The following is a 144,179-nucleotide window of genomic DNA, read 5'->3' on the forward strand; positions in this document are numbered from 1 at the left end:
TGCATTGATGCCGGCCCCACCTCTTGAACAAACAGCACAACACATGGTCCCTAGGGCCCAAAATGTTGTTCAAACAACACCCTTACCACCTCCAGTGCTAGGACTGCAACCACCACATCCGAGAATCACTTCTGTGAATCAAGTGGATTGTGAGTCATTTATTTCTTGTTTGGAAGGCTATGAGGAAGATATAGATCCTAATATCGCCTATGGGATGGATGTGCTTGAATAAAGTCCACAATACTACATGGAGGACTATTGGGGACAAGTCAAACCTGTATATCAAGTAGCTGCTCTTGCGGCAAGAGGCCAAAATATCAACTACACTGCTAAGAGACCACCTCCTCAATGCTATGAGTGTGGAGGTCCACATCGTGTATCCGAGTGTCCTATTAGGCTACAAAAGAACGCCACACTTATGCAAACCAATCAAGCGAGCACGTCTACAATGCTGATCCTCATGTGTAATCGATGTGGCATAGATCATTTGATTGCCCAATGTCCAAATAATCCAAATGCACCAAAGATCACGCCATTAAACTTGATTGAAGTTACCGATGAGCCATCACCAAGTACACCCGTGGTACCAGTAAACGTACTCACACGATCGATGCTCCAAAAACAAAATTATATTCTTGAGGAAAGAGAAGAAAAATAAAAAGAAGAAAACACGAAGAAAGAGATCGCAAAAAGCAGCGACGTTAGACCCCAGTTCAAAGACAAACATAGGGACTGGTGACGACCCCGTATATATGAACGATGCTGAAGAAGATTTTGATTCAGGTGAAACCATGGAGACCAAAACGACCACTAACATAGAAAACAACAAGGAAGATCTTCATGAGCCACAATGGCCAGGATCCAAAAAGAAGATAGGAACTTATCCAAACCCTTCAAAGGAGATCGAGCAAGTCAAGCAATGAAGGAGTTTGGTAGAAAATACCCAAAGGGATCTAGAACGAGCACCTAGGAAGATCCAGATTACAGACACCGTGTTCCTACGCAACAACAAACTCACCAAGTCCATAGACCCTTGGACATACCTAGTGTCATCCAAGAAGAAGGTGACTTAAAGTCATGGGAAAGTGGGCGTAGTCACTTCTTGATGGAAAGAATGTTTACAGAGGGACTACCTGATCCTATCGAAGAAATGGAGATCCCATCTTCCCCACGTCAAGGGACTCAAGGCCAAAAGGTGCCGTTAAACATTGCCAAACTGATGGATTTCATGTCTTCAGAAGTTAGAACCACCATTATGTCCAAACTATATAAAGACCCCGACCTAGTCTCAGCTCTTCGAGCCTTCCCCAATGGAGAACTGAAGTTTGGGCTACCACAATTTTCACAGATGGATGGAGCTGGGGAGATACCAATAGAGGAGGAACACATAGATCCACAACCCAACCTAGATGAGAACCTTGTTATAGAAATACCTGTTAAAAAGTTGGGACAATACTTTGAGGGTGATGAATTCAATGCGACTATACCAATCACTACTAAGGGATGAACTGTGAAGGGAATCCTTGATGGTGGCGCTGGGGTTAGCATTGTGACTAAAAATTGATGGGAAACTATGGGAAGACCTCACCTTGCGACCACAACCATAGTAGTGAAGATGGCCAATCGGTCTATTATTAAACCTATTGGGATGCTAGAAGATCTCAAGATCAAGGTCTTTGGACATAAAATAAGGATTACCTTTATTGTTATGGATTTCTCCAAACACACTATGGCATCGGAGATGATCTTAGGACGTCCTTTCATGAGGGAAGCAAAAATGGTGCATGACTGGTCTAAAAACCATGTCTACTTGCAGTTCCAAGATTCTGTCATTCGAGTGGTTTTTGTGACGGGCTGAGCACATCCTCTAGGAAACAGGTTTATAATTGATCATAGATCTCACACCACAGTTCACTCGGCCCCATTGTAGTATTGTTACACGTGTAAAGCGGACACTGATATTGGGGAAGATTCTCCTTATATGGATGTACTACCTGGGATGACTGAGTCGGACAATGTGGATTGGGTCCACCTAGCAGTAACCATAGACACTTGGGAAATAGGGGGACAACTTGGGTAACACTTGAGGGGGATGAAATGCCACGACTCGTACCCTTAAATATGCTAGAAGCAATGTATATAGCTTTCGACAAGACCCATCCCAATATAACAAAGAAAACATACAAGTGCGTCCCTAAAGCTTCTTTAGCGACCATGGCCAATGCTAAAAGACAGCAGTCTGGTAAGAGACATCCCATTCGCCCAAGAAATGTAAAGAAATGTTGCGTTGGATTCCTAAAAAACTATTGGAAGCCCAAGGCTACTATGAAGGAAATGATCAAATCTGGGTGCCAAAACGTAAATTGTGCTCTTACTTGTCACTAGGCCCATGTGAGCTCAATCCTGTGGCTCCAAAACAAATTGAAGATCGTGGAAAAGAGAAAATCACGAAATGCGACACACCTGCTCCAGAGCTAGTTTGGGTACCAAAGAAAGAACGATTTGTTCCACCTAGCTTAGGAACAGGGAAAGCAAATGAAGCTTCCTTCTCTTCATGTAGTTCCTATACGGAAATAGAAGCTTCGACACAACCTCCACCTACCATTGTAAATATCCATACAAGCAAGAAAGAGTTTACACCTCCCGTTGTAAGTTCACCACCTACAACGATGTTGCAAATAAAATCATGGGAGAGTACCTTACCACCCTTGCAACTAGATGAAATGCATAGAGCGATCGGAAACTATTGGTTAAAGCCTTCACCTATAACAACTTGGAACAACTGGTTTCAAAGGGTGATGACATCATTTCAAACGGTATGATCTACCCAAGGAAGGGGGGAGTGTTTGTTGACATCCATCATTCACTTGATTTCCTCTCAACCTTTCTCCCTGATCTCTTAATCTCCAATCTTAGGGAATGTATATATAAAGCCTTATACTCACAAAAACAAGATAAAAAAGTAAAAGAGCAAGAGCCATAACACAAAATCATAAAAACACATTATACACAAGAACACGACCCTTGTAATATTTGCACTCTAACCATCATCTATTTGCGTGTATAGATATGGCTAGTACGCTAGAGTCATCCACTCCTGCCTTGGGTGAGAGGTACCCTCATTACTTTTCACAAATGTTTCACATGGTCTTTCCGGTGCTTGCATGTGAATGGGATTTGGTAAGTACTCTAGCATGTGAGAGGAATTTTGAGGAGTTAGAGTGGCTGATACGTCTCTTGACCACGACTGATCCATACTTAGTAGAGAGCGTTTCTCCCATTGCACAAGCCTATCCTTTTGACCAAGATGACTATAGGCGTCTAGTGACCTTCTTAGTAAACATGGGTACCTATGATGAAGAAGAAGATTTACATGACTACACGGATGTCACATATGCTCTCATGGATGATGACTTTCTTTATCTCGACGACGAAGATAGGGGTTTAACCTTAGGGTTTCCCCCCAATATCTACAATATCCTATTTCCTTGACACTCTAGGGGGAGTGCAAATAATTAGGTTAGGATTTCTTATGTTTTTTTTGTTGTGTTCAATAAGTGTTGGTACCTTTTCTAAGTGTTGCCTCCTAGAGGTATTCTTTGTGTTTCTTAGTGTGTACAGGAACGTGTTGCTGTTGTTAGGATTTGGACCTTCATGGGATCTTTCTCTCATTCACACTTCAAATCAAGCGCGACCATCAACACAAACAGGTGTTTCTTGTCCATTAGCGTTGCCCCTTATCTTTTTGCATCCATGTTTGTTTGCTTTAATTGTGATTGGTAGCATAATATCCAGCACATTTGCTTAGTATCAAACATTTAATTCAATGTCATTTTTTGTCATAATCACTTGTCTAGGTTTAAACATTAAGCAAGTTCGACTAAGCTAGTTTGACCAAGTTAGGTGTTAGAGATCTTCTCTTAATACCATGGGGAATGCCTTCCTAATGATCAATGGCTACTTGGGTTCTTAATCCGACTTAGGCAGCATTGTGTGAAATGTACTAGGGCTTTCTAGTGGGCTTGACCCTATTGACCTTTAGCTTAAGTATTATAGAGGGAGTTTACTTGTGTGATGAGCCTGAGGAGGTGTATCGATGTTATATGACACCCCAAAGTTACAAAATTAAAATGCTGAAAATGAACAAACAAAAAATCAAAGTGCCACATTGTAAAATCTTAAGCTGGAAGAGAAATTTCAGCTTGATTGGGTACTTCACTCACATGTATCACCTATGGTACTAGAGCCCTAGAGGTTCCCAGTGTGGGCGCTTTTCCTTGAAAAGAAAAAAACCCAAGGCATACAAAATAAGCACACACATCAAAATTGAATCACTATGAAAAGACTTTGGGGGGTCAAAGAAAAAATAATCAGTCAGGCGATGATTTCATGAGAAATTCCTTTTATCGTAGCTTAACTACAAGGTCTTCTAGGTATAGCCTCTAGTCAGCCCTCGAACAATGAAATACTGTCTCGCGATTAAACAACTTAATTGACCAGAGAAAATTAAGAAGCTTACCCATGGTATTAATAACAGATCTCTAGTGTCTTTCGACCGTTAAATTAGCGACCCCAGACTTGTTTAATTTTTTACCTTTACATCTATTTATGCATTTGATTATATTGCAATTTAATGTTTATTGCTGACAAATTGTTTAAAATTATGTTACCAATCAATTTGTCTGCCTAAAATTGCATATGATTTTTAATCGCTTATGAGAATGCAATTACTGTGCCAATGTTGTTTGATTTTGCAGTGACTAAAGAAGGCTAAGGACATTCATCTCAAATTCTCTTCCACCTCGACGAACGAGCTTCAACTCAATAGCTTTCAAGGACTAAATCTACATCAGGAAGGGGGGCATGTTAACCCTCACAGCTCACAGACACCCTATCACCTAGGACGGACGTTGTACCCTACAGAGGACATTGTATTATTTATTTGGTAGAGTCAGGTATTTATTTGGTAGAGTCAGGTACCGGGCTTGTCGGTCCAATAGGAAAAGGGTAAGAGTGATCGTCGATGAGAGGCGCACTCTAACTGGAACATTCAAGGGATTAGTTGGATAAGCATGGGCACCCAAGTGTGAATGGGGCGAGCTCATATAAAAGTCAACTAAACCTAAAATTCACTCATTCTCTCATTTGTGCAATTGAAGAGTGCTCTTGCTCCATCTCCTTCTTCTTCTTCTTCATCTCTTTGTGTGTGTGTGTGTGAGAGAGAGAGAGAGAGAGAGAGAGAGAGTGAGAGAGGGAGAGAGAGGGAGTGTGTGAGCGATCGAGCATTATGAAGGCACGACGGCGACGAAGCGGCGGTTCCTTCTTCTTCGCGGCGAGGAATCCTCCACGAAGCAAGCATAGAGCGGTGAGTGACACACCATCACCTTCTTTGAGCTTACTAGTTTAGGCTTGTTGTGTGCTTGGAGCCATTTGTGGCTCGCACACGGTGTATCGGCAAGTTCCTTGCATTAACACGTGCAACATAAGCGCACAGTAAGCTCAAAGATGGCGTTGGTGTGTCACTCACCACTCTACGCTTCCTGTCGTGGAGGATTCCTCTCCATGAAGAAGAGAGAGACACCGCTATGCCACGCTCAACCGCCTCGCTGCCGTCGTGCCGCCACAATGCTCGATCGCACTCTCTCTCTCTCTCTCTCTCTCTCTCTCATCGCATACACACACACACGAGGAGATGAAGAAGAAGAAGATGGAGATGGAGCAAGAGCACTCTTCAATTGCACAAATGAGAGAATGAGTGAGTTTTAGGTTTAGTTGACTTTTATATGAGCTCGCCTCATTCGCACTTGGGCGCCCATGCTTAGCCAACTAATTCCTTGAATGTTCCAGTTAGAGTGCACCTCTCATCGAAGATCACTCTTACCCTTTTCCTATTGGACCGACAAGCCCGGTACCTGACTCTACCAGATATATAATACAATGTCCGTCATAGGTGATAGAAATGTCGGCGTGAGGGTTAACAGGACTGTGGTTCAAGACTTTATAAGAATTTGTTTATGCAAGGAGGCTTCATTCTTGAGGATTCATTCTTGAGTATCCATTCTTGAGAGGGCTAACACATGTTACATCGATTATGCACCAAGTTGGAGATGCGTTGTGGATGTGCACAATATTTCCTATTCACATTGTATAAGGTATTGGGCTCATTGGGAGTTCCAAATTATATATGCTAGCTAGAGGGCTCAAACTTAGTCCCATAGTAGAAAGGATTGTGGTGCAAGCCTTTATAAGAAATACTTTATGCAAGGAGGCTTCATTCTTGAGGATTCATTCTTGAGTATCCATTCTTGAGAGCTCTCTCTTGAGTGTTCACTTTATGGATGGCCTAGCCTTGAGCTTAATGCCCATGCTTAGAAGGCTAGTGATAATCCATTATAATTAGAGAAGAATTTTTTGAATCTAATCTCTATTTTCTTCATTAGTCTTAATTCTTCTATATTCCATTATGTCATGAAGTAGTTTCACCTTCTCATTATTCTAGATTTGAGTGTGTGTGATGACTTCTTGCTTATTGACCACTCCTATCCTTCTATGAGCACGATATTTAACATCTCTGGTTCTCAATCTTGTGATTAGTGTATATGCCGTAATGTTTTCTTGTGTGTGGATGGGTTTAATGAAACTCTAGCACCATTCACCTTGTGTGTGTAGCTTTTGATGAAGTACCTTGATTGGCATGTGGTGATTGGAGAGGCCAAAACCAATGCAATTAGTGTGTGCTTGTTAAGAGTGTGCTTTGAGATTCTAGTATATGGCAAGTCGGACTTTGGTGGGCTTAATGTGTGTAGGTGATTCTTGATTGATGATGTGATTGGAGTTAGTGATTCATGGCTAATCTCTATTGTTGCATTGGAAGAGCATTCTCTCAAATCCTTTTATTCGATACATCCAATGATGCTAGTGCTTCCATGCCCTAGCCGGGTTGCCGATCCTACGATTGATCATTTTGTTGGTCTTGGGTTCATTAGGTTATGCTATGATTTCCCCCAATACTACTTATAGTCACTCTCTCTCTCTCTCTCTCTCTCTCTCTCTCTCTCTCTCTCTGATTTCCACTCACATACTCTCTCCCTAGTTACACTCAAGTGATTAATCATACTTTAAACTATAAAATCATAATTTTCAAAATAAAATCAAGCTATGTGTAATGTATGCTTGTTTGATGCGTCTTTGGTATGTCCTACTTGCATATGGGGTGTGTAGAGTAGATAGACACTACTTGCAAGGCTTGATTCCATCTGGTGCATCCTACCCTAGAGATAGTTTAGGGGGTTGGTGTTTATACATTACTGTGGATTGATTTGATTCAAGGTAGTCTCTTACTCCCACATTATTTTAGGAAGAAATTATATGACACATCTTTTGTTTGACTCACTGAACCTAATGAGGTGCTCTTTTAGGAGACCATAGATAGCATGTAAGGTTTTTGATTCACTTACATGTTTTCTATTTCATGCAACTCTTTTTAGAGTTAGCATAGCTCCAACATACTCAGAGCTATCAAACTACACGCTTCTCTGTGTGTGTTGATCCTTGGTATAACCTTGTCTCTTACAAAAAGAGAAGCAGCGTTGCTACTTATAGTGACTTTCTTTCAATGTAATCTTTAACGATGTTCAGATCCATGATTACTCCCTTGCTTTTACAATGGGACTAAAAACCCTTGCGTTAGATCTTGGTAGTGGCTTATGTACTTACAATGAGGAGAGCTTACATGTTGTATCATTGTTTTACTATTTGTGTTTGCTTGATTTATTCTTGTAGTAGTGATTTTTTTTTTTATGAAGTCTTGCCTGACATTTGGATCCATGGTTACTCCCTTGCTATATTACAATGGGGGACAGCTAAAATTTCCTACATTTGATCTTGTAGCAACTTACATACTTACAATGGGTAATATTACATGTTGTGACATTGGTTTATTATTTGTGTTTGCTTGGTTTAGGGTTGTAGTGACTTGCTTTCAATGGAATCTTTCCTGGAATTTGGATCCATGGTTACTCCCTTGTTGTTCCAATGGGTCTAAAAACCTATGTGTTTTTTGATCTTGCTAGTGATTTAGATACTTACAATGGGTAATATTATATGCAATATCATTGTTTTATTGTTTGTGTTTAGGGTAAGTACTTGAGCATGTTGTATTTTCTTAATTGCATTTCATTTTTTTGAATCTCACTTCACATTAGCATGTAAATTGTATGTTGTCATCATTCTAATGAATTTCTTTTTTTGACATCCATTGCTCACTTTTTCCTAGATTTATGACTTTGTGAATGGTGCACATTTGATGTAGACACTCCATACATCATGGCTGGAAAAGACACAAAATTAGAGCATTGATTTATAGAGGAGTTCATATGCCATCCTGTTTCAAAGGATAATCTCCAATGCTCATTTGAATCCTTGGGATTCAAGCCCTTTCTTAATGCTTTATGCCACGATACATACAATGTTTTGGTTCAGAGAAATGGCAAAGAATGTGGTTGCATAGAGATTTTGGTAGAAGGGAAGGACGGTAGCAAAGGAGGCCATGTAGATTTTGGGACAAGTAGTAGTGATGGTTTTTTAGAATCTTGATCCAATAGTGAATACTCGACCATGCTTTATGGATTGCATATAGATAGTTGAAACTCTTTATAGTAACTGGAGCATCCATGCACTGATGAGCAGCCTCACATGTTCACAACATGTTCAATGTATGGGCCGCACCTGACACCCATGTGAGCACAAAGTTATTCTCTTGAAAGGCCAAGCCTACACCCTTGTAGTTGGAGGCATTGTCGATCACAATTGTTGTGACATTTTGGGGTCCCCTCTACGTAGGGTATGGCACGTTCACTTTTGATTTGAGTATCTCCTTCGTGGCACCCTTAACTTTATCAATATAATCTATAAGATTTTTGTTATAGTCAGGTAGAACAATCCCTTTTTTGTGATGGACATCAAAGCATCCCTCAAAAGTGGATTTCTAATGACATTTAATGAAATTTCACATGCCATGAAAGCCTTCATCCACTTTTACATGTCCTACTTTTGGAAAGTTGCTTGCATATTTTGCAGGGTGGTGGGCCTAGTCTGTGTACTTGGGCTCAGTTGTGTTGATCTTGCACCTGGGGGATTCACTCTATATAGAAAAAGGAATTTCACCTATGAATAGACACTTTGGAAGAGCTTTGGAAAACCCCCATATTTATGACTTGTATAAGGTAAATATGACTCCCCTTTTTATGCTTGTACGGTTTTCAAGTTAAAAAAATATTATGCTCGCCATGACTTAGTATATAAGATTTGGCCTCAAGTAACTTTACATAACAAGATGAATCAAAGAGAAAATCATATTGCAATAAAAGAATTTCTTACCATTCTAAATAGGAATTCCTTTTAAAGAAAAAGTTTGGACTTAATAGACTGGAGATGCTATTACCTATTCTATCTATATGCAACTATTGTCTCACAACTTGGAGGATATGAGTGTTGCTCACTTGGGTAGTCATTCATATGAGACACAATAGTTCCATTCTTTTGACCCCCCTCTCCCTTGTTTTTAAGTTTAGAGGGATAATTATTGGGGCATACCCCTAACTTATACGGTTATGTAGCCATTGAACCCCCCCCCCCCCCCCCCCCCCCCCTGTACTTACACGGTACGGTAAGTTTTTCATAGTCGATCCCCTAAGATTCTATGACACATGAACCACGCGCCTCCAAAAATTTCTCTCTTTGCCTTGGCATAGTTATGTTGTTACCTTTAGCGTCCTCACATACTTCCATCAAAGCTTAGTTAGAGGGTAGCCTACAAAGTTAACCCAAGTATTGGTAGGTGGTGCAAAGCACTAAAATACATTTTTGGTAACACCAAACAAGCGACCCCTGATGCGAGTTGCATTTAATTGAAGGCATGGCCACAAGTGTTGCATTGAGTCCAAGATACAACTTTACCACGATGAAGCCCTTGCACATATCCCTGCTCCTTTCCTCACACCATATTATTCAAGCTTTACTATTGCTTTGATCTTTGCTAAGTAACATTTAATGCACTAATAACTTGTGTGTAGCAAAAATCGATAACATAGTGAGCATTTCATTAAGAACAAGTTCCTAATGAGCATAAAGAGAGTACTTAATTGCGAAAGCAACATAACAATTTACATCTAGCTAATTTGGCATTGACAATACTTGAAAAGAGAGAGAAATAGAACATTTGACAACAGTTGAGGAACGAATTTACATGGAGCCGGTCCCCCCTCCATAAAGGCTTTGTATTATAGTTTCTCCCATCAAAGGAGACTTTTGTACAATACAATTCTTGTGTTCCTTGACAAAACTTGTTGGTGCAATGAAGATGGAAGCTTCATGCACCAAATTATGCCTGAAAATCACACCGAGTGTCCCTACCCTCAGTCCCAAGACCTCACACACCTTTAAAAATGGTGAGAGCTATAATGGAATGATGATAGATTGAGAGGAAAAAGAGGTATCTTACGAGAAAGAAGTATTCTCCTCACATAATCACTCTAATAGCATAGCTTAGCTTAGTAATTAGCATGGTAGAGGAGATGAGCATGCCATTGAATCTTGGCTCTTGGTTGGATTTGCATTCCATATCCAAGAGTAGTTGGTGTAGGCCTCTACTTCTCAATGCTTGGAGAAGGAGATGGAGTTCTTCTTGCACACATGATTTGTGTGTGTGTGTGTGTGAGTATCTGTGTGTGCGTGTGTGTAGCATTGCGTTAGTGTAAAATGCAGCCCCTTCTCTCATCTTGGTCGACCCCTCTTGCTAAATGCTCATGCTGGCCTCCCATTGGCTCCTGTAAAGCATAGTTGATAGCCTTTTGAAAAGTGTCCCCTTTTCCCCTCATTTTTTTGTGTTGTTTTTTCTTCCACCGTTTGGTCAAATAATCTATTGCTACAATAATATATTGAGAGCGTGTGTGCAATATGCAGGAGGTATTATGGGGCCTAATGCTCCACTTGAAAAAATCTCAAACTCCTATTATTGTTCGTAAGGGAATCTCATCTCTCTGCAGAGGTGCCTTAGTGTACTGGCATTCATCACACCGTTTTACATATGTCTCCGCATCTGTGAACAACATTGGCCACCATATTCATGCAAGAAGTATCAGCTTTGATTTTTTGTCAACCAAAAAATGTCCACCAAGCTGGCGTACGTTTGCTTATTCTAGGATGGATAAATGTTTTCCTTCAATAGCACACAATCTCAATTGGTTGTCTTTTCCCCTTTGGCATTCGAGATCAGCACATAGTGTGTCGCTTCCTCTTTAATAGTTTTCATCCGTTCCTTACTCAATCCCTCCAAGAATGTCTTGGTTTTCAAGTACTTGATAATTTAGGTATTCCATTTGGGTGCTCCAATTACTCTAAGAGTGTGTCATGTTCCACTGGTGGTCATCTCATACAGGCTTCACATGATTTTATGTAATCATGGATGCTTTCTCCCATGGTTAGCCAGTGGATATCAAGTCTCATCAAACTTTGGAATGTTTGCATTTTCTCATTATGCAACCTCGTGTGTTGTATATGGGCAAGTCTCAGGTATTTCTCATGCTCGTTTGGCTCTACACATAGTCTCAAGATATCGTCATTACCTTTCTTGTATAGCCATACAACTAAAGCTGGAGATTTTTGGTCGGATTAATTATCGAAGGATTGTCCTTCTACTTGTAATGATCCCATGGTGAGTAGAGGAATGAATTCTTCACTCCACCTTGGAACCCTTTCAACGTTGAACAGATAATAAATTGGAAGGTTATCATCAATACCTTTGGGTACTTCGCCATGGAGAAATCTTGAAAGATGGTCTACTCTTTGGTGCGTTGTACCTTTCTTGACAACCAAGGTGAAATCAAACTCAAGCAATATGATAAACTATTGAACAATCCTTCTCGTATTGCAAGTATTGTTTACCAAGTACAATAGTGCATGGTGGTCAATGAAGGAAACAAACTTGTTTGCGAGAAGTAATGTCTAAACTTTTTGATGGCATAGATCGTCCCTAGGCCTTCTTTTTCTGTAGTGGTATAGTTCTTCTCCGCAATGTTTAGCTGCCTACTTGTAAGGGCCTTCTCCTAGCCCTTACGCAAGGCCAACACATTTAAGCCACCAACTTAAAACATGATTTTTTAAATTAAAAAATCGAGAGAAATTCGGGCTCAATTTAAGCACCAAATTATACTCACGAGACACTTCCGGCTTATGCCATGGGAACATGAACATAACCAATGCATAGGAAATTAGCTTTTCATTTTGAGAAAAAATAGCATAAAGGATGAGATAAGATAAGAGAAAAGGAAAAAGAAAAAGATAAAGGAGAAAAGGAGAAGATAAGAATAAGGTGATTAAGTAACTTGTTGACAAAGTTTTGATAAGTAAGATAAGTTATCAAGATAAGGAAGATAAGCTATCAAGATAAATGAAAACATTCATAAAAAATGCGCATAAATAGAGGGTTTCTCTTCTCATTTTTCACTTCTCTCCTTCATTTTCTCAAGGTGCAAACTTGAGAGCAAGCTTGAGAAAGCCATAGCCAAACCTCCCATACCTCCTTTACTTTGGTTGGCCTTGGAAGTGTAGTAATCGCTTGTATTTTATCTTGATCACTGGAAATCCCATTTTGGGACTCAATGTGTCCCAAGGTTTTACCTTGTCTTACCATGAAGACACATTTCTCAGGGTTTAAGCAAATATGATAAGATATGCACTTCTCAAAGACTTTCTCCAAGTGTGTTGTGTGCTCATTTCTCAATTGACAATGCACGCACAAATCATCCATGTATATTTCCATCCAAAAAATATCTGAGATACTTCTTGAATGCATAACTCATTAGTCTCTAGAAGGTGGTAGGTGCATCACCCTATATGCAAATATGTCCCACTTTGTTGCAAAGGCCGTCTTATGGTGATCTTCTTGTTTAATGGTTAACTGGTTGTATCTTGAGAACCCGTCCAAAAAACTATAAGCTTCTTTTCCTGCAACTCTCTCAATCACATGATCTGTTATTGATAGGGAAGAGTTGTCTCTGATGGTAGCAGCATTTACTTGTTTGAGATTCACACAGACTCATAGTTTTCCATTTTTCTTGGGCACTACCACAAAAGGAGACACCCAATTGGTGTGTTCAATCTCATAGATAAATGTTAACTGAGTCAACGTCAGTTAACGGAAGCTGCTAAAGACCGAAGATGTACGGATGCACATCAAAGATCAACATGAAGAAGCAGTATAGATTGGAGTTACACATTTTTCACATTTTCCCAAAATGGTCACGTATTGTAAATTCCTGATTTATTTCAAGCCATTGTAATATTTTAATGCGTTACTGGCTCAATGCGAGTTCCAAGCTATAAAGAACAAGTCAGCAGTGTACCTAGGTTGCAGATTCAGTAAGTGGTGGGCGCTCGTACATTGCATATTTTTACCCTAGGTATATAAGGCAATGTGTAAAAGAAATTAGGGTTCTCAAGCTCATTTGTTGAGAGCACTCTTTGGTGAGAGCTCTTGAGGTGTATGGCCATGGAGTCCTTGAGCTTCTCCTTGATCATGTGACTTGGTTAACACTAATCAATGCTTAATTCTCTTTCACTATGCCTCTCTCATGCTTCTTATGATTGCCTACGATGCTTTGATTAGCTAGATCTTAGCGAATTAGTGATTAATCCCTCTCTAATCTTGTGTGACTGCCCTCTTTTGCTTGTGTGTGCATGTAGGTTTGATTGGAGTGTGGTGCTCGATAGATCTATGTGTGTGTGTGCTTATGATTAGTGTGTTGCATGATAGGATTAGTATTGTGTGCATCTTGCAATCCTTGGTGTGTGTAATTGGGTTGAGTAAAGGTGAAGAAAAGTGGATGTGGAGATTGCCCATCATTGTGGCTTAGCTCCTCCATAGGCCGAGAAGCTCACCTCGTAGAGTCAACCATTGTGTTGCCATGATTATCTCACTAATCGTGTGAGTGTTTCCATGCCCTAGCCGGGTAGCTCATCCCTCCGGATTGATGATTTTGTTGGTCATTGGAGTTATGCAATGATGGAAACCCCCAAAATTTGGCACCGTTTTTGGGGACGATGGCCTACACTAGTGTAATTGTGGCATAATCGAATGTGTTTCCTCACTAATTTCACTTGTGTATTTATGTTTTTGTGGATTTCGGATGTGTGTACATGAAGCAACGTGTGCATTTTTTTATTAATTTATCACCGTATCTTACCAAATGTGTGTTTAGAGACTCTAATTTTACACTAACCCCTTGTTAATTTGACTAATTTTGCTAATTTACAAAATAATTTGCTACCAAGGATTGGAGCTTTCAACCGTCAATCGATCTTCATTGGAAAGATAATCAAGGTGATATTTACAACCCCAACAGAATCTAAACATGTGTAGAATTGTGTAGAGACTCCACCATGATGCAATGTAATGTTGATGCTATGTTATTGCAATGCAATGTTGATGCTATGATGCTATTCGTTTTCATGTCGTCGTCATGCCGAAATTTTCCAGATTTGGTGGCGTATAAAATTGACAAGTTCAATTGTTAATTGGTGAATGTGCGTTACTAATTATGTGCATAATTGATCTAATTGCATGCTTGAATGGTCAATTGCAAGTGTGTGTGCACTAAAATCAAGTGTGTATGCATTCTAATTGAGTGTGTGTATGCCTAATTTTAAGTGTGTGTGCACTATTTTGCTTTGTGCACCTAAAAATCAATGTGTGCTTAATGATTTTTCAATTGTGATGATTGATTTGTATTGTGGTAATGCCCAACTAGAGATTTGTGAAATCACATTGCAATTTTGACAAGATTAACCCTTTTGTGTGCGCACCTAAAGATTGGTAAAAACTGTCAATTATTAGTGTGTATGTGTGTGCACGCGCCTAAAAAGTGCTTAATGTGCATGATTAATTTAATTTTTGATTGCATATTTGATGTGTATAACGGTTAATTGTTGCGTTTTTAGCTCAAAACAGGGATTTACACACTCCAATTGCGTCAAATTGACCTAATTTTGCCGATTTAATTGCCTAGTTTGGATTTTATTGATCAAAGTATTTGGCAATTGAATTGATGTGATTTTATAATTTTATTTGGTTGCACTCATCTCTATGTGTGGAGAATTTTCAGAATTTTTTTGGGTATTCTTCGGATAATTTTTGTAATCTTTTGGCAATTTTTTGTTAATTTTTGTTTAGTTCCGTAAAAAATTGATATCATGTGATCTTTATAAGTTGTTTTGTGTGCGTATTTACAGCATCATTTTGAGCGCATTTGTGTCCTCCTTGGTCGAATTTTGAGCGTTTCGCTATTTTCGGGGATTGGGTTGTTGATTTTGTCGTAAATCGTATTCTTGATAAAAACTGCTATTTTTGATGTGCTTATGCGTGTCAAAAGTGTTCGATTGTGATTGTGGATGAATTTTAAAGATTTCTAGAATTTTCCATGAATTTTTTGGTAATTTTTGAGATTTTTGGATGATTTTTTGTGTTCTTGGGTGATTTTCGGCCTAATTTTGGCACTTTTGGACGTTCAAAAATTAAAAAAAAGAGATTTTTGAGCTTCGGTGTAGATCGACAGGATTTTCCAAACCTTGGACTGCGGTCTGATATGGCGTGGATGTTCGTGACAAACTCAACGGTGATTTTTTATTTTTTGTGGGCTCGCGTTGCCGCGTCGAAAAGTGTTGACTCTCTCCCTTGCTCCCTTGTCACTTCCTCCTGCGCACCAACTACAGCACGCCACCTCTGCGGCGATAAGTATCTCTCTCTCTTTCTCTCTCTCTCTCTCTCTCTCTCTCTCTCTCTCTCTCTCTCTCTCTTACTGCACGCCAGGTCACTGTCATTCTCTCTCTAACTTTTTCTCTCTCGTCTCCCTCCTCTGTACGCGTGAACGTCGTCAACCACCGCACACACACACACACATGCATGAACACACCCCTACACACACAATTCATTAAGCTACAAGAAGGGGGGGGGGGGGGGGGACCTCGGTTTCTTTCTTTCCTCAATGGCTGCGTGCCGGAGCCTTGTCTTTTTCCTTTTTTTGTGTCATTGACTTTTTTATTCATTTCATTTTGTTTCTTTTCAATTTCATTTCATTTCATTTTCATTCTCTTTAAATTTCATTTCATTTCAATTCAATTTCATTTTCTTTTCTCTCACTTTCATTTCATTTATTTGTATATTAGTCAAAAATAAAAATACAAAAATCACAAAAAACTTTAAATATCACAAAAAATAATTAAAAAAACAAAAAAAGGTTTTTAAATTTACAAAAAATTAGAAAACTCATCAAAAATTTATTAAAAAATCAAAAACCTTACAAAAAATCAAAATCACACAGATAAATTCCTAAAAACTATAGAAAATTCATAAAAGCTCAAAAATTCATTAAAAAATAAAAAATTGATCGAAAAAATTACAATAAATCAATAAAAATTTTAAAAAACTTTAAAAATACCATAAAAATTAGAAAATTATCAAAAAAAATCTTAAAAGTCAAAACTTTCTAAATTTTTTTATAAAAGATCGTTGAAAAAGCCACAAAGAGGTACAAAAGCAAAATAGTGAAGTGGGAAGAGCCGCACATCGAGAAAACCACGCAAAAGTGGACAAGTAAAAAAAAATGAAGTCGAAAAATTACACCGCGCAAAAGCGAGCAAAAAGACCAACTCAAAGCCGTGAGCGGTAGAAAATTTTTAAAGTTGTCAAAATCAAGTGTGCAAATTGAGCTTCTAGTTGGACAGACAAGGGCACAAATCACATTGAATTGTAAGATAGGCTATTCAAGGCCCAGATTTTTATCATTTCAAAGGCCCAAATCAATTCCGAAACTTTCAAGCTAGAGTTAATCAATGCTTGTGAGTCTGAAGAGCAATCAATTGCAAAAGTGCTTCTGTTGAAGCAGTCTTATCAAAGCCGAGCAGGAGAAATTCTGCTAATCACTTCCAGGATCTATAAAGAGACAATTTTTGTAGTTTGAGCCAACATGGACTCAAATTGAGCCGAGAGTTCAAGTACAGCAGAGCAAGTTAGTAGCATTAGCAACACAGGTACAAGTGGTGCAACAGAGCAGATTTTACAGCTATATGGCTACAATGGGGATAAATCTTTGTACACAGATTCAGAAGGCCGTAGATACTTGATGAGCAATAAAAGTAGCACAGGAGCCAAGATCCTATTGATCAGAGTGAAGCCAAATTCAAAGAACTCCCAGATGTTCATAGATTTTAGTGGAGCCAAGTATTGCAAGCTCAAAGATAAAGTGCTGATAGAAGTTCAAAAAGTCAACCCAAATGGTTATCCAAAAATCTGTACAAGCTAGCAAAACATATATCCAGTGCATATGCAATTAGGGTCATTGTACATGGATTACAGTGGTCAGATATATAGTCAAGAACTAGAAATGAAAGATCCAATAGATCAACCAATAGAAGCCAGTCTAATTGGAGAACCAAGCCAAAGACGGTACAAAGGTCAAGACAGAGCACTCTACAGCTTGATGCTTAGTGTTCTATTTTTGTGCTTGCCAAGTTGTTCCCCATTGTAGCCATATAATGTTAACAACTTGCCAAGTTGTTCCCCTGGCTAGAGCTTGACATGACAGAACCAAATGAAATACCACCTGTCATAACAACTAATATCTAATTCTCCTAAATGATTTTCTCATGTTAAACTGATCATTTAATATGGGGAAGTGCCAGGGGAGAAAAAGCTAGAATATTGGTTAAGGTGGCAGACCCGCCACAATAGGGATCCAAAGGAGGGAAAAAGGGATCCAAAGGGGGGGCCATTTGCAAAAGAGCAAGGTGCAACAATGGGCTTAAAAGACCCTAAGGTTCAGCCCATTAAGACTTCCAAAATGCTAAGGTTCCAAAATTCAAAAGTTGTGTCCAAAGGTCAAAAGCCTAGGAAAATTGGATGCTTTGTGTGTGCTCAAAAAGTCTTCATGCATCCCTACATAGGAGGGGGTGATCCCTAGAAGTAGGAGATGAGAGAGAAACACACACACACACACACACACACACACACAAGCTCCTTTACACAAAGGGAAAGAGGGACACATGTCATCACCCTGGCCCAAATGCCCACAAGGTGTACTCAAATCCTATTGGATGGCCATGGAGGTGGACCAATGAGAATTAGGCTAGAGTAAATCTATTTTAATTAATTTAAAAACACTTAGTAGAAGAACCAATAAGAAAGCTCTCTAGAAGACTATTGGACAGTCTCTCGAGGGGTCCAATGAGCATTCAACATCCCAATGGCTTTCCTGATTGTTGTTGGCCACGATACAAAGGGGTCCAATGAGAGTTTAGTTGCATTGATTAATTACCTAAAGTTCTCACAAAAGGGGAAAGGGGGACACATGTCATAAGGCTATCACTTATGCTGCTTAAATTTTATTGACTCAGCCTGGCATGGGCCAATAGGGTGTGAGCATGAGCAAATAGCAAGAGGGGTCGACCAAGAGAGAGAGGGGGCTGATTTTTCAAAGGGATTATTGCATACACACTCACACTAGTCCATGTGTGGAGTAAGAAGACTCTCTCTCTCCTTCTCAAGATTTAATGGAAAGCTTATCACTTACTCCAAGCTTGTGATAAGGGAGGCCTACACCAACAACTCTTGGCTTTGTGATGAAATCCAACCAAGAGCCAAGCTTCAATGCATGCTCATATCCTCTACCATGATAATTACTAAGCTAAGCTATGCTAATGTGAGTGATTATGTGAGGAGATGTACATCTTTCTCGTAAGACTACTCCTTCTTCCTCTAAATCTACTTTCATACCCCGCTAGCTCTCACCATCTTCGAAGGTGTGTGAAGTCTTGGGTATGAGATCGTGAGGGAATTGATGTTGTGTTTAATAAGTGTTTTTCTTAGTGCTTGAAGTTTCCATCTTCATTGCACTAGCTAGTATTGAAGGAACACAAAGAATTGTATAGCAAAATGTCTCTCTTGATGGGAGAAACCATAATACAAAGCCTTTTGGAGGGGGGACCGGCTCCAAGTAAATCCGGTCCTCAACTGTTCTCAATAACTTAATTTCCCTCTCTCTTTTGAAGTATAGTTCATGCTATCTAACTAGTTGTTATACTTTTTGTTTCTCTCTCCACCCAAGCACTCTTGTTATTCTCATTAGAACTCTATTCTAATGAAATGCTCACTATGTTCATGTTATTTTCCGCTACACACAAGTTACTAGGCCATTAAATGTTACATTGGTATTAGAGAAAAAGGTTTCTCTTTTCTTGCTCAAGAAGGGAGGTCCCCAAGCTAGCTATAAATGGTTGGTACTATTAATTGCATTTGAGTAAGTAGAATAGGGATTTTTAACCTTGCAGTGCGCCTGCCTTCCTGCAAATAACGGAGCATCACCGTCAAGAGCTATGGTCTTAATAGTGGATTCCTATGGGGCTTGCCTTCTGCTTAACCACTATTGAGCTATTAGAAGCTTGACAGGAGCCGATGCTATTTTGATGTTGAACGACCCTCTCTTCTATTCCTTGCAATTACTGGTATTCGAGCCACGTGTACAGTGCTTGAGTGCTTTTTCTAAAGGGTAAAGAGGAGTAGCAACTAGGGCTTGAAGTGCCAAAGTACACCTAAAAGTTGTTAGAATGGTTGACAATAGTAAAGAGAGTGAAAAATGTTGATAACTTGGATTTTGCTAATGAGAAGGCTGTTAATAGTGCTCCGATGCTTGTTAACTATCTTGTTTCTAGGCTTCAACAAGCCATGGGCAATCCATCCCTCCAAAGTGAAGTGTAATGGCAGCTTCGTGCTCATGGGATTCTCCAAGCTTCCCACCATGACGAGAGAGCACCTAGGAAGTCTCCTTGCGAGACTTCCAAAAGAGGCCTCTCTCCAATTTGGGAAGAAGAAGAGGATCTATACGAAGTGCTCAAAAATTTGCTTCTTGATGATGCATCTCCTTCTCAAAGGAGAACTCAAGAGCCCCCATTGAAGGAATGAGAAAGAAGTGAGTCTCTTGCCACCTTGACGGAGATGGCTCCACGAAGACGGCGGACTAAACGCTCTCCATCACCTCCAAAAGGAGAAGACCATCACACTATTCTCCACACCATAATTCAAAGAGGGATGACAAAAAGCAAGAGAAGAAAAAGGCGAGAAAGAGGACACCCTCTTCTCCATCTTCTTCATCCTCTTCCTCTTATGAAAGTGATGGTGCAGACAAAGAAGATCAAGGCAAGAAAAATGCGAGAAAGAGGTCACCCTGGTCTCCATCTTCCTCAAATTATTTATCTTCTAAAGAAAGTGGTGGTGCAACTTTTGAACCATCAAAAAGAAGAGGCCATAGGAAATCCTATGCCGGGTGGAAGAGGTCATCCAAGCTCAAGAAGTTCAAAGAGGGAGGGAAGAGCATCTCTTTCCTTACCTAAAATGGCACCTTTGGTGCTACGGACAAAGTCTTGGCATTTATCCAACAATTTGATGTGGCCATTGGAGATGAGGGCTTCGCGGAGTCCTCTAAGCTATGCCATGTAGCTATGCACTTTCAAAAGTCCGCCAGGCAATGGTGGTCTAGCCTACGGGCCAACAGTGAAGCTCCATGAATCGAACATGGAAAGCTTTAAGAGTTTCCATTATGAAGCAGTTTTTGGCCACTGATGCCAAAGACAAAGTACTCGCTGAATGGCGAAGCTTGAAGCTCTCTCCCTACGAATCCATTCACAAATATGTAGATAAATTTTGGACTTACAACTCAAATCCACTGTCTTCAAAAAGTTGGATTTTGGAGAGAAAAAGCAGGAATTTTGTGCGGGCTTAACTGAAGAAATGGTGGAGTATGTCAACTCCCAAAGGCCATGCACCATATCGGCGGTTATACAGCATACAATGGTGGCTTCTCGAATCAATTTCCAAACAGGTGCTAAGAGAAATTCTAAGCCCACAAAAAACAAGGTTTCCAATGATTCTAAGGGGAAGGACAATGTCCAAAAGTCTCCTAAGGGCAATTCCAACAAAACTAAGGAGAAGGGAGATTACAAAGGCAAAAACAAACTCTCTCCTGAAGAGCTTGAGCGTTATCGCAAGGATAACCGTTGTTTCAAGTGCGCGAGCAAGGGTATGCGTACCACGCTTGTCCCCAAAAGAACACCTGTCATGAACCTCCTAGATCTACCTTGGTCAAAATCCAAGAGGAGGAAACTCACCACAAAGGATCTCGTCTATGCCATGCTTGGAGAAAGGTAAGAGAACATGATGCTTTTATTCTCTTTGACCCTGGTTCTACTCACAATTTCATATCCATAGAGTTGGCCACCAAGCTAGGCATACAAGCTTATGAGATGGGAGATGTCCTACCTGCAGATGGTGCTTTCAAGGGGCAAGGAGCTTCAGTCACTCCCTTAATCAGGATATTGAGGCTCCATGTCCAAAGCTATGTAGACAAAGAGGACTTCTTTATCTCTCCTCTCAAGCACGAGGATGTAATCGTAGGGGCACCATGGTTTGATCGCATGGCTACCGATGTTAAATTCCCTGAAAGGAGAATCTAGTTTAGGTTCAGGAAAAAAGATATGTACATAGATGCGAAGCAAATGGGTAACACCATACCCATTGTACATATGCAAGCTTTCAATAAGTCAATAAAGAGCTCTATTTCATGATTTTTGTTAAAGATTCTCAAAATGAACCTAATGTTTTAGCAAAAGAAAATATACACACTAGAGTTATCCAATTTTCTCAAGGGGTTTCAAGATGTCTTTATTGACAACATCCCTTGTGAGCTACCTCCTAAATGAGGCAATGATGACCATGCAATTGAAATTCTTCCAGGAATTTCACCGCCTAATAAACCTCCTTAGAGAGTTTCTCAAGCTCAACAAGAGGAGATTATGCGGCAAGTACATGAGTTAGTTGAGAAGGGCATGGTTAGGCCTAGCTCATCTCCATTTTGTTCTCATGTGCTATTAGTGCAAAAGAAAGACGGCACATATCGTATGTGTGTCGACTATAGAGCACTAAATAGGATCACTGTCAAGAATAGGTTTCCCATTCCACGGGTAGAAGGCCTATTTGATAAGCTACAAGGGTCCACCTACTTTAGTAGGATTGATTTAAAAAGTGGCTATCATCAAATAAGAAATGTTGATCAAGACATTGTAAAGACCGCATTTCGCACTACTTTTGGTGTTTACAAATAAATTGTCATGCCTTTTGGCTTGACCAATGCACCAACCACATTCAACCGCTTGATGGAGAAGCTATTTAGGCCTCACCAAACCTTTACTGGAGTGTTCTTTGATGATATCATCATCCACTCTAATTCATTACACGAACACAAGCAACACCTCTAGGTAATATCTCAAGTTTTAAGAGAGAATAAACTTTATGTTGATCAAAAGAAAAGTGATTTTTTCTTACAAGAGATTCAGTATTGAGATCACATTATATCTCAATATGACATCCAAATGGATCCATAAAAATTAGAGGTAATAAAAGGATGGCCTAAACCAAGGAATCTTCATGGACTAAGAAGCTTTATAGGTATGTGTGCATACTATAGACGCTTCATAGAAAAGTTCTCACAAATTGCAGGACCATTACATGACCTAACAAAGAAAAAAGTTAGGTATACATGGTCTACCAAGGACAACAATGCTTTTGAAAAACTTAAAGAAAATCTTATCTCTCAACCTATGCTTACACTACCAGATCCCTCAAAGCCATTTGAGGTCCAATGTGATGCTTGTGGTGATTGCCTTGGAGCTATTTTGATCCAAGAAGGGCACGCCATAGCCTATGAAAGTCGAAGGCTCGACCCTATTGAGCAAGCGCTAGGCATATATGAAAAGGAACTCCTCGCATTTCTACATGCCTTAGACTCATGGAAGCACTATTTATTGGGGACTCCTTTCATTCTGCGAATGGATCACCAAAGTCTTAAGTACTTCATGATGTAGACCAAGCTCTTTGACAAACAAATGAGGTGGGTAAATTTCCTTTCGCAATTTCATTTTCATATTGCTCACATTGCTGGCAAGCATAATCAAGTAGCCGATGCACTCTCAAGACGACCGAGAGTGAATGCGGTTTCCATCACAACTCACAATGATCTATCTTCTATGATAGATGAGTATGCTATTGATCCCGATTTTAGAGATGTGATTTCAGACCTTGCACTAGGGAAGAAAGAGGAACCATTTACTTTACAAGATGGTTATCTTCTCTATGGCAATATACTATGCGTTACTAACTCACTCCGTGAGAAAGTAATGTATGAATCTCATGCTCCTCCTTATGCGGGGCATAGAGGGATTCAGTCTACCCTAAAAGGGATTGAAACATATTTCTATTGGCCTACCATGATAGAAAACATACAAGAGTATGTTTCTAAATGTGTGGTATGCCAAAAGAGTATGTTTGATAGAGGGAAGCAACCTGGATTGCTTCAACCTTTGCCAATCCCTAATTCACCATGGGAGAGCATTTCCATGGATTTTATCTTTGGATTGCCTAAGTCGATCCATAAAAAAACCGGAATATGGACAAAAGTAGATAGGTTCAGTAAACAAGCTCATTCTATACCTGTCAAAAAGACTATCAAAGCCCATCAAATGGCAACCCTTTTCATTTCAGAAATCTTCCAGTACCATGGCTTGCCAATGTCCACAGTGTCGGATAGAGATCCTAGAATGACTAGTAATTCTGGAAGGGTCTCTTTGAGAATTTAGGAACAAGGCTAAACTTCTCTTCGGCCTATCACCCGCAAACGGATGGCCAAAGTGAAATAGCTAACCTAACAATTCTTGATCTACTAAAAGCCTATGTAACGGAAGTAGATCAAAGATCCCAATGGGAGAAGTACTTACCCTTAGTGGAGTATGCTTAGAACAACATTGTACATACTTCCACGGGAAAATCACCTTTCGAGGTAATTGAGGGAAGATAAAAAAGTCCCCTGCTACTTAAGGTACAGGGGAAGATCTTTGCTGCAAATGAGTATAGCCGAGACCTACAAGAATCTTTTCAAAAGATTAAGGATGCTATCTCTATCTCACAACAAAGGAAAAAGGCTACTGCTGATAAGCATAGAAGAGCCCAAGACTTTAAAGAAAATGATTGGGTCTTACTCAAATTTCCCAAGGCTCGATTAAGGCACACAACGGGCAAGAATCCTACGGGACACCAAAAGTACTATGCTAAGTTAGCAAAAATGTACTATGGTCCCTTCCAAATTTTTAGGCCAATCAATGAGATGGCCTATCAACTCAAGTTGCCCAGCCATTGGCTCATACACAATGCTTTCCGTGTGAGCCTACTAAACCTTACAAAGGAAATCCACCTCAAGAGCCAGCTATTGAAGACCCACCGGAGATCTAGGACCAAGAAGAGGTGTTGCAATCCGAGTCCATTCTCTGACATGAAGACAAGGTACTAAGAGGCAGTAAGACTATCCCACAATATCTTATTAAGTTTAAGAATTATCCTTTTGAAGATGCTAGATGTATGCAAGGCATGAAATTAAAGGATAACCTAAACCTTGTCAATAATTACAATGCTTCCCTAGAGTAAGCAAATGTACAAATGTTAAAAATGAGCAAAGTTTTTGTCTTATAAGACTCTCTTTTTCTTTATTATGCACAAAAATGAAGTAGTATGCATGCTTAGATCAAGTTTTTGGAGACGACGTCTCCCAAACACCAAGTAGAGCTTGCGGTAGCTTAGGCTCTCAAGCACCAAATGGGCTAGTCATCCATTCTGGAACGATGTCGTAGGTAACATAGGGATCATCTACCCGCTAGAAAAAGGACTAATGACTATGCTTTATTGTTGGCGGATACGCCGTGACGGACGTCAGCGCAGCGAGAACTCACCTAACAAGATTTGTCAACTAAGGACGAAGCTCGATCCGCAGGCGTGTGGAAGCAAGCATAGGGTGTCAACCTACGCTCGACCGACTATTGACTACTTCCTACAGAGGTCTCTACCCAATGTCTAAGCTACAGCCTTCAAGAGTACACAAGAGGAGATTTCCTACAACGCTTTCAAGATCCAAATACCCATCAAACATTCTCAAAACGCTACAGAACTTGAGGGAAATCCTATTAACACCAATAGGTCGCTCTCCCTAAGGTCCAAGAACCAAAAATCGAACCCTAAAGACCCGGTGCAAAATCACGTAGGATGTCTGGTCAAAATTTACAGGTCGATGTTTTTGAAAACTAAAGTGCCTAATGTGTAGCTCTACTCATTGCAAATGCGTGGATATGCTGAAATGCAAAAACAAACAACGTATGCTCACCGAATCACCAGATATAGCTCATGGGTTGATCTCGCAAAGCCGGGCCATACACCTGCAATGTAGGTGTTGGCGCGTAGCTCTCTTTGGGGGCAACACGTTGCACTTCTCCACACTCGATTCCGACCACTAGTGCGCGCGTAGCGTCAAGATAAAACTCTCACTCTCTCTCGTACACAGAGTACGCTCAACTCGCACAGACAAAAACTTATAAAAATACCAAGGGGTTTTTTGCATTAGGGTCAAAAGTGGTATAAATACCTTACAATCTCAAACCCTAATGTTCCAATTAAACCAGTTTCTCAGTCTAAATGTCAAAAAATGGGATACAATTTGGAAGCTTCTGCAAGCCCCACTATTTACAAAGGTGAAATGATGGTTTCTTCTCAATTAAGGAATAATTACAAAGGAAATTAGTATCCCACCGAGAAATCATCCTCCTTTGAGTGTGTTCAGTCCCTAACACTCCCCCCCTCCTAGATCATGTCATCCCCGACATGACAGTAGAGCCGTTTCTTCAATGGAGGCTTTCGTGCATCTTCAGAAGAGACTCATACCATGCATGTTGGGCCAGTAATGTAGGGCCGAATATTTCTATATCGATGGTGAAGAAACCGATGTGGAAGGCTTCTTCAAAGGCCTGGAGATGGTATGAGGGCAAAAACATTATTTGCTGATAGAGGGCATGTATCACCTCATGGGAAGGTTGAGCAGACAGTTCATAAGCACATCTATATGTGTCTTGGAAGAAGAATATGTTGTCTGTTGCCTGTCCAGGTTTAAAGATCTCTAAAACTGCCAAAAGGGTTTTACATATTTTCCTGAGCATAATGCAAGATAGGTCAGGCGAGCTAGTGAACAATTTAATGGCGCCCGTTAGGGTTTTCACCATGTATTGCTCACTCATTCTCTCGCCTGCCTTCAAGCCTGACAACTTTGGGTAGTTGAGCCACGTGGGGTGGCTTTTCTTTAGCAGCTCTTGTTCTTTCCAGGTTTGCATCCTTGGTAGAGGGAAAAAGCTAAGGTTGTCTCTGATTATTTTAGGCGCCTCTACCAGATGAACTAAATACTATGGGTATTTAGTTAGCCATGCCTTTCTCCATTTTTGATGAGAGTCCACAATAAGCTTAACAGCTTCTGGTTTGGAGATATCTTCTTCGTATAGTGGCACTATCAGCTCCTCTTTAATCCGCTTGTTTATTGTAGCAGCTTCATACTTGAGAAGAGGATATGGGAGAGAAGGTTGTAGCCATTCATGTTGAACGACATTTGCATCTAACTTATGAATGGTCATAGACTTCAATACCCTCTGCTCCCACTCCATTGCTTCTTTGGTGGTGTCTTTTATTGCCTCTTCTATTGCCTTTTGTAGATTTTCTTCTTCTTCTTGTGTCAGATCCCGGGGCTCTTGGGATGGTCCCACAAGGATGTCCTCTTGCATTGTTGTGTCCACTGGATCTGACACATTGTCTATGTCAATTCCTTCCATTGCTACTGGCCCTGTGCTCAAGTGTGGCTCTTCAGTCTGTTGTTGGCCTTTCAGCTCATCAATCTGCTTCTGATATGCTTTCTTTTCCTGTTCAGCTTGATCCCCCATGTTCACTAAGAGGTCGTTCAATTGAGCATTGGCTTTTTCAGCCTCTTATAGCTTCCTCTTGGTGTCTTCATTTTCTGTTTGCATCCTCTTTAGATCCTCGTCCATCTTCTTTTTCAAGGTTGCTAGCTCATCTTTCATAGCCTTGTTTTCATCCTCCAAATGGCTATGCATCACTAGGGAGCCCTCGGCCAGCATCAATCTTTGTCTCTTCTCTAGTGTCAACTCCTTTTGGAGTTCCTTCATCTGTTCTTCATATATATCCTTCTCTGAAGTAGTGCTAGTTGAGGTAGCAGCTTTGACTCTGCCCGGAGATGCCCTTAGCCTCTGGATGGTCTGATATTTCACTATCATTTGATCTTTTAGCTCTATAACTTTGTCCTGGATTGCCTCATGTTCGAGCTCAGCTTTTTCCTTAGCATTCCTCAAAGTTTCCACTTTTTTGGACTCATCAGCAAGCTAGAGTGTCAAGTTGTCCCTTTCTTTCTCCGCATCTGTCAGTGATTCGCTGATTTTCTTGTACTCCTCCGCTGCTCTTTGAAGCTTTTGGTCTGCTGCCTAACTCTGACTTTCCATCTCTTGGCATATTTTTAGTGCCGCGTCCAGATCGGCTTGCAGCTTGGCTTGCTTCTGTGTGTTCTCTTGGTCCTGCTTTTGCAGCGAGTCCACCTCGGCTTTGATTTGAACTTCATTTGCTTTGAGATTATCAATTTCAATCTTAGTGGCCATAGACCTTGCTCTGAGCCCAGTGAGTCTTTGCATCACTTCATCCCAATCATTGGCTTGTGGCTGTAAATCCCAGTGTATCTGTGACCATTTCCTTCAACTCCACCAATCAAGGGCTCATCATATATACTTTGGGCCTAGTGCTAGACAACTCAAAAGCTGCATTAGCTGCCTCTTCTCGAGAGTATCCAGCAGCTAGTAGATCAATAAATATTCTATAGTTTTTTTCTTCTGGATATGGCTTCTCATCTTTTGGTTCAATTTTTGCCTTATGCTCCTCTTCTTTGTTCTCCTCTTCCTTGGAGTCTTGTTGCCCATCAGATTTGTTCAACTCCTCAGTTTGTCGGGTTTGAGGAGGACTATGAGGAGGTGGTGATGGTGGAGGGCTGGATTCTCGGCTTGATGGTGGGGTTGGTTGCTTCTTCTTGAAGTCCTGATCAACCTTTGTTTTCCTCTCTCTTTCTTGGCCTTCCTGCTCTTCTAGCAGTTGCCGTCTGACATCATCAACTTCTTCTTCGGTAAAAGGTATGTTTGGAATATTCTCAGCTGTAGCATCTAAGATCTCGAAATTCTTGATATAATCTTCAAACCGATCCCTTTGAGTCCTTCGAGATGATCCAGACATAGCCTCAAGTGAGGGCTTCCATAATTCGCTCAGATTCCCTTTTTTACGCTCTCTCAGCTCTGAAACTTTCCATTAGTCTTTCCAGCCTTGCTGCTTTCTGTGACTTTGTTTCCTTTAATGGCACTTGTAGAGTTTCTTTCTTTCCCTTCTTGGGCTCTGGAGTCTCTTCTAGCACTATCTCTAAACGGCGCTTCAACCTTGTGGCTACCCTTGGAGCCTTAGGAGGATCTTCTTCTTTGTCTTCCTTCAGCTTGAGCCAATCATTTTGGGAGAGGTAGAGGCCAATTTCCCTTGGCATGCAATGCTCCATAGATGAATTTGGTTATCAACTCACCAGGCACAATATAAGTGAGATTTTTGGTCCCCATCTTCACAAGGTTGTCATGAATGTAAGCGACATAGTTTATCTCCCTCGGTTTGCTCTTCTGCATCGCCCAGGTGAAAGTGGTGGCAATAGCTCCAGGTGGCATCCTGTATTTCTGTGGCCGCTTGGTACACATGTGGAAGTATTGATTGTATAGTTGGCTCATGATGGCCACCTTTGGATTTGCAATATCTTCAAATGTATAGTTATTTTTCTTTTCTGAGTAGACCTTAATGTCAGCTCGCCTCTTAGTCACACTGTCTCCTTTGTTAGAGAGGTCAAGTGGTGCTACCACCACCTTCTCTGTGATGACAATCATTGTATTAGGCTTGCCTTGTAGATCTGTAACTCTGGCTATGCCGTCCTCTTTGATTGTGGTGACAAATTCCCACACTCTTCTAACATCAATCCCTATTGGCAAGGCTTCAAAGTAATTGTGTAGATCCAGTTTCTCCAAGTAGTCCCCCATCTTGCTCCTGACAAATTCATTGAGCTCTTGAGGGATCATGGGTAGCTCTACTGCATTTCCCTCCGGATCTTTAAACACTCCTTGGTAGATTCTCAGATTATTGGTTTCTAGTAGGTCATCTTGAATCCAAGTGCTTGTGGGCTTCAGGGTTCCCTCTGGGATAACAAAAGGCTCCACTTCTTCTAAGTAGTCCTTGATAGTCATCCTCTTCTTCTTTGCAGGTGACTTTGTGGCTGCCATGGATCCTGTTGCACTCAGTAGTCCAAAGTTAGCGTTTTTTTAATACAGATTAGCTGATAAACTGAGTTCTGACTACCCAAATGACTTGAAAATTGAAATAAGAACTCAAAAGGGACTAGGGAAACCATGCATGTGCCCACATTAGATTTTTGGCTGAAAAATAAGCATGTAGACATCCTACGCGTAGGATGTCTTCCTTCTCTGATTTTGATGAAACTTGATAGGCTTGTGGCCCTTGACCTGTGCAACATGGCTATGTACTTGGAATTATGTTTGGACATCAAAAAGTGCAATTTTGAGCATATTTAGGCTTTTGGCTCACAAAATGGGTAGGATGTCCTATATGGATGGGCAATTGTTATCCAATTGGATTGAAATTTGATATATAAGCTTCTTATACCATGTAAAGACTCCCATAATGTCAATTCCTGCACAGAAGGTCAATATGACCCTGGAGACATGCTACGTGTAGGATGTCTACTTTCTTAGAATGACTTGATTTTGGTTCTGTGGGTAGCCCTTAGCATGTAGAACATGGCCCTGCTCTCCTAGATTTTGATTTGGATAAGCATTGGTGTTGTTAGGAGCATGTGTAGTGTTTTTACGCTTAAAAAAGTGCATCTTTGAGGTTTTGGGGGCCAAATGTGATGGGTCTGGCTTGAAATTTGATACATGAGCTTATGAAGATGTTATAAAGATATGTGGAACTCAAAAACACCAGTTGGAGGTCAAATAGGTCATTTATACATCCTACGCGTAGGATGTCTATTTCATTAATTTTCATATATGACCCCACAGTTAGCTTGGCAATGTGCTAATGAGTATATTGTGCAAGTTTCATGTGATTTGGACTAGTTTTGGTGGGTCTATGACCCATTATTGCCTCTATGCTCTGACTTTCGGTTTTTTGATGCATATGAGGTCAACTCTTGTCCAAATGTGATGAAACTTGATGGCTAGCATGTATAAGCTATGTAGAAGTTGTGTATGAGGTGAGATATTGAGTTTGGTGCCAAACATGGCCTTGAGACATCCTACATGTAGGATGTCTCCTGATGAATTTTTTATGAGAAATGCTACTAGTATATGCCCTAAGCCCCCCTGAGTCCCCTTTAAGCCCTATTTCAATAAAAAAGTCAAAAAGATAGATAGAAACTCCCTGTTTGGCTTTTAGATAGAGCCTCTGAGTTAGTATATATATATATGTGTGTGTGTGTGTATATATATATGTGTGTGTGTGTGTGTGTGTATATATATATATATATATATATATATATATATATATATATATATATATATATATATATATATATATATATATGTATGTGTGTGTGTGTGTATACATATGTATGTTATATTAGAAAAAGGTTCTCTGGCTTTGTAATTAGGCTAGAGAGAAGTGAATATTTTAGCTTCATGGTTCCTTGGGGATCCTTGCCATATGGTTTTTGCTGGTTTTGGCTTCACCAGAGCTCCGTTTGGTGATTTGTCACTCTGGAAGCTCCCGTGGTTGCGTTTGCATGCCGTCAATGACTTGTGGTGGTCTACCACCATAGGACTTGGTTGTTGATGGTTTAGGAAAGCCGCTCGTGAAGTTTGTTGGTAAACGGACATCCGATTTGGCCGTGAGAGCCAGTTGACGCTTTGTGTGTCTGATGTTGTATCTGAAGCTTAGTCCCGCTTTGGGTCGCCTTATGGCCATGTGGGCTATATAGCCTTGTAGAGCATGTCAAGATGCTCCTACCCATGAGTTTTGGTAGCATTTAAGCGACTTTCCACCGATTTACCACTTGGTGGCCTCTTACAGGGCTCTAGAAGTTAGGGTTTTTCCCAATGGTTTTTTGCCACCTTTGTGCATTCCTATGCTAGGGTAAACCCCCTTTGAAGCCTTATTGCTATTGGGTTAGCCGTTAGGTGGCTATCTCTACCTGTAGGTCTCTACTGTCCGTTCCCTGTGTGAACCCTACACTAGTTTTCGCGACAAAACATCAAACATACGCGAAAAGCTCAAGGTGGTGAGCCTACCTCTCATATCTAGAGCTTGTTGGGTGGTCGTGCGCGTCATAGAGGCAGCTGGAAGTCCGGTTCGTTCTAGGTGGCAAGAGCTCTCTCTCAAGAAGGGAATAGTAGAAATGAGCTCTAAGTGAAGTGAAAAAATCTTATAATGGGGGTCCCCAAACCACTTTCTATGAAATTTGACATGTGCTCCCAACTTCTTGTGAGATGCGATTTAGGCTCGAAAAGTTCTTGATTTGGACTCCGTTTGCCCATTTTTCAAGAAATTTGATGTTTCGGTCAAAATCTGGCCAAAACACGCCTCCCGCTCCATTCACATGATTGCACCCCCATTGTACCATAGGTTGCCCTATAGTCACTGATTATCCCCATATTTTTTGTTTTTCATTATGACCATATTTCACCTGTTTTTTGTATTTTTGAAGTTTTTCTGCCGATAATTAGTAAAATTAAAAATAAAATAGAAAATTAAACCCAAAAAATTCCCAAAAATCATAATAACTCAAAAACATCACCGCAAAACACTATGTACACTCACATGCAATTTTTATGGCCGGATTTATCCGTTTTACCAATATTTTACCCGAAAAATGGCTATTTTTACATATATACACACACACCTATAGGGCTAATTTGGTGTTTGGCCCCATATACTTGTAGATTTGTGTTGTATAAGGGCATATGTACTTAGGTTAGTCTGGAAAATTTTGCAATCAAACGAAAACCCTTCAAAATAGTCGAAAAACATGCCCTTTTTTTGCTCCTTTCACCTTCATTGGGTCCGCATTGAGAATGCCTCCCCCCCTCCTAGTCGGAGTCCTCCTGGATGACAAGGTATCTCCTTGTGGTATGTGCAGTGCATGGGTTAAAAATTGTGCTAATGTGCGGCCTTGTAATGTGGCCCTATTTGATGCATACTCAGTCAATGCATGGAAAAACCAATGTTGTGCAAGAGGAGGGAATAATCAAGATGCTTACTGGCATTCGACATCGAGGTTTCCTGTTTGTTGTTGATTTGGTTGTCGGATTTTCTTTGCAAGTAAAAGTTGTAACTCTACAGCTCTTTGTTTGATCGTCTTTTTTGCAAAAGTTGCTTGGTTTGCCGCTACTGTCGATATGGCCGTGGTTGTCTCCGTGGAGAGAATTGTCGTGTGGCTGAATTAGCCATAGTCTTTTTCTCTTTTGCTTGCCATTTGTAGCTTTGTTTTGGAGGCTTTTGTAGGTTTATTGCCTCGCCCGTGGTCGTCATTGTTGTTCTGCTGATCGGCACCCACATAGATCGGTTTGCCGGTTTCATATGTAGTGAGTGTCTGGCTGTTTATACTGAAGGGAGTTCCTCTTGCAAGTCGCATTTAAGTGGTTACTGAGCATTCTCTTTGGGATCCATATCTTTTTTATTCTCGTGGTTGTTGGTTTAGCTGTGTTCTTTTGTTGACTTGTGCTATTGTATTCTGGTTTGTATGCCATGTCGCCTCTATCCTTCCGTACCCATACTTGTTTTTTGTGTGTTGCTAACCTTGATATATTCACTGTTGTCTGTGTTGTCTTATTTTTGTAGTGAACATGGTTGGCAGTTCCCTGGTTGTTCTCCATGGGTATCGTGTTATGCTTTATTGGCACCCATCCTTTTTGTTCTTTATCCAGTGATGGTGGTGCTATCATCTGGTTCTTCCAGGTTGTCTAAGCAAAGGCTACCACCTGTTGTTCTTGTGCATGCTGAAGTTTGACTGTATCCTAATTCCAATCTATCTGCACATTATACTCTTTCTGCCAAGGTTGTCCCAACAACATGGGGTGTAGTGTGCTTGCATCCTCAACCACATAAAACTTGTGGGGGTAAACATATTGATGTATTTGTACATGCAATATTGTCCAGCCCAATGTTCCTAGTGAATGTGATGTACTACTTTTCAGCACTTGTTCAGTAGGATGTAGTTGATCTTCGAGCTTGAGCTGTTTATATAATTTGTAAGAGATCAGATTTTCTTGAGCTCTAGAATCAGGCAATGTCGTCTATTCAACTTGATTGCTACCCACTTTGAATGCAATTATTGGTTCCACTATGTCTTCACCAAAATTCGTTAATCGAATAGCATGTATTCGCAAGGGTGATCCACTTTGTTGTTGTTGTCGTAGAAGCCTTCTTTTTGCAATGTGTTCTTTTGCTTCTGCTAGGGATTCTTCTCGTACCCTCTGTTTCTCCTTCATCCGTTGTTTTTCTTGATGGATTTGTTGAAGCATATCCTATGTTAGTGGTAAATGATACTTTTTAATCGACACCCACTAATCCAATTTGGCATTTCTTCTCCTGCCAATGTAGCAAGTTTGACAGCTCCACTTTGTGATAAGTCACTAATCACAAAGGGTCCCATCCCTCGCTTTTTAAGTTTTTTGGCATGTTGCTTTAAAGTGTAAACAAGTACATAATCACCTGTTTTGAACTCTTTCGTACGCACATGCTTGTCAAAAACCTCTTTTTGTCTTCTCTTTTTAGCATAGATCGAAGCTACAACTCTCAGTCGAAGTTCATCTAGCTTTTCAAGATCATCTATTCTTGAAGAGAGCTCATGCCCTGTCCATTCTAAGCGTTTCGCTACTCGTAGAGTCGGAACTAAAAACTCTATGGGTAATATAGCGTTTAGACCAAACACCATGTCCATGTTATACGGTGTTGTTCCGATTGATGTTTTGTAAGCTACTCTGTATGCCCATAGTGTTGAGTGTAATTGCTGATCCCAATCCGTCTTTGACTCTGAGACAATTTTAGTCAAAATAGTGCATAGTGTTTATTTGTGGCCTTAGCTTTTCCATTTGCCTGTGGATGATATGAAGCAGATTTTCTATGTATGAGCATGAATTCTTATAGCAGATATTCAACGACTTCATTAAAAAAATGTGTTCCTCGATTCATTGACAATTTCTATTGGTAATCCATATCGTACAAAGACATTCTCATACAAAAATTTTGCAGTGGTTCTTGCGTCTGCTTTTTGTGTTGCTTTGGCTTCCACCCATTTTGTGAGATATTCCGTAGCCACAATGATATATTGGGTATGAGTGCGATATGCAGGGGGTGAAATAGGCCCCACAAAATCAATTGCCCATTTTGCAAATGCCCGCGCTGCCATCATTGGCCGTAGTGGCATCTCATCTCTCTTTATCAGCAACTTAGTTGCGCTGACATGCGTCACAACGCTTTACAAACTCCTCTGCATCCATGTGAAATGTAGGCCACCATATTCCTGCGGTTAAGACAACTTTTGCCGTCTTATCGCCGAAAAAATGGCCTCCACTTATTCCTCCATGTGCATGTTGTAGAATCAGCAGGTATTCACTTTCACTTGCACAAATTCTAAGTTGATTGTCCTTTCCCCTCTTGTAGAGTTGATTTCCAATTAAATTAAAGTCTCGAGCCTCCAACTCTATAGCCCTTTTTCGCGCTTTTGTTATGTTTTCAGGAAATGTCCTTGTTGTTAAGAAATCAATGATATATTGACTCTATGCAGGTGCAATGTTTACATGAAACAATGTTGCGTGATCCACCGGTCGTTTGGCACTACATATACTACAATTGGTAACATAAGCATGTGTGTCTAGATACATAGTTGGCCAATAAACTCCTAAGTGTTTCAACCTTTGGTGTGTTTTCATTGGTGAACAATGAAATGCACAATCCTGGATGTGTGCTTCTTTAAGATAACACTCGAATTCCTCTGGATTTATATATAATCGTAGAATTTGTCCGAGCCTATATGGTACAGTCGTCCTGCAATCAACTGAAAGTTTTTTGTTTGTCGAAATGTTTGTTGTTTGGATCTCTCTTCCTTGTTATCAAATCTACCTCCAAAGGAAAGAATGCTAACAATTTCCTGAGACCATTTGGGTATCATTTCAATATTGAAAAGATAAGCATCAGGTATGTCATCGTCTGCTCCTTCAAGAGCTTCCCTGTTTTGTAGCCTTGAAAGATGATCCGCCCGTAGATGAGTTTTACCCTTTTTTACTACCACTATGAAGTCAAACTCTAGCAATATAATAAACCAGTGTACAATTCTCCCAGTATTGCATGGTTTATTTACTAGATACAAAAGAGCTTGATGATCTGTGAAGAACACAAATTTGTTTGCAAGCAAATTTCTTTACATCATAAATCATTCCTAATCCCTCTCTTTTAGTGGTGGTGTAGTTATTTTCTGCACTATTTAGTTGTCGGCTCGCATAACAAACTAGGAAATCCATTGTCCCGTCTCCAGGTTGAGCCAGAATACTCCCAATTGCATATGCAGATGCATCAATGTGAACATGGAATATCTTTTCCCAATCTGGTGGTTTAAGTACAGGCGCTAATACAAGGTTTTCCTTAAGATTTTGGAATGAAGTTTCACACTCCTCAGTCTAGTCAAAACTGGCTAATAAGCGATATAGTGGTTGTGCAATGACGGCATACATATATATGAATCTTTGATAATATCCACAGTGTCCCATGAGGATTGTACTTGTTTGGCATTAGTAGGCTTGGCAAGTCTACTATGACTCTAATTTTGTTTAGGTTAGTGGTTATGCCATTTCTTGAGACAATATGTCCTAAGATGCGGCCTTGCCTTACCATAAAAATGCACTTTTTCGGGTTGAGATAGATTCGATTTTTTCTGCACTTCTCAAATACCTTTTGTAAATGGTCAATATGTTCTTCGCGTATAAGAGAGTGGACACAGAGATCATCCATATATATTTCTAAGAATATTCTCAAGTATTCTTTGAACGCATGAGTCATTATCCTTTGGAAGGTAGCTGGGGCATTGGTTAGGCCAAAAGGCATAACTCTATACGCATATATTCCCCATTCTGTGGCAAATGCTATTTTGTGTTGATTCTCTATTGCAATTGCCGATTGGTTATACCCTGAAAACCCATCTAAAAGGGAATAAGCCCGTTTTCCAGCCACCCTCTCAAGCACATGTTCTGTGATCGGCAAGGGATAATTATCCCTTATTGTGGCTACGTTCACTTTTTTGAGGTTCACACACACACGCAGCTTTCTGGATTTCATAGATGAATTCAACATCCATCAGCTTGTCAATCTCCTCTTTGATTCGTTTAGCGAATGTGTCATTATATGTGTAAGGACACTGTTTGCTAGGTTTGGCATCTGATTTCAAAGGAATTGTATGTTGGCATATCGATGGATCAACTCCTTTGAGGTCTTTGTAGGACCATGCAAACACATCTTTATACTTCTTGAGAAGTTGTGTTAGCAGTTCTTCTTCTTCAGACTCTAAATCAGTTGCTATATAGACAGGTCGAGGCTCTTCGCCTGGCGCAGCGAGGTCTATCCGTTTTGCATTTTTTGGCCCATCGTAAGATTCCTGGTTTATTCTTTCCCTTATTTGTGGTGTCATTATGATTTTTCTGTCCTGGATGGTGAATTTTTGATAGTGGGATGGTACATTCATGTTTCCTTTTTCTGACTCCTCCTTACCGTCACTTTCTCCCTTAGTAGTCCATACCTCTCATAACGACTGTTTTAGTTCTTGGTATTTCTTTTTACGCTCCATTTTGGTCCACTCTGGATCTTTTGTCTTTTCTTGTTTTGATTGGTGAGATTTTCTTGATTTTGTTTCTGTTTTATTCTTCCGTGCTTGTTTTTATTTCCTCATGCTTCCTTTCCCTTCGAACTCTTGAGAATCTTACTGATATTTGGTCTTTTACACAATCCTCTGCCTTGACAAGCATTAGATAGTGAGTTTTATCTTTTATCCTGGGCATCAAATTCTCTCTAATTTTGTTTTCTACTCTTTTTTTTCTATAGCATTCCTGATGTCTAGGGTGTTGATTTGCAAAATCATAAAACTTGATATTCGCGATTGTCTCCCCATGCTCGCCTGAGTTGTGTGAACACTCGTTATCTGCATCGTTATTTAACTCCATATGCTCATAGGAGTCATAAAACGCTTCTTGTTCTGGTGAATCTACATCCTCATCTCCTGCTGGTATAAGGCTTACCATGCAATAGGGTAGCACATCATAGCCATCCTTATCGCAAAATTTTGTCGTTGGGCTATCTGTAATGGTACAGACATCCAATGTTGCTAGTATTTGTTCCCATTCTAGAGGTTCTAAGGCATCTTCGGGAAAAGGTTCCGGAATGTAATCCTTCTCCTCAATAGCTCTTTCTAAGATGCATTCCTCTCTTTTTAAGCTCCCACAATTTGAAGCTCCGCACATCCATAGCTCTTTTTTGTGCCCTAACCATGCTGGGAGTTCAGACCCTGCCAATGTAGTTGAATCAAACTCTTCCACTGGTGTCTAGTTCACATCCTTGTAACTATGGTCTTTTAGGTATATTTTGGTTGTAGTCTCCCCACATCTGAGGTATATGTGGTCGTAATCCCAATCCTGGACCATCTTTAATTGTCTCATTAATGGTCTTCCCAAGATGATCTCGTAATTGTTCTTTTTGTCGAAATCAACTATTGCAAATTTATGCTCATACTCGATTCCGCAAGAGGTGACAGTTACTTTTTCTAAAAGTCCTAGAGGCTTTTCCATGAACCCATCTACCAGTTGCAATTTCATTCTGGTAGATCTCAAAGCCGGTTTTCCCCATTTTTTCCAGATTTCTTTGGTGGCGATAGCGACTCCCGTTCCACTGTCAAGAATAGCTTTGGAAACTACTCCTTGGAATTCTACTGGTAGTGTGGTATTTCCATCTTCTACCAATGTTTTAGGCTGGAAACCATTAATTGTCTCATCTTTTGTATTTGGCACTATGATAGGTTCTCTCCTAGACTCAGAGGTAGTCGTGAGTCTCTTCGTGTCTACTTGTTTCTCTAGTGTTGGTTTGATAGGAGTTGGTGCTGGTACCTCGTGCCAACTTGCAGGTTTACCAAGCGGATTTTCTATCAAGGATTGGGTTGTTTCAATCATCTTTTGACACATTTCCAACCTCTATGATTTTTCTATTTCTGCATATGGATAATTCATCCATCTTTTCTCTTGGGTTTGGTTGTTTTTGAGTCCGGCTTCAAGTGCATCTAACTGCTCATTTACTTTTTCTACCAGCATTGATCCTCCTGATCCTGCACTTTTGGGTTCTACTATTTCCTTGGGCCCTATTGTTGCCGCAGTGTGTGAGCTTAAACTAGTTAGATCCTCTACCCGCTCTAATCTATCCTTTGTGTGTTTTAACTCCTCGGATAGAGCCGTTTGCATGCTCCAAGGTTCTGGTGTTGTGGTTTCTTCCGGTGGATAATAGACAGGATTTGCAGCCATTGGAATCTTCATAATATGCATGCATAGGTACCAAAGCCTTCTCTTCTGGTTAGTTTACCGTTGGTGTGTATCTTTTGCCGACTGGGCTTAATCCTGGTAGGGGTGGTTGTTGCCTCAATACTGGTTGTCGTCTTTCTACACCTACAGGTCCTGGTAGGTTGCCTGCTTGATACCTAGGCATCGATGGAAGTTGAGGAGATGCTACCTGAGCTTGGGGAGCATAAGGTCGCTCTCTCACATATCCCTTGTTATAATAACACTCCTGCGTCACATGGTTTGTCCATTTTTGTTCAATAGCACACCACTTCGGCTGTTTAGCCTAAGGCTTGGCACACATATTAAATTTTTTTAGCACTTCGTCCACAAGCTGCTCCTGGATTACAGCTACTTCTCCTTCCGGTGTTGTCTTAGCGGACTTGCTTCCACTTTGTTGTGAGGATGAATCGTCATCAAGATCCTTGAATTCACCCTCTTTGTAGACCGCACAATTGTCTACAAGGTAAAGAGCCTCCTTAGTTAACTCATTTAACGTCGTGCTCCTCTTCATATGTAAGTCCTTCTGGAGATCTCCGTTCCTTAGTCCTTGAATAAATATAAGCATAAGTCTGGACTGAGTAGGCAGTTCTTCCACAGGGCAGAACTTCACATATCTTTTTAGTCGTAGGGCTGCCTTTCGCATAGATTCCCCTTCTTTCTGTTTGAATTTATGGATTTGTGAGACTGTATTATGAGCTATCCCCCTTTGTGAGAATCCTCAATAAACTCGTCAAACACCTCCTCCATAGACTCAAAGTCTCTATGCTCCACAGAGTCAAACCAAGTAGCAGCATCCTCTTCTAAGGTAAGCCCAAACCCCGCAAATTGATTAGGGAAGTCCAAAACTTTTTCAACTCTAATTACATGCACAAAGGCTGCTACATGATCCCTAGGATCTCTGTTTCCCGTGTATTTTTTGTTTACCCATTTTTGCACCTGAGAAGGTCTAATTCTACGATGGTCTACAAATCTCATGGCATTGGTTCTCCTCGTCCTACTTGATATACCTCCTCTGGCCTTCAATAGTGGGAGGGTTTCTCTCCCAGAGGTGCCCCTAAGCCATAATTTCTGATGGTTGTTGCAAGAGGTGGTTCATCTCTTCGAACTCATTCTATGGGTTGTCTTCCGGGCTGTGCCGACTCTTGAGTTTTTGGCTTACTCTCGCCTTGATTCTGTGAATAGAGTGGTGGTTCTTGTAAATCTCTTAGCCCTCGTGCGTTTGGATAACCATCTCTATTTCAGTCTTTTTCTAATGTCGCACTTTGTTGAAGCCATGCCTGCAATGATGGTTGGGTTGCTTGCTGGTTATGGTAGTTGAACGTCTGTTGTCGGTTAGAATGTGAGGTTGCGTTGTACTCTTTTGAAAATGGATTTGTCGACTTGCTAGGGGTATAGGTGGACCTTGGTACTTCTTCGGGGGCATATGTTGATGTTTCTGAAACCGTTGCCTTTTCTACCTCCTCAGGGAGAATACGTTTGTATTCTCGCCCGTACCTATCAACAAAAATGATATCCTTCCCCATAGCAATTTCATAAGAGAATAAGTAAAGAACTTTGTCTTTGCTTAATTCATTTGGGTAGGGTTCTTTGCATCGAAAATAAGAGACTACTCCCTCGCTCTCATGCTTGTAAATTCCCACATTCTCATTATAGGTAGAGACCCTAGTTGTTTTTTTATCATACATCAAAAGAGCTCCAGGTCGATCAATTTTTGGAGGCGGCACTTAAGCCTCTAAGACCATTTTTACTTTTGCCACATTATCTCCATATCTGTTGTAATCCTCAGGGTTACTAACTATCAGATAGTGGTTCCCCTTTTCGTCTCGGAATCTATCTCCATCATCATAGACTCGAATTATCTCCAGTCTCTGAGAAGGTCTTTCTTCTATACAAATACACTTGCATCCCCGATAGTCAGAATAAACTAGGGCTCCCCTAGAGTTTGTTCCTTCTAAGAAGATTATAGTGAACTTGGCATCGTTCAAAGGGTTTTGGGAGGTACTTCCTCCTAGCATTGGTCCTTCACCGGAGAAACCTCCTGGTTGTTGACTACCCATCATGAAGGACTTATTTGATGAAGTGTCAATATCACTACCCTCCTCAATGATTGGTGTTAATGGATCTAGCCTTGCCTGAGTTACACTCTCCTCAGTGGACACTAAGCTAACTTTATCACCTGCCACTTTTTGGTCTCTAGGAATGTGTCTTCCTGATCTTAAATTCATCAAACTTAGCAATGCAATTTATCACAAATCCAACCACTCACCTCGCAAGGGTTCAGTTTCCGCACAACTTCTTGCCTTGCCGCTGAATATACCTGTACACAAGCGTTTAATTTTGGCAATCGAATCAAAGCATTTAACCGCTAGAGGTGGTCTTAGTAATGATTGGTATAACTGGAGGGTTAACCTCAACCACTACTGTACTTTATACACTTCGGATGTTCTTGATTAGGTCTGCTAATCTGGAACTGTACTTTACTCGAATGTTTGTCAGTTTAGAGGGAAAGTCTTAATTCCATCTTTGCTTCGTCAAAAGGTCAAACAAGGTCCAATTTCACTTCTGAAAGAAGTTCCGAAACTCTTAAGTCAATTGGAACATCACTCTATGTCCACAGTCAGATTTTGACTTCAATAAGCCCCTGTAGACATCCTACAGGTAGCATGTCTACCTGCTCTGTTTTGGCTGAAATTTGCACTATAGATTCCCCTTGATGTGCTGAGTCCGCAGCTGCTCTCACTTTGTGATCTGGACACCTATAAGCTGGTCAACTGATCAGAAATCTGTTCCAGCAGCGTGATGTTGGTCTGACTAGTCAAATCAACTCCAATTTGGACCAAAATTGACTAGGAGACTTGCCTCAGGCTATATAACACCCTGTTATGCCTACAGTCAGATTTTGACTTCAATATCATGCAGTAGACATCCTACGCGTAGCATGTCTAACTGCTCAAAATTTCTCCAAATACAAACCACAGACTCTTCTTAAGGTGTTGATCACTCTAGTATGCTCACAATTGGATTTGGAGTGTTAAATCACAGTGAAAACATCCTACGCGTAGCATGTCTAAGTGATATGTTTGACCCCAAACTTGAGCCACAGCTTCCCGTTGATGTCAGCAACCCAATGCTCTGCTCAGATTTTAGTTTGGATTTCAAAAGACCCCAATGTTAGCTATCCTAGCCTTTTTTCAGTCAAAAATGCTAAAGTCTTCTTAAAACCCGATTTTCTCTCCCAATTGAGATGAAACCTTTCTCATGCACTCGATAAATCATGTAGATCATGATCATGAAGCCATCCTATGGTTTTGGTCTTAAAATAATTCCTTGGCACAATTTGGGTAGGATGTCTGGCAATTTCCTTTCTTTTGGCCTTATCCTGTCAAGATATGGTCAAACTTCCACTTTCTAGGTGAAAATAGAGTAATTGCTACCTTCTAAACACATTGATCAGCTCAGATTTTAAAAATTCTCACTAGAACACCCTGTAGACATCCTACGCGTAACATGTCTACTGTCTTAAAATTTAACTTTTTTCTGACAGAAGTGCTCCCTATGCTCTGCAGCTCTCTGAGAAATACTCACATAAACTTTTGAACTTCAATTCAGATTCTAAACACTCTTTTCCATCTTTTACAGCTCGTTGATGAGCCTAACAACAAATATAACATGCATGAAGTGCTCCAGATCATAAATCATGATGTCCTACTTACCCTACTCCTACTCATCATGTGAGATGGTGATTTTGGTGTCTCGGTTGCTTCCTGGCCTCTTCGGACTCTCAAGCTTTCCTTTCACCGCCTCTACCACTCCTACTCCTACTCCTACTCTCTACACCACAACTTAACTAATACCTAAGTCTACCTAAGTTGAAGGATCTAGACTAGACACTCGCTCCCTAGACTCCTCCTAAGACCTAGAGAGTCCCCCACCCTCTGATCCTATCTAAATGTAAAACAAGACTTTGGCAAGCTAGAGAATCCCTATCCTCAAGGACTAGTTTCGGTCACCTACCTAGGGTTTTCCTCCCCGGAAGCAGCGGTGCCAATGTTGGTGGATACGCCGCGATGGATGTCAGCACAACGAGAACTCACCTAACAAGATTTGTCAGCTAAGCATAGGGTGTCAACCTACGCTCGACCAACTATTGACTACTTCCTACAGAGGTCTCTACCCAATGTCTAAGCTACAGCCTTCAAGAGTACACAAGAGGAGATTTCCTACAACGCTTTCAAGAGCCAAATACCCATCAAACGTTCTCGAAATGCTACAGATCTTGAGGGAAATCCTATTAACACCAATAGGTCACTCTCCCTAAGGTCCAAGAACCAAAACTCCAACCCTAAACACCCGGTGCAAAATCACGTAGGATGTCTGGTTGAAATTTACACGTCAACGTTTCTAAAAAGTAAAGTGCCTAATGTGTAGCTCTACTCATTGTGAATGTGTGGATATGCTGAAATGCAAAAACAGACAATGTATGCTCACCGAATCACTAGATATAGCTCATGGGTTGATCTCGCGAAGCCGGGCCATACACCTGCAATGTAGGTGTTGGCGCGTAGCTCTCTTTGGGGGCAACACGTTGCACTTCTCCACACTCGATTCCGACCACTAGTGTGCGCGTAGCGTCAAGATAAAACTCTCACTCTCTCTCGTACACAGAGTACGTTCAACTCACACAGACAAAAACTTACAAAAATGACAAGGGTTTTTTTTGCTTTAAGGTCAAAAGTGGTATAAATACTTTACAATCTCAAACCCTAATGTTCCAATTTAACCAGTTTCTCAGTCTAAATGTCAAAAATGGTATACAATTTGGAAGCTTCTGCAAGCCCCACTATTTACAAAGGTGAAACGACGGTTTCTTCTTAATTAAGGAATAATTACAAAGGAAATTAGTATCCCGCCGGGCAATCATCCTCCTTTGAGTGTGTTCAGCCCCGCTAACATTTATCTTCTCTACCCCATATTTGAGGACGACTATGATTTCAAGAGAGAGGTAATGTCATAATAACTAATATCTAATTCTCCTAAATGATTTTCTCATGTTAAACTAATCATTTAATATGGGGAAGTGCCAAGGGAGAAAAAGCTAGAATATTGGTTAAGATGGCAGACCGGCCACATTAGGGATCCAAAGGAGGGAGAATAGGGATCCAAAAGGGGGGCCATCTGTAAAAGAGCAAGGTGCAACAATGGGCTTAAGAGACCCTAAGGTTCAGCCCATTAAGACGTCCAAAATGCTAAGGTTCCAAAATTCAAAGGTTGTGTCCAAAGGTCAAAAGCCTAGGAAAATTGGATGTTTTGTGTGTGCTCAAAATGTCTTCATGCATCCCTACATAGGAGGGGGCGAGCCCTAGAAGTAGGAGATGAGAGAGAAACACACACACACTCACAAGCTCCTTTACACAAAGAGAAAGAGGGACACATGTCAGCTCCCTAGCCCAGATGCCCACAAGGTGTACTCAAATCCTATTGGATGGCCATGGAGGTGGACCAATGAGAATTAGGCTAGAGTAAATCTAATTTAATTAGTTTAGAAACACTTAATAAAAGAACCAATAAGAAGTAAGCTCTCTAGAAGACTATTGGACAGTCTCCCAAGGGGTCCAATGAGCAATCAACAGCCCAATGGCTTGCCTGAATCCTATTGTCCAGGAGACAAAGGGGTCCATTGAGAGTTTAGTTGCACTAATTAATTACCTAAAGCTCTCATAAAAGGGGAAAGGGGGACACATGTGAGAATCCTATCACTTACGCTGCTTATTCGCTAAGCCTGGCATGGGCCAATAGGGTGTGAGCATGAGCAAATAGCAAGAGGGGTTGACCAAGAGAGAGAGGGGGCTAATTTCTCAAAGGCACTATTGCATACACACTCACACTAGTCCATGTTTGGAGTAAGAAGACTCTCCCTCTTTCTCCTTCTCAAGCTTTAATGGAAAGCTTATCACCTACCCCAAGCTTGTGAGAAGGGAGGCCTACACCAACAACTCTTGGCTTTGTGATGCAATCCAACCAAGAGCCAAGCTTCAATGAATGCTCATCTCCTCTACCATGCTAATAACTAAGCTAAGCTATGCTAATATGAGTGATTATGTGAGGATATGTACATATTTCTCGTAAGACTACTCCTTCTTCCTCTCAATCTACTCTCATACCCCGCTATCTCTCACCATCTTCGAAGGTGTGTGAGGTCTTGGGTCTGAAACCATGAGGGAATTGATGTTGTGTTTAATAAGTGTTTTGCTTAGTGCTTGAAGTTTCCATCTTCATTGCACTAGCTGGTATTGAAGGAACACAAAGAATTGTATTGCAAAGTGTCTCTCTTGATGAGAGAAACCATAATACAAAGCCTTTTGGAGGGGGGACCGGCTCCAAGTAAATCCGGTCCTCAACTGTTGTCAATAGATTAATTTCTCTCTCTCTTTTGAAGTATTGTTCATGCCATCTATCTAGGTGTTATACTTTTTGTTGCTCTCTCCACCCAAGCACTCTTGTTATTCTCATTAGGAATCTATTCTAATGAAATGCTCACTATATTCATGCTATTTTCCGCTACACACAAGTTACTAGGCCATTAAATGTTACATTGGTATCACAGCACAAAGTTTCTCTTTTCTTGCTCAAGAAGGGAGGTCCTCAAGCTAGCTATAAATGGTTGGAACTATTAATTGCATTTGAGTATGTAGAATAGGGATTTTTCAACCTTGCAATGTGCTTGCCTTCGTGCAGATAACGAGGCATCACCATCAAGAGCTATGGTCTTAATAGTGGATTCCTACGGGGTTTGCCGATGGCTTAACCACTATTGAGCTATTAGAAGCTTGATAGGAGCCGGTGCTGTTTTGGTGTTGAACGACCCTCTTTTCTATTCCTTGCAATTAATGGTATTCGAGCCATGGGTACATTATCTTGAGTGCTTTTTATAAAGGGGTAAAGAGGAGTAGCAACTAGGGCTTGAAGTGCCAATATACACCTAAAAGTTTTTAGAATGGCTGACAATAGTAAAGAGAGTGAAATTATGTTGATACCTTTGATTTCGCTAATGAGCAGGCTACTAATGATGCCCCGATGCTTGTTAACTATCTTATTTCTAGGCTTCAACAAGCCATGGGCAATCCATCCCTCCAAAGTGAAGTGCAACGGTAGCTTTGTGCTCATGGGATTCTCCAAGCTCCCCACCATGACGTGAGAGCACCTAGGAAGTCTCCTTGCAAGACTTCCAAAAGAGTCCTCTCTCCGATTCGGGAAGAAGAAGAAGATCCATACGATGGGATTCTTGATGATGCATCTCCTTCTCAAAGGAGAACTCAAGAGCCCCCACTGAAGGAATGAGAAAGAAGTGAGTCTCTTGCCACCTCGGTGGAGATGGCTCCATAGGCGGCGGGCTAAATGCTCTCCATCACCTCCAAAACGGAGAAGACCATTGCACACTTCTCCACACCATAATTCAAAGAGGGATGAAAAAAAGGAAGAGAAGAAAAAGGCAAAAAAGAGGACACCCTCTTCTCCATCTTCTTTATCCTCTTCCTCTTATGAAAGTGATGCTGCATACAAAGAAGATCAAGGCAAGAAAAAGGCCAGAAAGAGGTCACCCTCTTCTCCATCTTCCTCAAATTCTTCATCTTCTGAGGAAAGTGATGGTGCAACTTTTGAACCATAAAAAAGCAGAGGGCATAGGAAATCCTATGCCACGTGAAAGAGGTTGTCCAAGCTCAAGAAGTTCAAAGAGGGAGGGAATAGCATCTCTTTTCTTAACTACAATGGCACCTTTGGTGCTACGGACAAAGTCTTGGCCTTTATCCAACAATTCAATGCGGCATTTGGAGATGAGGGCTTCACAGAGTCCTTTAAGCTACACCATGTAGCTATTCACTTTCAAAAGTCTGTCAGGCAATGGTGGTCTAGCCTACGAGACAACGGTGAAGCTCCATGAACATGGAAATCTTTAAGAGCTTCCATTATGAAGCAGTTTTTGGCCACCAATGCCAAAGACAAAGTACTCACTAAATGGTGAAGCTTGAAGATTTCTCCCTACGTCCATTCACAAATATGTAGATAAGTTTTGGGACTTACAACTCAAAGCCACTGTCTTCAAAAAGTTGGATTTTGGAGAGCAAAAGCAACAATTTTGTGCGGGCTTAACTGAAGAAATGGTGGAGTATGTCAACTCCCAAAGGCCACGCACCATATCGGCGGTTATACACCATACTATGGTGGCTTCTCGAATCAATTTCCAAACAGGGGCTAAGAGAAATTCTAAGCCCACAAAAAACAAGGGTTCCAATGATCCTAAGAAGAAGGACAATGTCCCAAAGTCTCCTAAAGGAAATTCCAACAAAGCTAAGGAGAAGGAAGTTTATAAAGGCAAAACAAACTCTCTTGAAGAGCTTGAGCGTTAGCAACCACTATTTCAAGTGCGGCGAGCAAGGGCATGCATACCGCACTTGTCCCCAAAAGAACACCCGTCATGAACCTCCTAGAGCTACCTTGGTCAGAATCCAAGAGGAGGAAACTCAGCACAAAGACCAAGGCTGGTCACCCACAGATGACAATACAAAGTCCTCAAGCACAGCTCAAATGGATACTAATATCAAGAAAAGCTTATTGAAGATGATTCATCTCCATCGAACAGAACTTAAAAAGAGCTTAAAGCAGATCAGGCATCAAGAAGTGAAGATCAAACAGAACAAAGAGCAACCACAAAAGTTAGAAGTTAAGAAGAACAAGGTTGCAAACAACCAAGCATTAGGAAGAGAATGAGGTCTAGGAGGGCCTCTTTATTTGGCAATTTAAGGAAGTCAAACCTTTAGTATTAAGAAAGTAATCAAAAGACGACTTTCAAATTCAAACATGCAAAATGGCTAGTTTATTTGAATTCAAAGTTTCCCCCCAAAATGGAATTTAAAATCTAGCGGGTAAAACCATATCATGTAGCATATCTATGAAAAGAGCTCGACGTGTAGACTGCAAATGTATGATCTTCGCTCAAATTGGAGATCATATGTGGGAGTTATGGAAGACCAAAAATCATAAAGCTTTCCACCTCCTTTTTAGAGGGAAAAGTGCATCCTTTGACCACTCTTACACATCTCTTACACACCCACCATTCTTGCACACCTGGCAAACACCTATTTGTCAAAATGTTAATCCCCTCAATAAGCTCATGCAAATTAAAGAATATGCCCTCCTACACCCATACTCTTCCTAATGAAGCAATAGGAAGTCCAAAGATTAATCAGACATTGATAGTTGAATCAATCGATGCAAGTCAGATTGGAAGATAGAGTCTCAAGTCACCCTCCATAGAGACACATTTAGATCAAGATGAGACCATGGAAAAAGGAGGATAGAAATCTTCAATAGGAACAACAATAAGAATGGTTATAGTCCTCAGTAGTGTAAATGGAGCAAGTGTCAGATGCAATGCTCTATTGAATAAAGAAGCAAAGTGCAATATGGCTGCAGACAACATCCAAAGCATTCTAGAGATTACTCAGGACAAGCCAAGTAATAGAGAAATCATGGATAAGTCTACAAGTCAAGAAGAAATGGTTGCTACCCTTAGCATCCAAAATCATGAAGAGCATGTAAAGTTTCAGGTGAAGCCTTCAAAGGGAATACTTGCATATGTCATCCTTGGACATCCGTGGTTAGACCAACAAAAGGCCTTCAAAGAAGATAATACTCTCTTCTCCAAGAGGTAGCCAGCAACATTTACATGTACCATTAATGCTAGATTCAGAGTTGCAAAAGTTAGGAGAATTGAAGAAAAATCTTGCAAAAAAAGGTAAAGTTAAAGTGGAACTTCCATCGACTGGCAAAGAATCGTATGCCTCTACATCAAAGAACCCTCATGGATTAGTTTCTTCAAGCAAGTCAAGATTTCAAAACTTCAAGTCAATTGCTGACCCAATAAAAACCTCTAAGGAGACACCTTGAAACGCAAAGATATTCTAGCCAAATTACTCAAGAAAGCAAAAAATATTCAAGCAAGGTTGTTCAAAGCAATTTAGTCAAAGTCAATGATCCGGTTTGGATTAAAGACAGGAAATCAAGACATAAAGACAAACACATGGGATGGATAACATCACAATGGAGATTAAAAGAATAGGACTACTATGGAGGTAACAGACAGATATGGGTACCAAAACCGCAGGTTATAGCATATGAAGCAACATCAAGTCTCTCCCAAGAAAGAAGGCCCACAAGGTATCAACCTCAAAAATATCCTAGGATACCTAAGCAACAAGTATATAACAAAACAACATAAAAGATGCTAAAGTGTACCACAACTCTCCAGAGGATATAGAATAGAGATGGGTCTTCCTCTTAGACAAGGATTCTATAAAGGTTATACAAAGATTTGGCTACCAATCAACCACAAGCCAAATGCAACTACACAAGAACTGCATGAAGATCTCAAGAGCTCAAAAAGACCTACAGCTCAACAAAGTCAACAATAGAGATACAAAGGTCATCAAGAGATTTGGATTCCTAGGTCTTCCAATGCTCCTAGTCAAAAGCCAAATGTCGACAGCCAGCAGAGTCTGGCAACAACATTAAAGACTCCTATCAACAGGCCCAATTAGAGAATCAAATAGTTAATGGAGTCTTCAAAGTCAAAGAAGGACAACCCAACCAACACGAATACAAGTTCAAAGATGATAAAATAGGTATGGCAAAAGAAACCTTCAAGCAAACTTGGTCCTTCACTCATCCTCTTTTTGAGGATTCAAGCTTACTTTTACCTAATGAAATGTTTGTAGTAAGCACAAGAATGTAAAAAGTCAAGTCGCCAGGGTGCAAAAAAAACTCTTTGGTATAGTCAGAGTCCAACTGCTAAGCCATAAAATGAGCAAAGCATTAGTCCCAAAGCTTTAAGTCATATTAAACTATGTGCTAAGAGTCTTAGTTATTAGGCTTACGCTCAAGCTGGAAGAGTTGAGCATATCTAAAGTCATGTCGCTCATGCTGGATGAGATTAGCATAAGAGTCGAAGTCTATTAACTTACAATTGGTGGAGTGTTGAGTCCAACACTCACGCACAATGCACAGTAAGATGAGAGCACATATACTCGTCAACAAAAACCATCATTAAAGGGGTGCCAACTTGCAAAGCCATGTCATATGCTTTTATAGCTACACGATATTTTTGAAGAACCCCTCAAAATCCTTCTTGCATAGCATATTGTTTCCCATGCATAATAGGATGTCTCATCATTGGACATATGCATTAGACACTCTTTTTTGCTTCCACCTATGCACCTTGAGTGGACTACAATAGGCAAACCAATGTTCCATCATGCTATCCTTTCATATTTGCTACCTTTTTAACTCCATATCTATCAGCAAATAATCCCTTAAGTACTTTATTAATATTTTCAATGCTACTAAGTACTCCAATAATGCGCATATCCCAAAAGGCACTTTTTTTCCACTGGGTTTTTTCCTCTGGTCATTTAGGTATTAGACCCTAATTTAGAACCTCATCATTCTACTTCCCTTGTACATACTTTTCATAAATAAACAGCAACCTCATCATTATGCTATTAGAATGGACAAATGCAACATCATCTCTCACATCAGACATATTCGGACCAATGAAGATGTTGCAAAAGATGCTATAACAAATTGAACCTCATCAACAAATTCAATGACAAATGAAGACGATCAGCCATCAACAACCAATCATAACCTTCCACAGCCTCCACAAACAATTTTCAACAGTACCTGAGGACGGGCACTAAAATTGGAAGGAGAGAATGTGAATTGAGTCAATGTTAGTTTTAACAAAAGCTGTTAAAGACTGAATACATATGGATGCACATCGAAGATCAACATGAAGAAGCAGTAAAGAGTGGAGTTGCATATTTTTCACATTTTCCCAAAATGGTCACATATTGTAAATTCCCGATTTATTCAACCCATTGTAATATTTAATGTGTTACAGGCTCAATGGGAGCTCCAAGCTATAATGAATAGGTCAGTAGTGTACCTGGGTTGCAGATTCAATAAGTGGTGGAGCCCTAAAGGCCTTGGGCACCCGCACATTGCATATTTTTACCCTAGGTATATAAGGTAGTGTGTAAAAGAAATCAGGGTTCTCAAGCTCATTTGTTGAGAGCAGGGATTCATTAATTAACGTAATCACGATTGAGTGATTACGTAAATAACTATAGTATTTACACAAAAATCACGCAATCACGTTAATTGTTAACGTGACTTTGATTTTGACCTGCAAAAAACTATAGAGCCGGTTAGCCCTCCGAGTTTTTTCATTTTCCCTGTGAGACCCACCGGGCCTTTTCATTTTTCTGGCGGGCCCGCCAGGTATATGCAGTAGCCCGGCGAGCCCGCCGGGAAAATGAAAAAGCTCGGCGGGCATAATTATATATAGTAAATAGTGTGCTAACCTCGGTCTTTTAGCTAGGCAAATCCTTGGGGAGTGTATCCGAGTGCCGGGTATTGTCATCTCCTTGTGAATTGACCTAAGGTTACAGAGTCACAGGTCCTTTTTTTGGGCCGAACGTGATTCTTAATTTGGTAACCACTTCTAAAAATTTTTAATTCATTTATCGACATAAAGGTATGAAACCAAAGCAATGGAAAACTTGGAGAATCTGCGAAGAAGCCATTGGTCCAAATGAGGGTTGTAATTGGTTTTAGAAGATGAGCACATGTAAATGACGACTCGATAGTCAAGGGTCGGATGTCCTCTACTAGTGTACCGGGCATATAAAGATCCTTGAAGTCTTGCATTTGAGTTGATTTACAATATAAGAGCTATAATCCTTGATTGGGTTAAAATAGCTTTTATATATTGAATTGGTTGCATGGGTGGGCTACAATCCTTCACTGGGTACAAGTAGTCCCCAATTGGGTGATTATATTGAAGATTTACTTGCATTAGTTCATGCATTGGTTTATACAAAGAGTGCATTATGTATTACGATAGATTATTAGTGCATGAAATGACCAATCATATATTTTATTGCTTTCGTTTGTTTTTTTGTAGCAAATGAAATTAGATGTGTCTTATTGTTTGCAAATCAAAGTGGACATATAAATAATCATTATAATAATAATTGCATAGAGAGATTCATAGCATTGTTATGGTTATTACGCCATGTATAGACTACATTGCAATGTGTATGGTTGCTCACAATATAGGTGATCGATATGTGGATTGACTATCGTGCATTGAAAATCTCATATTGTGCATCATGGTTACTTTCATATTGAATGGTTTTTCAATTATAATATATATTGAAAAAAAAATATTTTCAGAATTGAACATCTTGTTCTTTTCTCTTCAGTTTTAATTTAAAAGCAATGGAGCAAAATGTGGGCACAAGTGGTACGAAGAAGCCAAAGAATAAAAAAGCTCCTGGCAAAGAGTGGGATTATGCTCACAACATATGCGGCCGATATATAGAGTGGTAATGTAAATTTTGTCACACAACAAAATCTAGCAGTGCACCATGTATTAGGGATCATTTTCTGTGTAGCACTAAAAATAGTTGTAAAAAATATGAACATTCTGAGGCACCTGCAGTTGCAAAGCGTTTGAGAGAAGAGCTCGCCAAAACGGGTGGCAAGAGACGACAGATATATAGCTCTGTGCCTTCGAATCAAGAGTTCCCATAGCCAAATATTAACTCTGCAGATCCTGTAGTGATGCCAACTAACCTTGGAGAACAACCTGTGCAAGGAGAGGAAATTCTAGGCAGTGTTCCTTTTAAATGTTACAATGAAGGTGGACTTTGTCAAATGCGGCAAAAATCATTACATCAAAGCTTTCGAGTGCAGTCCCTAGAAGAAGCACAAACAGTACTCGCCAAAGCAATATTATTTACTGGAAGTGCTTTGGTCATGGTAGACAGCAATCATTGGAAGGCTACTTGGAAGAAAATCGGTGAGTTTGGTCCAAGATTTTCAGCTCCTACTTATCACACGAAAATGTTTTCTTGGACAAATGCTACATCGAAGTCAAAGAGCGTGTTGGCAAAATAATACTTGGGAATATTTCGCTTTCAGGATGTACGATTGTGAGTGATGGCTGGTCAAATGTTCAGAGAAGACCGCTGATCAATGTAATGCTGGTTTGTCCAAGGGGAGAAACGTTTATAAAGGCGATTGATAGTTTTGGTGCAATAAAAAGTGGCAAATACATTCCTGAGGTCTTGATTAATGTAATTAAAGAAATTCGTGTTGAATATGTCGTTCATGTTGTGATGGACAACGCAAAGAATTTTAAAAACACCAATAAATTAATAAAGAAGTACTTTCCACACACTTTTGCCAATGGTTGTAATACGCACAGCTTGAACTTGGTGTTGAAAGATTGGTACACTAAACCACATGGTTCGCCAAAATAATTGATACAACACGTCAGGTTGTGAAATTTATCTTGAAACGACAAAGAGTGCTCGATTTGTATAGGATACGCATGTCAGTGATGCTGAAACTTCCTGCTGAAACTCGGTTCTGCATACACTTTTATACCTTGGAATCACTTATCCGTAATAAATGTGCTGTGATTGACACATTCAATTGCGCGGCCTTTGATGAATGGCAGCTTGAGCAGAAAGAAACAGTCAAAGATAAAATTACATGTCTACGTGGCAATGTAAACAAGGTTGCTTGGTGGAGGAGTGTAATGGATGCATACCATGTAATGATACCCGTTATGTTCGCGATCCGCAATCTTGATCAAAGGGAGCCAAACTTGGGCAAAGTGTGGATGACATGGTGGTCAGTCCAACAGAGTCTTGAAAATCCTGAAGAGCTGAAAGAGTCTGTAGTAGAGAAGGAGTGGCGATTACCATTCTCTGGCAAACAACGGAAAGTTTTGGCTAAGTATTTTCATGCAAGGTGGAAGAGCGCTCATAGTCCACTCCATAGCGTGGCTTACATGCTCGATCCAGAGTATTGGAATTTAGATCTGATGTCCAATCAGAGGTGGTAGGCGATTTCTATCATGTGGTCAACACGTTCTATTCCAACGTTCAAGACCGAATTGATTGCATCAAAGAAATGAGTGCATTTAGATTAAAATAAGGTCCTTTGCAAATGATTTTGTACAGGTAATGGCAAAAGAGCAACCTGCATGGAAGTGGTGGATGATGAATGGTGGAGAGCATTACTCTACCTTACGTCCTCTTGCAATGAAAGTACTCACACAATGTGCAGAAAATTCAAGTTCAGAGAGAAACTGGAGTATGTACAAGTATGTTCACAACACTATTCACAACAGACTATTAGCAGAGAGAGCAGAGAAATTAGTGTATATGTATTGCAACAAAACGATACTGAATCACATCGAAAGTGCTGGCTACGAGGAGGAAATGCCAACCTGGTTGTATGATTGTCAAAACGAAGATGAAGAAGATTTCAATGTTGGTGTATCTCAATGCACTGTAGACGAAATAGAAGAGAATTTGATAATAGATATGGAGGTTGAATTACAAGGAGAACCACAACACTTAGACTTAGAACCAGATAACAACTCAACTGATTCAATATAGCTTGAGAGTAGAATGAGTAAATGTCAAAAACCATTGTAAAAGACCTTGTATTCAAATGTGTTTTGAGTAATTACAATGCTTCATATTCTCGATAGTACATAGTTTGTCGCGATATTACATAGTTTGTCGATCTCAATTGTGTTGCCCTGAAGCAGCATCTTGCTCATCAAACATATTTCTAATTGTGCTAGGGGTATTTGGGCGTGCTTGCTTGAATTTATATTCGTTTGCCATGCCAAACATAATATATATTCCTTGTGGATTATCTTGTGAACAGATTGCACATCGACTACTGTTTTGCATCAAACGAATAAGACAAACTAAATGATAATAGTGACCACATGTCAATGTATAGTAACCACTCCATCCCCATCAAAATTCTTGTAGCAAACTGGACATTGGGAAGATGAGGATGCATCTGAAGTAGACGAGGGGACCGACTCCGGATGCAAGACAAGGTGGCTGATGTGTGTCCCTTGTATACGTGTTGGATTCACTCGTTGTGTCAGGTTTTGAACGTCCTGACTTAAGCAGTGAATACTTTTCTCCATCCGGACTTGTGAGGGTTGCGGTGTCTGGGTGGCTATAGAAAGACGTGTTATTTCTGCATCTTTCTCTGCCAACTGTGTCGTGTAAATATCCTTCTCTCTCTTTAACTGTAGATCGGTGCCTTCCACTATCAATGCCAGCTCATCTCAAGTGAAAGTGACACAACTCTCCCTTAAATCATGAGTGGCAACAGTTGTCTTCTTTGACGAGAAGTCTACTGGTCGCTGTTGCACAAAGTGAACATATAACATTTTTGCAAAATATAGTGCACAATCTGCATTGTGCAGGGGATGGCCATAAACCTCTAAATAAATCCTCTCAGCATTATCTTTGATAGCATTATTGTTGCACTTCGAAACCTTCCACCTTCCTTTCTTGATCTCTGCGTCTTCACATGGCCATATTGTCTTGATCATGTCCTTTGTCACTTCTTTATTGATCTCTTTCCACTGCATATGATTTGGATTTTCCTACTTTGAGAGTCGGCGAGCAGTACACGTCGCTTGTTGTGCCAACATGCCGTGTGTCAGAGACTTCATGCACTAAAATGCATTAACAGCCGCTTGTTGTTGATCATCAGGAAATGATTGGGTGTCAATATCTTGTTCTTGATCAGCCATTTTCTCTTAGAGCTGCAGTCAACAGAGTGGAAAATATTCAATATCATTGGTAAATATATATTCTCACTCATTGGGACACTGCGCAGAATCCACTAAATCAAACCACAACAAATGCGACTAATTGAACCACAAGGCAAATTTGAAATACTGACAGTTAAATGACAAATTTGAAATGACTAAAGATAGTTGACTCAATTAGGTGAACCACTTCAAACCAGATAATACACTTCAATAAAAAAAAGAAATCACTTGACAAGACATGTATATCATAGAAATGTTTAAATCGGATAAAATGATGGTGCAAGTTCAACAAGTGGACGTTGGACAGGGTTAGGGTCTATCTTTAATGTTCTTTGAAAAATATCAATCCGTCAGAAGCATTCCTTCTTTGGTCCCACTCTTTTAACTTCATCCAACAATCTACTTTAATTCAAATAGCCCTCATAACATCTTCATCCGGGTGGTGAAAAACTTCTTCTGGAAAATAAAATTGTTTGGCTGCACTCCAAAAATATGCTAGCATGTCTAACAGGTAGCCCAATGCATAATTGTCTCTCGCTTTTGTGTATGTATCTACGCACCGTGGATCGTATAGTTTGGGAGCAATTCACGGTCGCTTAGCCATCTCGGCATTCCCTGCTCTCTGTGCATTCAAAACTACTTTCTCCGACTGTTCGCTTGGAGACAGATAATTATTTACTATGCGCTTAGCAGGTGTTCTCAGCATCATACCCCAATCAATGATACCGACGAGGGGTTTATTGGTGCGAGTAAAGTCCAACATTACGTTGAACGGGTGCAGGTCACTGTGCACTATACCGGCTGAGTGGGCAGCCGCAACGCCGTTGATTAAGGCATGAAAAATTGCTGGCATTTGCTCGACCACTGCTTTGATCCACACCGTGTCTATCTCGCTTAGAGGGTTGTTTGCTATAGGGAATGACCTCCAGCCGTGTTGTAGCATGTGCATGTGTCGTCTGAACAATCCGTGAGCGAACGGTAAGCGGCACATCATGTCGTCCATGGTACCCCCATTGTAGTATGGGAATATCGTGATCCAAGGTGCTTTTGTAGTAAACCCAATGCACCTTACAATGGAGGGGTGAAGCATTTGCATTCCTTGCTCTGTCTAAAAGCTGTCAAATTTTGCCTCACTCCCTCCCTTGTAACATTTTCCCACATATGTAATGTGGTCTGAAAAAAATGAGATGCCTTTGATAGTGTACAATGTGCACACACCAAAGGAGCCTGCTCCAATCCTCATTCCTTCTACCAAGGCTTCGTGAGGGATGCCAACAAGATGAGCGCACTTTGCATTCAAAGCAATGCGCATGATTGTGCCGGTGCCGCTGGCATCGGATCGACCTCCCAAAGCTGCTTGCACATCTTGGGCCATCTTCAATCTCTTGGGTAAGGCTACTTGGTCCTGCGCTTTCACACGCTTCATCTTTACCTTCTGTTCTTCCCACAATTTATCCCAGAGCTCTAATTTTGACATGTCGCAAGCAAGTGGGATATCTTCCTTTAAGTCTCTGCAACATACTTTCATATTGCCCAACACTATCCTGACCTTGTGGTGGGGGTCAAATTCTCGTATCCCAGCTGGACTCAACAACTCATATTGGCCTTCAATTTGCAACCTGCGCTCTGTGTTCTCCCATATAGCGCTAGTGATGTCTTTGATGTAGACATCGCTTTCACTAATCTACTGTATGCGATCAGCTACACATGATGAGATTGCCAAAATACATTCTTTACGAATGGCACGCATAATACACTTCTTTTGATCTGGCGTCATATTTAGACTTGACAATACAAAAACAACATATCAAATACAAATTCACTGTTGCAAATGACACTACCACTCTCACACTATCTCAGGTAAACTCTTAACCACCACTTAAGGACTTTAACAATGTGCAAGGAAATATTGATAAAAATTGAATATAATCTTCACTTAAAATTGCAATCTGTTACACGTGTAAAAAGAAGTTTAAACAAGTGGTTTATAAGAACTTAATTCAGATCCAACAATACATGTTAACGGTCTTTAACATTTTAGCATATATTGAATTTTTAACTAATATTTTTCTCCGTGTGCACATACTAATTCAAACAAAGCACACACCGACTTAAAATCTTCAAAAACATTTAAAACATTGGAAGTATACAAATTGGACTAGCAAATTGTGTTCACGCACTCTTTTACATAGATTTTATGTAAATGTAGCAATCAAAAAGCGATGATAATTGCTCTTTAAAAAGATATAACAGAATATTTAACATGCAAATTGTGTGCACTTAGATTTTTGCAGAGAATCTATGTAAATGAAGCATTAAATATAGCGATAATGCTTGAGAGTCCTTTAAAAATATTAAACATGCAATTTGTGTGCAAATATTTTGTACATTAATTTATATAAATGGAACATTTAAAATAGCGATGATTGATAAATAAAGTAAATGAAACATTTAAAATAGTGATGATTGATGAATAAAGTATTCTATATAAATGGAACATTTAAAATAGCGATGATTGATGAATAAAGTATTCTTTTGAATATGATTAGCTAGTATATAATTTCAAATGGACAATTAAAAAAAACAAAATCAAAAAATTCATAAATTTTGTATATGAAATACTCTCCACAGCTGCATACTGACCAAGTATTTCGTATACTTAATACTTAAAAAATTAACTGCACATGCACATACAAATTATATGACGTTCGTACATCCGGGTTAACGACCTGAACGCCACATTTATGCAAAAACATATGCTTCTAACAAACGACACTCTATTAGCCGCGTTACCGACCGAGTGCCGCCTAAATCTAAGGGAAAACAATGGCCTACATACGAACATCATATAGCCGCGTTACCGATCGATGCCCATATGTTTTTTGGGAAAGGGGAAGAGAAGTTGACTTACCATAAGGATACTAGATTCGCCGCGTTACCGACGTAATACCCAGACAGTAAGCCAATACTTACCACAAGGACACCATCTTCCCCGCGTCACCAAGGTGATGCCCCCGTGATAAGCACTTTTCTGTAGAACAGCTTACACACACACTCCCATTGTGTGGTAAGGTACCTTATTACTGTCACACACTACAACAAAAGGCCCACTACCACACAACGCACACACACAACACATACCCGGATCGTGTGGTCAGGTACTCTGCTCTGCTGCCGCGCACTGTGATGCAAAGCATGCTCCCACACGACCACCTCTCTCCTATCTCATCTTGACGTACCTGCAAAGGTGGTCTCAAGCGCTCTCTCTCTCTCTCTCTCTCTCTCTCTCTCTCTCTCTCTCTCTCTCTCTCTCTCTCTCTCTCTCTCTCTCACTCAGAAGAAGAAAGCAAGACACTAATACACCCAGCGGGCCCGATCGGGCCCGCGTATATATAATGCTAACAACTCATCGAGCCTTTCAGGATTCCGTGCAGGCCCGCAGGGAAAATAATGGACCTCGACGGGCCCATCGAGAAAACTGAAAAGCCCGACGGGAAATTTGTAGGTTTTCAAGTCACCACTAACCGGGTTCTATGTGATCATGTTTACTGTGATCATGTAAATGTGTCAATAAGACCTTGTGATCACACAAAATTTGACGTAATTACGTAAATATTAAATCCCTAGTTGAGAGCACTCTTTGGTGAGAGCTCTTGAGGTGTGTGGCTATGGAGTCCTTGAGCTTCTCCTTGATCATGTGACTTGGTTAACACTAATCAATGCTTAATTCTCTTTCACTATGCCCCTCTCATGCTTTTTATGATTGCCTATGATGCTTTGATTAGCTAGAGCTTAACTAATTAGTGGTTAATCCTTCTCTAATCTTGTGTGATTGCCCTCTTTTTCTTGTGTGTGCATGTAGTCTTGATTGGAGTGTGGTGCTCGATAGATCTATGTGCGTGTGCTTACGATTAGCGTATTTCATGATAGAATTAGTGTTGTGTGCGTCTTATAATTGTTAGTGTGTGTGATTGGCTGTTCCATTGATGCTGCTCATTTCGGAACCCATACTTGTCCTGAGTTGGTTTGTTTTTAAAGATACTTCTTTGGGATCCACCTTGTCTTTGTGAGAGTCTTCAGGCCTTGTACACTTGGCTGACAATGAGATTTAGACTTTGGGAGTTGATGCTCACTGTTTTGGAATCCAAATGGATTCCTGAACTCTTTGTGCTTGAATCAATTTCTTTGAAACTCAAATTCGAGTTGTGGAAGCTTGCAACTTTGGGATTTTCTGAGATGTTCTTGCAGGCCTCAACTATTTTTCTACTGGCATTGGATCTTGTGATTTTTCATGAGAGATCTTCGTCTTCTTGATCCATATCTGATTTTGAACAATCACGCTCTTTGGTATCCAGATTTATTAAGCTTTTTGGTTCTGACTCTTTGTTCTTTGCTTTTGGCCTTTCTTGGTTGTTACTGAAGTTTCTAGTGATTGTGATGATCTAAGTTGTTGGTAGGGGATGTCATAAGGATCATGACTATTACTGCTATCCTCCGTAAGGTTTCATTCTAGCACTTTCTCTTTGTGGATTAGCTTGTTATGGAAAGCTACTGCCTATTTGCTCTTGGATTGTTTTTTCTAGGATGACTTTGGTATCCACTTGATTAGAGCGTTGGTAGGTCATTGACATGGCTGTGTTCTTCTTGTTGGCTGAGTCTTTTCTTCATGTATGGGATCCATGTATGAGGATGCTTGTTGCAGTTGTGGTTCCACCGAGGATTTTGGAATCCACTTTTGATGCACTTTATTTTTGTAGTGGTGACATTGGTTCTTGGGTTTTTGATCTGGAAAATCATAAAACCACACATTAGTTAAACTTTTGTTCTTGTCACCTGTTGGGTCGTCCGGATTTTTGTTGTTTGCATCTTCTGAAGATCCAAGTGTTCTATAGAGTCATAGAACTCGTCTTCTTCTTTGGCTTCATTTTCCTGGATTACACTCACTGCAAAGTAAGGAACAACATCATAGACATCTTCATCGCAAACTTCTTCGTTCTTGGACTTTCTTGAATAGCGCACACATAAAGAGTAGCCAATATGTGTTTCTATTCAAGTGGCTCTAATTATTCCTCAGGAAAGGGTTCTGGGATGTAATCCGTATCATCAACTACCTTTTCTAGGATGCCTTCCTCTTGCTTTAAGCTTCCACATTGCGAAGCTCCACACATCCACAGTTATTTAGGCTTACCCAACCATGCTGGAAGTTTTGATCTTGTTATAGTAGCGGAATCAAACTCCTCCATAGGTGTTCTTGTCACATCCCTGTAACTATGGTCCTTTAGATTTATCTTTGTCGTGGTTTCCATATTTCTCAGGTAGATATGGTCATAACCCCAATCTTGGACCATTTTCAGTTGTCTCATGAATGGTCTTCCTAGAATGATATCATAGTTGTTCTTCTTGCCGAAGTCAACAATAGCAAAGGTTTGCTCATATTCAATTCCACAAGACGTAACAACTGCTTTTTCTAATAGTCCTATGGGCCTTTCCATGTGTCAGTCTGCAAGCTGCAACTTCATCCTAGTAGCTCTCACTGCTGGTTTTTCCCATGTTTTCTAGACCTCTTTTGTTGCAATGGAAACTCTGGCTCCACTGTCAAGGATTGCAATGGTTTCTACACCTTAAAATTCCACAGGAAGAGTGGTGTTCCCATTTTCTCCCTCATAGTACTCTCCTACCTTGTTTGAAGGTACTAGCCTAGTATTTAGTTGAGGCATTTCAAGCTCTTTGATCCCTTCCTCAATTTGAGTCATTGGTTTTTTAACACCAAATTTCTATAGGCATTTTCCAACAAGTGCCCAAATGTTTGGTCGTATACTGAGAAACTTGGCTAAAGTTATCGTACAGGTGACTGGGGTAGATAGAATATCTATCAACCCTTTTGAATTGATGACCTTGTTGGGAGACAGTCTCTTTGATGGGACTACAACAACCTCTGATTTGGCCTCGTAATCTCCCGTATAAGATGGTAGTGTTAAAAAAAAATGGGGTTGACTGTCCATAGACTGTACAGATCCTTTGTCTCCCCAATATGATTCCACTTCTATATTCATTTGAGATCCAATCTCAATTTCCTCTATTGGTGGAAGAGACACTCCTCTTCCATCACCCGTCTGGTTTACTCGTCTACTTAGCCATTTGCTTCATTGGCCTCTTTGACTTGTTTCCACAATTTGTCAAGACCATCTATTTCTTTACAACTATCAGGTATAGTTATGTGAAATCCCTTCGAAGAGTTATCCGTGGTATTCACCACTATCCTCGGATCTAACATTGGGTCCTTGAGCTTTTGTCTGTTCTTGTGATTGGAATTTGGCTCTTTTCATTCTTGGTTTGGTGGCATTGCTGGTGTAGGTGGGACAGGGATCACACCCTCAGTTTTTCTAGCTGGTGGTTCTAGTAAAGCTTGGGCTTTTTGAATATTTTCTTCCACATTTTACGCCTATCCTTTTCTAGTTTTGCATATGGATATGTCATCCACCTGTGTTCTTGGGTTTGGTTGTTTTTGAGCCATGTTTCATAGGATTTTAGGAGGGCGTCTAATGGCTCATTAACCTTCTCGACCAACACTGATCCTCTTGAGCTAGCACTTTTTGGCTCATTTTTTGTTGATGGTTCTGTTGGAGGTTGAGATGCCTCCACAAGAGAAGATGCAACCCTTTCCTCACGTTGTCTTATCTTCTCTTCAGCTTGGGTAAGCTTCTCAGATAGGGATTTCCATTCTCATTCCCTACGTGCTTTCATCCTAGCCTTTCTAGCTTTCCAGCTATTCCGTTTGCTCTTGGTTTTCTGACTAGGTGCGTTCGTGTTTGGCTCACCCGTCTTTAGACTCGTGTCAGTTTTCATTTTCTCTATCTCTAGATTTTCAGCTTCCTTTTGAGCTTGTACTCTTATAAGTACTCAACTGGTACAACGTTTTCATCTTTTGAGCTACTGGGTGGCTGAAAAATTCTTGAGACATTCTTTGTGATCTTTCTGACTTGGTTAGGATTTTTTGGACAGTCGAGGATCAAGTGAGTAATGCCATAGTCAAGACAATAGGCATTTACTTGTGTGATCTCCATTTGAGGACATTGTTTGACAAAGTGGTTGTCACAGCCTTTGTGACAATCTGCATCTAGTTGAGGAGCTTCTTCTTGCAATTCCTCTAGGCTATACACAAGCTTTGACCTAGATAAGCCTCTATTAGCAATGAACCACAATGTCCTTTTGTCCATCTTGTATCTTCTTTTGTTAGGTCAAAACTCAAGAGGTGGAGGTTGTACCGGCCTCACCACTCTATGTGTTTCTCTCATCTTTAGTCGCTTCGAGGGACAGTACCCACTTTGGTTGTTATAATCCATTGTAGCTGGTACTTGTGCTTGTTTGTTGGATGGTTCCATCATCTGCATATATCTCATGTCTATAGGCATTCTAGCTCTTGGTTGTAGAGGTTGTTGTCCTAAGACAATTTGTGGCCTTGCAACTCCTACTAGTCTTGGAGCATTCACCATAGTGTATCTGGGTGGAGGAGGTGCTACTGGGATAGGTTGTACATACCTCTCCTTAGCAGATTCTATGCCATAGTAACACTCTTCTCTCAGATGGTTTGTCCATTTTCTCTCAATTTTGCACCATAGAGGTTCTTGGAAGTCATATTTAACTAGAGGAGCAAGTCTCTAAGCTAATCCTTTTATAACCTTCATTTGCTCACTAGATACCTCTGACTTTATTGTGGGTTGGATTCTTGGTGAATTACTCCTTTGAGAAGATGTGTCACTCTCAGTATCATATCTTCTCAAGGTTCTGCTCTGATTTGGATAGGAGTAGTTTATAGGGGGTGCTGATGGGTGTGGCCGTAGTTCCAACTCTATACAATTCATGTTTCATGGTTGCATCTGGGTACAACCATGGTCCATAAGGAAAATTCACTTGAGGAGGCATGTCTGCCATCTCTGTGATCATTTCATCTCTCATTATCTCTTTAGAAGGGATTTTAGGTGCTCCCTTTTCGAAACTCTCATAGGAATTCTCGTGCTTGGTGGAGATATCTGTGATCCTTCATTGACCAAATGTCCACCTCTTTCTAGTGCATTGTGTGGGTTTGTGTCAAAATGTGGATAGATTGGCATTTCAACACTTCTAACTTGGCTTGCCATACCTCTGCTTGTATTTACAAAAGGGTTGGTAGATTAGCTTTTCATCTTGATGATCTTAGCTTTCTTAATGTGAGGCCCCCTCAATACTCTCAAGATAGTCCTTAACAAGTCCACCTTGGCTTAGTGCAACGTATCCCTTTTTGCCCTTGAATAAGTCTCTCAGAAGTATGGAATTTGTGACTCTTTTGGTCTCTGGAAACTAGTTATGGGTACCCTATAAGTTTGGATTTAGGAAACCTAGGAAAATTCAGCTCTAAAACCTGGGTGTCCTATTGCTCGCAAGATTTTCTCCTGGCTATACCTGATGCAATTTGGAGTTGTCTATCAAAAGTTAGAGCAGTTTTAGTGAACTGCACTTGAAACGGCACTCAAAACAGTTTTAGGATCAAGAATTTTTGCTTGTATCTTGACCAAATGTGATCCAAATTTGTTGAAACTTGGTCATTAGGCTTACTTTACAGTGCTTAACACTTCTAGAAGCTCACTGTGAGTTTTCACTGTGATTTTGACAAAATTTGGTATGTGAGCTCTCCTTGATGCCCTCCACCCACTGCAAGTTTCAGTATGTGAATTTCACTTTTATTTTGACACTTGAGACATTATACGCGTATAAAGTCTTTTGTGGCAAAATGAGGTGACTTTTGTTCCATTGATTCCTTATCACTCAAGCAACTCTCACCAAGTTTCAGAATTCAATTTGGACATTTTTTGAGGAAGTTAAGACCAATACAAGCCTGAATCTGCAGTCTTCAGTCTTTTGCTCTTTGCAAAGCCCAAATGAGCTCCAAATTCTATGAAATTTTGGCTAGGGACTTCTTTTATGCTCTAGGACACTGAGGTATACTCAAATGTCTAATTTGATCCAAATCTGGTCTGTGAGACTTTATACGCGTATAAAGTCTATTGGCTCAAAATTCACTTAGATTTCTACCCAAAGTACTCCTTGATGCATACAATAAGAATATGTGATTACAGCGTATTTTGGATGTCAAAATTGGTCAAAATCACCATTTTTTCCTCTTACCTTCTTGTATCTGCAAAAATCTCTTTAAGTGCAAAAGTATGTGTCCAAATGAGTTGAAATTTTGCAAGCAATTTTAAGACATCATTTCCCAACCCCCTATGTGGTCAAAAGTGAAATTTGACTTTTAGATTTGGCATTGAGACATCATAGCATATAAAGTCTATGTGCTCGAATTGGCCCAAATTTAGTTAGTAATCATGTCTTGTGGTGCTTAACACCCTGGAAAGCTCAGATTTCAATTTTGGTCTCTAAAAGTGCCCTTTAGACATCATACGCGCATGATGTCTAATTGGTCAGAATGAAGTGAGTTTTTCTCCAGAGGTTCCTCACTACACTGGCAACTCACAGTAAGTTTCAGATTTGAATTTTGACACTTTGTGAGCAAGTTATGGCCAATACAATCATTCACTTGCTAGATGCATCTTATGGTCTTTACAAGCCCAAATGTGATCCAAATTTGATGAAATTTGTCCTATATGTTCCCTAAATGCTGTAGATCACAAGGATACAATAAGATGTAACTTCTTACCTCAGATCTGGCCTTGAGACATTATATGCATTTAAAGTCTTTTGACTCAGATTTTAGATCTATTTCTACCAGAGGTAACTCTTCGTGTGTAGAACAATAATATGTGCTCACAGCAAATTTGGGATGTCAAAATTGCTCAAAATTACCTCTTTTCACAAGGAAATCCCCTGAAAGAGTAAAATCCCCCCAGTTTTCAATCTATAAGCCCTAATGATATGAAATTTGGTGTATGTGCCCAACACAACATGCAAAAGATGGATATAATCAAAAGTTCAAAATTGGTTTCAGAATCACCCTTGAGACACCATACACGTATGATGTTTGCTAATGAATTTTTGGACAAAATTCATTTACAAGCATCCACAAGACTCTAGCACTAGCTTTCAAGCACTTCTACTAATTTTCATGCAAAAATGTGCTCACAGGTTTATTCTATTTTCCGTTTCAAACACTCTGTCTTTTGTCTTTTGGGTGTCAAGAGTTGGTCAAAACTCTAGTTTCAATGCATACTTAGGGTACAACCCCCTTCTGAATACACTGGTGCAGTCACATTTTCAGAATTTTGTCTCAGGATGGTGCTGTAGACATCATACGCGTATGATTTCTATTGTCTTAGATTTCAGATATGTTTCTATCCTAAGTTCCCCTTATCATCAGCAACATGTATATGTGTTTACATCAAAATTTAAAGCTCAAAAGTGCTCACAAGAACAAGTTTTTTCTTTTTCAATTTAGATACCAGTTTAACATGAGAAAATCATTTAGGAGAATTAGATATTAGTTATTATGACTTTACCTCTCTCTTGAAATCATAGTTGTCCTCGACTACGACATCATTCCCGAATATCTAATTGGTGAAAGAGACTATGATTTCAAGAGAGAGGTAATGTCATAATAACTAATATCTAATTTTGCATGTAGAAAATTCCTTTCCAAGCAAACATTTAGATGTTGCAATGCAAAACCACAAAGAAAACAGCTTCAAATACTCTTAAAGAGGCTAAAATGCTCCAATAAAAGCTTTCAAAAGGTCATCTGAAAAATCACAAGAAGATTTAGAAATTTTCTCATGTAAGAAAATGGAGTCTCTTAGTGTTTTTCATACATTTCATAACATCATGAGCTTCTGCTCGAGAGGCACCGCATACCTAGCTAGGTACAATTGGGGACAGGGGACCACCAGCCCCCCCATCGGGCCGGCGGTCCCCTACCCCCAATCGTACCTAGCTAGGTTTGTGGCGCCTCCCTCACAGAAGCTCATGATCTTGAGGTAAGTCACAATGTGGGAAATATTGTGAGAATTTGTCCAAAACTATACACACATGATTAAGTAGAGGCTAGCGCAATGGTACAGTCGGATCTACAATACGATGAGCGAGCAGGGAGTAGCTCCAGGATGAAGCTCACGCTCTCTCTCTTCCTCTCTCACACATAGTTGATGGCAGCTTAAAACTTATCGGATTATGATAAAAGTTCTCCTTACAAAATGGCCTAGGTACCTTATGTATTAAGGCTACCTTAGATTAACCAAAAATAGAGTTTGAGAGGTCAAATGGCTTTGTATGTACAATCTGGAAGTGCCATTGCACCCCGGCTTCTGCCACTAAACTACCTACTTATTACAATTGATGTTTCTAACCATAATCCACAGCATTTCATAACTCTCGGAGAATAAGGCTTTGGTACGAAAATTGAGTTTTGGCGTGTTGTTGACCCAGTCGTCAACAATGATGTATCAGATAGACCTTCCTCTATAATGGTCTCTAGGGGATGCAACAATTTTTTATTCACACTCTCTTCAATTGAAATCTACTCACTTGGTCTCTTAGGCTTGGGTTTCTATTCTGGTACAGTCCTTCTAATCGCAAATTCCCTCCAGTTTGAATTACTTGTCGAGCCACACCCTCTATCTCTTGCACCCTTTAAAAATTGCTCGATGACTATGAGTTTATAGCCGCTCTATTAGTCAAAACTTACACTCAACAAAATTTTATCCCTCACTTTCACCAAAGTCACAATTTTAGTTGTTACACCCACAACTCAAGTCCAATTTCAATTTTGAAAAGACCACCAGGGTCCTAGGGACTATGTCTGGTTGTGGTGCAATTCTGGTTTCAGTATGTCTCAAAGAAACATGGATCGCAATCCATGTACCTCAGTGGAAAATTGGGATGGTTTTGATCCCACACCTAGTCCTTGGTCTAAAAGATCTCCAGTCTATGCTTTTTGTAAAATTTGGGTCTGTTTAGGGTGGACAAAGTCAGACCCTATCCCTGTTTTGGCTCTTTTTAATTTGAACTGATTTTGCCCCCTTTTGACCCCTTTCCAAACTTCTTTTCACTTCCTTGATTTGGGAATTTTTTTCTCCAATGGTTGAAGCTCCTCACTGGTCCAATTCTTGTTCATGATTTTAAGAAAGGTACATGGATCACGGTCCATGTTGGGAAGCCAAATTGCCTTTTCTTGGTACTATTAGAATCAACATGTTTACTAGATGCTCTGGTATCAAAGGTTTTAGATTTGAACTAGTTTTTGTCAACCAAAAGTGAATTCTCGAGTTTGTTTCGATTTTCAACTTATCTCTTGTTTTTGGTCTTTTTCACCTCTTTTGTAAACTTTTTTGCCAATGGTTCTTTTGAGAAATGTATTTAAAATTGTGTCAATTACCCACTTGTCAATTTTCAGCCCAAGATCATGATGAGGTACATGGATCACGATCCATGTTTGACCTCAGTTTGACATGAAACTTGATCAACTTATAGTCCTTGTTATGTTGACACTCTTCCCCAAATATTTTTGAAATTGAATCATTTTTGCCCAACCAAAAGCAAAATCTACACTCAAGATTCTAGTATATGAGAGCAAGTGACAATTTTTAGTCATTTGGTCACAGAGGTACATGGATCGCGATCCATGTTCACAATAAAACTGGAAAGAAATTGTTCAGTTTGTTTCCTACAAGCTTGATTATCCCTTTTTGCAAGGTATTTTTGAGTTTGAATCAATTTTTATACTTTGACCATCACATTTTTAATTTTTCAGAGTTATGGTCTTTTGTACCAAAGTATGGTTTTGGACAGTTTTCACCTTGATATCTTTAGACCCATTTGATGGTTGAAGTTGTTATTTAACCTACTCCTATGAAATGAAGTGAATCTATGAACAAAAATGAATAACACAGTGCAAAAATAACAATGAAATGGATGGACAAGCAGTACTTTCCAAGCATAGAGAAAACCAAAGAATGAAATGCCTTTTGTATCTCACTCACAGCTCTCCTTGCTCCTAAAGAGTAGAACTGACGAGTCCTCGACTCCAGTCTCTACCAAGCACTAAACCTTATTCTAGTAGCTTTATTGCCTAAGTGTAAATGTAATGGGTGTCAAAATATCTAGAAATGAGGCTATTCCATATGGAAAGGTCACTCACCACCTAAGGATCGAATCCTCGCCAATGATGCCAATGCTAGCGGGTCACCCTGACGGACGTCTGCAGCATAGCTATTTGGCACTAACATATGTCAATACTCAGGGAAGCAACTCAGGATGGGACACAGAGACTCTTTGAGGTTGTCAATCTCAAGAAGTAAATCTAAAAACTATGTAATCAACTAATATAGAAAATCTATCACTCTCTAGTCCAAAAATCTACCTACGTCCAGTCTCACCTCTCTAGGTCATCATGCCTTTTTGACATCCAAATACAGTCAAAATGCAATGAAACTTAAGGAGGAGTATTAAAACACCTAAGGGCACAATCCTTTCGAGTTCTGTGGTCATAAAAGGAGGTATCAAAATCAAAATCCATCCCAAAAAAATGTGCAGAAACTGCAACATAACTATTCAAAAAGATAGCTCTATGGCTTAGAAGCACTCTTCCAAGGTCAAAACATCAAAAGATAACCATTTTAGCACTCAAATCTATGCATTTAGCTCACAAACAGGTTGTCGTGAACCACAAAAAAACTGAGAATGATTACACTTAGATCCAAGATTAAGAGAAAAGGAACACAATGCACTAATCGGAATTGATTTTTGATCACCACACAAAGAGAAAGATTGACTACAAGTTGTAGCAGAGTTGCAGCTCTCAATCAATGATGGTGCAGCCAAAGTTGGTCGACCTTAGAAGATGGCATGGGCAGATATGTGCATGCTAGCAAAAGCATGGCAAAGAGCAAGGGAAGCTATAAAGATCCTAGGAAGACAGGTAGCAGCATAAGGTGTGTATGGCTGATGCGGTTTATAGGCCAACAAGGGCTCCAAAAGGAGCTAATTTGGGTGGAAAATGAACAAGGTTCAAGGTGTAGTCTCTTTACCTAGAAATGTAGAGCTTGAAGTGTTGAAGGAGCAGGTCCAAACGGTTTGTGGAACGGAGCCATGGTGTGCAAGATACTAAAGTTTGAAGTTAGAAGGTCTAGTAGATCCTCGACGGATAGGGTAGCTAGGGATAGGTGGCCCAAGTGGATGTCAGTGGATAGATGCATAGTGCTTGAATATGGAGCATACTTGTCTTTTCAAATTGCAGATCCGAGCTACGGATTGCAAGTTATGGCCATCAGAAAATTTTCTAGGGTCAGTTATTGGCCAGGGTGACCACATGGGGAATCATGCCATTTGGCATTTTCTGGGCCTCGACACGATTTTGGAGGGTGGTATGCATCAATTGAAGCCAACAAGAATTGACAATTTGTCAATCAGGTGCCTTGATTGGGTCCAGTTGTGGGCAATGCCATGCTGTATGTTTTCATAGTCTTTTGGTTGCATTGGTTGGCGGGCCCATCAAAGCTAAAAGGGGTCCAAGGCAAGGGAGTTTGAAGCCGGGGACGAGCACTCTCAGATGGATTTTTTGGCTTGGAGACAGGGTCTGTGAGCAGTAAATGACAGTTGTGGAAAGCAAGGGGAAAAACGTTCTTTTGAGGGTTTTTCCAACCCACCTCAAGAGGGTGCGCCCCATATGTTGCCATGTGGCCGTCAATAGGCCCACATGTGCAAAGCAAGGAAAAAGATGAATGCTTTATAGCCTATATTGTGAGGCATAGTATGGTATCAAGAAAGAGAGAGAGAGAGAGAGAGAGAGAGAGAGAGAGAGAGAGAGAGAGAGAGAGAGCTTGTCTCTCCTCGTGGCTATGGATGTTGTCTTGTGGGTGGTGCTTGGCAGCTTTTAGCGGTGTGCTGCATGGCCGGTGGCGCCAGTGGGCGGTGATGGTTGTGTTGATGACATGGCAGTTGCATCTGGTGGGGGTTCCCACAAGCCCAAGGCTACCCAATATTTTTGAGAGCAAAGAGGAGCCCCCACTAGTGACGTTGCTAGTGCTTGGGAGGCATCCCGTGTAATGAAATTGGCCTATTAACTTGAGAGTAGAAAAAACTAGAGAGAGTACTTTTGTGAAATTACTTTGTGAGCATAGCCAGTGAACATAATTGATGGTAGCAACATAACATACCATTTAGCTAACTTGCATGAACAATACATTTGAAGGAGAGAGAGTTTAGAGAACATGACAATAGTTGAAAACCGGATTTATGTGGAGCTGGCCCCCCTCCAATAGGCATTTGTATTATATTTTCTCCCGTCAAGAGAGACTTTTCATAATACAATCTTTGTGCTCCTTGTGACCTAGGTGATGCAATGAAGATGGAAAAATTCATGCATCACAAGCATAAGATAAGCTTTGTGGAAAGCATTAACTATCCCAAGCCTCAGTTCCAATACCTCAAACACCTTCGAAGGTGGAGAGAGCTAGTAGGGAATGAGGGTAGGGAAGAGGAAGAAGAAACATTTCGTAGGAGAAAGAACTAGTTCCTCACTTATCATCACTCTTCTTGCTAGCATACATAATAGCATAGTAATGAAGATGGAGAAGATGGCAAGCTTAAGCATTGAAGCATGGCTCTTGGTTGGATTTGCATTCCATAGCCAAGAGTATTGGTGTAGGACTTCAACCTCTCTACTTGCTTGGAGAAGGACAATACACAATGAGAGAGTGTGTGTGTGGTAAGTGTGGGAGAGTATACCCCTCAAGAAGGCCCCCTACTTGCTTTGGTCGACCTCCCCTTGTAGCTCATGCTTGAAGCTCATTGGACCCCTCCAGGCCTAACCAATCACAAGAAAGAATCATACCAAGCAACAACGATAGCCTTGGGACAAGTGTCCCCCTTTCCCCTTTGAGAGAGAGAGGGCTTGATAAATGCTAAAAAAATTAATTAAATCCACTAAATTATCATTGGACCCTTGGAAGGCCAACCAATAGATTTTAGGCACACCATGAGGGTAACCTAGCTAGGGGCTTGACATGTGTCCTACTTGCCTCTTGGGAAAGGTGTGCCCTTTGGGAGAGTGAGTGATCAAGCAACCCCCCCCCCCCCCCCTAGTGGAGAAGGGATCCTGCAAGCCAAGGGGCTACAAAAGGGTGGTTGGGCGGAGGATAGTTCACGGCAGTTCCCAGGGTCCTCACTGGTATCAAAGATCAAGGGGAGGGAGGAGCTATGGAGGAGGAGGGAGCCTTGCATGTTTTTTGCACGCATCATTGCATGATCTCTCTCTCTCTCTCTCTCTCTCTCTCTCTCTCTCTCTCTCTCTCTCTCTCTCTCTCTCTCTCTCTCTCTCTCTCTCTCTCTCTCTCTCTCTCTCTCTCTCTCTCTCTCTCTCTCTCTCTCTCTCTCTCTGCTAGGGCTAGGGTTCGCCGAGCACCTGCTGCCACAGCTCCCTGCTAGGCGCAGAGCAGCGCCTTGTGGGGAGGTTACTCTAGCTTCTGCAACCCCCAAGCCAGCGCACCAACCCCAAGCACGTTCAGCTTCAACTCCCTCTATTGCCTCAATCGAGCCACAGCCATCCCGACCACTTAATTGAGCTACAACCAGGCCTCCGTTGCCTTAATCGAGCCACAGTCATCGCGTGAATTAAGCTACAACCAAGCCTCGCCTTATCGAGCCAATTCTGGTGACTTAAACGATTCAAGCCACAATCAGTCCTCTACCTTAATCAAGCCACAGCCAATCTTTCCCTCTGTTGCATTAATAGATTCACTCCCACGCCCTGGTGACTTAAAGCCACAGCCACCAAGGAGTCGATTCAAGCCATAGCGGCCCTATTGAGTTTCTGCCGACTTATTCGAGCTCAGTTTGAGCCACGTCACGCACTTGGCTCACCGAGGCCATCGACTGCGCAAAAAACAGTGATGGCAGCACTCACAGCTTGATTTTTGATTTTGCTCTGTCTCTTGCCACAGTGAAGCATTTTGGAAGTAGTTTTGATTCTGCTCTGGTTCCCTGCGACAGTGAGCATTTGAGGCATTTGGAGAGAATACTCTCACCAAAGGCACCTCCAGCAAATGAGAAGATGGCGACCCACACCCCAAAAACACTAGGGAGAGCACGGGCTAGCTTTGCCGCTGTCCCAGCAGCCCCGAACAAAACAGATTGCATCGGACAATTGCAAGCTGCCCTGGACATGGTCATGAAAGAAAACCGCGACCTCAAAGCGCGCTTTAGCACACTCGAGGCACGGTTTGACTCCATGGTCGGCCTCACAACAGACAAAGTGAAAGAAGTCGAAGAAAAATTCACTCAAGCTCACATGATCGCACTCGCCAAAGTGGAAACATGTGTAAAAACAGAACTGCGGGAACGTCAGCTTCAAGAAGAGAATGCCCTCAAGATTCGCATTGGAGGGCTTCCCCAAGCATGGGATGAGTGCAAACAAGATTTCTGAAAATTAATAGATCTCCTCAACGAGACTCTTCAACCGGTCCATGTCGACTACGATGCAGTCGAATGTATCGTCAAAAAGTTCAACACCAAGCGCACACCAAGTGGACATGTCATTCTCGAGTTCAAAGACAAGGATGAACGGCTCTGACTACTTCAGCAATCGCGTCTCCTTAGAGACACCGGGTTTTGGATCGCCGAAGAACTCACCCCGACACAAGTCAAGCACAAAGGTGAAGATCTGAAAAAAGTGCGTGAAGCACGAGCCAAAGGCAAGTGGGCAGTATACCGCGGAGGGAAGGCCATCATCCAGGAGTTTCGAACTCCAAACCGGCTCCTACCCCATAGGACTCCCCTTAGGTTTTGCTTTTTCTTTTGATGGACCCTCAGTCCTTAACTGATATGCATCGATTGCCCTCACGTAGAAGAAGTGGTTGTAATGTTTTGTTTTTGGTCCCATGGGTCATATCTGACCTCCGTGGACGATAATTCAATCTCTCTCTCTCTCTCTCTCTCTCTCTCTCTCTCTCTCTCTCTCTCTCTCTCTCTCTCTCTCTCTCTCTCTCTCTCTCTCTCTCTCTCTCTCTCTCTCTCTCTCTCTCTCTCTCTCTCTCTCTGGTGATGGGACCCCGTTCCTACAGAGCTGACGCTAGAAAAGACGGCCGTGGGAAGGCAGGCTTAGCCGACGAGGGGAACGAAGTCGACCTTCATGCAACTGCTCGCGAGTAGGCTCACTGAGTTCGTGATGGCAAGCTGAGCAAAATTCGTCACAGCATCCTAGATTGGAAATCACCACACCGCTTGTCCTCGAAACTTTTTCTCCCTGCACAGTCACCTGCGACTTCCACCATGGTTTTTCTCTTGAGTTCATATTATTGAACCTAAGGGGTGCCCTAAGTTGGGCACCCTCCCTTGCTAAGAGTCGACTCCCACAAAGGGTGTCTCCCAAAGGGGTCCTCCCCTCGCAACGCCACTCTGATGGCGGCATGCAAGACTGAGGACAAGGTCAAGCACAATCGGCCAAGGGCCGCTTTGAGCTCACCATTACGAATCCATATGAGCTTAAGCATCCTAGGGGGTTTACCTTACATAGTATGTAACCTATCACGTGAGTTCAACAGAAGGGTATTTAAATCCCTTAAAACTTACAGAAATAAATTTACATAAGGATATGCTTTTTACAAATCTCAAAAAAGTTTACAGAATTTAAAAGAAAAGGGTTCATTATATTTCCTAGAAAATTCACATAATAGGGATTTTAGAAAAAGAGCCTGAATGCACGTGATATAGTGGTCTTAAATATAGTGAACCCCCCGGGTTAAGCATGCTAAGGCTACAAGCCTTCTGTTTTCTGCTTGATCACATTTGTATATTGCTGATTCGATGTGAGGAGTGCGGTCAATTATCAGTATCATGTTAACATGTACAAGCCTACAATCGACACGTATCGATGAACACCTTGTCTAAGTAGACATGGACTCAATGATTGTATCCGACACAATCGGTTGTCTAAGAGATAAAGCATTCAAGGATTTAAGCGGTGTTGGTAGCTGAAAATCCTTCGGCATATTGTGAGACATATTGGAAACTCTGACACAATTCTAGGTACTCATGTTTCAGTTTTCCCTTTACTTTTGAATTGGTTATGTCATCAATTGCATTTTGTTGGGTTTGTGAATGCCAACATATGCCATGATGGCCACCCAAGGGGTAGGTTGGACTTTATCAAGCAAGGCTTGATTTTCAATACAGCACGGCTAGTATTAACTTTAGTCACTTCCACTTCTCGGCATGGAGGATTGACTAGCATGCCTGATCATTCATGTACAAAATTGCATGCATACACCTTCTGCATATGGGACATATTTATTATTGGAAATTTTTTTTAATGCATGCCATGTTGCATCCATTATTGGCATAAGACCCATGCTTACCTTGCCAAATTGAATCAAGCATCGTTTGCATACCTATGGCCCTGATCCACAGCACGGCTCATCGGCGGTTCAATTTGATGCAAAAGCATAGCATTTTTGCGATGCTTTATAATCTCGAGGAGATAATCGGCACAACCTGTTGCTTGACTTGATGAAGGGTGCAAAGTTCTTTAGCATGGCTGACTAATTGTCACTGCTTCTAGAAGTTGATAAAGGATGCTTGCCACACAACACTAGCCAATTTTGGTTGAAATTTCTCGACAAGATCGATTTTCCTTTGCTATGACATTTGTGTGTTAGCAGGAGTCTCCATTAGCTATGAGCGCAGAAACTCCAAAGTACTTATGTGAAGCAAGGCTTCAATTTCATCATCTGGCATCAACATTTCCAGCATTTGGAATATGCTACACGCATACGAACTTAGGGGAATTTGTCAATATGCCTGCAAGTTTTTTTTCACTATGTGCTAGACGAGCGTAAATGATACCTGAGGGTGTATACGATATACCTGACAAGGGGTTACATCCAAATGACCAGGTTAGACAGATTTACATGCAGCCAGCCTTCTCACTGGTGCCAAGATACTGCCCATTGACTGGGAATCACGGGCTTTGGCACACAAGTTGGGATATCTCCTCACATTCTATGTGTGGCACCATCTAGTTATGATGTATCCCTACCAATACAGTTGTGCAAGGCACTTATGGTTTTGGCTTTTACGTTTGAGGCTGTCACTGTAACCATATGCTTAATTACAATTCTCCATGCAAGTCATGCTAGCTAGGCGGATTCAATTCTACCGTCTCATAAATTACGCTGCCGCTATCACACTAGCAGCTCTGTCAAGGACAAGATACATTATCGATTGTTTCATATTATTTTTATTTATGTTCTTTGGTTGTTGTTAATGCACAACACCACTAAACGAAACCTAAATCTAGGACTTGATTCACATGCAAAGTGGCATATGCAAGTCATCCTTGTACAGTCACGACCCCATACAAGGTAGATGGGTCAAGATGTGACTGGTGTTTTCTGTTGTGTCTCTCAAGGAGAGCGCCATACAGGTAGATTGTTGCACGCTTATAGGATAAGCTGTCGCTAGGCATAAGATGCATAAGAGCATGGCAACCAACCATACACGTCATAGTAGTTTAAGGAAAGTTCCTCATGCCATCATGATCTCCTTCTCTTTCTTTCTTCCTTCTCTAAACGAATAATGAACATGTTTTTCTTCTGAGTCGGCCTAAGCCAAGGTGCTCTAACTCTCTGCTAGAACTTGGGCAAGACGCCATCCAAGTTCGTCTTCATCGGTTCATCGATTGAACACTAGTTGCCACCAAAGGGCTAGGAGTCACACACACTGGCTAAGAGTCATTGGGAAGTCTCGGGTAAGACCGAATTGTTGGAATTCCTTGGGTGATTGTTATCCAGCTTGAATAGATCTACCTCGTGGACTCCACATCGATGTTAAATGCCAAGCAACCTCTTGTCATTACATATGGGTATTTTGTAAGCACTACATGTTTTGGTGCGACTACTGAGCTGAGTTTTGATAAACTTACACTCGCATAGGCTGATCTATAGCACGGCGTATAGATGCGGCAAGCATTTCCAATAGCAAGGCTATCTATAAGAGCTAGGGGTTCCACCCTGCGTGGATCTCCTGTTTTCTCTATAGCACTAAGCGTGCATTTAGCAGCACAGTTTGGTGGTATGACCACATATGTGATTACTAAATCATACGATACGTGTTGATGGTCATTTTTGAACACCTTCACACTTTGTTTTTTAAGAAACACTATCTATCAAGGGATAGTCAAAAGGTTCTTTTCCACCTCACACCAAGGGGTTTGGTTTTGCAACCTATACCCAGCCCTTTGTATTGCCACGGCAACACCAAGGGTTACAAGTTTCATTTCTTTATCTTCACTAATCTCTAATTTTAGTGATTAGTAGGTCAAAGAAATTTTGATATGGTACGCTTATAGGTTGAGGAATATACCTAACTTCCGAGAAAGTATCAGGTCATTTTCCACCTCATTGTAAGTATATATATTCTTTTGGTTTCTTTTCCTTTCCAATTACATTTGATTAAGTTTTGTACAAGGGATGTTTAAGCTAGAAGGCTTTCATCCAGCTTGCTCTTTAGCCACATGACAAGGTCATGTAAGAGCACACCATTTTGAGAAAATAGTGTTATTTTCTCTCTTCCCTGTTTCTCAAGATACCGTGATGGGTTTGATTCTTGTTGAAATAGTTACAGACCTACATGGTATGGTTCTATTTGGCACATGTTGTCACATGGGATACAACATGGTCTAGGACCTCCAAGAGTTCGGTTTAGCTAGTGTGGAGCAATGATAATGAGGGTCCCTCTCACTCGCATCACGGAGTGTTCATAGTTACCTCCACACATAAGCACAATTTGTTATTGATGGATGTCGCTTTCTCTGCCATTCTTATTTGAGATTGACTGACACTGGCACCTAATTCCTAATGATGTGTCGCGACGAAGTCCCTATGTGCTGATCGCTCCATTTATTAGACCATTTGGAGCACACCGTATCAGGAACAATTTTAGTGGCAAAAAATTGTCCGGTACTATGTATAGACTTGTTGTGATTACAAGTGTTGTGAAACCACCTTAACAGAGGTTTGTTTCTACATATAGCTAAGTATGCTATGTTCATGAGAATGTATCATGGTTGGTACCTAGGTGTGACTGAGCTTTCACATTGTTTTATGGTCCAACTCTTGTTGCAAGGCTTTCAGGTACGTGCCGTGGAAAGTCTTGTCATGAAATTGCGGTTGGGATTTGCTTGTGTTAAATGCATGCACACTAGGTGTTATGGGCCCTAGTGTTTAATATAAACTTGTTCGGAGCGGCATGCAAATTCATGGACTTTCTTGTTTTTGCAATGTTTTGCACTTCAAGTGCAACTTTTCAAGCAAATTTGTGAGTTTACACCCTACCATACAGGGTAACGTTTCAGGATGGGTGTATGTGGTGGGACGGTCTATACTCTATGATCTTACTCCACTGCAACCCGCTTTCAACCTTGTTGGTTGCCTCCACTCCATATCAAGTATATGGATGGATACTCACTGGTTAAGTCATAATTTATCGTCAGTCATGGAAGACTGTCTGTAAGTGGTTGGGGGAAAGTACCTCACTCTTACTATTGCTATTCATCCCGCGTTGGATGGGCAGCTTACAAGTATTTTTCTAGTGCTAAAGGATCTGCTAAGAGCATACATTAGCATAAAGCATTCTGAATGGCCGATTCTCTCCCTATTCTAGAATTTACTTAGGTTTTCAACTTTGAATACCTGTTGTGGTGGGGTTGGATACCGATTCAATAGTTTCATACGCCAAGGACTTAGTAGGTGTGCTGACAAAGCATATTGGCATGCAACCTTCATTAAGAGTGAGTAGGTAGTTCCGTGTGTTCCAAAATGTTTAGAAGTCTGACATGAGGAACCTCCCTATTCTATCCCTTAGTAACTATGAGCTTTTCAAGACATTCACGCGAGTTAGGAGTCTGGCTCACAACTTCATGAATTCTGCACACTCTTGTATTTATCCGATATTTCATGTAAGCTGTTTACCTAAATGCTTACATAGGGACAACAATGTCATTGATCAAAATATTCTGGTTGATTTCTTTGAACCCCCTACCCAACCGCATAAACTTGCATGAATTTTAGACTATCATGATTTACGTATGCGTCGTCATGTAGGTCAACCATTCTTGTAAAGAGGAACGAATGACCTAACCTGAAGAAGGTGCCACTTGAGAAAACATTAGTGTTCTTAAAAGAAATAACCCACTTTTGTTTTTGAGGACAAAAACACTTCTCCAAGGGGGGAGAAATGTCAGGCCAAGGGACACCCTAGAGGTCAAGGACCTGGCCAAGGGTCGGCTGCCTAGTGGAGAAGGGATCATGCAAGCCAAGGGGCTATAAAAGGGTGGTTGGGTGGAGGATCGTTCACGATAGTTCCCAGGGTCCTACATGTAGGGCTTAATAGGCTCACATGAAAAGCATTTTGTATGAGCCAATGGTTGGGCAACTTGAGTTGGTAAGCCATCTCATTGATAGGCTTCAAAATTTGGAAAATGACCATAGTATCTTTTTGCTAGCTTAGCACAATACTTTTGATGGCCCGTAGGATTTTTGCCCGTCATGTGTCTTAATTGAGCCTTAGGAAAATTAAGTAAGACCCAATCATTTTCTTTGAACTTTAAGGCCCTTCTGTGCTTGTCAACAACATCTTTTTTCCTTTGTTGAGAGATGGATATAGACTCCTTAATCTTTTGAAAAGATTCTTGTAGGTCACCGCTATACTCATTGGCAGCGAGCGAAGATCTTCCCATGTACTTTGAATAGAAAGGGACTTTTAGGTCTTCCCTCAATGATCTCAAAAGGTGATTTTCCTATAGAAGTATGTACAGTATTATTGTAGGCATACTCTACATCATCATGAATGTGTTGTTTCACTATGGCCTCCTCAAGTGTTTTAGGGTCTTGAGTCTTGACGTGCTTCTTAAGCTCTGGCGTCAGACCGCGGATAAACCCACATACGTGTTGAAAGGTGTCTAGTCCTTCCAGCTTCAGGATAACATCCTGATAATGAGATGTTCAGGTTATCTCTCACTATCGGGATGTTATCCTGAAGCTGGAAGGACTAGACACCTTTCCGCAAGTACGTGGGTTTATCTGCGGTCTGACGCCAGAGCTTAAGAAGCACGTCAAGACTCAAGACCCTAAAACACTTGAGGAGGCCATAGTGAAAGCACACATTCATGATGATCCATATGAAAAGAAATCACATAGTTATCACGTGCCTGCTAATACACATGGTAATATACGCACACAGTATGAGCACAATAAAAGAAAATTTATAATAGCCAATTATGAAGTAGCTAAAAAACCCAAGGGGTCCAAAGGCCCTCTCTCTCCTGAGGACTTTGATAAGGCTAAAAAAGAGAAATTATGTTTTCAATTCTTGGGCAACGGTCATGGAAAAAAGGATTGTCCCAAGGGGAAATCTGTTCCTCATGACAAGGAGAAAGCAGTGCACATGGTGCAACTGCTGCCAAGAGGTAAGTACTTTTTCCATTGTGAGCGTGTCCCATTGTGAGCGTTGATCTACTTCTGTAACATAAGTCTTTAGTAGATCAAGTATCATAAGATTGGCTATCTCACTTTGGCCATCCGTTTGTGGGTAATAGGCCACTGAAGAGAAATTCAATCTTGTTCCTAGATTTTCAAAGAGACCTTTCCAAAATTACTGGTCATTCTAGGATCTCTATTTGACACGATGGATGTTGGCAATCCATGGTATTTGAAAATCTGTAATATGCAGAGAGTTGCCATTTGGTGTGCCTCAATAGTCTTTTTGACAGAAACAAAGTGTACTTGCTTGCTAAACCTGTCGACTATTGTCCATATTTTCGTATTCCCATGGATAGGCTTGGATAATCCAAGGATGAAATCCATGGATATACTCTCCCATGGTGAATTTGGGATAGGCAATGGCTGGAATAATCTAGGTTTCTTCCCTCTATCATACTTGGTCTTTTGGCATACTACACATTTTGAAACATAATCTTCTTTGTCCACTTTCATGGTAGGCCAATAGAAATATGTCCCTACTCCTCGAAGAGTAGGTTAAATGCCTCTATGCCCCGCATAGGGAGGAGCATGGGATTCAAACATAACTTTCTCACAAAGGGAATGGGTAGCACATAGCCTATTTCCGAGGAGAAGATAACCATCCTGCAAGGTGAATGGTTCCTCTTTCTTACCCAAAGCAAGGGCTACCATTATGTCTCTAAAGTCAGGGTCAGTAGCATACTCATCTATCATAGAAGATAGATCATTGTAACATTAGGAGAAATATGAACCTTGCATGGGCCTTGTAAGGAATCCTAATTTTTAGGGATTAAGGCTAATGTTGTGTGGGGTTTAGGGGGCAAGGGCATTGAAGAAGGTAGTTTTGAGTAGGCTTTTCTAGCCTTTTTTTAGACAAATGTAGGATGTGGACCTAAAGGGTTACTTTCTCTCTCTAGCTTTTTTTAAAGTGAAGTGTGTGCACATCAGCAAAAACGTGGGTCACAAAGAGACAAAATTTGACTTTAAAAAAAAAAAAACATTTTTACTTGTTTCTAACTTAAAACTCCCTCCCAACATATATACATATCCAAAAATCATTTTTTGACCCATTTTTTAACCCACAAGCTTAGAAAGTCCATTTTTTCAAAACTTTTTTCCCCCAAAAAGTAATAAACATTTTGTTCTCTCCTCCTCCTCCATCCTCCCTCCTCTCTCTCTCTCTCCCTCTCCTCTCCCTCCCTCTCCCTACCTTCCTCCTCCTCCCCAATCTCTCCCTCCCCCCCCTCCCTCCTTCTCTCCTCCCATCTTCCTCAACCTCTCTACCCTTCCCCCTCTATCTTTTCATCATTTGCTTCCTCACGCAACATCTTCCATGGTGCTCACGGACATCACAAATGGTTTGCTTCCACCACCACGTACTCCGCACACCAAAATCATACATATTCGCTTACCCACGGCATTTGCACCGAAGACCACTAGTGAAGGTGATCAAAGGTCATCATCACAGGAACGTCGCACCGCTTGTGAGACCAACATTGACATTTGGGTGGATGGCCATTTGGGTGGATGGCCATTTGTACCCTTACAATCCTATAAGCCGCTTCCATCCACCGTTTAATAGCCTTTCCACATTTCTTCAATTTCTTGGGAGGGGAGAAGCAGGCTTGTTAGTCTATTGCAAGCGGTTGTGTATGGGTGCAGGTGCTTCTTTGCATATGTGGATGCATGAATGTCAAGCTCTTCACCTCAAGATGACAGCATTACAAGAGAGTGTTGCCTCTTTGGAGAGGGTAGTTAAAACTCTTGAACAACAAATGCAAGAAAAGGAGTCCCACATCCAGAATCTTACCAACACCATCACATACTTGAAAGAAACATCCCTTGGTGGAAGGGAACGCAAACGCACATATTCATCCATTGAAACTCTTGCACATTCGAGAGGAGCACGCAAATGACGAGTTACAGCCACAAAGTGATTTGGTCTTTACTTGCATGATGCATTCTTACGTCACACTATTTTCTAACATTTATCTTTATTTGTTGCTAGAAACTTCATCCAGGAGGCATGCGGTGGAACAAGCCAAGATGATCGAGTCAACATTCTCACTAATTGTCTCAATACCCAGGACGTGATTTCTATCTTACAATCACCTGGAGGTAAGCACATTAAGGATGCAGTCACCAAAGACCTTATGCGTAAATTAAGAAATGTGGTTAGTGATGATGACGTTCAACAAGCTTGTGATGAGGCTAGAATCAGCACCAGAGCCTATCAGGCTATTTTCCAACTCCTAAAGGATGCCCTGAAAGAACATGGCATTATGGAAAACCTATTTCCCGTTCCTCACAAGGTCAAGCTCACAAAGAAGGCCACAAACGAAGATGTGTTCTCCTGCATTGGGACATACTTACACATTGAGGACACAGTGCCAACTTCCCTTTATGCTTCGTGCGCAACAAAGACAAGGGGAAAAGGTAAGAAACAATCCATAAGACCTTCGGAGAAGGACTTTCCTTACACAATGTGGAACAATATTTTCGTGGATCTTAGAAGGCTTCAAGAAGCCATGCTTAGATTTTACGAGTTACCTAAAGAAGGTGACACACTTTACTTTTTTCTTTGGTATTATTCTTATCATAGACTCTGAAGTTTAAGGTCTTAGCACTATTTATTTTGTAGTGCTTGGCACAAAAGTCGCTTTTGTGCTGAAACTCGATGAGTGTCAAATAGTGAAAGGCCGAGGGTTAGAGAGGCTAAGTGTCACTCTAATGAATGAGGCCCTTCTGCAAACCAAGCGAAGGGATTCAGTCGAGCCATCTCCCACCCCATCTTTTAGCGTGCAATCAGAGAAAGACATTTGGTGGTTGGGTGCTATTGAGGTGCCCAAAGAGACCAATGGAGTACTTTCATGGATTTTTGAGAGAACTCCATGGATCACAGAGGTAATACACTCCCAAATTGTAGGTTACAAGTTGGAGATTGAGGGTTTTGGTAGTTATGATGTGGAGTGGCACTTAGGTGGGGATTTGAAGACCATAAAGTGTTTGCTTGGCTGCAAACATTGGCTGCAAACAAGGGGCTTCTTCTCTCATGCCTTGTCCATTTTGCACTCGAGGGTACAAACCTAATGGAAAAAAATCACATAAGAGCACTGCAAAGGCCAGTTCCATGCTTCCATGGCAAGGGCATGGAGAACAAGGGTTAGATTGTCGTGATGTCGGAAATGAAGGTAGAGAATGGGAAGCGTCTATTCTGAGATGTCCCATGCTCAATGCTCCAGACCGTGATCAAAAGGACCACGCTTGGAATCCAATCTTTCGATTTCCTCTATCGAATGTACATTTTTGTACATTACACGCATTCATGCGCATTTTTGATAGGCTATTGAAGCTCCACATTGACTATGCTTTCACAATGAACCGTTGGAAAAGTCCTAGGAAGCGATCGAAAGAGTGGAGGTACTCTTGAATTCCATTGGCTGTCACGGTGGAAATGTGTCTATCGTTGCTGCAAAGAACACAGGGGAGGCCCATGAAATTGCTCAACAAGTGTCAATGAGTGGACAAAAAGCTAGACACTTTTTGAAGAAAGTTTTCCAAGGAAACTCAAGTTGATATGATGCTCAAAACAGCTCCATCTAGGAGGCAGGTAACCTTTGGGAGCTTTGGAAGGAGTTATGCAAAGCTACTACCGACAATGATTCAAATGGCGAGCTTGCAAACAAGCGCACGCAAGTTTGGGCACATTTTGATAAAATGGTCAAGCTTATGGGCCTTAACAGCACAACAGAAGAACAACGCCAATCATTTCAAGAAGCCTTGGCGGATTTTACCAAGGTATTCACCCTTTCTTGGGGTGAAAATAACATCACACATTACATGCTAAGTCATTTTACATGGTGTATTCATTACAAGGGATTGTTTTTATTTAATAATGTGGATCGTTTACTCATGTGAACAACATATCTTGTTTGCGCATGGTGCATTTTTTATGCACAAGTATGGATCGCTTGAAATTTTTAGCACTCAAGGCATGGAGAAGTCCCATTATCGAGCAAGGAGAGTGTACTTCAAGAATACTCGACATGGTGGTGGAATGGTGCAATCCAATTATTTGGAGGAGATGTTCAATTGGTTTTTTCGCACAACATTTGCTCGTAAGCTCACAATGGAGCGTGCGTGACAATCCAAGATTGCTATTGAAGTGCGGAAATGGAGTCGTCAAGAGCATAGCAACAAGTGGCAAATGTCGCAAGGTCCCACCAATCATGCTGCATGGCGGCGATGCAGAGTGCGACAAGGATCAAAGTGGATATTGCGCGAGTCACTAAACGTGAATGCAGGGTCCAACTCTTAGCGACATGTTTATTTAAAAAATAATACTTTAAAAAAAAATTAGTGTGAACTGGGCCCTTACAAATATTGCATGCTCTCATAAACCACTCATTTCTTAAGAACAGGTGAGCTCTTACCAAAAAAATGGCGCGCACCAAACAAACCGCGAAAGAGCATCCGCCTGCCAACAAAAACACCCTCCAAGGATGTGAGAAGCCATCATGGCTTAAAGGCACAAGAAAACAGCCACGAACGCCAGGCCGTTCTAGGAACTCATCTGGTAGTGGGCATGGTGGTAGGGCACGAGAGTCATCGAGGACTATTGAATCTCCACCTCCTCAAGATAGGGAGCAGCCATCGCGCCACCAATCACAAGCAGGACCATCCAAGACTCGGGTGGTCCATACAGACATTGAATCAGAGAGTGAGCCACCATGGCTGCGAGATAAAATACCACGCACACACCGGGTGGCCGTTGGGGGGAAGACATTGCCTGGAGGCCAGGGAGCTCTCCCCACATGACAAGATCGGCAGCCAAGGGAAGAGGAAGAATCAGAAGAGGCTGTAGAACCAGCCCCTAAACATGTAAACAGGCGCAATTCTAAGTTTTTCAAGAAGCCTAAACGCCGCCCGCCAACAAATGTGCAAGTGCCCCCAAGACAACCGCAGCGGCGCCGAAAAATAGCAAGGGCATTTGCAGAAATCCGCCACTATCAGAAGACGACGGAGCTTTTGATTCGACGCGCCCCCTTTGCTCGCACTATGAAGGAGGTGCTTCAAAGCTATGGAAATCAGTATAGAATGCAAGCAATAACGCTAGAGGCTATTCAAGAAGCTACAGAGGCCCACATCATTTCGGTGTTGGAAGATACCAACCTATGCGCCATACATGCAAAGCGAGTGACTATACAGCCAAAAGATATGCAGCTTGCACGTCGATTGCGATGAGACTTCGAGCATTAGCCAAAGTTACCCCTCTTTTTGTATTGCACACCCTTATCTTTGTAATGATTTGACTTTCCAATGACAATATGATCAACAGTTGTGTCTACTGTGTCTATTATCTTTGTAATGAAATGACTTTGTAATTTCAAGTTCTGTATGTAATTTCAGTAAATTTGTGCTTTTTTAAGTACCCTTGGGGGTAGATAAGCCGATAAGGGGCAAAAAAAAGCCTGGCCACAAGGGCGCGCAAATGGCCCATCCATCAGTTTTGGATGGGCCATTTGCGCGCCCTTGTGGCCAGGCTTTTTTTTGCCTCTTGTAGGCTTATCTACCCCCAAGGGTACTTAAAAGCACAAATTTACTAAAACCTATTGGTTTTGCAACATTATTTTACATGGATCCTTGTGGACACCCTTTTTTGGCCATTTCAAGCTTTGAATTCCCTATAGGATATCAAAAAAAATAACATATTGTGAAACCAAGTGTCTATGCAACATTAATTTGGATTTTTCAAATGTCCAATGTAATTGGACTTTTTGGTGCAGGGGTGTACTAGGTAGAGCTAAAGCAGGTGCTAGTGTGCTGGAAACTTCATTTCATAATTGATTTCACCTTTTCTAGTGTCCTTGCGTGTGAACATATGTTGGAATTGCCATAAACAGGGTGCATCTAAATTAATGATGCAAAACCAATTCATTTCAATAAATTTGTGCTTTTTAAGTATCCTAGGGGGTAGATTAGCCTACCAGGGGCAAAATCAAGCCTAGCCACAAGGGCGTGCAAATGGCCCATCCAAAACTGATGGCCATTTGCGCGCCCTTGTGGCTAGGATTTTTTTGGCCCTTGGTAGGCTTATCTAGCCCCTAGGGAACATAAAATACCTAAATTTACTGAAATTGACTGAAATTACATACAGAACTTGAAATTACAAAGTCACTAATCAAAACAATTTTCAAGATTGACAAATCACATTCAAAAGAATTTGCAAGATAGAGAGACAATTTCAAATAATTTTTATTACTTCCAAAACGGTGATTTTACATTATGTATCTGAGGAGTTCATAAATTTTTTGACCATTTCCTAGCGCCTATTTTGCGCGTAAGGCAACTCCCCAATCAAGATGGACTGCGCTATGGCCTTTGGTTCAGTTGAGCCAATGGAAGCATGTATCCCTATCTGGGCAAGCACTTTACCACGAAAGCCAGTGCCAAACGCTGTGCATACAAGGGATCTACGCACTAGGAACACTTGATGCGCAGTTTGAGCAAAGGTGCTCAAACACAAAAACTTGCTCAAAGCTTTTAACGACCAAGTCATAAAATGGGCTTGGGGAGTAAATTCATTATGGATAATGGCCACATCGCCAGGGGGGAGTTGTCCTAGGTAATGCGCCAGGGAAGCTTGAGGTCCAAAGCCCGTCCACTTGCCACCCATCCTTGCAGCAAAATCATCAACCTCCACGACATCCTGTCATAAATCGATGAAGGTTGAGAAAAAAGACAATGAAGGATAAAATAGTAACATGAAATTTAGGATACAGTTTACCTCCTGCTCCTTGTCGTCCTCCTCCCTGTTGCCCTTTGCATCCAAGTCAATGCTCCCATGCACCACAGATACGACCTTTGGATCATCAGATGGGAGGTTGCATAATGGCATAGGCATCCTAGCAGCCTCAACCTTGGCTTGCGTGTCTTGGAATTCTTCATCAGCCACGTGAAACTGCTCTGCTGTCAGGACCTCCGCACATACAACTGCAATAGTGTCAGCAACAGAGTCCCCATCTGGCAAGAGCTTGCTTTCTAGGGCATCTAGCGTATTGTCTAAGGGACATTTGGTGTTGTTGCATAGCATGCTCAAGCATTCATCCATGCGCAGGCCAAATGCTTTCTCCAAATCATGCAGGAACACATACTCCTCCCCATCCACTAACACTGAGGAGAAGCGGTTGATTTCTACCTCTGGGATAGCCACATCCGTCAGTGGTAGTGGCACTGGAGTGTCACTAGGGCCAGCCGCAACTATGGATTTCTCAACCACTTCCTCAAGACCCCTAGGGCACTCGAGCCGGTATGCCTTTCCTTCCGCTGCAGGGTTCATGGGGATAACCTGCTGCTCCTTGGTGTCCTTGATAAAGGACCCAACCTGAAAGTGTGGTAAGCGAAGCTCCTCCAAATCAGGTTCCTCGCTCACCAAGAAGATAAATGTTGCGAGCCAAGAAAGGAACTCCACCCCCAACTTGCGCTTCTTGAGCGCTGACACCCCTGGGGCTTGCTCGTCCAAGTAATGGCCTGCATAGGTTGCAATTTCTTGGAATTGTTGCAACCGCTTGGAGAATGGGCGATCACCTTTGTGTATATAGCGCAAAAGATCGCAAGGCACCTAGATCCGTACATGTGGGGGGATAGATACAGAATATTTTATGATGTGCTCCTCCATGAACGCAAAAATCTCGGCAAATGCATCCATGTGAAGGGAAACTGTGGCATCAAGGTCAGGGAGACGAGTAAAAAAGGTATGAAGGTCCAACTTCCCTTTGTATTTGGTGTCCTCGAGGAAGAGGATGAAGCGTGACAAAGGGGTGGATGTGGCTGCAGATGCAGATATTGTGGAAGCATCCATGTCTAGCCTGGGGTGTAGATAGATAGTGGAGGAGCTCAAGAGTTGCAAAAGTGAAAATAGTGAATGAGTTAGGTGGCCCCCCTTTTATAATGGACCCTTTTTCAAAGACATTAAAAAAAAGGCACTTTCACCAAAAAATGATTTCTCATCCCAATGCAAAAAACTATATTCAAAGGCATGATTTTCCGAAGCAAATCATGTTGATTACAGCGGGGATCAGTTTGAAAATTGCAAGAGTTACAAAGTTATAAGATCAATAGCATAGTTCCATCCATCCCCCAGTCCTCCTCGACCTTCAATTTGTCTTCCATTCTCTTCCCAATCTGCGGACATTCATTACAATAAGCATCCAATGATCGACAAACCATGATGTATTAAAAATGTGGTGGAAGGATTCTCACCTTGTGACCTTGTAAACGAAATTGTGCTTGTTGAAGAGCCTCAAAACCCATAATAACCAAATGTTCTCGAGCATTACTGAGAGTCCAATGCTTGTTCACTTGGACTGCCTCCAAAGCATCGTTGGGCATCTTCACTGCAATGTCAAATCTTGCAATAGCGCCGTCTACACTCTGTAAGGGACTCCACACTCCAAGCTTGCACATCCACCGATCATAGTGAAATCTTATGTACAAGGAGGTGCGGGATTTCAAATAGCGCATTCCAATACCTGAAGCTCCATCTTCTAAAAGCCCCAGTCCTCTTCTAAAAGCCTTCCTAATTCCTCGTAATGCGCATCTTTACATACAAGCATTGTGGTAGTCTCCACAAATCCAAACTCTTTAAAAATGTGCGCAAAACAATGAATAGGCAAACACCAACTCAAGCCCACAGACCTAGAAGCTTTAGAGTATTTCAAAGAGTTTTGGACATCCATTATCATCTTTTTCTTGAAAGATGCTACCGACCACAAATCTGGCACCGGCCACTCCATACTTAATAAGAAAGTTACTTTGATGGGTTCAAGCGTTCCAAACGCTTGTGTAGAAGTAGGGACAATATAGGAGTGAGAATAGAAGAAAATCCTTCTTTGAACCAGTTTGGTTGGGTAAAGATGTGGGAACATTATTTCTCCAATATCCGCATGTATAGCATTGAATGTGCCGGAGAGACTATGTAGTGGCTGCTCCTCCACCAACGTGGATGGAAATATGACTATAAATGCATGACAAATCTTAAGTATGAATCCATAATAACATTACACTGTGATTTCACACCTAGCTTTGTATTCTCAAAACATGTACTTACAATGTGTTGGAAATCAAGGTGGTTGTTGCAAATGCATGGTTGACATTGAGAAAACATGTTGCACAATGGCTACGGTCCCCTTGTCTTTGCGGTTCTTGAAGCCAAGGAGCTTTCCTTTCCAATGAAGATCCAAGTTTGCACGATTCCGCACACGATGAGGGCCAATAGCAGATGGTTGTATGTATACCCAAATACCTTTGGTGAACTCTTGTGGCACCCACTCATCATCTACACCTCTAGTGTTGTGGCATGCAAGTGCTGTGACCTCATCCTTTGGCCGCCTTTGCGAAGTAGAGTTGGCCATGGTTGAGCAAAGAAAACTAGGAGGAGGAGAAGGACCTTGCTTGTTGCTACAATGTAGGTGGCATAAAGTGATATGAGAAGGTGGTTAACCCTTTTGGCAATGGGAGGAGAAGGTGGATAACCCTTGCTTGGTGTGGCAATGGGAGGAGAAGGTGGATAACCTTTGCTTGGTGTGGCAATGGAAGGTGGTAGGGGAGGAGAGAGGAGCTTTCTTGCTGCAGTAGTGGAGATGGTGTAGAGAGAGAGAGTGTTGGAGTAGAGGATGAGTGTGATGGTTGCAACCAAGGAGGGGTTGGAAAAGGGGTTCTAGAGAGAGAAAATCACTTTTTGTCTAAGAACTACTTTTGGGGGAGCTCTCGATAGCAAAAAAAGATTTTACAAAAGTTTTTTAAAAAAATTGAATTTTAGGGTTTTTGGGTGCACGTTTTGACTTTTTGAGGTCAAAAAATGCCTTTTTGACCATAAAATAGTTTTAGGGGGGTTTTAAGAAGATAAAATTTGAGTTTTGAAAATTTTGAAAATTTTGAAATTTTTGGGATTTTTTCAAAACCGGATCAAAAAGGAGGGAAGTTGGGTTCCATATGCCCCCCCCTCCCACCTTCTCACTAGGTAAAAGCCCATTTAAGAAGTGTAAGACTACTTTGTCCCTCTACATTTTTGAGGGCATAGAGTGTGTCCACCACCCTCTTCTCATTGGCTGGCCTCTAATTAACCTTAATCCCAAAGGGCCCCTAGAGGGTTCATATTTTTCCTAATGAGTGGCTATAGACACCGCATTAACTTTTGGTTGTCATGAAACTGTATCAGCCACTTGATTGTGCTTGCCAGCAACGTGAGCAATATGGAAATTAATTGCGAAAGAAAATTTGCCCACCTCATTTGTTTATCAAAAAGCTTGGTTTGTCCATGAAATACTTGAGACTTTGTCGATTTGTAGAATAATTGGAGTCCTCAATTAGAAATGCTTCCATGTGTCTAGGACATGCAAAACAGCTAAAAGCTCTTTCTCATAAATGCCCAAGACTCGTTCATACGTATTGAGCCTTCGGCTCTCATATGCTATGGCATGCCCTTCTTGAAGCAAAACTACTATTAGACAATCACCACAATCATCACATTGGACCTCAAATGGCTTTGAGAGATCCGGAAGCATGAGGATTGGTTGGGAGGGAGGTAAGCTTCTTTTTGAGATTGTCAAAAGAATTTTTCTCCTTAGCAGTCCATAAATAATTAACGTTCTTCTTTCTTAATTCATGTAATGGTCCTGCTATTTGAGAGAATTTTGCTATGAAGCGTCTATAGTATGCACACATACCAATAAAGCTTCTAGCTCATGTAGATTCCTTGGATTAGGCCATGCTTTTATTACCTCTAACTTTGATGGATCCATACAAATACCATCTTGAGAGATAATATGACCTAGGTATTGGATCTCTTGAAGGAAAAATTCACTTTTCTTTTGGTTGAGGAAAAACTTGTTCTCCCTTAATGCTTGAAAAATCACTTGGAGATGTTGCTTATGTTCCTCCAAATACTTGGAGTAGATGATGATATCATCAAAGAACACCCCTGTGAATTTGTGATAGGGTCTAAAATGTTTCTCCATTAGACGATTGAACGTGGCTGGTGCATTAGGCAAGCCAAAAAGCATGACTAGATATTCATCAAGGCCAAACGTTGTACAAAATGCGGTCTTTAGGATACCTTCATCTACTATCCTTATTTGATGATAGCCACTTTTAAGATCAATCCTACTAAAGTAGGTAGAGCCTTGTAGCTTATGAAACAGATCTTCTACCCGAGGCACCGGAAATTTCTTTTTGATAGTGACATGGTTTAGTGCACGATAGTCCACACACATACGATATGTACCAACTTTCTTTTGCACTAAAAGGAATGGAGAACAAAAGGGAGAGGAGCTAGGCCTCACCATCCCTTTGTCTACCAATTCTTGTACTTGCCTCATTATCTCCTCTTGTTGAGCTTGAGAAACTCAATAAGGAGGCTTGTTAGGCGGTGAGCTTCTTAGATGCGATGGTCATCATCCCCTCATTTTAAAGGTAAGTCCATAGGGATATCATCGATGAACACATCTTGGAATCCTTTTAGAAAATTAGACAAGTCTAACTCTTCTTGATTCCTACCATTTACATTTGACGAAACATTAGGATCTTTTAGGGACTCTTTGACAAAAATCATGTACGTAAAAACTGAGCTCTTCATTGGTTTGTCAAAAGCAGGAGGATTTACAAGTGGTTGTACATGGCGGAGGCAGTCTCACTGGCGGAGGCAGTTTCATTAGGTGGGAACCAGCTCCTGGAAAGCCGAGCAGCGGATCAGTCAGTAATTACCATGACGGTTCCACAGTAACTCCAAGAGGCTATAAATAGGACCCATTGCATTGTAATCGGGTTGGTTGTACTTTTGGGCTGTTTTATCTTTTGACTTCCTACTCTTAGTGTGTGGTTGTAGTCTTGAAGTTGTTCCTAAGCTACATTGTTCCCACTTGTACTCTTCCACTGTAATTCCTAATACAGTAGTCGAGTATACTTCAGCCAGATATGCTTTGTATCCATTCCTTCTGTATCTGAATCTGAACACTAATTCCAGTCAATTAGCTTGTCTATTTATCATTAAATGTATTCCAGTTCATGTAACTATTCTAGCTCAGTTTCTATCTTTTCCTCCAGTTCTATTGATTGAACTAATGAATCACCAGTAGCTGTAAACTCTAACAATGGAATAAGCTATCTAAAGAGATCAGCTCCAATTCCATTTTGGCGATCACGGTGGCTAGAGCTGTTGCTCATTGACCAGCAGACTCCTCTCTCAGTTTGAGTTTTCAGCTACAGTAATGGCACCCAACCCAGTTGTGGCCAGAAACCATCCTATCGCGTTGACCCTATTCTTGAGGAATCAGAAAGAGACTCTGATCCCAAGGATGAACAAGTAACTGACATTGAGGCTCAGGAGGAGCATAGTCATGTTGATGAGGCACAGGACTCTCATCATTCTAGTAAGTCCAAAAGACGCAGGGCTGAAAGGGAGGAACGTAAGGCCAAGAGTTCTCGGACCACACAGGGAGACAAAGGAGCCAAAGGAAGTAGAGGAAGCCGTCATACTTCCAGCAGAAAAGCCAAGGAAGAAACAGCAACTGAGACGGAGGTAGAAATTAATTGGGATGCAGACACATACCATTATAAGAAAGCTTCCAAAAGGAGTCAAGATTCCAAGGTGAGAAGAGGAAGAAATGAGGTTGATAGACATGATTACACATCTTCATTGAAAATTTATTTTCCCATGTTCAAAGGGAGAAAGAAGGATGATCCGGATGTTCATATTCAAGCCTTTGAGTAGTATCCTGAGTTAAAAAATATTGATGAAGATGATTGGGGTGAATACTTTCCGCAAACATTAAAGGAGGCAGCAAGGAAATGGTACTACCATTACCTGGCTTGTCAACTCAGATCATATAATAAACTGCTCAAAGATTTTTGACTGGAATATTCAGACAACAGAGGGGATGAGGATATACTCTCTGACCTGGATAAGATAAGGCAGGGAAAATTGTCATTCAGAAGCTATGTTGAGAAAATCAAGGAACTGACTAGACAACTACAGGAACCACCATCCAAAAAGCGGTTGCAAGCATGGTTTTTGAACGGTTTTTGCAGTAAGAAGCTTAGGGAACAGGAGGTGCCGACACCAACCAAGAAATTCAATGATTTGGTGCAGCGAGCCCTGAAGCTAGAACAACAAGCTAAGAAGGAAAAGAGTCATAAGAAGAGGAGGTCCAATAGTAGCAGTACTTCTACTGAAGATTCTGAGTCCAGTAGAGCCTCTAGTAGCTCTGAAAGTAGCTCAGATGAAAGAACCAAAGACAAGATTAATAAAGGATCTTGGTCTAGGAAGATTGAAGAGATGGCACGGCAAATTGCTGAAATTGCTAGACCAGACAGCCAGTAAGAAGAATGGAAACTTGGTGTTCAAAGTGTAAATCTAAAGACCATGTTTCAAACGAATGCCCATAGTGCACTTATTGCAAATCCTATGGCCATCTATGGAACAACTATGGTATTTGAATTCATCAATTTAAGAAGGGAAAAGATTTGTCATAGGTGGCATTCACCAATGTTGAACCAGTAAAAGTGGAAACTACCAGTGCTTCTCAAGAAGAAAAACTAGGTGTAAGTGGTACTGGTGCAGTGCGTGGTAGATACCAAGTGGGTACCAGCCAAGGGTGAGGTTGTGGTAATTTTCAGAATCAAAGCCTAAATTGCTATACATGTGGTAAGTATGGGTACTTCACTGCTCAGTGTCCTGGGGCTGCGAATATCGAGGCGAAGGTTCCAAAACCGGTTCTTGTACGAGCAGTTATACGAAGTAAAGGGGTGATAATTGAGGAAATTCTAGAAAGTCCAGCGAAACCAGTCACTCCTGAAAGTAGCAAATGGGCTTAGCAGAGAGAGGTATGGAAGGCCAAGGGTAAAGAAAAGGTGGTTGATGAATGGCAGGAGCAAAGAGAACTAGAGAGCGAAAATCACTGAGGATTTAGCCAAGAAGCTACAAGAACAGCCAGAGAGTTCTAATGCCCGAGTCATTCATAAGACACTACCCAGTTGTCTAAGACAGCACAACCAAATCAGTCGAAGCCTCGGATGCCTGAGACCACATTGGCTGTAGTACAACGGTTGAAGGAAGAGTTGGGAACTGCTAAAGGAGCTGAAACCATTGAACTAAAGGAATGGTATTGTGAAGATACTACCAGTTCTTCAAGTTCTGATGACAACTCTAATCATGAGAAAGAGGAAATTCATGTCAAAATTTGTGACAGAATTCAGAAACTCGCTGTGGAGTTAGAGGACATTAGAAGAACTTTACCTGAAGCAGCAAAATTCATCAGGTAGCGAATGAAGGCTGAGGCGGAGGCTAGATCAGTCGACTTGATAGCTGTCAGAGATGATGAAGTACCGATGATTTAGGTGGACTACAAAGTTTGAAAACAGTGGGAACCACTCTCAAGTGTCATACTAGATGGAGGAGCAGGGGTAAACATTTTGGGAGTACATCTTCAGCAAAGGATGGCAATTACTAACCTAAAACTAGCACCTTTCAAAGTCCGAATGACGGATCATCGAGTGGTACAGACAACTGGAATGGTAGAGAATATGCAGATACGAGTGGGCAAAGAAAAGTCCAAAGCCAGTTTCCTAGTACTAGATGTGCAAGGAGCGTATGGGATGCTACTGGGACATCCATGGCTGCGCGAACGGCACAGGCCGTTCACGACTATGCTAATCAGACTTTGACAATACAAGGGGTCGGTATCAGAATCCAGATTCAGACGAATAACACCAAAAGTTGGAGAAAATAATCGAGACCCAAAGAGCTCTACTAGAAGTACAAGGTGAAGAAAATTGAGAGAATGCTAGCAGCTATGAATATTTTTCCATTAACAGGGATAGATCTCAATGCAGTTTTAATAAACAAAGATGAAGCTAAAAAACAAAAGAAACAATTTCTAGAACAGTTCACTGAACTGAATTCAGAAGAACGTCCAGTTTGGTTAACTGGAAGGCCAAAAGAACCAGTTGAGTTTAGTACACCAGTAGCACCGGCATGCTCTCGAGGAGCTACTGGAAATCAGAATGGTAATTCCGAGCTCAGAGAATCATCCTAGGATTATGCTGAGGAGTCAACCAAGAGAAAGGGTGGAGGGCCTAACTGGTTCCTTCCAGATGATCAGGAGATAGAGGAATGGAATTTAGGGTCTAAAGAAAACCCTAGAATGATCAAGGTTAATAAACATCTGAATCCTACGATGAAAGAGAAGGCACGACATATGTTCCAGCACTATAAAGATGTGTTCGCATGGGAACATACTGATCTCAAAGGAGTGGATCGAGAGGTCTATCAACATCAAATACCATTGAAACCCGATGCCAGGCCAGTACAACTGCAGTGCTATTGAATGAATCCGAAATATGCTAAGAAGGTCAAAGAAGAGATTGACAACCTTCTAAAAGCTCGGTTCATTACTGAAGTAGCCAGTAGTGATTGGTTGTTTCCTATTGTGGTTGTGCCTAAGAATCGTTATTAAAAGCCTTAAGTTCACTATCATTGGCGGCTCACTCTACAAATTGGGTGTCAATGGGATTCTTCGTCGATGTGTGCCTATGGAGGGTAGAAGGAAAGTTATTGCAGAGGCACATAATGGGGAACTGGTGGACATTTTTCTACTTATATTACTTTCAAGAAGATTCTGCAGGCTAGGTTATGGTGGCAAACTTTAATATCTAATGTCAAAAGCTTTTTCAAAACCTGTGATATATGCCAAAGAATGGGCAGACCCATAGCAACAGACATGACTCCTTTAACATCAGTCCAGCCACCATTGGGTGTTTTCACGAAATGGGGTTTGGATTTTATGGGGCCATTCAAAAAGATTACTCCTAGAAAGAATAGATATATATTAATGGCTACCTGTTATGTGACTAGGTGGGTTGAGGCTAAGTCTCTTCCCGACAACACAGCAAAGTCCATGGCTAGGTTCCTATTTGAGAATATTGTCTGCCGATACGGATGTCCTATGGAGATTGTGTCAGACCAAGGTACACACTTTATAAATGACACTATGGGATATTCTGATGGATCTACTTTTAGTCAAGCATAAAAAATCAACACCTTATTATCCTAGATGCAATGGGCAAGCGGAAAAACAAGACTGTCAAGACTATCCTTACCAAGATCGTACAGAAAAAGCCAGAGCAGTGTGATTTGAAACTTCAAACTTCTCTATGGGCATATAGAACAGCTTATAAGGTCACTACCAGTTTAACACCACTTAGAATGGTGTATGGCACTGAAGCTGTTGTACCAATGGAATTTGTCATACCCAGTCTTAGAATGGCCGTCAAGCATGGCCTGGATTTTAATCACAATCTGAAAAAGAGACTGGAAGAGCTAACACAGCTAGATGAGCTAAGATAGAGGGCTATGCTGGAACAAGAAATTGTTCAACAAAGAAGGAAACACTCGCATGACAGACAAATTAAGGTCCGAGAGTTTCAAAAAGGCGATCTGGTTCTCTTATATCAGTAAAAATTAGGCCCTAAGAAACCAAACTTAAAGATAGCCTGGGCAGGACCATTTGAAGTTGATTGGGTGTTCTCAAATGGCACGGTAAGGTTGAAAGATCTGTCTGGATTATTGTTGCCAGGGGTATATAATGGAGCTAAAATCAAGCTCTATTATTTAGAAGCCAAGGAAATGGCTATTGATGGTCTGGGAGCTGAAGACCAGGAAAATCCAAAATCAGCTATTTTAGGTCTTTTCCATGTACAACCAGTTAAAAGAGCCAATCAAAAATCCAGAACAGTACTAGTGGGATCAAACCCTGTCTAGACCAGAACCAAAAACGTATGGGCACCAATATCAGTTCTGAGGGAAACAACGGTCGGTAGGACTATCAGTGGTAATCATTTCAAAGACAAGAGAAAGTCTTGTCTAATGCATGTCTGCCACGTCACTTGCGGTGCACAGAACTCTAGGAACGGTAAGTGGTGGAGCTTTTACGGCACAAACGTGTATAACAATAAGGCGAGTAAGTGTTTTGCCTCGCAAGTCTCCTGCACGACGCCTGCAGACTGTTGCTCATTCACCATCACCGAGCTCTAAAGTTTCTTCGGTACAGCCGCAAACCTCTTGATCCGAGGAGACTGTAGACTACAGTTTATCTTTGCCAGCCACAGCAATATACGGGTTTGACAAATCAAGTAAGTCATCTTCTTCTTTGTATACTGATTCATCGTCTTCACGGTGTATGGGTAGGAAGAAAATGTCGGAGACGATGCAAGAAACTATAGATGAAACCCAAGCCCTTATTGCTGCTGCAAAAGCAACTCTTTTGCTTATTCCTCACAGCAAAATACAGAGATATGTGTTTACTGAGCAATCACAGGCCTTACTGAGACTGTGGGATTTGCATGTGGTGGTGCAAGCAACAAGGATAGAGTTTGACACATCCATTATAAGGCAAGTTTTGGATTCCTTCAATGCCGAAGATGGAAGCACTATGGTCCATGGTAGAAAAGTGTCAGCATTAGGGAAAATTTGGACTCACAAAGGGGCCTTATAAGGAGTTTGACTTCCTCTCTCATGTCCAAAACGGGCATGCGGTAAATTTTTTGCAAATCAACTCTAAACTTGGCGGAGATTTGGCAGTTAGAATCTAATCTTCAAGCTCTTTCTATTGATATATAGCACACCACAAGATTTCTCATATTTTAAAAGATTTTATTTTTGATTCTTTAGATTCTAGACAGAGTTGTCACATCACAAGAGAATCAAAAATAAAATCTTTCAAAATATGAGGAATCTCATGACGTGCTATATATCAATAGAAAGACTTGAAGAGTAGATTCTAACTGTCAAATCTCCGCCAAGTTTAGAGTTGATTTGCAAAAAATTTACCACACGCCCGTTTTGGACATGAGAGAGAAAGACAAACTCCTTATAAGGCCGCTTTGTGAGTCCAAATTTTATCTAATGTCACTCCTGAGAACATCGCTTTTTCCTTCCGAATGCCAAATGAGCCAAAGCCATCTGTGGCAACTGCAGAGAAAATCAGTGCATCTTTGAAAGAAGATGATGCTGCCAAAAAGAAACGAAAAGCCAGTGCACAAGGAGTGCCATTAGTAGCACGTATGGACATTCTTGCTACCTACCGCTTTGTGGCTAAAGCTGTGAGTCTTAAAAATAATCCTACTTATGTGTCCAAAACGCTATTTGCTATGCTCTTAGCAAAAAGATTGGACTCTACAGTTTCTATCAATCTCATTCAAATATTATCACACAATGTGCTTCAGCAGATTGCCAAGTTGAAGTCCCAAAAGCTTTGTATGTTTGGCATTTTCTTTACTAGGCATCTGCTCCGAACACCCATGCCCAGGTAAGATTGTCTTGGAACCATAAGCCATTTCCAGTGCCTAGCAATGTTGAAGTATCTTCAGATAAAGAGTCCCCAGAAAACCAGTTAGATATCACTGGACAAAAGAGGAAAGCCACACAAGAGGAGGTTGGCAGTTCTAAAATACCAAGGACGACTTTGACTAAAATCACTACTCTTCTTAAGCAGTTAGAAAGCCAGATTCAAACAGTATCCACAGAAAAGACTTCGACAAGTTAGATTGAACAACCTCTCAATCAGACCACTGGTGGAGTTACCCAGTCAACATGGCAGATTTCAGCAATTACCAGTACGAGGCAGGACCAGTCAGATAAGGCCAGTGTTGAGCAGCCAGCAGATCAGACTGACAAGGGAAAAGGGCCAGCACCTTCAAGTCCACTAGGAAATGTTTCCATTCCTTATAGTGAAGTGGCCCTACGATTAACAAAGAAAGACAGGTTGCAGCAAGTGTAGAGTCATCCTCTCACAGGACATCTAATTCTGCAGAAATTTGATTATCCTAAACTACCATATATGGCTCCTATCACGATTTATGAGCCAACTGCATCTGACCCAGCCACGGTGCAGGATGTCTGTTTTGTACTAATTCAGTCATCTTGGAACACTATTGTGAATGCCATAGGACAAATGATGGATACTTCAGTATTAGATGATGAATTAACCAAGGCAAAAACTAAACTGAAGGAAGTTGACCAACAGATTGAAAAGATGGAATAGGAGAGGGCCGCCCAGACCCTGCACCACAATATCATTGAAGCGCAGTTGGCTAGGACCATTTAGCAATTAGAAAGTAGGTTATCCAAGGTGGAGTCTGAGGTACGGACTTTGAGGGAAGAAAAGGTAGAAGCTGAAAGGGTTGCGACGAACAGATTCAAAACTTTGTTGAGAATGAAGCGAGTTGATTTCAACTCCTTGTTGAATACCCACACTGCTCTGAAAACCACCTAAACAGAACGGTACATCTATAATAATCTTGCTGAGATACTAAATCCAGAAGGAAATGTTGTTTTCAATATAGACAATTTGAGGACTCTTATGGAGACAATGCAAAGTGACTTGCAAGACAAACTCTCTGAATATAGCAGTGCTCTAGCAAATCAAGCTAGCCTTGATTATATTGAGTGGCAGAATAACCTTGAGAAAGAGGATGGGAAGGCCGAAGATGATGAAGAAGACAAGGGGGAGGAATCCGAAGAAGGGCATGGTAATGATGACTCTCCTCCATCTCCACCTTCAAGACCTGGTCATGGTGGATCGGGGGCTACAGGAGGGAGTCAATCTAAGGCAGACCAATCAGACCATCTTGAAGGACATCAGTCAGGTGACTAGCAAGGGGGACAGCAAGGAGGAGATTAACAAACCAGCAATGCTGGAAATTCACCAGCACACCAGTCTCACAGCACGGTATAGATGATAAAGGGAAAGGCAAAGCTGTGACTGAGATTCCAACAGGTGATGAGCAACATTCATTACAGCTCATCACACTGAATAAGAAATTATGACATCAATAGGCTCCTGTAACCAGGATGTATCTGGAGGATGATGATCTTATCACTGATCTGGAGCGATTTCAACGACTATATGTCAGCACTAGGGAAATGGGTCAACATTGGAAATCATCTGCTTTCCATGATCAGGAGGTGTGCCAATTTCCTAAGCATCCTAGTACAATACAAATGCTAGAGAGAGTGCCTGAATGGATATTAGTTGTTGATGATAAAGTGGTTAATCCACATTGGCAGAGCCATTCTATTGCAGATTTCCATTCCCTTTCTATGGAATTAGAACTCCTGCTGGGGAATAAGCTGACATATAGATGTATGAAAGATGTCAGAAGTCACTTAAAAGAGGTCTTAGTGCAAATGAAGATTGCTAGGGGAGTTCTGGATCAGAGGGCGAGAGCTATTCTTGAAGACCAGACTACCACAAGCAAAGGACCTCAAACTCAAATGACAGTAGGAGAATAGGCAACTGCTCTTCGGAGGTTATTTCAGCTGGTTAAAATTACCAGGAAGATGATGCAGCAAAAGAACCAGGCTATTCTTAATTTTCTAGAGTTTGTCCCTGATTCCCCAGTTCTCCTGTATGCTTTACTAGCAAGAGAAGCGGAGCTGCCGAGGTTTTTTCCAGCACTATACCCTCAACATACTGAACCAGTAGATCGGCTTACATACTTTAAGATTACTGATGATCTTCAGGATTGGTATGAGCGATCAACTGTGGAGTGGAAAACCTAGCAAACGCTCTTCAATGATGCTCTTCAGCTAAATGATTTCCAAGAATTAAAAGATGAGGTACAAAGTATCAAGCTCTGCATGGGACAATGAAAAACTCAGATTAGAGGCCTCATTAAGATCACAAACCAGCTGCCGTAACTCACTGTTGAGTCCTCTAAAGTTCCTAAAAAGGACATTACAGCTAAACCAGGCTTAGAACCCCAGTACAGAGAGATGGCTGAGATTCTCTTTGAAGCTAGAATCAGAAATAATCAGCCAAGCTTCCAAAAGGATGGATCCATACAGCTTCGCATTGTCATAAATTGGCCAGGACTCATCTAACCAAAGGCCGATGCATGCTCTATGATCCTGACACCAAAACTTATCATCCCCTCATGCCTTATGAAGTCGAAATGACCACAGAGAAGCGGATCAACTTGAGCAAGAGGCCATTTACAGACTCATTTAGAAGGACAATGCTGGCACTGGGACTTCGGAGACACCATCAAGACCTAAGGGCAAAAGAAAGCGGGCTCAGTGGAAGGATACTGGGTAGTTCCATCTTGGCATTCACTGGAAGAATTTTCCAGCCGTCTTAGAATCAGACGGTGGATTTTTTCCAACATTCTGAGAATTAGACGGTGGATTTTCTCAGTCGGGTGTGGATATCTCTTTGGCTGAAACCCTTGGAATTACAACTATAGGGGGTGTCAAGCACTCAACAAAGCATGAAATAAGGCATAAATCTATCTTTTAGAAGGATCAAACAGTGGATTTTTTTTCAAAAATTTTGGAGTCTTATTAAATTTCAAGAAAGGAGGGAAGGATGTAGATGGCGGAGGCAGTCTCACTGGCGGAGGCAGTTTCACTAGGTGGGAACCAGCTCCAGGAAATCCGAGCAACGGATCAGTAATTAATTCCATGACGGTTACCACAGTAACTCCAAGAGGCTATAAATAGGACCCATTACATTGTAATCGGGTTGGTTGTACTTTTGGGTTGTTTTATCTTTTGACTTCCTACTCTTAGTGTGTGGTTGTAGTCCTGAAGTTGTTCCTAAGCTACATTATTCCCACTTGTACTCTTACTTTGTAATTCCTAATACAGTAGTTGAGTATACTTCAGCCATATATTCTTTGTATCCATTCCTTCTGAATCTGAATCTGAATCTGAACTGAATCTAAACACTAATTCTAGTCATTCAGCTTGTCTATTTCTCAACAGATGTATTCGAGTTCATGTAAATGTTCTAGCTCAGTTTCTATCTTTTCCTCCAGTTGTACTAATTGAACTAATGAATCACCATCAGCTGTAAACTCTAACACTAGAATAAGCTATCTAAAGAGATCAGCTCCAATTCCAGTGGTATAGAATGATCACACTCACTAGCATCTATATACATGTTCTTTCTCCCATAGGTGAAGTAGATTCTCCTTTCAGGGAACTTCATGTTGGCAGCCATGCGATCAAACCATGGGGCCCCTACGATAGCATCCTCATGTTGGAGAGGAGAGATGAAAAATTCTTCTTTGTTGACATAGCTTTGGACATGAAGCCTCAACTTCCCAATTAAGGGAGTAACGGAGGCTTGTCAACCGTTACAATATCTTCCATCTCAAAAGCTTGAATGTCCAACTTGGAGGCCAACTCCATTGATATGAAGTTGTGAGTAGAGCCACGGTCAAACAAGAGGAAGGCATCATGCTCCCTTACCTTTTCCCAAGCATAGGAGAGAGATGATCCTTTGCAATGAGCATGCTCTTTTTGAGCTTCGATGGTGGAAGCTTTAGGAGTCTCATTGGGAGCATTTTTCTTGGGGCAAGAACGATAGCCATGTCCTTGCTCCCCACACTTAAAACACTTATGGTCCTTGCAAAAATCTTCAAGCTCTTCAAGAGAGAGTTTGTTTTGCCCTTTAAAAACTCCCTACTCCTTAGACCGATTGTTGTTGTTGTTGTTGTTGTTGGAAGTGCCTTGGGAATAATTTTGGGCATTGGTTTTCCCCTTTGCATCATTTTTGACTTTGTTTTCCATGGGCTTGACATTCTGTCTAGCCCCTTGTTGGAAATTGATGCGTGAAGCAATCATGGTGTGATGGATTACTTTGGTGATAGAACCAGGCCGTTGAGAGTTGACATATTCGGCCATCTCTTCAGGTAATCCTGCACAAAATTGTTTCTTTTGCTCCACGAAGTCTATCTTTTGGAAGACAATAGCCTTGATATGTAAATCCCAAAACTTGTCTACATATTTGTGGATAGACTCATGAGAGAGAAGCTTCAAATTTCTCCATTTGGTGAGCACTTTGTCCTTTGCATTGCTTGCAAGGAATTGCTTCATGATGGAACCTCGTAGAGTTTTCCATGTCTTTGGGGCTTTGTCGTTGCCACGAAGGCTAGCCCACCATTGACGAGCCAATTTTTTTAAGTGCATAGCTACATGGAGTAGCTTGGAGGACTCCTGAAGCCCTCATCTCCAAAGGCCGCATCAAATTGGATGAAGTCCAACACTTTGTCAGTAGCACCAAAGGTGCCATCATAGGTGAGAAAAGAGATATTATTTGCTCCCTTCTTGAACTTCTTGAGCTTTTCTTACCTTTTCCATGCAGGGTATGTCCTCCCTTCTTGTATTCTTTAGGAGAATAGCCATAGCTTTCATCGGAAGAGGAGGAAGGTGAAGAACAAGGAGAAGAGGGTGACCTCTTTCTTGCCCTTTTCTTCCTTTGTTTCCTCTCTTCCCTTTCGGAGTGACGAGGAGAAGGACTGTGTATTGATATCTTCCTCTTGGGAGGATTTGGCAATCATCTAGGCCACCATCTTTGTGGGGGCACATCTTCAGAGGAACTTAAAGTTTCATTGCTTTCTTGCTCTTTGGATTCCTCCTCTCATACGGGAGAGAGTCTTCTTTTGGGGGTCTCTTCAAGAGGCCTCCTAAGCTCTCTCTCCTCTTGGAGAGGAAGAGAAATCCCATAAGCGTAGAGTTGTTGAGTAACTTCGGCTTGCAAAGCAGGGTTGCCCATAGCTTGCTAAAACCTACTAACGAGATAATTGACAAACATGGGGGCATCATCATTAGCACCTTCATGTGAAAAATCAAAGCTATCAATGTTTGTTCTACTCTCTTGGTTATTGTCATTTGAGCTATGGTGAGTGTTTCCAGGTCAACAAAATTTTTGGGAGAGCTCGTAGAGCACAATCTGCTCATATTTCTGATTCGGGCTCATTTTGTCCTCCGTTTCCACTATAGGCAGATCTGCACAAGCAATTTTGTCATTTTGTGCAGAATTTATGTTAGTGCCGTTTTTTTCATAATAGGTCCTATACAGTCTACTGCGGGTTGTGATATATAGCACATGCTAGTCTCACTCAGGTTCTCCTCATTTTAGGTAGTTTTCACATTAGGTACAGACATTTTCCATGGCTGACAACAACACAAATGTGTTCAAGATGTTTGTTGCTGAGGACAGGCTGGATGGGGACAATTATCGTATGTGGGCTTACATGATGCAACATGTTCTTGTGTCAAAGGGTGTCTGGAATATTGTGCAAGGCATTGATTTACGTCCTGGTTCTGAGGATGTTGGCGATGTTGAGGATGTTGCAGGTCTTGCTATAAGAATTGCTGCTATTAGAGTTGTTTTGCTTACGGCAGAACAATCTCTTTGGGATGTAAATGATGCGCAGGCTCATTCATTGATTTTGTTGTCTGTGAAGCGCACCATTACTCCTCACATTCATCCAGTGAAGTCTGCAAAACAGGCTTGGGATATTCTAGCAGGTCTTTATGCAAAGCCGCAATGAGGCTAAAAATTGCTTTGCTGCGTAAAGAGAGATTATGCATGAGGAAAATGATATGGACACTTTCCTTGCTGGTGTCAAGGATATCAATGAGCAACTTATTTCTGTAGGTGAAGTCATTTTAGATAGCTCCCTTGTGCAGACTGTTCTTGATGCTTTACCAAATTCTTACCAGACTTTTGCTAGTACTTGAAGACTTACGACCCAAGAAAATCCTGAAGTTGTCAAGTTTGATGCCTTCTGCACATTGCTTTTGCAAGAGTCACTTTCCAAGAAAAAAGGACTAGGCAGCATGCAGTTGAACAGGCTTTTATTGCTTCTCACAGAAAGGGTCGTAACAGCAATGCAGCCACTTCTTATGGTTATGCTACGAGTGGCAAAAATTATGTTCCTAATGCTTCTGTTGGCAGCAATTCATCTGGAAATTATGGTGTTAAGGGCAAAAAGAAGATGCATTGCCGTTATTGTAAAGGTAATGATCACTTGATCAAGCAGTGTCCTAAGTTGAAGGCCAAAGAGGCTAAGAAGAAAGAGGGTGCTTCCACTGAAAATGCTGGTTCCACTACAAATGTAGCCATTGTTGAGTCTTTTGTGAAAGGAGACTGAGATGCTGATGTTGATGCAGAATGGGCTTTTAGTGCAAAGTGCACTTACAATCTTGATGTCCATGATGCATGCATGTCGATTGCTATAGATTCACGTGTGTGGTATTTTGACAGTGGTGCTACAAAGCACATTACCTCACATCGTGAATTGTTAACCTCTCTCCAGTTTGTCCCTCATGGGAATTCAATCACTTGTGCCAACAATGTCTCTTATCATGTTCGGGGAGTTGGAAAGATTGTGCCTACTGCTGCAAATGACAATTCCTTCACACTTTTTGATGCACTTTATGTACTTGGGATCAAGAAGAATCTTTTGTCTGTATCTGCACTTGCTAGACTTGGACTTGTAGTCAAATTTGTGGATGACAGATGTACAGTTTATGATCTCAATTTTGGTGATGAAATTGTTGCATCCGGCCTTTTGTGCTGTGGGCTGTATAAGCTCACTTTGTATGACAAGTGTGGAAAAATTTTGCAAATGTAGTTGCAGATTCAAGGGCTGTTTCCGATGCAAAACTCTGGCATGCACGTTTTGGGCATCTGAATTTTGCTAGTTTGCTGCGTTTGCAAAATTTTGATATGGTTGCTTCTTTGCCGTCTCTTGAAGCACCTGTCAAACATGTTTGTGAAGGATGTATTTTGGGTAAAATGTAATGTTCTAAGTTTCCAAAGGATGGTTCAGTTAGGGCCACATGCATGTTGCAGCTTGTGCATAGTGTTGTTTGTGGGCCCATGCAAAGTCCGTCCTTGAGAAATTACCTTTACTTCGTGACTTTCATTGATGATACTCCAGACATGCACGGGTATTTTCTCTTAAAGCAAAGTCCAAAGTTTTTATGTGCTTCAAACAATTTTTGGCTATGGCTGAAAATGTCTTGAAATGTACTATGGGTACCCTCCGTTACGATCGAGGGGGGGAGTATATGTCTCATGAATTTAATGCATTTCTGGCTAGTCGTGGGATAAAACACCAATGTACAGTGCCTTATACACCTCAACAAAATGGTGTAGCTGAGAAGAAAAAGAGGTCACTTACAAAAATGGCACGATGTATGGTCAAAAGTCAAGCTTTGCTGCATTCTTTTTTGCTTGAGGCCATCATGTGTGCTTATGTACTTAACAAGTGTCCTACCAAAGCTTTGTAGTCTATTACTCCATATGAAGCATGGAATGATAGAAAGCCTTCTATTGAGCACATGTGTGTTTTTGGCTATTTGGCATATGCTTTGGTGCCACAAACACATCGCAAAAAATTGGATGATAAGGTTGTCAAATGTATTTTTGTTGGTTATAGTGCTAAAAGCAAATATTACAGGTTGTATCATCCGCAAACAAAGTGTGCTAAAAGAAAATATTACAGGTTGTATCATCCGCTAACAAAGTGTATTCTAGTTTCATGGTATGTAGTGTTTGTGGAAGATTCTGTTCAGCCCTTGCTGTCATGTACTAGAGACATTAAGCTCACAGGACATTTATGACACTTTGTTGCCTCTTTTCAGTGGGTGGAAGTTTGAATGTAAATTCTAATGAGGCAAATGTACAGCCTATGGGGGTTTCCAAAAATGTTAGGGGAGAGGCTCTCAGCAAGAGAGATCACCTTGGCTTATGTGCCAACACAGGCAACCTTGCAGATCTTTTCACTAAGGCATTGTCTTGTGAGAAGCTCGAAGCTTTCCACAAAGATTTGGGCTTACTCCCCTTTGTGGACTGATCATGTCCTCAGGGCATGGCACTTCCCTTTACTCATGTGCCAGCTCTCCTTCACCGCATCACTTCAGGGGGGATTTGTTACCATATACATGTGGTAGTGATGTATGTGAACACACTAGGACCGCCAGGGCATTTTTTCCCTCTTTAGGAGGTTTTTTCCCCCGTGCAATGTATATATGCCCATCACTCTAGGGCTATCTATCTTTCCATTGAAAACTGAGTAACACACTCTCATTTGTGAGTCTTAATCTTCCTTCATTTTCTCCAAGCTGTGTGTGTTTCTCTGCAACCCTAATTCCAACAGTTCCACGTGTAGAAGACCTATTTGATAAGCTGCAAGGGTCAACCTACTTCAGTAGGATAAACCTAAAAAGTGGCTACCATTAAATAAGGATAGTTGATCAAGATATTGTAAAGACCACATTTTGCACTACGTTTGGTCTTTACAAATACATTGTCATGCCTTTTGGCTTGACCAATGCACAAGCCACATTTAACCGATTGATGGAGAAGCTATTTAGGCCTCACTGAACCTTTACTCGAGTGTTCTTTGATGATATAATCATCTACTCTAATTCATTAGACGAACACAAGCAACATCTCCAGGTAATAATTCAAGTCTTACGAGAGAATAAACTTTATATTAATCGAAAGAATACAAGAAAGGATGGACTAATCCAAGGAATTTACATGAACTAAGAAGCTTTATAGGTATGTGTGCATACTATAGATGCTTCATAGAAAATTTCTCACGAATCGCGGGACCATTACATGACCTAACAAAGAAAAACGTTAGGTATACATGGCCCACCAAGGAGAACAATGCTTTCAAAAATCTTAAAGAAAAGCTTATCTCTCAACCTGTGCTTACACTACCGGATCTCTCAAAGCCATTTGAGGTCCACTATGACGCTTGTAGTGATTGCCTTGGATCTGTTTTGCTCCAAGAAGGGCACGCCATAGCCTATGAAACTCAAAGGCTCGACCCTATTGAGTAAGCTCTAGGCATATATGAAAAGGAACTCCTCATAGTTCTACATGCCTTAGACTCGTGGAAGCACTATTTATTGGGGACTTCTTTCATTCTACGAACGGATCACCAAAGCCTTAAGTACTTTATGACGTAGACCAAGCTCTCCGAGAAAAAATGAAGTGGGAAAATTTCCTTTCGCAATTTCATTTTCATATTGCTCACATTGCTGGCAAGCATAATCAAGTAGCCAATGCACTCTCAAGATGGCCGAGAGTGAATGCGGTTTCCAAAGCAACTCACAATGATCAGTCTTCTATGATAGATGAGTACGCTATTGATCCCGATTTTAAAGATGTGATTTCAGCCCTTGCACTAGGGAAGAAAGAGGAACCATTTACCTTACAATATGTTTATCTTCTCTATGGCAATAGACTATGCGTTACTAACTCACTATGTGAGAAGGTAATGTATGAATCTCATGCTCCTCCTTATGCGCGGCATAAAGGCATTCAATCTTCCCTAAAAGGGGTAGAAACATATTTCTATTGGCCTACCATGAAAGAAAACATACAAGAGTATGTTTCTAAATGTGTGGTATGCCGAAAGATGAGTAATGTCCAATGGTCAAGCCTTAGGTAATATTGGATGCTTGTGGGAAGATTCAAATTTCTTCCCACATCCGTATCTAGGAGGGGGCAAGCCCTTTTAGTAGGGGATGAGAGAGAAACACACACACACACACACTCTTGTAAGCTCCGTTTACACAAAGGGCATAGTGCATGTAAGCTCCCTAGCCCACTTGCCCCCAAGGTGCATTCAAATCCTATTGGATGGCCATAGAGGTGAACCAATGAGAATTAGGCTAGAGTAAATTTAGTTTAATTCATTTAAAAACACTTGATAAAAGAACCAATAGAAATCAAGCTCTCTAGAAGACTATTGGACAGTCTCCCAAGGGGTCCAATGAGCATTCAACAGCCCAATGGCTTGCCTGATTCCTATTGGCCAGAAGACTAAGAGGTCCAATGAGAGTTTAATTTCATTATTTAATACCTAAAGCTCTCACAAAAAGGGAAAGGGGGACACATGTCACAAGGTTATCACCTATGCTTCTTAATTGTCATTGGCTAAGCTTTGCATGGACCAATAGGATGCCAGCATGAGCAACTAGCAAGAGGGGTCTACCAAGAGAGAGAGAGGGGGCTGATTTTTGCAAGGATTATCACACACACACACACACACACACAATCTCATGTGTGGATTAAAGAAGACTATCTCCTTCTCAAGCTTTAATGGGAAGATCATCATCCACTCCAAGCTTGTGAGAAGGGAGGCCTACACCAACAACTCTTGGCTTTGTGATGCAAATCCAACCAAGAGCCAAGCTCCAATACATGCTCATCTCCTCTACCATGCTAATTATTAAGCTATGCTAAGCTATTAAGAGTGATTATGTGAGGAGACATACTTCTTTCTTGTAAGAATACTCCTTCTTCCTCTCAATCTACTGAAGGTGTGTGAGATCTTGGGTCTGAAACCGTGAGGGAATTGATGTTGTGTTTTCAAGTGTAAGCTTGGTGGTTTGAAGCTTCCATCTTCACTGCACCATCAAGTTATTGAAGGAACACAAAGTATTGTATTGTAAAATGTCTCCATTGATGGGGGAAACCTATAATACAAAGCCTTTTGGAGGGGGACCGGCTCCATGTAAATCTGGTCCTCAACTGTTGTCAATAGCTTAATTTCTCTCTCTTTTTGAAGTATTATTCATGCCTATCTAACTAGGTGTTATGCTTTTGTTACTCTCTCCATCCAAGCACTCTTGCTATGCTCATTAGGAATCTATCCTTAATGAAATGCTCACTATGTCTATGTTATTTTCCGCTATGCACAAGTTACTAGACCATTAAATGTTACATGTATTCTACTTCATTATTCGTGTGAACACCCTCCAAATCATAGGCCTTGGAAAAATTTGCCGCACAATGGGGATCTTGAATGACCACACCCCCTCTTGCCTTCTACACAACCCTTCTATAAGTGCCATCAAACCACATGGTAATAGCTTCCTTCAAATCTGGTTCCTCTGCAACATCCTCTTTCACCACCCTCGGATAGATGGGTAGATCCGCATCCTTGTTGACCAAGATATCCTCCAAATGAGACCTACTCGTATGATCAATTTTAAACTCGAATTCAAGCTCTTGCAATTCTAGTACCCATTTCCTTATTCTTCTCCCTGGCTATAGATGAAGACCACTTTAGGCAACAAATTGTCACATGTGAGCACATAAATTTTTTGCACGATTAAATGCACTTTGAACTTGCGGCAGGCAAAGACCAAGGTCATCACCCACTGTTCAACCTCCATATATGATCTCTCCCCTTGGCTGATCACTCTGCTATCAAAATAGATTGGTTTGTAGCACTTACCTACCTTTTGCATCAATACCACACCTATAGCAGCCATACCCACACTCATGGCCACATAAAAAGCATCCTCACTGTTAGGAGGACACACCGTAGGCAACTTACACAATATCTCCTTCACCTTATCAAATGTTACCTGTGCATCTTCAGTCCATCAAAAATCATGAACCTGGTGGCTCAACTTTTGAAGGGGGTACACATATTGGGAGAGGATCTAGAAGATCCTAGCCAAGTACTTGAGTTTGTGCACAAAAGAAGCCAAACTTGTAGCATCGTGGGAGGCTCCATCAAAACTGAAGCCTTCACTTTTTTAGGATTGGCTTCAATACCATTCTGTGAGACCACATGGCCGAAAAGATGAGCCGGCGGCTGTGCCAATTTGCACTTCTTTGGGTTCAATTGCCCTCCTTCTTCATCTAGTCTTTGGAAACACAACTTCAACTTGGACAAGTGCTCCGCCCTAGAACTATAGCAACCAATATCATCCATAAAAACTCTGATGAACTTACCCAGACATGGCCCAAATACCCTATTCATCCAATCCTGAAATGTCGCATATGCATTCACCAATCCAAAAGGCATCCGACGATAAGCAAAGCACCCCCGTGGTGAGATAAACGTAGTCTTTAATTGGTCCTCCAACACGATACCAATCTAAAAGTACCCTGAAAAACCATCCATAATAGAATACCGCTCATGTCCTACAACTTGGTTCAAGATCTCATCCTGAAATGGCAAAGGGTAGTTGGTTCCGCTTGGTAGCAACATTCAATGGTTTATAGTCTACACAAACTCTCCACTTCCCGTTCTTCTTTGGGGTAATGAAAACAGGGGAAACCCACTCAGCCTCTTTCATGGGATAGATAATACCTACCTCCAATAACTTGTTGATCTCCTGCCACAAAGCCTCCTTTTGAATGTCTCCCAGCTTTCTCAGTTTCTATGCCTTTGGCTTGCATCCGGGCTTAAGAAGAATTCGATGTTCCACTCCTTTAGCTCCCCACAAATCCTTGTACTCCGTGGAAAACAAATTAGGATATGATGCACATAGCTTTCTTTTTCCTGCATGGTCAGATCCTTTCCCAACATATTCTCTACTTCACCAGCTTCCAGACCACAAATCGGAGCTTGCGTCCCTTTAGAGGGTTTAGTAGAGTCAACCATGACTCCAAATAGGTCCATGTCCAATTTTAGCAGGTCTTCATCACTCTCTTCCTCTTCCACACTACTCGAGCCTTCATCCATAAGTCGACTTCGGCTCATACTCATAGCTTGTAGTGGAGTTGTCTTGACCATCCTCAGTCCCTGGGTGAAAGCGGCTTTCTCTGGTCTTCAAGTCAAGCACAATTTGCCCGCCATTCTCCAGATCGTGCAAGGTAAAAACCCATGTTCCCCAATCCTATTTGGCCCCAATTTCCAATAACCACGGCCTCCCCAAAATGATTGGATATGCATTTTCACCTGCTTTCATAACAAAAAAGTCAATGAGGCCATCAATACCCATAACTTTTTGTTGGCGGATATGCCGCAACGGACGTCAGCACAGCGAGAACTCACCTAACAAGATTTGTCAGCTAAGGACGAAGCTCGACCCGCAGGCGCGTGGAAGCAAGCATAGGGTGTCAACCTACACTCGACCGACTCTCAACTAATTCCTACAGAGGTCTCTACCCAATGTCTAAGCTACAGCCTTCAAGAGTGCATAAGATGAGATTTCCTACAATGCTTTCAAGAGCCAAATACCCATCAAACGTTCTCGAAATGCCACAGAACTTGAAGGAGACTCTATTAACACCAATAGGTTGCTCTCCCTAAGGTCCATGAACCAAAGTCCCAACCCTAAACACCTGGTGCAAAATCACGTAGGATGTCTGGTCGAAATTTGCAGGTCGTTGTTTTCGAAAACTAAAGTGTCTAATGTGTAGCTCTACTCAATGCAAACGCGTGGATATGCTGAAATGCGAAAACAGACAACGTATGCTCATCGAATCACCAAATGTAGCTCGTGGGTCGAGTTCGCAAAACCAGACCGTACACCCGCAATGTAGGTATTGGCGCATAGCTCTCATCGGGGGCAACACGCTGCACTTCTCCACACTCAATTCCGACCACCGATGCGCGCGTAGCGTCAAGATGAAACTCTTACTCTCTCTCGTACACAGTATGCTCACTCACAGATAGAACTTTTTAAAAATGACAAAGGGTTTTTCTTCATTAAGGTCAAAAGTGGTATAAATACCTTACAATCTCAAACCCTAATGTTCCAATTTAACCATCTACTCAATCTAAATGTCAAAAATGGGATACAATCCGGAAACTCCTGTAAGCCCCACAATTTACAAAGGTGAAATGTCGGGTTTTCTCAATTAAAGAATAATTACAAAAAATACTATTCCGCCGAGCAATCATTCTCCGTAGGGTGTGTCCAGCTGCTAACACTCCCCCCTCCTAGTTCATGTCGTCCTCGACATGGTAGTAGAGTTGCTTCTTCAATGTAGGCTTTCCCTCATCTTTAGAAGGGACTCATATCGCGCATGCTGAGTCAGTAGCGTCGGGCCGAATATATATGTGCTTATGGTGAAGAAGCCGGTGCAGAAGTCTTCTTCAAAGGCCTGGAGGTGATAAGAAGGCAAAAACATAATCCTCTGATATAGCACATGTATCACCTCGTGAGAAGGCTAAGCAGACAGATCGTATGCACATCTGTATGTATCTTGAAAGAAAAAGATATTGTCTGTCGCCTGGCCTGGTTTGAAGGTTTCGAAGACTGCCAAAAGGGTTTTACATATTTTTATCAGCGTGATGCAAGATAGGTCAGGCGAGCCAATGAACAATTTGATGGCGCACGTTAGGGTTTTCACCATGTATTGCTCACTCATTCTCTCGCCTGCCTTCAAGCCTGGCAGCTTCGGGTAATTGAGCCAAGTGGGTTTTTGGGCTTTCCATGTCCTCATCCTTGGTAGAGGTCAGAAACTGAGGTTGTCTCTGATCACTTTAGGTGCCTCTACCAAATGGATTAAATATTGTGGATATTTCGTGAGCCATGCCTTTCTCCACCTGGGTTGAGAATCCACTATCAGCTTGACCCCTTCAGGTTTGGAGATATCTGCTTTGTACAATGACATTGTTGGCTCCTCTTTTATCCGTTTGTTGATAGTAGCAGCTTCATACTTTAGCAGAGGATATGGGAGAGAAGGCTGTAGCCATTCACGCCGAAGTTTACTGCCATCTATCTTCTGAATAGTCATTGATTTAAACACCCTCTGCTCCCATTCCAATGCTTCTTTGGCTGTGTCTCTTATTGCCGCTTCTATGGCCTTCTGCAGCTTTTCTTCTTCTTCTTGTGTCAAATCTTGGGGTTCTTGTGAGGGTCCCGCAAGGATTTCCTCTTGCATGGTGGTGTCCACTGTATCTGACACATTCTCTATGTCTATTCCTTCCATTGCCGCTGGCCCGGTGCTAAACTGTTGCTCTTCAGTTTTCTGCTGGCCTTTCAGCTCGTCTATCTGCTATTGAAATGCCCTCTTTGCTTCTTCTGCTTGATCTCCCATGTTCACTAGGAGGTCGTTCAGATCGGCATTGATTTTCTTCGCCTCCTCGAGCTTTCTCTTGACGTCTTCATTTTCTGCTTGCCATCTCTGAAACTCTTCGTCCATCTTCTTCTTCACGGCTCTTAGCTCATTTTGCATGGTTTTGTTCTCTTCTTCCAAGTGGTTTTGCATTACCATAGATCCCTCAGCCAGCATCAGCCTTTGCCTTTTCTCTAGTGTTAACTTCTTTTGGAGTTCCTTCATTTGTTCTTCATATAAATCAGTCTCTGAAGTCGTGCCAGTCGCTAGCAGCTCGGACTCTGGCCGGAGATGCCCTTAGCTGTTGGATGGTCTGATCTTTTACTTTAATATGATCTTTTAACTCTATTACCTCATCTTGTCTTGCCTCATGTTCTATCTCGACTTTTTCCTTGGCATTCCTAAGGGTTTCAACCTGTTTAGATTCTTCAGCAAGTTGTAGAGTTAGGTTGTCCCTTTCTCTCTCTGCATCTGTCAATGACTTGCTGATTTTCTTGTATTCTTCCTCTGCTCTTTGAAGTGTGTTTTCTGTTGCCTGATTCTGTCGTTTCATCTCCTGGCATCTTTGTAATGCCATGTCCAGAGTGGCTTGCAGCTCTGTTTGTTTCTCTATATGCTCTTGGCCTTGTTTTTGTAGTGAGTCGACTTCAACCTTGATCTGAACTTCATTGGTTTTGAGATTATCAATCTCACTCTCCATGGCCATTGATCTTGCTCTGAGCCCAGTTAGCTTTTGCATCACCACATCCCAATCATTGGTTGGTGGCTGTAGGTCCACTGTATCGGTGGCCATCTCTTTCAATTCCACTAACCGAAGGCTCTACATCTGTTCCTTGGGCCTTGTGCTTGTCAACTCAAAGGCTACCGTAACTACCTCTTCTCGAGAGTAACCCGCAGCTAGTAGATCAAGAAATATTCTAAAATTCTTCTTTTGGATCTAGCTTCTCCTCTTTTGGTTCAACTTCTTCTTTCTGCTCTTCCTCTTGGCTCTTCTCTTGCTTGGAATCTTCTTGTTCATCCTCCTTTTGTTGGGTTTGTGGAGGGCTAAGAGGAGGTGGTGATGGGGGTGGGCTGGATTCCCGGCTGGACGGTGGAGTTCCTGGATTTTTGTTGAAATCTCTGTCGGCCTTGGTCTTTCTCTCTCTTTCTTGGCCTTCTTGCTCTTCTAACATTTTCCGTCTTACTTCATCCACTTCTTCTTTTGTAAATGGGATATTCGGGATATTTTCTGTCGTAGCATCTAGGATCTCAAAGTTTTTGATGTAGTCTTCGAACCTATCCTGGTGAACCCTTCGAGATGATCTTGACATGGCTTCCAGGGATGGCTTCGACAACTCGCTCAGATCTCCCTTGAGTGCTCTTTCGGCTCTGAAGCTTTCCATAAGTCTTTCTAGCCACGCCGCTTTTTGTGACTTGGTTTCTTTGATCGGCACTTGTAGACTTTCTTTCTTTCCTTTCTTTGGATCTGGCGGCTCTTCTAGCACGGTCTCTAACCGGCGCTTCAAATGTGTGGCTACTCTGGGTGCCCTGGGAGGTTCTTCTTCTTTATCTTCTTTTAGCTTTAGCCAATCATTCTGTGAGGGAGGTTCAGGCCAGTTTCCCTTGGCATGCAATGCTCCATAGACCACTTTTGTTATCAGCTCACCAGGTACAATGTAGGTGGGATTTCTGTTCCCCATCTTTACCAGGTTGTCATGGATGTAAGCATCATAATTTATCACTTTTGGCTTGCTCTTCTGCATGGCCTAGGTGAAGGCGGTAGCAATGGCTCCATGTGGCATTCTGTATTTTTGTGGTCGCTTTGTACAACATGTGGAAGTATTGATTGTAGAGCTAGCTCATGATAGCCACTTTTGGGTTGGAAATATCTTCAAATGTGTAGTTGTTCTTCTTTTCCAAGTACACCTTGACTTCATCTCGCCTCTTTGTCACACTATCTCCTTTGTTTGAGATGTCCAGTGCGGCTGCCACCACCCTCTTTGTGATGAAAATCATGGTATCTGGCTTGCCTTGCAGATCAGTGACTTGGGCCACTCCATCTTCCTTCATAGTGGTTACAAATTCCCACACTCTTTTGATGTCAATCCCCACTGGCAAAGCTTCAAAGTAGTTATGTAGATCCAGCTTCTCCAGGTAATCCCCCATCTTGCTTCTGACAAATTCATTGAGCTCCCGTGGTATCATGGGTAGCTCTACTGCATTTCCTTCAGGATCTTTGAATACGCCTTGGTAGATTCTCAAATCATTAGACTCTGGCAAATCATCCTGAATCCATGTGCTTGTGGGCTTTAGAGTTCCTTTTGGGATCACAAACGGCTCCACTTCTTCTAAGTAGTCTTTTATTGTCATCCTCTTCTTCTTTGCAAGTCATTTTGCGGCTGCCATAGATCCTGTTGCACTCAGTAGTCCAAAGTTAGCGTTTTTTCCATATTAGCTGATAAACTGAGTTCTAACTATCCAAATGACTTGAAAATTGAAAATAAACCTTAAAAGGAACTAGGGAAACTCTGCATTTGCCCACAGTAGCTTATTGGCTAAAAATTTATCATTTACACATCCTACGCGTAGGATGTCTTCCTTGCCTGTTTTTGGTGAAACTTGGTAGGCTAGTGGCCCTTGACCTGTGCAACATGGCTATGTGATTGGAATTGGGTTTGGGCATCAAAAAGTGCAATTTTGGGTAGATTTAGACTTTAGGCTCACAAATTGGGTAGGATGTCCTCAACAGGTGGCAAATGATATTTAAATGGGTTGAAAGTTGATATATAGGCTTCTTGCACCATGTTAATGGCTTCCATGAAGTTAGTTCTTGCACAGTAGGTCAAAATCATACCGGAGACATCCTACGTGTAGGATGTCTATTTCATCAAAATGGCTTGAAGTTGGTTTTGTGGGTAGCCCTTAGCATGTGGAACATGGCCCTGATCTTGGATTTTGATTTGGATAAGCATTTGTGTTGGTAAGAGCATGTGTAGTGTTTTTAGGCTCAAATAGTGCATCTTGGAGGTGTTGGGGACCAAATGTGATGAGAATGACTTGGAACTTGATATATGAGCTCATGAAGGTGTTATAGAGATATCTCGAACTCAAAAATGCCAGCTGGGGGCCAATAATGTCATGTCTATTTTATCATTTTTCACATATGACCCCACAGATAGCTTGGCAATGAGCTCATGAGTATATTGTGCAAGTTTCATGTGATTTGGACCAGTTTTGGTAGGTTTATGGTCCATTATTGCCTCTATGCTCTGACTTTGCATTTTTTGATGCATATGAGGTCAATTCTTGTCCAAATGTGATGAAACTTGGTGGCTAGCATGTGCAGGCTATTTAGAAGCTATGTGTGATAAGAGATGTTGAGTTTGGTGCCCAGATTTGGCCTTGAGACTCGTGCCTACCCTAAGCCCCCCTGAGTCCCTTTTAAGCCCTATTTCAACAAAAAAGTCAAATAGATAGAAAGAAACTCCCTGTGTGGATTTCAGAGCCTCTGAGCCGTTTTCTAACTTTTGGAGTGCTTTTCGGCGATGAAATTTCTTGATGTTGGTCTCCATAGCTTCACGGTCCCTTGGAGATCCTTGCCATATGGTTTTTGTTGACTTTGGCTTCACGGAGCTCCATTTGGCAATTCGTCGCTCTAGAAGCACCCGTGGTTGCATTTACATGCCGTCGATGACTTGTGGTGGTCTACCACTATAGGACTTGGTTGTTGATGGTCTAGGAAAGCCGCTCGTGAAGTTTGGTGGCAAATGGACATGCGGTTTGGCCGTGAGAGCTATTTGATGCTTTGTGTGTCTGATGTCGTTTCTAAAGTTTAGTGCTGCTTCGGGTCACCTTATGGCCATGTGGGCTATATAGACTTGTCGAGCATGTCGAGATGCTCCTACCCATGAGTTTTGGTAGCATTTGGGCGCCTTTCCACCGATTTACCATTTGGTGGCCTCTTGCAGGGCTCTAGAAGTTAGGGTTTTTTCCGATGGTTTTCTACCACCTTTGGGCATTCAAAAGTGGTCTCCTATGCTAGGTTAAGCCACCAATGAAGTCTCATTGCTTTTGGGTTAGCCGTTAGGTGGCCACTTCTACCTGTAGGTCTCTACTGCTCGCTTCCCGTGTGAACCCTAGGCTAGTTTTCACGACAAAACATCAAACATACGTGAAAAGCTCAAGGTGGTGAGCCTACCTCTCATGTCTGGAGCCTTTTGGGTGGTCGTGCACGTCATAGAAGCCACTGGAAGTCCTGTTCACTGTAGGTGGCAAGAGCTCTCTCTCAAAAGGCAATAGTAGAAATGAGCTTAAAATGAAGTGAAAAAATCTTATAATGGGGGTGCCCGAACCACTTTCCATGAAATTTGACATTTGCTCCCAACTTCTTGCGAGATGCGGTTTAGACTCAAAAATTTCTTGATTTGGACTCCATTTGCCCAGTTTCCGAGAAATTTGACGTTTCGGTCAAAATCCGACCAAAACACGCTTTCCGCTCTACTCACATAATTGCACCCTCATTGTGCCATAGGTTGTCCTATAGTCACTGAATATCCCCATATTTTTTGTTTTTCATTACGACCGTTTTTCACCTGCTTTTTATATTTTTGAAGTTTTTCTGCCGATAATTAGTAAAATTAAAAAGAAAATAGAAAATCAAACCCAAAAAAACCCCAAAATTCATAATAACTCAAAAACATCACCGCAAAACACTATATACACTCACATGCAATTTTTATGGCCGGATTTCTCCGTTTTACCAATATTTTGCCCGAAAAATGGCTATTTTTACCTATTTATACACACCTAGGGGCTTGATTTGGCGTTTGGCCCCATACACTTGTAGATTCATGCTGTATAAGGGCATATGTACTTAGGTTAGTCCAAAAAATTGCACAATCAAACGACAACCCTCTAAAATAATCGAAAAACCTGCCCTTTTTTGCTCTTTTTACCATTGGGTCCGCATTTGAGAATGCCTCCCCCCCTCCTAGCCGAAGTCCTCCCGGACGACAAGGTATCGCCTCGGAGTATGTGCCGTGCATGCGTTAAAAATTGTACTAATGCTCGGCCGTGTAATGTGGCCCTATAGGATGCATACTCAGTCAATGCATAGAAAAATTAATGTTGTGCAAGAGGAAGGTATAAGCAAGATGCTTATTGGCATTCGCCGTCGAGGTTTCCTGTTTGTTGTTGATTTGGTCGGCAGATTTTCTTTGCAAGTAAAAGTTGTAACTCTACCGCTCTCTGTTTGATCGTCTTTCTTGCAAAAGTCGTTTGGTTTGCCGCTACAGTCGATATGGCCATGGGTGTCTCCTGGGAGAGAATTGTTGTGGCGGAAATGGCCATAGTCTTTGTCTCTTTTGCTTTCCATTTGTAGCTTTGTTTTGGAGGTTTTTGTAGGTTTACTTCTACTTCCACGGTTGTCATTGTTGTGTTGCTGATGGGCACCCACATTGATCGGTTTGCCGGTTTCATATATAGTGTATGTCTGCATGCTGATGTTGCTTGTACTGAAGGGAGTTCCTGTTGCTTTGGTTTCGGGATCCAAATGTGAGTCGCATTTAAGTTGTTACTGAGCATTCTCTTTGGGATCCATATTTGTTTTATTCCCTTGGTTTTTGGTTGAACTGTGTGCTTCTGTTGACTTCTTCTATTGTATTGTGGTTTGTTTGCCATGTCACCTCTATTCTTCCGCACCCATACTTGTTTGTCGCATGTTGCTAACCTTGATCTTGGCACTGCGGTTTGTTTGGTTGGAAGTTTGTAGTGAACATGGTAGGCAGTTCCCTATTTTTTCGCCATGGGTATTGTGTTGTTCTTGAGTGGCACCCATCCTTTTGGTTCCTTATCCAGTGATTGTGTTGCTGCCATCTGGTTCTTCCAAGGTTGCTGAGAAAAGGCTACCACCTGTTGTTCTTGTGTGTGCTGAATTTGGACTGCATCCGCCTTCCAATCTATCTGCACATTATACTCTTTTTGCCAAGGTTGTCCCAACAACATGGGGTGTTGTGTGCTTTCATCCTCAACCACATAGAACTTGTGTGGGTAAATATATTGATGTACTTGTATATGCAATATAATCCAGCCCAATGTTTTCAGCGAATGTGATGTACTACTTTACAGCTCTTGTGGAGTAGGATGTAGTTGACCTTTGGGCTTGAGTTGTTTGTATAACCTCTAAGAGATCAAATTTGCAGCTTGAGCTCCAGAATCAAGCAATGCCATCGATTCAACTTGGTTGCTACCCACTTTGACTGCAATTAGTGGCTCTACTGTGTCTTCATCAAAATTCGTTAGTCGAATAGCATTTATTTGCAACGGTGATCCACATTGTTGTTGTTGTCGTAGAAGCCATTTTTTTGCAATGCGTTCTTTTGCTTCTGCTTGAGCTTCTTCTCGTACCCTCTGTTTCTGCTTCATCCGTTGTTTTTCATGATGGATTTGTTGAAGCGTATCCTGTGTTAGTGGTAAATGGTATTTTTTTAATCGACACCCACTAACCCAATTTGGCATTTCTTCACTTGCTAATGTAGCAAGCTTGACAGCTCCACTTTGTGATAAGTCACTAATCACAAAGAGTCCCATCCCTTTCTTTTTAAGTTTCTTGGCATGTTGCTTGAAGGTATAAACAAGTACATAATCACCTGATTTGAACTCTTTCGTGCGCACATGCTTGTCAAAAAACTCTTTTTGTCTTCTCTTTTTAGCATAGATCGAAGCTACAGCTCTCAAGCGAAGTTCATCTAGCTTTTCAAGATCATCCACTCTTGAACAGAGCTCATGCCCTGTCCATTCTAGGCGTTTCGCTACTCGTAGAGTTGGAATTAAAAACTCTATGTGTAATATAGCATTTAGGCCAAACACCATGTTGTACGGTGTTGTTCCTATTGATGTTTTGTAAGCTACCCTGTATGCCCATAGTGTTGAGTGTAATTGCTGATCCTAGTCTGTCCTGGACTCTGATACAATTTTAGTCAGAACAGTGCATAGTGTTTTATTTGTGGCCTTAGCTTGTCCATTTGCCTGTGGTTGATATGGAGCAGATTTTCTATGTATGACCATGAATTCCTCTAGCAGATATTCAATGACTTCATTAAGAAAATGTGTTCCTCGATCATTGAAAATTTCTATTGGTAACCCGTATCGTACAAAAAACATTCTCATACAAAAATTGTGTAGTGGTTCTTGTGTCTGCTTTTTGTGTTGCCTTGGCTTTCGCCCATTTTGTGAGATAGTCCGTAGCCATAATGATATATTGGGTATGGGTGCAATATACAGGGGGTGAAATAGGCCCCACAAAATCAATGTCCCATTTTGCAAATGCCCTTGCGCCCATCATTGGCCGTAGTGGCATTTCATCTCTCTTTATCGGCACCTTGCTACGTTGACGTGCGTCACAACGCTTTACAAACTCCTCAGCATCCATATGCAATGTGGGCCACCATATTCCTGCGGTTAAGACAATTTCTGTCGTCTTATTTCCTGAAAAACGGCCTCCACTTATTCCTCCATGCGCATGTTCTAGAATCAACAGGTATTCACTTTCACTTGCACAGATTCTAAGTTGATTGTCCTTTTCTCAGTTATAGAGTTGATTCCCAATTAAATTGAAGTCGCTGGGCTCTAGCTCTATAGCTCTTTTCCATGATTTTGTTATGTTTTCAAGAAATGTCCTTGTGGTTAAGAAATCAATGATATATTGACTCCATGCAGGTGCAATGTTTACCTGAAACAATGTCGTGTGATCCACTGGTCGTTTGGCACTACATATAGTACAATTGTTAACATAAGCATGTGTGTCAACATACATAGTTGGCCAATAAACCCCTAATTGTTTTAGTCTCTGGTGTGTTTTCATTGTTGAACAATGAAATGCACAATTCTGGACGTGTGCTTCTTCAAGATAACACTCGAATTCCTCAGGATTTATACATAATCGTAGAATTTGGTCCGAACCTAGATGATGCAATCGTCCTACAATCAACTGGAAGTTTTTTGTTTGTTGAATTGTTTGTTGTTTGGATTTGTCTTCCTTGTTATCAAATCTACCTCCAAAGGAAAGAATACTAACAATTTCTTGAGACCATTTGGGTATCATTTCAATATTGACAAGATAAGCATCAGGTATGTCATCATCTACTCCTTCAAGAGCTTCCCCGTTTTGCAGCCTTGAAAGATGATCAGCCCGTAGATGAGTTTTACCCTTTTTGACCACCACTGTGAAATCAAACTCTAGCAATATAATAAACCAGCGTACAATTCTCTCAGTATTGCATGGTTTATTTACTAGATACAAAAGAGCTTGATGATCTGTGAAGAACACAAATTTGTTTGCGAGCAAATAATGCCGAAATTTCTTTACAGCATAAATCATTCCTAACCCCTCTCTTTCAATGGTTGTGTAGTTCTTTTCTGCACTATTTAACTGTTGGCTCGCATAACAAACTAGGAAATCTCTTGTTCCGTCTCCAGGTTGAGCTAGAATACTCCCAATTGCATATGCAGATGCGTCAATGTGAACATGGAATATCTTTTCCTAATCTGGTGCTTTAAGTACAGGTGCTGATACAAGGTTTTCCTTAAGCTTTTGGAATGAAGTTTCACACTCCTCAGTCCAGTCGAAACTGACTAATAAGCGATACGGAGGTTGTGCAATGACTGCATACATATATATGAATCTTCGATAATATCCGCAGTGTCCCATGAAGGATTGTACTTGTTTGGCATTAGTAGGCCTGCGCAAGTCTACTATGACTTTGATTTTGTCTAGGTCAGTGGTTATGCCATTTCTTGAGACAATATGTCCTAAGATGCGGCCTTGCCTAACCATAAAAATGCACTTTTCCGGGTTAAGACAGATTCGATATGTTCTGCATTTCTCAAATACCTTTTGTAAATGGTCAATATGTTCTTCTCGTAGAAGAGTGTGTACACAGAGATCATCCATATATATTTCTAAGAATATCTCAGGTATTCTTTAAACGCATGAGTCATTAACCTTTGAAATGTAGCTGGGGCATTGGTTAAGCCAAAAGGCATAACTCTATACGCATATATTCCCCATTCTGTGGCAAACGCTGTTTTGTGTTGATCCTCTATTGCAATTGCCAGTTGGTTATACCCTGAAAACCCATCTAGAAAGCAATAAGCCCGTTTCCCAGCCACCCTCTCAAGTACATGTTCTCTGATCGGAAAGCGATAATTATCCCTTATGGTGGCTACATTTACTTTTTTGAGGTTCACACACACTCACAGCTTTCCATTCTTTTTGGGGACAACCACAATGGGTGACACCCAATCTATATGTTCGATTTCATAGATGAATTTAGTATCCATTACCTTGTCAATCTCCTCTTTGATTCGTTTAGCAAATGTGTCATTATACATGTAAGGACGTTGTTTGCTAGGTTTGGCATCTGATTTCAACGGTATTGTATGTTGGAAAATCAATGGATCAACTCCTTTGAGGTCTTTGTAGGACCATGCAAACACATCTTTATACTTCTTGAGAAGTTGTGTTAGCTGTTCTTCTTCTTCAGGCTCTAAATCAGTTGCGATAGACCGACTGAGGCTTTTCGCCTGGCGCAGTGAGGTCTATCCGTTTTGCATTTTCCGGCCCATCATAAGATTCTTGGTTTATTCTTTTCCTGACTGGCAGTGTCATTATGATTTTTCTGTCCTGGATGGTGAATTTTCGATAGTGGGATGATACATTCATGTTTCCTTTTTTTGACTCCTCCTTCCCATCACTTTCTCCCTCAGTAGTCCATACCTCTCGTAACGATCGTTTTAGTTCTTGGTATTTCTTTTTGCGCTCCAATTTGGTCCACTCTGGGTCTTTTGTTTTTTCCTGTTTTGATTGTTGAGATTTTTTTGATTTTGTTTCTGTTTTAGCTTTCCGCACTTGTTTTATTTCCTCTTGCGTTCCTTCCCTTCGAACTTTTGAGAATCCTCCTAATATTTGGTCTTTTACACAATCCTCTGCTTTGACAAGCAGTAGATAGTGAGTTTTATCTTTTATCCTAGGCATAGGGTTCTCTCTCATTTTGTTTTCTGCTCGGTTTTTCCTATAGCGTTCCTGGCGTCTAGGGTGCTGATTGGCAAAATCATAAAACTAGATATTCGTTGTTTTCTCCCCACGCTCGCTTGAGCTGTCTGAACACTCATTATCAGCATCGTTATTACCTCCAGATGCTCAGAGGAGTTATAAAACTCTTCTTGTTCTGGTGGTTCTATATTCTCATCTTTTGCTGGTATAAGGATTACCATGTAATAGGGTAGCACATCATCGCAAAATTTTGTCGTTGGGATATCTGTAATGGTACAGACATCCAATGTTGCTAGTATGTGTTCCCATTCCAAAGGTTCTAAGGCATCTTCGGGAAAAGGTTTCGGAATATAATCCTTGTCCTCAATAGCTCTTTCTAAGACGCATTCCTCTCTTTTTAAGATCCCACAATGTGAAGCTCCGCACAGCCATAGCTCTTTTTTTTTGCCCTAACCATGTTGGGAGTTCGGACCTTGCCAATGTAGTTGAATCAAACTCTTCCACAGGTGTCTGGTTCACATCTTTGTGACTATGGTCTTTTAGGTGTATTTTGGTTGTAGTCTCGCCATGGCTGAGGTATATGTGGTCGTAACCCCAATCCCGGACCATATTTAATTGTCTCATGAATGGTCTTCCCAAGATGATCTCGTAATTGTTCTTTTTGTCGAAGTCGACTATTGCAAATGTATGCTCATACTCGATTCCGCACGAGGTGACAATTACTTTTTCTAAAAGTCCTAGAGGCTTTTCCATGAACCCATCTGCCAATTGCAATTTCATTATGGTAGCTCTCAAAGCCGATTTTCCCCATTTTTTTCAGATTTCCTTGGTGACGATAGCGACTCCTACTCCACTGTCGAGAATAGCTTTGGAAACTACTGGAATTCTACTAGTAGCGTGGTGTTTCCATCTTCTCCCTCGCAATATTCTCCAACTTTGTTTAAAGGTACTGGCCTAGTGTTTAGTTGAGGCTTGTCCAATTCTCTGATCCCTTCTTGAAGCTCCGAGGTGGGGTCTTTTACTCCAAATTTTTCTAAGCATTTCCCTATGGTGGTCCACATGTTTGGTTGTAGCCTTAGGAGTTCGGCTAATGTGATTGTGCATGCCACAGGGGTGGACAGCAACTCAATCAACCCTTGTGCATCCATCACTCTGTTAGAAGAAAGTCTTTGAGATGGGATTGCTCTCACCTTAGACTTGGCTTCATACTCACCTAGGTACGAGGGTAGAGTTTTTAGCCAGTCTAGTTGGCTGTGCCCCGAACTAATTGATCCCTGGTCTCCCCCTTGTGAATGTATATCAAAGTTCATTTGTGATCTCACCTCAAATTCTTCAATAGGAGTTAAGATCTCATTTTTCTCTTTTCTCGTGCTATCCATTTGGTAGCTCACCCTGTTAGCTTCGTTGGCATCACGGATTTGCTTCCACAGGGCATCTAGACCATTACAATCCTTACCCATTTCTACCAATGTTTTAGGCTGAAAACCATCAATTGTCTCATCTGTTGTATTTGGCAATATGATAGGTTCTCTCCTAGACTCAGAGGCATTCGTGAGTCTCTCCTTTGTGTCTATTTGTTTCTCTAAAGTTGGTTTGATAGGGTTTGGAGATGGTACTTTATGCCAACTTGCAGGTTTACCAAGCGGATTTTCTATCAAGGATTGGGCTGTTTCAATCATCTTTCGACACATTTCCAACCTCAGTTTTTCTATTTCGGCATATGGATAAGTCATCCATCTTTGCTCTTGGGTTTGGTTGTTTTTTAGTCTAACTTCGTAAGCTTTTAAAAGTGCATCTAACTGTTCATTTATCTTTTTTGCCAACACGGATCCTCCTGATCCTGCACTTTTGGGTTCTGATATTTCCTTGGGTACTATGGTTGCCGTAGTGTGTGACCTTAGACTAGCTAGATCCTCTAGCCACTCTAATCTATCCTTTGTGTGTTTTAACTCCTTGGATAGAGCCGTTTGCTCTCGTTCTCTCCTGGCTTTCATACGCGCCTTTCTAGCTTTCCAAGTGCTTCTCTGATTTTTCATTTCTGAACTTGGGGCATCGGTTTTTGGCTCTTCAATTATGGGTTCGTTCGTCATTCTTTGAGCTTGGGCTCGTGTCACTGCCTAAATAGGTATTACTGTCTCGTTTTCCGACCCTCCACTGGAAGGCACTGCTTCCAGCATGTTCAAGGTAGTTTTTGCTCCTTTGCTTGGGTTCTTAGGGAAATCAGGAATCAAATGAGTAATTCCACACTCGGTGCAATATGCGTTGACTCTAATGATTTCATCATGAGGACAGTCTCTTAGCCAATGGTCTCACCCACACTTGTAGCAGGGTCCCTTAGGCTGTTGAGGTGCTCCTTGAGCTCCTCTTTGTTGGTATGCATGTCTTTGCCTGCCCATGCCTCCGTTGGCTATGAACAACAATGTTCATTCATCCAAGCTATATCTTCCTTCTTCTGCTGCCTGTGCAGTTGTTGGTGATCGTGTACTTACCATCATGCTCCAAGGTTCTGGCGTTGGCGGGTTCTTCTGGTGGATAATAGACAGGATTTGCAGCATATCCATTGGGATCTTTGTAATATGCATGCATAGACAGGATTTGCAGCATATCCATTGGGATCTTTGTAATATGCATAGGTACCAAAGCCTTCTCCTCTGGTTCGGTTATTGTTGGTGTGTATCTTATGCCGACTGATCGTAATCCTGGTAGGGGTGGTTACTGCCCCACACTAGTTGTGGTCTTTCTACACCTACAGGTCCTGGTAGGTTGCCTACTTGATACCTAGGCATCGGTGGAAGTTGAGGAGATGCTACCTGAGCCTGGGGAGCATAAGGTCGTTCTCTAACATATCCCTTGTTATAATAACATTCCTCCGTCACATGGTTTGTCCATTTTTGTTCGATAGCACACCACTTGGGCTGTTTAGCCTGAGGTTTGGTATACAAGTTAATCTTTTTTAGTACTTCCTCTACAAGCTACTCCTGGCTTACAGCTACTTCTCCTTTCGGTGATGTCTTAGCGGACTTGCTTTCACTTTGTTGTGAGGATGAATCGTTATCAAGATCCTTGAATTCACCCTCCTTGTAGACCGCACAATTGTCTACACGGTAAAGAGCCTCCTTAGTTAACTCATTTAACGTCGTGCTCCTCTTCATATGTAAGCCCTTCTGGAGATCTGCATTCCTTAGTACTTGAATAAGTATAAGCATAAGTCTGGACTAAGTTGGCAGTTCTTCCACAGGGCAGAACTTAACATAACTTTTTAGTCGTAGGGCTAACTTTCGCACAGACTCCCCTTCTTTCTGTTTGAATTTATGGATTTGTGAGACTGTATTATGAGCTATCCCCCTTTGTGAGAATTCCTCAATAAACTCGTCAAAAACCTCGTCCATAGACTCAAAGTCTCTACGCTCCACAGAGTCAAACCAAGTAGCAGCATCCTCCTCTAGGGTCAGTCCAAACCCTGCAAATTGGGTAGGGAAGTCTAACACCTCTTTATCTCTAATTACACACACAAAGGCTGCTACATGATCTCTAAGATCTATGTTTCCCGTGTATTTCTTGTTTACCCATTTTTGCACTTGAGAAGGTCTAATTCTACGATGGTCTACAAATCTCATCATTGGATCTCCTCGTCCTAATCGATATACCTCCTCTAGCCTTCGGTAGTGGGCGGGTTCCTCTCCTAGTGGTGCTCCTAAGCCGTAATTTCTTATGGTTTTTGTAAGAGATGGTTCATCTCGTCGAACTTGTTCTATGGGTGGTCTTCCAGGCTCTGTTGACCCTTGAGTTTTTGGCTTACTCTTGCCTTGATACCATGAATAGAGGGGTGGTTCTTGTAAATCCCTTAGCCCTCGTGCGGCTGGATAACCATCTTGATTTCGGTCTTGTTCTAATGTTGCACTCTGTCGAAGCCATGCCTGCAATGATGGTTGGGTTGCTGGTTGGTTATGGTAGTTGAACGTCTGTTGTCGGGTAGAATGTGAGGTCGCGCCGTACTCTTCTGAAAATGGATTTGTCGACTTGCTAGGGGTGTAGGTGACCCTTGGCACTTCTTCGGAGACATATGTTGATGTTTCTGGAACTGTTGCCTTTTCTACCTCCTCTGGGAGAATACGTTTGTATTGTCGCCCGTACCTATCAACAAAAATGATATCCTTCCCCATAGAAATTTCTTAAGAGAATAAGTAAAGAACCTTGTCCTTGCTTAATTCGTTTGGGTAGGGTTCTTTGCAACGAAAGTAAGAGACTATTCCCTCAGTCTCATGCTTGTAAATCCCCACATTCTCATTATAAGTAGAGACCCTGGTTGTTTTCTTATCATACATAAAAAGAGCTCCGGGTCGATCAATGTTTGGAGGCGATTCTTGAGTTTCTGAAACCATTTTTCCTTTTTCCATGTTATCTCCATATCTATTGTAATCCTCAGGGTTACTAACTATCACATATTGGTTCCCCTTTTTGTCTCGGAATCTATTTCCATCATCATAGAGTCGAATTATCTCTAGTCTCTGAGAAGGCCTTTCTTCAATACAAATACACTTGCATCCTCGATAGTCAGAATAAACTAGGGCTCCCCTCGAGTTTGTTCCTTCTAAGAAGATGATAGTGAACTTGGAATCGTTCAAAGGATTTAGGGAGGTGCTTCCTCCTGGCATTGGTCCTTCATCGGAGAAACCTCCTGGTTGTTGACTACCCATCATGAAGAAGGACTTATCTGATGAAGTGTCAGTATCACTACCCTCCTCAATGATCGGTGCTAGTGGATCTAGCCTTGCCTAAGTTACACTCTCCTCGGTGGACACTAAGCTACCCTGATCACCTACCACATTTTGATCTCTAAGAATGTGTCTTCCTGATCTTAAATTTATCAAACTTAGCAGTGCAATTTATCACAAATCCAACCACTCACCTGACAAAGGATCAGTTTCCGCACAACTTCTTGCTTTGCCCGTTGAATATACCTGTACACAAGCGTTTAATTTCGGCAATCGAATCAAAGCATTTAACAGCTAGAGGTGGTCTTAGTAATGATTGGTATAATTGGAGGGTTAACCTCAACCACTTTTGTAGTTTATACACTTCTGATGTTCTGATTAGGTCTGCTAATCTGGAACTGTACTTCCCTCGGATGTTGGTCAATGTACCGGGAAAGTCTTAATTCTGTCTTCCAAACTTGAGCCACAGCTTCCCCTTGATGTCAGCAACCCAGTGCTATGCATAGATTTTGGTTTGGATTTCAAAAGACCCCAATTTTAGCTATCCTAGCCTTTTTCAGTCAAAAATGCTAAAGTCTGCTTAAAACCCAATTTTCTCACCCAATTGAGATGAAACCTTTCTTAAGCACTCAATAAATCATGCAGATCATGTTCATGCAGCCATCCTGTGGTTTTGGTCTTAAAATAATGCCTTAGCACAATGTGGGTAGGATGTCTGGCAATTTCTGTCTATCTGGCCTTATCCTGTCAAGATATGGTTAAGCTTCCATTTTCCAGGTGAAAATAGGGTAAAACCTACCTTCTAAACACACTGGTCAACTCAGAATTTCAAAATTTCCACCAGATCACCTTGTAGACATCCTATGCGTAGGATGTCTCCTGGCTTAAAATTTAATTTTTTCCTGACAGAAATGCTCATGATGCTCTACAGCTCCCTCAGAAATACTCACAGAAACTTTTGAGCTTCACTTCAGCTTTCAAACACTCTTTTGTGTCTTTTACAACCTTATGATGAACCTAACAGCAAGTATAGCATGCATGAAGTGCTCGAGATCATAAATCATGATGTCCTACTTACCCTACTCCTACTCATCATGTGAAATGGTGATAATGGTGTCTTGGTTGCTTCCTGGCCTCTCTAGACTCTCAAGCTCTCCTTTCACCCCCTCTACCACTCCAACTCCTACTCTCTACACCACAACTCAACTAATTACCTAAAAACTATCTAAGTCTACCTAAGTCGAAGGATCAAGGCCGGACACTCGTTCCCTAGACTCCTCCTAAGACCTGGAGAGTCCTCCACCTTCTGATCCTTTCTAAATGTAAAACGAGACTCCGGCAAGCCAGAGAATCCCTATCCTCAAGGACTAATCTTGGTCACCTACCTAGGGTTTTCATCCCCAGCAGCGGCGCCAATGTTGGCCGATACGCCGCAGTGGACGTCAGCACAGCGAAAACTCACCTAACAAGATTTGTCAGCTATGGACGAAGCTTGACCCGCAGGCACATGGAAGCAAGCATAGGGTGTCAACCTACACTCGACCGACTCTCGACTAATTCCTACAGAGGTCTCTACCCAATGTATAAGCTACAACCTTCAGGAGTGCATAAGATGAGATTTCCTACAACGCTTTCAAGATCCAAATACCCATCAAACATTCTCGAAACGCCACAGAACTTGAAGGAGACCCTATTAACACCAATAGGTCGCTCTCCCTAAGGTCCATGAACCAAAGTCCCAACCCTAAACACTTGGTGCAAAATCACGTAGGATGTCTGGTCAAAATTTGCAGGTCGTCGTTTTCGAAAACTAAAGTTCCTAATGTGTAGCTCTACTCAATGCGAACGCGTGGATATGCTGAAATGTGAAAAAAGACAACGTATGCTCATCGAATCACCAGATGTAGCTCGTGGATCGAGTTCGCAAAACCAGACCGTACACCCGCAATGTAGGTATTGGAGCGTAGCTCTTGTCGGGGGCAACACGCTGCACTTCTCCACACTCAATTCCGACTACCGGTGCGTGCGTAGCGTCAAGATGAAACTCTTACTCTCTCTTGTACACAATACGCTGACTCATAGACAGAACTTTTTAAAAATGACAAAGGGTTTTTCTTCATTAAGGTCAAAAGTGGTATAAATACCTTACAATCTCAAACCCTAATGTTCCAATTTAACCATCTACCCAATCTAAATGTCAAAATTGGGATACAATTCGAAAACTTCTGTAAGCCCCACTATTTACAAAGGTGAAATGTCAGGTTTTCTCAATTAAAGAATAATTACAAAAAAATAATATTCCACCAAGCAATCATTCTCCGTAGGGTGTGTCCAGCTGCTAACACTTTTACCTTCACATCTTGGGCCACTCCCAAACATCGAGCTTTGGCATGGATGGCCATCCTCATCCGAACATTCGACCTGACCATAGACTTGATGCCTATATCTTTCATAGCAAATTCCATTATCACACAGACTTGGGCACTGCCATCAATATAGGTTTGCACTTTTTTCTTCCGTTTCCACCAAAACCTCCACCACTCGAAGCACATCCGTGGGACTCCCCACCCTTAAGGCCAGATTCTGCACTGCATGTGCACCACCTCTTGCACGGGGTAGCCTTGTACTAACACTAGTCGACCATTGTCTCCTCAATCTGGGGTTCAATGCAAGAAGTTGTCCAAAAGTGATATTAGCTTTTTGTTTTTGAACGTCACTCACCAGATCATATTCGGGGTGACCTCATCCTAGCTGAAAATATGTCTGCTTGATCTTCGGTCGCCGTCTATCTACTTGGCTCAGGTTGTTCTTTCCTCTCATCCACTTTCTCTTTCCCATTCCTAGCTCTGGCTTCCTGCTCAGTTTCAGTCTCCCTATCTCCTCTTGCTCTTTTATTGGCCATAACATCAACCTCATGCCAATCAACCCCTATAATGTTCACTCTTTGCACTTCATCATGACCTGGCGGAACCGGTGGTGCCTGATTTTCAATAGCTTGCTACTCCTTTTGACCATTAAATTGTGTTTGTCCTCTGTCTGGACCAAATAGAGGGTGCATGCCACCTCTTTCTCTTGGCGGATGAGGGCACTCTGGAGCATATTGGCCCTCTTCTCTGCAATTATAACACCTACGAGGTAGCTGCCTGGCCCTACCTCTTCCTGCTCTTGGATGTCCTTTGTCCATCACACTCAAGCGTAATTCTTGCATTTGCTCACTCAAATTTGGACAGTACGTACCCATTGTTGAGGAATTGTTGCCGCCCCTCATTTCCCTTGGTTGTCCACTTGAGCTTCCTCCCTTGGAGTTGGAGCAGGGTTCGGGACCATCAACTCGTACCCCAATTGGCCTTGCTCGATTTTCTTTTTTATTTTCTTTCTTTTGGCCTGAGCAATAGCAACAGCCCCATTGTAATTTTTCGGGCTTTCAAAATCCACCTTTTCTCTAACATTGGGATGCAAACATGCCATGAACTTCTCTAACTTGACAATTGCATGGCAACTGCAAAATCCCTCCAATGCTCTTCAAAATGGGCGAGAAAACGCCAAATTCTTTGTTCACATCCTGCTTCAAATTCTTCAATTTTGACAGGAGATACCTCTTTTCAAAAGTCCTGTAGAAACCAAGTCCACAATGCTGGCTCAATTCGCCTTCCAAAGCATAGAACCAAATATTTGCCCTTCCTTGCATCAGGAGTGGAACCGTGTGCATCTTGTTATCCTCTGTAGGCATATGCAATGACTGCATATATAACTCAAAGTCGGCCATCCACTCCTCCGGATCTTCTTCTCCGGTGAAAATCGGACCATGCCCTCTTGTTGCCATCTTTCCTTGATGAAAAAACTTCTTGATTTCTTGGATCAAATCCGAAGAGCAATCAGATGCTCCTCCGTGGGGGCACCAGAAGATGGATGGGGGGAAATGGGAACACACCCAGCACAAAATAGCAAGCCTCTCTATAGCCCAAGATAACCATTGCACCCCGGTCCACTAGAGTTCACCTTTAAAACTTGAAAATTTGTCTACAAATCTTGCACATGATCGTGCACACACAACCTTTACACTAACCTAGCCTGATGTCAGCTCCCACACAACACAAACCACTCTCTCTTTCTCTCCCACTCACACCATAGGTCCGGAGAGGCACACACTTCTCAAACCGGCACCACACATTAAGGATAGAGCAAAGACGAGAAGGCGAAAATAGAGGAAAGAGATGACACCAAGCTCGGCTATGGCTTCCTTCAATTAATGACCAAAAAAGTTACTACAACTCCAAGAATTCTTTGCCATCACATGGCTTAGTCGTCTCCAATACGACGAGCAACAAGGGGTTTAATAGATCGCCGATGCCGCCTCGGAATGGCTCCCCTCTTGAGAACGCAAACAAGAGGGTCATTGTTAGCTTGAAAAGATGTCAAGAGCTCCTCTGCACGGCCATTGGAGGCTTCCTTCTCAAGCCCTAAACCCAAAAAAAAATATGCCCTTCCGTGCCCGAGGAGCACCTCCTCTTCTTCTTCTTCCTCGCTCAAAAACAACCCCTCTCCCATGCAAAAGGTTGACCTCTTACTTGGCGTGTGGGAGTCCTCTTCCACTTTTAGCCTTTTTTTTCTATTTTTAGAATGCTTGGTTTTGCATGTGATGCACCCCACCCCCCCCGTCCATCTTGCCTTGAGCCCCACACTACCCATGTGCCCTCCCTCTTCAAGCGGGGCACCAAACTGCACTGTACGTGCACCCCAACCTTGCTCTCAAGAAACTTTGGCCCGGTTTGGCGGGTGAAGACACCCTAGCGGGGTGCCACATCATCACTTCCCTGTGTGCCAGTGGTGCCTCCACAACCACCTACGGATGCCGGCGCTTGGCCAAAACTGCCCCCCATCACCTTGCTCGGCCGCGAGCTGCGCCACAGGTGCCACCCTACGAGTTGCCATAGCCAACGAGCTCCCCAAGTGCTCATGCCCATGTGATTTTTTAGGGGAGTCCATATTGCCGCATATACACCCCCAAATCTCTGCTTTCGAGTGCGCATGTGGGTTCACCACGTAGCCGCACCGTAGAGCTCCCCTCTCCTTAGTCCTCCAAGGCCCAAATGGCACACTATAAAAACTCAAAAAACTCCATTTTTTACCCCGACTTCATACGCTTGCCACCTATGGGTTCCAACTCCCATTCCTAAGAAATTGAATCCTTATGCAAGCTGCCATCCTTGTCTTGAGCATGCGCAGACCTCGCCATCTTCTGACTTTCCCGGGCACTCCAATGAGCACGCCAAAATTGAAAAAAAGATCTGGTATCACTTCACTGCAATCGCACTCAACTATCGTAACTTATAGACACGGACTACATTTGAGGCTTTGTAACTTCCTGTAGCCTTCACTTGCCACATAGAACACATACAATCCTTGGAGGGGCTCCAGAACCATCACATGGCACATCTCTCAAGGCGGCCAAAACCTAGCCCCCGATAAAACTTTGACTGGCCGTATCTTGGCCTCCAGGACTCAGATGGCCGATCTGAAAGGATGGACACGCTCCATAAATCAAGTATTGTGCGCCCATAGCTCCAAACTGGCTCGGACCACCTGGCATCTCTTGAACTATCCGTCTCAGTTCTGCAACCACCTCCAACTTCAAAGCCCCATATCTTGCACATTGTAGCTCCATTTGACAAGCCGTCTAGACCTGTTCCTTCATCACTTCAAGCTCTACACGTCTGGGCCAAAAAAAAGCACTTTGATCACCCTTCTTCTTCCACCCTGTTAGGCCCTATCTAGAGCCCTTTTGGCTGAGAAAACCACATAAAGCCTACATTTCTCCTGTCACTTGCCTGCCCAGGCTCTTTCCATCTGCTCTAGCTCTTTCCTATGCATCTCTAAGCATATACCTCACTGCCTGTGCCCTCTGTCAAGATCAACACACTTTGGCTGCACCAACGCCTACAACATTCATTGTTGCTTTCCCTTTGTAGTCTGGATTTTTAGCATAATGTTGGTGTAGATGGTCTCTCCCACAACCATCACAGAATACAAATAACTCTATTTGTGGATCCTTGTTTAGATAGCCTCATGCCCAATGGTCACCTCCACATTCATAGCATGGACCTTCTTGTTTCATAGATGGTGATCTAGCCAATGGTTATTCTAGATTGGTAAGAATGTTCTTCGAACCATATTCTTGATTGGCTATGAACATGAGCCTATTTGCATCCATGGAGTATTGATTTTTCATGGGTTGTGGCACATGTGTTGGTTGAGTGTAGTTGACTACTACTCTACCTTCATTTAGAAGAGGTGGTTGTTGCCCTGGCACACGTTGTGGATTTGGTTGAGTGCTACACCATGGAGTGGGATGATCCCCTCCACAAGTATTACATCTCCTCAATTAAGGTTGTTGCACATTTAGGTTATGTTTGTAGCCTTGGTTTATTCTTCTAATCACCCCCTCAACCACTTGATCAATGATTGGTTCCCAAGGAGTTTGAACATCTCTCTTTGTTGTTAATTCTCTCTTCGGAGATGAGACACTACTAGTCGCATTGTTTGTATCTTCAATCACCTCCATGTAGGCCTTACAATTGTCAACTAGATATAGAGCTTCTCTAATGACTTGCTCAAACGTCGTGCATCGTTTTAGATGTAGGTACTTTTTTAGAGTTTCATTCCTCAAGCCCTCTATGAAGAGAACTGATAATCTCTCATCTTGGTGGTAGCTCTCTCACAATACATCTGTCTATATACTATTTGAAGCAAAGTAGAGCTTCCTTACTTTTTTGTCCTTTTTTTGTTTAAAAGCTTAGATTTGGGACACTGTATTGTGCTTGATTCCCCTTTTCGAGAACTCTTTTTGTGACTTCTTGTAAGAGTTTTTCTATGTTTAGAAAATCATCTCTTTTTAGTGGTTGGAACCATGTCAAAGCAGTTCCTTCTAATGTCATTCCAAATCCTGCAATCTGTTCAGCCCTCAAAACTTGTTTGAAGAGTGAGACATGAGCATATGGATCCCCTGACCCATTGTACTTTATTTTAACACATTGAGCCACTTGATATATTCATACATATATACCATCAAAACTTTCACTCTGTTGGCATTTGTATACATAAATGCATAGAGGTTCTTATGGGTGGTCAAATCTCTAGCATAGAGCTCTACACACTTGTAGAAGATATATGGATCCCCGTTTGTGAATCTGTACATGCCCTCATGAGCATAATCTGTAAGCACCTTCATGAATTCTAGGTATTCTCCCAATCCCCTCTTGTCGGCATTGCAACGTTTTCCATGTCTTTGAGTGGAGTAGAGAACCCTGGTGGTGGATGATTTGTCATCACAAAGGCTCACTCAAAACTCTCAAGATAGTACTTGACAAGCCCACTTTGGCTTAGTGCAACTTATCCCCTTTTTGGGGGGGTTTCTAATCATCGAGCAAAAAAAATTGAGCGAAGATAAATCCAAGCAGATTGATACAAGAGCAACAATATGGAAAGAAAAAAATTATGCCATACACATTACTTTCACTACCACGAACCTGACACTTAATCGATTAAAAAAGAGATTTTAGAACCAATATGAAAATTGAATACTCGAGACACGCAATCATTTCATACTTGAAACATATATAATTCAATTTCATGTGCCATACCTCCTCTCAAAAATAGCCCACCAAAAATTTGGCACATAGATTTTGCAAAATAGTCAACACACAACCTCATGAGCCTCATTAGGAAAGAAATGGACTCATTTTTGGGCCTTTTAGCTCTAGTGAGAGAATGCTTCTAAGCCAATAGGAAGAAGGCTAACGTTACGTTGAAAAGCCTTTCGTCTCATTTTTTAAAATATCCATGGAAAACATTTTGGTGAAATTATCATTGCCATGAGAAAAGTGAGGCGTTTGATAATGACATCTTGCACAAGCGCCAAGTGCCTTTTTATGACCAGCTGTTGCTATCTTACACAAGCATCAATCACCTTTTTATGAGGTACTCGCAATTCAAATTCAAACGGGTTGTACTTGATAGCGATTGATATGTACTATTGAAGACTGTGAAGGGGTCAGAATCAAGCGAATAAAGGCCCATGAGGGGTCTTGGGGCCCTCTATTTGCTTGGTTCTAACCTCATGATGCCCTAGGCTTAAATTGTATCTTGAGCTAGAGACGTCGGATTTTAGTGTTTTAAAGTGCTATCCTAAGGTTTTTGGACGTTCCGGATGCATCCGTGGTATTCTTTTTGTACTTTGAAAAAAAATCTCTTATGTGTTTTCTCTCATCGCATATCACATCACTCATTAAGATTCATGGACATGGATTTTGGTGCACACTTAAGTTGGACTCTCGAAAAGCATTTTATGTGAGCATGCATTTAAGTGATCAAGCAAACGTTTACGTATGTACTATGAGAAATAGAATTTCAAAAAACTAGTATTTTTCAAGATTACATCTCTCTATGTTGAGTAGTTGGTGTTTCTTACAGGGCCCAAAATTGAGTCCAACTTTCTCCTAATGACAATGCTATATGAGAGCCTCCTAAATCTTGAAACAACTCCACTTTTGTAAGAGAGGAAAAACAAGTTCCTAAAGCAAGCAGAAACAAGTGCACTCTCGCTCTCTCTCCTTTCAACTTCGCAGTGCAGCATCCGTGAGTTGCCCTCACTTTCCCCTTGCCATCAAGACGTGGATGCACCCACTGCAACTACGTTGATGATGTATGCAGTGGCAATGATGAAGTGATGTGCCCAATGCATGATGAACTCAAGCAACCCAACTGCCTCGTGACCATTTGAACCAGAGTATCGAGGTATGAGTTTTCTACTACTTTTTACCATACTTGACTAACAATTAACCCATGCAATTAACACTAGTATTGTAATGGCCCACAAAAGTGGTTGGTGCCCTTAAAGTGGCTCATGCCTAGATTCTAGTATTTTAAGCATAACTTTTGCATATGACAAAAAATTAAACTTCACGAAACTCTTTGAACATTTTGTTAGGATGTGTCTAAGACATGAGAGTCATTATGTAAGCAATATAGAAGTGTGATAGGCTCATTACATACATATCAAGGGAATTTTCAAATTAAGAAGTGTGAGTCTGTAATTCAAAAACAAATTGGTCTGCCATTGAATCAATTCAATAAAATTATACACATTTTTTTAAATTAGTCTTTAGAGATGGGCATGCAAGAAACACAACTTCAACCCTTGATTTATTTTCTTGACATTTTTTATCAACTCATACTGTGTGCTGTGCAAATTTGCCTCAGATGGTAATTTGTTTAGACATTTTAATAGCTATTGAATTTTTTTTATATAAAAGCCTATTAAAACCACAAAAGTGAAAAATATAATTAAAATGGAGTTCGTTTCCAAGAATTTAGCAAATCCTTATACAAGCCAATTAAATTGATTGAGAGGCTATTAACATATCTATATGTCATAGATTTGCCTGACCTTGTGGTAATTGATTGTTGTCTTCTAGATTTGTGAACATAGCTGCTAACATGCATGAGGTCTTAGAACATATTTTAAGGGAGGAGTCCAAGACAAAATCGACATTGCAAGGTATTTCAAGAAAAGTTAGTAAAAGGGTTGTAGCAAGCTCTACTTTTCTAGCTACCAAAAATTCTTGTCTCGCTTAAGTTCCATGGCATCTTGTGTAGCATTAGCTTCTAAGCTGCCTCTTAATTCTCTAAGACCTATTAATTGAAAATTCAAGGATAAAATAAAGCTTGAAGAGGTTCCTTGTAGAGACCTCCAAAAGGATGCTTGATCTGCTCATTTTGCTTCTAGAACCACTTTTTGTGAGGACAATTTCTTGCCTAACTAGTCTTTTGCAATCATTAAATAGAAGCAATCCGTAAATGAAAGTTCTATTGCACAGGAAAGGCCCAAGTCTCAGGTGCATTTTCCTGCTTCATGGAGAGGTAAATTCATGAAGAAACAATTTCCTAAAATCTCCTATATGGTGAGTGCTCACACTGCTGCAAACACCCAGGGTCCTAGGATATCCAGGCCAAGATTAAAGAATCTTTTAGTCCTGTTGGGTATGCAAGCCCAGGTTTTTCTAGCTCGTGGGCACAGTCTCCTATAGCATGCAGGTTAGTCCAGTTGCAAGTTAAGTCATGCATGGCAATTTTTGCCTTTATATGTAGGGTTAATCTTACAAGCAATCTATCAATCAAAATAGCTTGTTTTTGCTCTCTCACTTGCAGTGTCAATCTCTCTCTCTCTCTCCTCTCTTGTTCTCTGCTTTCCTGTACGTCCATCCAAACCATGTCCCTACTCCGACATCACCTGCCTTAGCTGCCCCAACACATGGTATCAGAGCTCCCATGCGAGTCCTTGGTAGGCGTGCATATCAAAAGGGGCCTGTTGAACTACTGCAAACAGTGAGACACCAGGCAAGGAAAACACAAGTATCTCAAGAGGGAGCCCAGGTCGGCTAAGGCGCTGTAGGCGGGGAGTAGGCGCTGCAAGCAAGGTGAACCAACAGCATCTCAAAACGCTCATTGGCAAACAGAGCTTTTGAAAAGCTGCCTTGGGCTAAGAAGGGCATATCAAAATGCTGCCCTTGGAGTTAGTAGTCATAAGCTTTGCATATCAAAACGCCTCCTCTTGAAGGCATTCAAGACTAGTGCACAGTTTTTCAAGCTTTTCAAAACGCTGTCTTTTGCAGAGGTAGTTGGTGTGCATTCTTTAAGCCTTTCAAAATTCTACTACAAAGCATAGAGCTATCGAGGGTGCATTGCCAAATGCCCTTGTCAATGGTGATGTCTATAGCCGTAAAGGTGGTGCTTGGTAGCGATGGTGGAATGTTTTTTGCATATCAAAATGCCCCTATACACGGTCTAATAATGTTGTCAACATCTACTTTTGTCGGTTTGATTCCTTCCACAAAAAATCATTGCAAGAAGCTAGAATTTGTGCTAGTTTGTTCATTGGTAGAACAAACACTTGGTAGCAATTGCAAAGGGCATTACTTCGTTATCCCACTTTGTATGATTTGGTAAGAAAGTGTCTACATGAGCAGGAGCCATCCAAAATTTTTGATGGGTACATTGGAATATTGATACACATAGAGCATGCAACAAGTTCAAGTATATCAAAAACGACGTTTTGCTTCGAGAACCAAGAGGTACATCAATAGATGCAGAACATCCAGATTTGCTTCGAGATTGCAGTACAAGTTTTCACACATTATTTTACCAGTTCAGTGTTATAGTCTTGTTTTGTCATATACTTTCCAATCAAAGCCTCTTTTTACATTATTTGTTGTCAGTTATTGCCATGCAGTCAAAATTTTGTACAGCGTTATAGACACTACAACAAATACAAGTGATAAGACCGCCCTTTGTTGTTTTGGTTGAGTTCTGGTCTGTCTCACACTGATGGTTGTTTGAGGGAAGTACACACACACACCTATGCTATAGTGAAGGGGGGGACTTCTACTCATGGTTTCAGGTGAATGAACTTTGCCATGGTCTGTCTATCTCGCGTCCATTGTTAGTGGTTTGGGGTGGAGGGGGGGGGGGGGGATTGTTGGGTATGCAAGCCCAGGTTTATCTAGCTCGTGCGCACAATCTCCTATAGCATGTAGGTTAGTCCAGTTGCAAGTTAAGTCATGCATGGCAATTTTTGCCTTTATATGTAGGGTTAATTTTACAAGCAATCTATCAATCAAAATAGCGTGTTTTTGCTCTCTGTCTTGCAGTGTCGATCTCTCTCTCTCTCTCTCTCTCTCTCTCTCTCTCTCTCTCTCTCTCTCTCTCTCTCTCTCTCTCTCTCTCTCTCTCCTCTCTTGTTCTCTGCTTTCCTGTACGTCCATCCACGCCATGGCCCTACTCCGACATCACCCACCTTAGCTGCCCCAACACGTGGTATCAGAGCTCCCAGGCAAGTCCTTGGCAGGCATGCATATCAAAAAGGGGCCTTTTGAACTACTGCAAATGGTGAGCCAGCACGCAGGGAAAACGCAAGCATCTCAAGAGCCTTGGGCTAAGAAGGGCATATCAAAACACTGCCCTTGGAGTTAGCAGTCATAATCTTTGCATATCAAAACGCCTCCTCTTGAAGGCATTCAAGACTAGTGCGCAATTTTTCAAGCTTTTCAAAACGGTGTCTTCTGCAGAGGTAGTTGGTGTGCAATCTTTAAGCCTTTCAAAATGCTACTATAAAGCATAGAGCTATCGAGGGTGCATTGCCAGATGCCCTTGTCAATGGCAATGTCTATAGCCAGCAAGGTGGTGCTTGGTAGCGGTGGTGGCATGTTTTTTGCATATCAAAATTCCCCTATACACGGTCTAATAATGTTGTCAACATCTACTTTTGTCGGTTTGATTCCTTCCACAAAAAATCATTCCAAGAAGCTAGAATTTGTGCTAGTTTGTTCATTGGTAGAACAAACACTTGGCAGCAATTGCAAAGGGTATTACTTCGTTATCCACACTTTGTATGATTTGGTAAGAAAGTGCCTACACGAGCAGGAGCCATCAAAAATTATTGATGGGTACATTGGAATATTGATACACATAGAGCATGCAACAGATTCAAGTATATCAAAAATGACGTTTTGCTTCGAGAACCAAGAGGTACATCAACAGATCAGAACATCCAGATCTGCTTCGAGATTACAGTACAACTTTTCACACATTATTTTACCAGTTCAGTGTTATAGTCTTGTTTTGTCATATACTTTCCAATCAAAGCCTCCTTTTACATTATTTGTTGCCATGCAGTCAAAATTTTGTACAGGGTTATAGACACTATGTTACCAACGGCTAAAACAGGCTACACTATTTATGCACCAAGTTGTGCACAGTATTTACTTTTCATTGTATAGGGCTTGGGCTCATTTAGGAGTTCCAAAGTTGTATGAGTCTAGGCTAGAGAGCTCACTTTATCCCATAGTTGAAGGGTTTGAGGCCCAAAACTATAAAAGAGCCCTATGTTTAATGAGAGGTCATTCTTGAGTGGTCCTTTTGAGAACTCTCTCCCTAGAGGAGGTCTTGATGGCCTAGCCTTTGAGCTTAATGCCCATGCTTAGAAGGCTAGTGCTAATCACATGTAATTAGTGTAATCCTCTCTTAATTAATCTAGTCTTCATTATGTTGTCAATCATGTTTATCTACTTTCCTTCATTGTTTTGAAGTGTTGATCTTCTCTAATCTAACTCTTACTTATGCTAAGCTACTCCGATTAGTGGAGTCCTTATCTAACTCTCTCGATTAAGCGAAGTGGGCGAACTCGTGATTGAGGGATTAGAGTTGTCCTCTAATGGTGTACTTGTGTGTGTATAGGTTTAAGAAGCCTTGAGTTTAATTTGATTATGTGTGACTTGATTTGGACACCATGATGGGCATGGGTGGGGTGGCCGACTTGAATGCGATCTTGTGTGCTTAATCGTCAATGCATGTAATTAGAGTTGTGCTTGAGAGATTCCAAGATTAGTGTGTTTCACTTCGTTGCTTGATGTGTGTAGATGTTTGCTTGAATCAATGCTTGATGTGCGATTAGCATTAGTTGTTTGGGATGATTTCTATTTTCATTGGAGGATACACGCTCTTGAATCCTCTCAATCTTTGCATCCGATGACTCTCTCGCACATTCTTTGTGTGATGCCTCCAAGCCCTAGCCGGGTCATGCTCTCTCTCTCCGGATTGATAGATTTTGTGGGAGATTTCCTATGCTATGGCGAGCCTCCAACACACTACCACAAATACAAGTGGTAAGACCACCCTTTGTTGTTTTGGTCGACTCGAGTTCTGGTCTGTCTCACACTAATGGTTGTTTGAGGGAAGTACACACACACACACACCTATGCTATAGTCAAGGGGGGGACTTCTACTCATGGTTTCAGGTGAATGAACTCTACCATGGTCTGTCTGTCTCGAGTCCATTGTTAGTGGTTTGGGCTTGAGGGGGGGGTTGTTGGGTATGCAAGCCTAGGTTTGTCTAGCTCGTGGGCACAATCTCCTATAGCATGCAGGTTAGTCCAGTTGCAAGTTAAGTCTTGCATGGCAATTTTTGCCTTTATAAATAGGGTTAATTTTACAAGCAATCTATCAATCAAAATAGCGTGTTTTTGCTCTCTGGCTTGTAGTGTCGATCTCTCTCTCCCTCTCCTCTCTCGTTCTCTACTTTCCTGCACGTCCATCCATGCCATGGCCCTACTCCGGTATCACCCGACTTAGCTGCCCCTACGCGTGGTATCAAATCTCCCAGGCGAGTCCTTGGTAGGCGTGCATATCAAAAGGGGCCTATTGAACTACTGCAAATGATGAGCCAACAGGTAGGGAAAACTCAAGCATCTCAAGAGGGAGCCCAGGTCGGCTAAGGCGTTGTAGGCGGGGAGTAGGTTCTGCAAGCGAGGTGAACCAACAGTATCTCAAAACGCTCATTGGCAAAGAGAGATTTTGAAAAGCTACCTTGGGCTAAGAAGGGCATTGTTTGGTGGATATAGGCGCATACAGGCGTATGCACACCAAACCCTATGGACACTCTATTATTTTGAAGAAATCCATGTAATTGAGCCTAAGATGAGTTGTAATCATGATGTGATTAGACAATACCCTCTTTATTTCTCTGAGTCTACACCGTTGTAAGAGGCCGGATGGCCATGGGAAATCCCCCTAACTTTTAAAGTCAAAACCCTTAGTTTTGAAGAAAGAAGGATCATTAGCTTGAAGAAGGAAAATCGTGCACTGTGGAGGCTTCTTGTGACTACAACTTGTAATCTTCTTTTCTCCTAAGCTCGTAATCAAAATTCTATTCCGAATAGCACATTGTGTTCCTTGTCTCTTGCTCTACAATCTAAGTGTAATCATTTTCCATTCTGCTCTGGTTCGCAACGTATTGTTTGTGAGCTAAATGCATTGATTTGGGGGTTAAAATGGTTGTTTTTTGATGTTTTGACCATGGATAAGTGTTTCTATGATTAAGGAAGATCTTTCCAAGTACTTATGTTTTAGTTTTCTGCACATTTTTTGTGATGGATCGTGATTTATGTACCTTCCTAGATGGTGACAGAACTTGGTAGGACAGTGAGCCCATAAGTGTTGGGATACCTCTCCTTAAGTTTCGTGGCATTCCGGATTCGTTTGGATACCGAAAAGGCGTGATGACGTTAAGTGGTGAGATTGGATGCATACTGATTGTCTGACTAGGAAGTGGTTGATTTGCTTTTGTCGTAGAACGAGTAGCCCCTGAGTTCACTTTGGTGAGATTTACACTCTCATTAAGTCTTCGTGCCCCATCCCGAGTCGCTTCCTTGCATATTGACATTATGTTAGTGCAAAAGAGCTATGCTGTAGACGTTCGTCGCAGCGACCCGCTAACATTGGCGCCATTGCCGGGGAAACTGATCCTTAGGTGGTGAGTGACTTATGTACAAAAAAACAAAAAATCTCCCTTCAAGTCCGTTCCGCTTACCCATAGACAATGAAGCAGCTAGACGTAGGTTTAGTGCTTGATAGAGACTTGAGTCCGAGACTAGCCAGTTCTATTCCTTAAGAGCAAAGAAAGTTGTGAGTGAGGTACAAGATAGTGTTTTGTTCTTTGATTTTTTCACATGCTTGGAAAGGGTTGTTCCACCACACACCTTGTTGTTATTTTCGTATTGTTAAGTTCAGTTATGTTTGCATATTAATTTTAGTTATAGGAGTAGGTTAGGAAAAAAATTACACCATCATTTGTGGCCAAAAGGATCGAGGAAAAAACTATCAAAAACCTTATTTTGGTGTTGAAGACCATAACTCTAAAAAGTTAAGAAGTGATGGTCAGAGCTTCAAAACTGGACCAAACCCAGTAAAACTTTCAAGAAGGGGATAAAAACACTTGTTGGAAAAGACTGTGCAAAAAACTACCAATTTGCTTGCCAAACATGGATCGCGGTCCATGTT

General features: G+C 41.5%; 1 protein-coding gene across 1 annotated transcript; it reads left to right on the plus strand.

The window, feature by feature from the left end:
- Positions 1 to 103,959: 103,959 nt before the first annotated feature.
- On the plus strand, positions 103,960 to 104,259 carry LOC147417750 (uncharacterized). The gene has a single exon (XM_086507416.1). The coding sequence runs from the start codon at positions 103,960 to 103,962 to the stop codon at positions 104,257 to 104,259; it is 300 nt and encodes a 99-aa protein (XP_086363542.1).
- The last annotated feature ends 39,920 nt before the right edge of the window (positions 104,260 to 144,179 follow it).

The sequence above is a fragment of the Adiantum capillus-veneris genome, chromosome 30, assembly GCF_014529385.1.
Source record: "Adiantum capillus-veneris isolate H3 chromosome 30, ASM1452938v2, whole genome shotgun sequence".
Lineage (NCBI taxonomy): Eukaryota > Viridiplantae > Streptophyta > Polypodiopsida > Polypodiales > Pteridaceae > Adiantum > Adiantum capillus-veneris.

Bases quoted from the DNA above. Each gene is read 5' to 3' on its own strand.
- LOC147417750 (XM_086507416.1), top strand. From the start codon at position 103,960: ATGATGCAACATGTTCTTGTGTCAAAGGGTGTCTGGAATATTGTGCAA.